The sequence below is a fragment of the Sarcophilus harrisii genome, chromosome 1 (genome assembly GCF_902635505.1).
Source record: "Sarcophilus harrisii chromosome 1, mSarHar1.11, whole genome shotgun sequence".
NCBI lineage: Eukaryota > Metazoa > Chordata > Mammalia > Dasyuromorphia > Dasyuridae > Sarcophilus > Sarcophilus harrisii.
In genome coordinates, this window is record NC_045426.1 from 690,359,682 (window position 1) to 690,498,937 (window position 139,256).

Genomic DNA, 139,256 nt, shown 5'->3' on the forward strand with positions numbered 1-139,256 from the left:
CTGATTAGAAAAAGGAGGGAGGAAAATGAAATTAGTAGTCTTAAAAATGAAAAGGGAGAACTTTCCACCAATGAAGAGGAAATTAGAGAAATAATGAGTTATTTTGCTCAACTTTATGCCAATAAATTTGATAACCTAAGTGAAATGGATGACTACCTCCAAAAATATAGACTTCCCAGACTAACAGAGGAAGTAAATTGCTTGAATAGTCCCATTTCAGAAAAAGAAATAGAACAGGCAATTAAACAACTCCCTAAGAAAAAATCCCCAGGACCAGATGGATTTACATGTGAATTTTACCAAACATTTAAAGAACAATTGGCCCCAATGCTATATAAATTATTTGATAAAATAGGGAATGAAGGAGTCCTACCAAATTCCTTCTATGACACAGACATGGTACTGATACCTAAACCAGGTAGGCTGAAAACAGAGAAAGAAAATTATAGACCAATCTCCCTAATGAATATTGATGCTAAAATCTTAAATAAGATATTAGCAAAAAGACTACAGAAAATCATCTCCAAGATAATACACTATGATCAAGTAGGATTTATACCAGGAATGCAGGGCTGGTTCAATATTAGGAAAACTATCAATATAATTGGCCATGTTAATAACCAAATTAACAAAAACCATATGATCATCTCAATAGATGCAGAAAAAGCATTTGATAAAATCCAACATCCATTCCTATTAAAAACACTTGAGAGTATAGGAATAAATGGACTTTTCCTTAAAATAATCAGCAGCATCTATTTAAAACCATCAGTAAGCATCATATGTAATGGAGACAAACTGCAACCATTCCCAATAAGATCTGGAGTGAAACAAGGTTGCCCACTATCACCGTTACTATTTAATATTGTATTAGAAACGCTAGCTTTGGCAATAAGAGCTGAGAAAGAGATTAAAGGAATAAGAATAGGCAATGAGGAAACCAAATTATCACTCTTTGCCGATGACATGATGGTATACTTAGAGAACCCCAGAGATTCTACTAAAAAGTTATTAGAAATAATCCACAACTTTAGCAAAGTTGCTGGTTATAAAATAAACCCACATAAGTCATCAGCATTCTTATATATCACTAACAAAATCCAACAGTCAGAGTTACAAAGAGAAATTCCATTTAAAGTAACTACTGATAATATAAAATATTTAGGAATCTATCTGCCAAGGGAAAATCAGAAACTTTATGAGCAAAATTACAGACCACTTTTCACACAAATTAAGTCTGATCTAACCAATTGGAAAAATATTAAATGCTCTTGGATAGGGCGAGCAAATATAATAAAGATGACAATATTACCTAAACTAATCTATTTATTTAGCGCTATACCAATCAGACTCCCAAAAAACTATTTTAATGACCTAGAAAAAATAACAACAAAATTCATATGGAAAAACAAAAGGTCAAGAATTTCAAGGGAATTAATGAAAAAAAAATCAAATGAAGGTGGCTTAGCTGTACCAGATCTAAAATTATATTATAGAGCAGCAGTTACCAAAACTATTTGGTATTGGCTAAGGAATAGATTAGTTGATCAGTGGAATAGATTAGGTTCAAGGGATAAAACAGTCAACAAATATAGCAACCTAGTCTTTGACAAACCCAAAGACCCCAGCTTTTGGGATAAGAACTTACTGTTTGATAAAAATTGCTGGGAAAATTGGAAACTAATATGGCAGAAACTAGGCATTGATCCATACTTAACACCGTACACCAAGATAAGGTCAAAATGGGTTCATGACCTAGGCATAAAGAATGAAATTATTAATAAATTAGAGGAACACAGGATAGTTTACCTCTCAGACCTGTGGAAGGGGAAGGTCTTTATGACCAAAGCAGAACTAGAGATCATTACTGATCACAAAATAGAAAATTTCGATTATACCAAACTGAAAAGTTTTTGTACAAACAAAACTAATGCAGACAAGATTAGAAGGGAAGCAATAAACTGGGAAAATATTTTTACAGTCAAAGGTTCTGATAAAGGCCTCATTTCCAAAATATATAGAGAATTAACTCTAATTTATAAAAAATCAAGCCATTCTCCAATTGAAAAATGGTCAAAGGATATGAACAGACAATTCTCAGATGAAGAAATTGAAACTATTTCTAGTCATATGAAAAGATGCTCCAAGTCATTATTAATCAGAGAAATGCAAATTAAGACAACTCTAAGATACCACTACACACCTGTCAGATTGGCTAAGATGACAGGAAAAAATAATGATGATTGTTGGAGGGGATGCGGGAAAACTGGGACATTGATGCATTGTTGGTGGAGTTGTGAACGAATCCAACCATTTTGGAGAGTAGTTTGGAACTATGCTCAAAAAGTTATCAAACTGTGCATACCCTTTGATCCAGCAGTGTTACTACTGGGATTATATCCCAAAGAGATTATAAAGAAGGGAAAGGGACCTGTATGTGCACGAATGTTTGTGGCAGCCCTTTTGTAGTGGCTAAAACTGGAAACTGAATGGATGCCCATCAGTTGGAGAATGGCTGAATAAATTGTGGTATATGAATATTATGGAATATTACTGTTCTGTAAGAAATGACCAACAGGATGATTTCAGAAAGGCCTGGAGAGACTTACACGAACTGATGCTGAGTGAAATGAGCAGGACCAGGAGATCATTATATACTTCAACAACAATACTAGATGATGACCAGTTCTGATGGACCAGGCCATCCTCAGCAATGAGATCAACCAAATCATTTCCAATGGAGCAGTAATGAACTGAACCAGCTATGCCCAGAAAAAGAACTCTGGGAGATGACTAAAAACCATTACATTGAATTCCCAATCCCTATATTTATGCACACCTGCATTTTTGATTTCCTTCACAAGCTAATTGTACAATATTTCAGAGTCTGATTCTTTTTGTACAGCAAAATAACGTTTTGGTCATGTATACTTATTGTGTATCTAATTTATATTTTAATATATTTAACATCTACTGGTCATCCTACCATCTAGGGGAGGGGGTGGGGGGGGGTAAGAGGTGAAAAATTGGAACAAGAGGTTTGGCAATTGTTAATGCTGTAAAGTTACCCATGCATATATCCTGTAAATAAAAGGCTATTAAATTTAAAAAAAAAAAGAGAGAGAGAGAGAAGGGACCACTCCTTGAAATGAACAGAGATGTAGAACAAAACAGAATTGCATTAAAATAAAGACCAAAAGAACTCTCTGCAAAAAAATAAATAAATAAATAAATAAAAATATAGAACAACTTTAATAAAAGTTGCAAGACTAATTGCTCATGGATAAATCATGCAAAAAAATTAAATAGTAATACTACCAGAAGTAATTTACATTTTTAATTATATACCAATTGAACTATTAAAAGGATACTTCACAGAATTTGATAAAAATAATCACAAAATTCATATGGAGAAATAAAAGATTTAGAACATCAAGGGAAATAATGAAATAGAGATGAAGGGTTATAGCCCTTACAGATTTCAAACTATGTTATAAAGTAAAAATCATCAAAGCTATATAGTATTGGTTAAAAAAAAGAGAGAGAAATAGGACAATTGAATGGATTAGAGAAAGATGAATAATAAACAATGGAACTGAATGTTGCTGTATATATTAGAAAGCATATTATTTGTGAAAGAACTACCTGTTTGACAAAAACCACTTGAGCAATTGGAAAATAGTCTGGCAGAAATAAGGTTTAGAGCAGCATTTTATGCCACATTGAATAATAAGTCCAAAGGAGATATTTGACTTTAACATTGAAGACAATACCATAAGAAGCCTAGAGGAGAAATAAATCATATATATATACCTTTTGCAGCTATAGGTAGGAAATGAATCATTTATTTATTTTTGGTTACATTTTGAGCTCTGAGCTCATTCCTCCCTCATCTCTCCCAAACCCACACTAGAGAAAGTTAACATTTGTCATATATGTTTCTTCTGGAGGTAGATAGCATTTTCTTTTATAGCTCCTTTGTAGTTGATTTGCATAGTCATATTATTCAAAATAGCTTAGTCATTCACACCTACTCTTCAAACACCATCATTGTTACTATATACAGTGTTCTCTTGGTTCTTCACATTTTACTATTCATTATCTCATGCAAGTCTTTTTATATTAATCTAAAAGCAGTCTGCTCACCATTTCTCATAACACTGTAGTAGTTTATCATAGTCACATACTACAACTTATTCAGCCATTCCCCCCCCGAACACCTTGAGAAACAGATCAAATAGTGTTATGGGGCATGATTTTAGATTATTTTCCAAAATGTCTATAAAAATTTCCCAAAATTTTCTTCTTTCTTTCTAATCTTGGCTACATTGGTTTTATGTGTACAAAAACTTTTTGAAATTTAATGTAGTCAAAATTTTATATTTTTCATTTCACAATTTTTTCTAGCTCTTGATTAATCAAAAAGTTCTTCTTTCCCTAAATCTAACAGGTAATATGTTCCCATGTTCTTCTAATTTATTTATGATATCTTCCTTTATATCTTGGTCACATATCCACTGTGATCTTATCTTGGTAAATGGTATGACATTTGACCACACCTGGTTTCTTCCATGCTGCTGTCTACTTTTCCCAATTTTTTAAATCAAATGGTGAATGCTTATCTCTAAAACTTAAATCTTAACATTTATTAAACACAAGGTTATTATAATAATTTTCTAATGTGTATTGTATATCCACTCCATTCCACTGATCTACATTTCTATTTCTTAGTTAGTACCAAATAGTTTTGATAATTATCACTTTAAAATTGTTTGAGATCTGATATTGTTAGACCTCCTTCCTTTGCATTTTTTCATTAATTCCTCTGATATTTTTGATCTTTTGCTTCCAAATGAATTTTGTTATTTTTCTAGCTCCATAAAATAGTTTGTTTTAATTGAGAGGACACTGATTTAGGTAGAATTGTCATTCGTATTACATTGATTCAACCCACCCATGAACAATTAATATTTTTCCAATTATTTAAATCTGGCTTTATTTGTATAAAATACTTTTATATATATATAATTATAAAATTATGTTCATATAGTTCCTGGATTTGTCTCAGCAGGTATATTCCAGGTATTTTATATTGTCTATCACTATTTTAAATAAGAAATCTCTTATTGGCTCATTGTTGGCGATATATAAGAAAACTTAATGATTTATGTAGATTTATTTTATATTCCACCTTTTTCCTAACATTAATTGCTTCAATTAACTTTTTAGTTGAATCTGTAGAATTTTACAAGTATACCATCATAGCATCTTCAAAAAAGGGATAGTGTTATCAGTTAATTGCTCATTCTAATTCCTTCCATTTCTTTGTCTTTTCTTATTGCTAGTGTTAGCATTTTTGGTACAATATTGAATAATACTGGTGATAATGGATATCCTTGTTTCGCTCCTGATCTTACCAATAATGCTTCTAGATCATCTCCATTACAAATTATACTTGCAAATGGTGTTAGACAGATACTACTTATCATTTTTAAGGAAAACTTCATTTATTCCTATGCTCTCTAATGCTTTTAATAGCAAATTAATGTTGTATTTTATCAAAATATTTTTCTGCATCTACTGAGATAATCACATAATTTTTGTTTCTTTTACTGATGTGATCAGTTATGCTGATAGTTTTCCTAATATTGAATTAGCCCTGTATTCTTTGTATAAATCCTTTTTGGTCATAGTGATATTTTTGTGATATATTGCTATTATGTCTTTTGCATCAATATTAGATTGGTCCCTGGTGGTGTTTTTTTTTTTTTTTGTTTGTTTGTTTGTTTGTTTTCACTCCTTCTGGTTTAGGTACCAGCACCATACTTATGTCATAAAAATTTCATAAGACTCCTTCGTTGCTTATTTTCCCAAATAGTTCATATGTTATTGGAATTGATTGCTCTGTAAATGTTTGAAAGAATTCATTTGGTCCTGGGAATTTTTTCATAAGTAGTTCATTGATGACTTGTTTAATTTCTTTTTCTAAGATGAATTTGTTTATGCATTCCATTTTCTTTTCTGTTAATCTGGCCAATTCATATTTTTATAAAAATTCATCCATTATGCTTAGATTGCCAGATTAATTGGCATATAATTGGCCACATAGTGCCTAATAATTGCTTTAGTTTACTCTTCATTAGTGGTGAAATCACTCTTTTCATTTTTGATACTGGTTATTGAATTTTCTTCTTTTTAAAAAAATATCAAATATTAACCTATGGTTTATCTTGTTCACTTTTTCATAAAACCAGCTCCTAGTGATATTTATTAGTTCAATGGTATTCTTACTTTCAGTTTTATTAATCTCTCCTTTGATTTTCAGTATTTTGATTCTGGTGCTTATTTGGGGATTTCAATATGTTGTTTTTCTATTTTTTGTTACATGCCCAGGAGATTAATTTTTTTTAAACACATGAAATTCTTCTATACATATTTCTACAATTATCATGCTACACAAAAAATCAGATCAAAAAAAGATAAAAATAAGAAAACAAAACACAAGGAGACAACAAAAACAAAAAAGTGAAAATACTATATTGTACTCCACACTCAATTCCTCAGTGCAGATGGTTGTCTCCATCAAAAGACCATTGGAACTGGTCTTAATCACCTCACTGTAGAAAAGAGCCCACATCCATCAGAACTGATCATCATATATCCTTGTTGCTGTGTAAAATGTTCCAGGAGATGAATTCTTTTATTTATTTTTAAATTTTTATTTATTTTATTCTGAACTTAAGAAATAAAACAAGGTTTTCCATAATATAATACAATAAAAAGGTAATTACATATGAAACTGAAAATCTCTTATATACAACTTACAATTTCTTTTAAATATACAATAAAATTATTGCATAAAGTTCTTTCCCCTATTTTTCTCCCATTTAGTTTTGTGATTAATATGAGTATTTATAAAAGTCAAAATGACATTCACTCAAAGTGGTTCTTTCACAAAGCACATATGTAGAAGTAGGCTATGCTTCCAAAAAAAAGAACTATTAAATAAAAGCCAGTTTACAATTCTGTGTCACCACAAAGAGATCTTGGATATATTTTACAACATATGAATTCTTTTCCTTTTCACCCCCTTCAGTCATTTTGGCATACAGATGTAGTAGTAGTATTGCTGGGTCAAAGGATGTAAGCAGTGTACAATCATCATTATTATATAGATCACAAACAAAACCCTGCAAAAAGAGATAATAAGAAATACCACATTTAAATAAACTCTAGACAGTATAAAACATCTGGGAGTTCACCTACGAAAACAAACCCAAGAACTGTTTAAACAAAATTAGTTAAAAAAAAAAACTTTATCCAAATAAAATCAGATTTAATTATTGGATAAATATTAGTTTTTCATGTGTGGGCAGGGCAGGAAATGAATTCTTAACCACATAAAGAATAGAGATACTTATAAAATAACTTTGAAATAATTTTGATTATTTGAAACTGAAAAATATCTGCAAAAATAACATTAATGCATCTAGGCTAAGAAAAGAATGAGAAAATATTTGTATCAAAATTCTCAGATAAGGGTTTGGCACACATGATTTATAGACAACTAAAGTGTTTGTAAGCACATCCACACCCCCACATATTCATGCCATATATGAGGCAAGTTTCTCAAGTGAGAGAACAGGGGAAGGGGAAACCATGAGAGACTTGAGAATGGGTGAAAAGAATTGGAGAGTAAGCTAGTGAAACATACAGTTCATAAATATCAGTCAGCATTAGGACCCAGGTGTTCCCCACTTCAGAAGTAGAATGCCATTCACTGTGTCTTGCTACCTACATCAGTTCTATATATGTGAGATATAAATTTTGGCTCAGAAGCAGAGTCTAATATCTCTGATAATAACAATTTGCATTTCACTAATTTGCTGTATCTCATTAACTAAAGATGATCAGCAGTCAGAAACTCTTGGCTTCTTCTCCATTTTATTCCAAATAAATGAAAATGAACATGACTTTCAGTCACTGATTATTTCCTTTGTCCCTTTTCCAAGTGGAAGACCAGGGGGAAAAGGGAATTGGCTCTGTACCCATTTTTACATCCCGAGAGAATGATTCCCAATGCACTGGTGCAAAGTGATCTCAAAATTCCTAACTTAGGAGCCAGAGTTCTGAAGAGAGTATGTATGGATAAGCAAAGACCAGAATGTGAGCTTGAGAAATCTCCTGTTATTTTAGGGTCTGGAAGCGAACTAGGGAGGCAGTATAGTATCAAGATGTTGCCTTGAAGTTCAAAAAGATCTTGACTGAGATGCCAGCTTTAATGGTTTATGTGGCTCTCTCAATGGTCCCAAACAACTCTAAAACTCCAATTTCCCCACATCAGTGAAAACACAAGTTCAATCTAAAGGAGAAACAAATCAAACCAAACTTAGGCCAGTCTGGCAATTCAGGATTGAGAAGGGGAGGGGGAAAACTAACTTAAGAAAGATAAGAATGAGTGTGGAACTCGTACTTGTTCAGATGTTTTTCAGTTGTTTCCAATTCTACGTGATCCCTTTGGGGGATTTCTTGGCAAATATACTAGAATGGTTTGCCATTTTCTTCTCATTTTATAGAGGAGGAAACTGAGGCAAACAGAATTAAGTGACTTGCCCAGGATCACCCAAAGATTTGAACTCAGGGAGATGAGTCTTCCTGATTTCACACTCAGCTCTGTCCACTGTTCTCTATCCACCCTTCCCTTCCATCCTTGTGGTTATTTGGATCCAGTACTGAAATGCAATTTCCTTCCTATCTGATTATCTTCTACTCTTCCTGTTTCATTGGGCTTCCTTAAAACCAAATGTGCTCAAACAAACAGAAGTAGCTCTCACCCAAAGTTGATAGACAAGCACCCCTGATGTAAGCTGCCCACATAAGGTATATATTCATATGGGATGACTGAGTATATTGTCAGCTGGTTCAAGAACATGATAGATTATCTCTGGAAATTTGCCCATTCCTCTATAAGGGAAACTGATTCCCTCCTGGAAGAATTTAAGACAAGGGTTATGAGGCCATGGCCACTCTGTTCTCCTCTGAGAGTACTGAACTAGGATTATCTGAAATAATCCCTTTAAATATTATTTTTCTGGGGCAAGATATTTAGGTACAAAAGCTGCTAACTTCCCTGGATCTTATCCATTAAAAGGATGGGGGTGCCAAGTTTATATCTACCAGCTTAGCATCTTTTCATCAAATGTTAGTGAAAAGATAATCATAATTATGAAATGACTAATACATCTCTATGATAAATGGCAAACAGAAATCAGAAAAGTAACACAGATTTAAATATACCAGAAAACATATACATTGAATAATAACTCACACTGGCAAAAGATTTTCAAACTCAACCAACGGAGAGGCCCCATCCTCACCTAAAAGGAAATTTCCCAAAGGTTAGCTCACAACTGGGAACATGTGGAGGAGCCAGTCCCACCTACATGCCTGTCACTTCCAAAGTCTTCTCTTTCTCCAAGGGTTTCTCCTCAAACAAAGTTTGGAACTACATGTGTCTCTCATGAAGAAAGAAGCCTCCTGACATCCATGTTGCACCCTCACTGGCATTCTCTCCACCAATCCAAAAACACATTTCAGAGGCAGAAAATAACACTGGTCTGTTCTAAACAGGGGATTAATTGCAGGGTCCTAAGCATTGCACATAAAGTAGGATTCATTCTGCTATGGATTGCTCATGAGGTTCAAGACTTGGCTGGCTTCCAGAGTCTGCTCCACCTGAAACCAGAAGATAGGGACATTTGTATTAGAGATGCTGCTGATCTTGATAGGGAAGGTTGGGGAAGGGGGAAAGGGACTCACCAGACAATTGTCCCTCTGGGCTCTGGCAACGAACTGGGCAAGTCGGGTGGAGAGATGCCCAGGCTGAGAGTATGGAGACCTGAACTCTAGCCCCACTTCTCTCACTTTCTGGCAACAAGATTTTATTTCCTGACATTAGCCTTCCCTGGACTCAATTACCCAAACTATCAATTGGGGTTAGTATAAGCTTGCCAGGGCTCAGCATTGTGACACTGAAAATTCAAAACAAAAGGCTAGGTGATGTTCTGGTGAAGTTGAGGTCACTAAGAGGTCCTGGGAAGTGAGTACCCCAAGGTCCTCAGGGAGAATTGGTTTCCAGTGGCAGGAGGACACTGTTTGGTTCTGAGGGCCAACTCCCCCATTTTTCTCTCTCCTGTCTATCTCTCTCTGTTTTTCTATCTCTATCTCTGTCTATCTTTGTCTCTGTCTCTTGCTCTATGTCACATTTAAGGACTCTATAAGTGTTCATCTTTGAGGTGGACCAGACAGAAACCATATTGGGGTCTAGCTTAGGGTTACAAATGTGGATAAAACACTTTTGAATTCTTCCAAATCCCAAAGATCATGGGAGGCGCCAATCTTATGATGCCTTGGGATGATTAAGGCCCAGCTGGAACATTTAGCTTAGGTCAGGGCCGCAGAATAGACTTTTACCTTCCAACTTCACATGACAATGAATCTGGAACCAGGGAGTAGGAGGGGGGCTGTGGAGGGATGAAGGCTGCCTGAATCCATGGGGACCCTTCCTGGGTGTGTCATACATACATACAACATACACACAGAAATGGCGAGAGGAGGTTTTCTCACTCACCGGCACGTTCCATGGCTGAACCCAGCTGCCATCCCAGTTTTGCAAGCAGGAAGCAGTTGACCATCGTTCAGCTTCTTGTGCCAGCTTGTCCCAGGACCATTTCTTTCCACCCCCTACATCACTCGTTGGGTCAGCTGGGTCCAGGATCACTGGCCTGAAGTGAACAATAGAGAGTTGAGGCTAAGGAAGAAATTCCTCTCAGGTTGCCAAACCCAAGAAGAGATTTGCTCCAGGAAGACATTTGCCCCTCTCTAGATGTGCTTGACACACAGTAGGAGCTTAATAAATGTTTAGTGATTGATGGATGGGCATAAAGGTGTGTTGGGTAGACATTTAGAATAGAAGAATCCCCAATGAATATGGTTCCCTGGCTTTTCCAGTACATCTGTCCCTCCCATCTCCATTCAGTGTGCATATTTGTGTTCAAAAGCTGTGACTATCACAGGGGCAATGACTGAACCTATAATTGCACTGGTACAGGGAAAGCCCAGGTAAGAAAATTCCCTCTACCAATGCAGGTCAGCAACATCTCATGTTCTCTGTGTCCTGGACATCTCTGGGAGCCTGGTGATGTATAGACTCCTCCTTAGAAGAACAGTTTTAAATACACAAAATAAAATACACCTGACATCTGATCACAAATGAAACTTATTCTGCTGAATTATTATTCACAAAAATACAAGGTGTCCCAAAAAGCTAAGTGCAGTTTAAGAATAGCTTGAAACTAATTCAAAACCTGTGTTAAAACACACAAAACCCATTCACATATGTGTAGACCTACTTGTATACAGAACTATATACACATATATTACTCACATATGTGTACCTACTTGTATATACAAGCGTGCAAGCACAAACACACAACCATACACACAGAGTTGCTCTCTCACACACAAGCCCCCATGGATCCCATGTAAAGAACCTCTGTTTTAGAACTTCCCACAGTCAATGGCCCGCAGCCAGGTGTGTCAAAGGCAGGCCTGGAGGGCTGACTCTCTATCCACTAATCCACCTACATCTCCTAGACTATTATAATTATATTAACAGTTGACTGTTCCCTAACTCATTGTAGTTTATTATATAGTATTACATCTGATTCAACCCAGGGAAAGCAGGGAGTATCACCCCCATTTTACAGAGTAGGAAGCTGAGGCCCAGGGAGTTCCTGTAACTAAAAAAGAGAGCCTGAGGTTTTGTCACAAAGGTATAGAAAACTAGATAGCAGTGTGGACAGTTCTGTAATCCTAGAAATAGCTGAGCTTAGCCCTGAATAAGATGGGAAAGGGAGCTTGATTCTCAGAAAGGCCTGGGTTTGAGTTGTGCTTTGAATATTTAAGTATAAGAAAATTCCGTTAGTTCTCTGTGCCTCAGTTTTCCCATGTGTAAAATGAAGTGGTTGGATTTGATAGTCTCTAAAGCACTTTCCAGAATACTGCAGGTCATACTAGGGTCTCCCCTCCACTGCCTCTTTCATATAGCTTGTCCTAGACACAAACATGACAACTGAAATCCCTCAGTCCCGGTGTCCTGACTTTGAGTCTGGCACTTTCTTCACAAGAACACAAAGTCTCTGAGAAATCATCGAAATTGGGACACAAGATTTCAAGAAGAAAATCAAATAGCCTTCCTTAGACGTTCCTTAACTTCCTTAGAGTTAAATTTTCCTTGTGAACACTGATACCTCTGAAATCGGCAAAGGCTACAGACCAAGGTGTGATTTGTGATTTTTGATTCAGGAAACTAGAGCCATTAGCTGGGCAGCTTTGCTGACCCCCAGGCTAAGGGGCCCCTATCTCTGGTACCTGTGTTTCTGGAGCTGACAACAGAGGTAACGGGCGATGGTCTCATTTTGAGTGTCATAGTTGATGGTCCAGTAGATCATGAGCTCTTGGTACTTCTGGATCAGGTACAGGACTGTCTGGAAGCCACGAGCTATAGAGAAATTAATTTCCTGGCTCCCGTGTTCCCAGGCATAGATAGTCAGAAGCTCCAGAGCATACTGAGGAGGGAGGGAATCCATTTTCTCCTTGCACTGAGAAGGAAGAAAAAGTAATTGAGAATGATGGAAATAGCAAGTGATGCAATATAAGCTGGATGAGACCACAGTGATTATCTCCTTCAAGAATCATGCTGATTAAGTGGGCACTCAGCTGTGACTTGGGAAGGGCCAGGAATGGAGAGCCCCTAGCTCTGGGGACAATTTCACTTCGGCACAAACCTTATTGGTAGGAAGTTTTTCCCTATGGTGAATCGAGTTCACTTGGTGTTCTTTGCACAAGATTCCCTATAATGTGCTCCCTTCTCATCTTTATCTTCTGGCTTCCTTCAAGTTCCAGCTAAAATCCCATCTTCCACAAGAAGCCTTTCCTGCTCCTTTAATACAGTTGTTTTTTCTCTACTGACTGTCTCCAATTTATCTTATCTATATCTTGCTTAGCCATGGTTTGCATATTGTCTCCCCCATTAGATTCTATGCTTTTTTGAGGGCAGGGGCTACTTTTTGCCTTTCTTTGTATCCCCAGAACTTAGCACAACGCCTGGCACATAGTAAATGCTTAATAAAAACTTGTCAACTTGACTTGACTTCCCTACAACCTCTGCCCATTGCTCCGTATTCTACCTTGTGAAGCCCAGAATAAGTCTAATCTGTATTGTATAAGACAATCCTTTAATATTTGGAAGACAGCTGTCATCACCATGAGTTTTTCCTTTCTATGACCTAAGTAGTCTCAGTTATTTCACCTGTATGGTCTGGAGGGCCCTCCCAAGGATACTTCCATCTTATAAGTAGCAATAATAACAAACTATATTGCAGGGTGTCAGAAAATTCTGTAAGTTTGCATATAATTTTTCATCTAAACCTTCCAAGAATAGAGTAAGGGAGGAACTATAAGTATCATTATCCCAATCCAGGAACACAGAAATTGAAACTTAAGAGAGTTTGTGACTTGCTTAGGATTACAGAGCCAGAATGTGGCAAAAGTAGGATTTGAACCCATGTATTTCTGGCCTAAGCCAAGCAATTCACTATATTCCATAGTCTCACTACCTTCCTAAAATGGGGCACCAAGAAGTATAAAATATAATCTTTAAAATGTGTTCTGATCAACATGCCCACCTCTAGCTTCTTTCTGTTTGAAGGGAAACCTAGATGGAAACTTGCCCCAACCAAGGTATTAGAGACCATCCATTCTAATCTATATCATTTAAGGGGGATCAGAGAAGACTGCCTATAGAAGGTGGGATTTTAGCTGGTATTCAAAGGAGAGCAAAATCAAAGAAGTCAAGAAAGGTGGGAAGGGTCCTAATGATAAAGGGATGAACAATATATTTTATATTTGTTCCTAGATGTCATGTGGAATTGTTGAAGTCCATAAGGGATGATAATGTAGTCAGAAGTACACTTTGAAAAGAGCCTTTTGAACCTGGAAATATTTACACAAACTGATGCCAAATGAAACAAACAGAACCAGGAACACATAGTACACAATAACAGCAAGATCAAGTATGATAGACTTGATTCTTCTCAGCAGTTCAGTGATCCAAGGCAATCCTAATAAACTTTGGATAGAAAATGCCTTCTGCATCCAGAGAGACAACTATGAATGTTAATCAACACATGCTGTATTTTTTTTTTTCCTTTTTCTTTTGATTTTTCCTTTAGGTCTGATTTTTCTTTCCCAACATGATTCATAGGGAAATGTATTTTTAAAAAAATGTACATGTATAACCAGAAAAAAAAAACACAATAAAAAAGAGCCTTTTGATAGCTGAGACAAAGATGGATTAGAAGTAGGGAGGTCGATGAGGAGACCATTGGGATTGCCCAGAGAGTAGAAAGGCTCGGGGATCAGCATAGGGGGAAAGCAATGATGAAGCTGTGGGGGTCCCTGAGATCCCACCTGGGTAACCAAGATGATTCCTACCATTTTGTACCAGTGTTTCACCAATCGGACCAGATTTTTGAGTTTGTTGCAACGATGGTTGAAGAAGCTATTTTGTAGTTCTGTGAAGCAGATGAAGAATTCTTCCCCTGCCTGGGATTCCTTTATGAGATCAATGTAGATGTGCGGGTCAGGTTTCTTTAAATCTCTGTTCATTTGACCTGTTGAGGAAAACCAAATCATTTCAGCCAGTGTTTTTTTTTTGTTTTTTTTTTTTTTGTTTTTTTTTTTCAGTACCTTTTCTGTACTGTGTTCAGGTGAGGAAAGGGGCAGAAGTCAGGTCCCATCCTAGACATGTTCCTTCACTTAAAAAGCACTGTCTTTTAATGATCAAGGTCCCTATTTTAGAGATAAGGAAACTGAGTCTCTGAGATATGGGTTGATTTGTTCCAGAGGTCATGCAGTGTCTAGGGTAGGATTCAAACCATAATCCCAGATAATCAGTCCTTGCTCTGTCTCTGGTACACTTTCTTTCACATACATTTTTCAACAATGACCATTGCAAAACCTTCTGTTCCAAATTATCCCCTCCATCCTCCTACTCCATCCTCTAGATAGCAGGTAATATAATACATGTTAAATGTATTAAAACATGTTAAATCCAATATATGTATACATAGTTATACAGTTATCTTGCTGCACAAGAAAAATCGGATCAAGAAAAACTGAGAAAGAAAACTAAATGCAAGCAAACAATGACAGAAAGAGAGAAAATGCTATGTTGTGGTCCACACTCAGTTCTTGTGGCTCTTTTGAAAGAAACAACATGCAAATAACATGCAAAGGAACATACAGTGTGTGTGTGTGTGTGTGTGTGTGTAGTATAAATAGGAAGTAATCTCTAAGGAAAGAGACTTGGGGGAAGGAGACTTCTTGCAGAAGGTGAGATGTGATTTGATGTTATTAAAAAAAACAAAACTCCTCGATGTATTATTACATCCCAGAAGAGTGAGAGAGAAACATAGAGGCCAAATTATGATTCTTGTGACACCTTATCTACCCTTGGAGTTTTCCAAACAATTATTTTAGAAGAGGGTATTGGATTTCAGATGGAGCAAACTTTTTTTTGGACACACCTTTAAGAGTGGAACAGTGAGAATTCACTACTCAAAATATATGCTTGTCCTTTTGAGTTCTACAAAATGGGAGGTTATTTTGAAGCCCCATTAATCATAGCATTAGGTCATAGGGATTTGGAGCTGGGAAGGAGCTTAGAGATCATTTAGTCCAGCCCTTTGGTTTGATAGGTAAGAAAACTAAGGCATTAAAGGGTAAAAAGACTCACTCAATGTCAAAAAAATAACAAATGACAGAGTTATGATTAAGGGAAGAGCAACCAAGTTCTTGATATTAAGTCTCTAAGACTTTGAGAGTCCCCATTATACTGTTCCAGGGAGTGCTTCTGCTCTGTAGTGGAAGCCACCCTCAATGTGACCCATTCATGGTGAACTCTCCCTAGAGGCAGCAGAATCCAGATCTCTGACCTGTGTTCCTTCCCTCCTGAAATTTCCTAGGAAGCTCTGGATCCAGGATGACCATCCAGTACTGCCATATTGTTCCAGAGTCATCTCCAATATCCTGAGTTACTATCTCCTTCCTCCAGTCTGGACTCTGATTTGCAGGCTCTAACCTTCTGGATCTCATAGGACTCAATGTCTCTATAATGTTGGATTTTGATCAGTCTAATTGAGCCTTGCTCAATGTTTTTTCCAACCTCACTCTGCTGGTAATGAGCATGTTCCCAGCCACTTCCCCATCCCGATTCTGAATGCCCAATTGTCATAGTAGGAAGTCCAATCTTTATTTCCCACTTCTCCATCTTGTCCCTTGTCCCACATTCCTCAAATATTCCCACTCCCCCCCCCCCCCAAAGTCTATATCCACCTTCCCCGTGGTTTCATTGTGCTTTTTGCTCCACTGGTAATAAATTTTCTTCTTAAACCTTCCTACTTAATGTAACTCTGAGACCATCGGCTTTCTCTGGAAGACGCACATCCCTGGCCACCCAATCAGCTTTGGTTTCATTCATGTCTCCCAACCACCCACTCACTGGCTCTTTCCTCATCATTGTTATTTCTAGATTTTCCCATTACCGTCATCACTCAGTACCACCATCATCTCTTCCCTAGAGGTTCATTCAATCCAAAATGTATCACCGAGTCACAATTCTGATAGTCATTATCTGCTGACTCCCCAAACACCCTCAATCCTTCCTCAGAGAATTCAATACTTCATTCACTGTGTCGCCTTCATCGTTCTGCTGTCCATTCCAACTCCTGCCCTCACACCAGAGGACTTGAACATAAAAATTGATAGTCTTTCAAAAACTCTGCCCCATTTCTACTCATTTTCTACTCATTTTACAATTTTTCTATTCATTCTGATGCGGGAAAGATTCCAATCTTTGATTCCCAACCCCCCTAGCTAATGTAAATTACCCTTTGACTCACAAATCCTGGTCCCTTTGAATTCCAATAGAAGGTCCGGACCTGTCCCAGCCCCACCCGGATCTGAGCCAACTCTGGGGCTACACCCCAAAGCCCCTGGAGCTAAGTCTCCGACGGGGAACCCCTCTTTGCAGAGATTCCAAACATGGTCACCATGTGAGGACCCTCTGTCCACTGGACCCTCTGTCCAGTGCCCTCCTTATCTCTACCTTCACCTATCTCCTACTTCTAAACTTAGTAATAAACCTCTTTTATTAATCTAGCTCTCTGGGCCAATAAATGCTTTTATTGGGAATCCGTGCCACTACTAGACCTCATATACCGCCGTATCCTTGCGCCGAATCTAAGGGGGTTGCAGGGGAACTCTGTTTGACTCCCTGTACCCCAAACCTGCCACTAGACCTTAACTAAACCCTAATTTCATTTAGGTACCCCAAATGTAGACCTCAACATGTGGTCTACACATCACCATTTGGTTCCAGACCTCAACAATTCTACTCATTTTCTGTGTCCTTGTCCTTCTCTCTCTGGCAGCTAGGTGACACAATGGATAGAACACCAAGCCTGAGTCAGGAAGATCTGAATTCAAATCAGTTTCATGCCGAGTTGGCTTTCTCCCCCATTACATATGATCTCAGGCCTTATATACACTATCCTCCTCCAATTGCCAACTAATTCTTCAGCATATTTTCCTAGGACATTCTTCTTCTCCCCAATGCTTACAATCCTGGTCTCAGCCTCCATGTGCTCCCAAACCCAATGAATGTCACGGGATACTGATATATGCTTACACCTCACCCAACCCCACTCTCGGGTACCAGCATCCTCCTGAACCACCATCCCCTCCACATCACTTGCCCAGGCCCAACAATTGCTCATTACCTCTGAGTCATCATCATTTCATTCTGATAATTCTTGTTCTCTTCAAGGAAGCATAGAAACTCACAAAGGACTTAGAAACTCTCTAGACCAATCTACTTATTTTTTTTAAAATAGCTTTTTGTTTTCAAAATATATGCAAAGATAGTTTTCTCCAATCACCCTTGCAAAACCTTGTGTTCTCAATTTTAACCCAATTTATTTCTGTCAAAAAATTCCCTCCCCAATATTTCCACACCATCTCGACTAGTTCTGTTCATCTTCCTCATTCTCTTTTTTTGCCTCCCATGGAAACTCTGTTCCTGTGTATGGATAGCTGAGTTTTTATCTTATCTTGGCTAGAAATAGACCTCAATAGAATCTCCATAGCATCTTAGCAAAGTCCATCCCACTATCAAATGTTATCTCTATGTATTGTCTTCCTTTATTAGAATGTAAACTACCTGCCCAGAAATCAGGAAGACCCGAGTACAAATCTGGCCTCAGACACTTAACACTTTCTAACTGTGTGACCCTGGGCAAGACACTTAACCCCAATTGCATCAGAAAAAAAAAAAAAAAAAAAAAAAAAAAAAGAATGTAAACTACTTGAAGTCAGGAACTGTTTCTTATATTTGTCTTTGTATGAATTTGTGACACACAACTGATGATTTATTTATCTATCTACTTATCATTAGTAATCACAAAACCTTTGCTTAAAGACTTCTAATGATTGTAAATAAAAAACTTTAATAAAAAAAATTTAAAAAAACCCAAAGACTTCTAATGATTGTAAATAAAAAGCTTTAATAAAAAACCCCAAAGACTTCTAATGAGGCAGCCCATTCAACATTTAAATAGCTCTGATTGTTAGGAAGATTTTTCTGACATCCTACTTCCTCCCTCTGGGGCCAATAAATACCATTCCAATCATGTTAACCCATTAAACTCTATCAAATACTTGAAGGTTCTTACTATACCTCCTGATCCATCTCACCTCAAGGCTCCAGACTCATCATATGACCTATGTATACCGTGTTCTTGTCTTCTCACTATCCTGGCCACTCATAGTTTTAGGTATCTTCTGTCTGTCTCCTATACTACACTGGCCCCAATCTGAAAAAGAAACAAAAACTCTAATATGAAATTCCAGAAAAGCGAAACTACAATTTGAAACAGAAGCTCCACAGTTTTTGGGTGTGTGTTCCAACAGGGGAAACGCTGATCTCATCAGCTCCCATGGATTCAATTAAACATGTCTATACTGGTGAGTCTCAAAGCTATTAATTCATCCCTAACTCCTCTGCTGATCTATATAGACTCCCATCTTCAATTGACTTTCACTCTCCTCCCTTTTAATGTTGTGACACAGTTTCTCCAATTGTCCTATTCAGTTATTCTGCCTTAGGTTATAACTTTTCACTCTTAATGTTTGAGATAAAGGTTTTATAGATATTCCTTCTTAATGTTTGACATGATAAAGGTTTATCCATTTTAGATGTCATTAGAATATCAGTAACCTCCCCCACCATTAGGTTATCCCCATCTAGGTGCCTCCCCCACTGTGTCATTGTTCTTGTTATCCTATAAAAAAGCTTGCTGTTCCGATACTCTGGGCTTTGAGATGATAGTCTCGTCTAGCCCTGGGATCCAGTGGTCCCACTATTTCTCTCCATTTAATAAACTATTGAAGTGGTCTCTAATCTCTTGTCTTGCTCAGTTTCTTCGGCATTACACTCTCACCCCTTAACCCATAGCAACATGTCCTAAAAGCCATATGATTTTACCTTTGCAACATTTCTCCTGTATGTTCTTTCTTTTCCTCTGACAAACACTCAATCAGCCTAGTATAGTCCCTCAAGACCTCATACTTGGACTATTGCAATAGCCTGCTGGTTGACTTCCCTTCCACAAGTTTCTCTTCACTTTATGCCATTTTCCAACCTATCAAACTGATCTTTAATCTAAATCTATACAGTAGACTTCAGGGAAAGTCTATCTCCCGTAGGATCAAACATAAAATCCTCTGTTTGACAGTCTTTTAATAGTCCCCCCATCCATGTACTGTATGATATTTACTGCTTCTCCAACAAGACAGTCCACCTCCTAACTTCAAGTATTTTTTTTCTGACTGGATCCCACGCCAGAAATATTCTCCCTCCTCATCTCTGCTTCTAGGCCTCCCTGTTTTCCTTCAAATACCAATTAAAAACTCTACTTGTACAGAAACTTTTCCCATTATTCTTTAATTCTAATGCCTTCCTTCTATTGATTACCTCCAATTTTTCCCGTATATAGCATGTCTGTAATATATACTTGTTTGTTTGTGTATGCTGTCTCCTTGATTAGTCTGTAAGCCTCTTGGGAGAAACTGATTTTTACCTTTCTTTGTACTGCCAGAGTCTGATACAATATCTGGCACCTAGTAAGTACTTAATAAAAATATATAGACTGACCATTGGTAGAAATCAACTGAAATTGAGGTAAAGAGAAAGGGGACTGGGCAGGATCAATAGAAATCTAGGATCTCCTAGAAAGATCTCCTCATGTTACACTGGGGAGACCCAGAAGCTAGTTTGGGGGCTTCTCACCTAGAACATCAAAGGCTGGAAATATATGGAAGTCCATCCACTGACTTATATTGTTCGACTTCATGGAGAAGCTGAGAACTTGAGGAAACTTGGTCGGCTTATTGACCTTGAATTTTACTGCAAACATCCACTCTTGCTCAAGCTCATATTCTTCCAACTGTTTCTTGATTTCCTCAATGAACTCTCGTCGGCGGTCTATCTGGTCCTGGTAGCTTCGGAGATCGCTGAGAAATACTACGAGATCTACCTTGGAGCAATCTCTCAGGGCTGTGCCTTTGCCGGATGAACCTCCCTGCATGGAGCAGAAACTGAGCTGTGAGCCTATTCCTGAAGGAAGAGTTTCTTGAGTACAGGAAAGGAGGAGGGAACCAATTGCCCCCCTCCCTGCACATCCCTCTGCTCTGCTCAGCCCCCTGTTCCCAACCTGACTTTTAAGGAGCTCAGCCCCCAAGGAGGCTCCCCCTGCTTGGAGTTTCTCTTTCTCCTGAACCTTCTCTCTCAGCCCAGATTTTCAGATCCACGGAGAAAAAAATCAGTCCCAGGCTCACCCTCACAATCTTGGTGACCCGAACGGACTTCCAGGTGCCTCTGAAACATCTGTCCTTTAGGAAATTGGAGATGGTGTGGATGGCCCTGTGCACCTCTGTCTGGAAAGTGGTGTCGGGCAAGAGGTGCGTCTCGATGTAGCTGTCCAGGTCCCTGGCCGGGGTGTCCCAGAGATTCATGATGTCCCCGAGAACCTGCATTGAAAAGCGGGAGAATCAGAGCTCAGCGCTCAACTGGCTGAGAGCTGTGCGGCTCTGTCCCTTTACCTCTCCCTTAGCTCCGCCCCAGGACCCTCCTCCCTAAGGGAGCTCCGCCTCCGAGATTACTTTCATTTTCCTGAAGAGTGGTAAACCCTGGGCTGTAACCTCGCCTTTTTGAAAATAATAACCCTTCTTACTTCCGGGTGAAACGTTCTTTTGTGACATAGAAAAAAAAATAAGGAAAAATAATCAGATCAAAAACAAACAAACAAAAAACTTTTTGACACCCAGGAGAAATTCTGCCCTATTCTTCCTCTCTGTCAGAAGAGGGTCGCTCATAAGCAGTTCCTGAGAACCATTCAGGGGTTTTCTGTCGTTTGCGTCTCACTGAAAATACTATTTTCTGGTTTTCCTAAAAAAAAAAAAAAAAAAAAATAGCTCATCTCCACCTGGTGCTGGTCAGCTCTTGCCTTTTTGGGGACCAGTTCCTGCTGTCCTTATTTGTGGGAGAGTATTTGGCTGCACTGTGACTCTGGGAGGCAGCCTGAACAGGAAATCAGTATTTAGGAAGCAGGCATTGTGTAAGCACTAATTATGAAATATCTTATTTGAGCCTCATAATAATCCTTCGCAAGTGCTACTATTCCTGTCATCATTTTACAAGTGAGGAGGCTCAGAAAAACAGATTAAAGTTAAGAGGTTAAATGATTTACCTAGGGACACTGTTGGGAAGTGTCTGAAATTAGACTGGAACTCAGATCTTTTGCATAAAGGCAGCCACATAGGTCAGGGGTTTTCAGCAAGATCTGAGTTCCAATCCTTCCTTCCTTCCTTTCTTCTTTCTTTCTGAAATAATATCACTACCACCACCATTAAGCCAATGAGACTTTCTCATAACAAGAAAAAATGCAACGACTTTGCAAGACCATAGTAATTTAAAGAGGTTAATTCCAGTTAATATAGAGGAATGTAAAAAGGGAAGGAAGGAAGGAAGGAAGGAAGGAAGGAAGGAAGGAAAAGAAGAGAGAAAAAGAAAGGAAGAGAGAGAGAGGAAGAAAGGAAGAGAGAGAGAGGAAGAAAGAAAGAAGAGAGAGAAAGAAAGAAGAAAGAGAGAGAGAGGGAGAAAGAAAGAAAGAAAGAAAGAAAGAAAGAAAGAAAGAAAGAAAGAAAGAAAGAAAGAAAGAAAGAAAGAAAGAAGCATCTTCCTGTGTATGAATGTAAACAGCTTGGCTCTTGCATCCTTTATGTTTTCTTTTCTGTTTATCTGTTAATGTGTCTCTTGGGTCATTATTGGAACTCATATTTTTTGTTTACTTCTGATCTTATGAAAACTTGAAATTTTTCTATCGCAGTGAATGACCATTTTCCTCCCTTGATGTATTATGCTTGATTTTACTGCCTGAGTGATCCTTTATCATAGTCTTTCATTTGCCTCCCAAAATATCTTGTCCCATCTTATCCTTCTGAAATTTTAATGTTGCAGTGGTCAAGTTCTGTGTAATTCTGATTGTGATTTCCCAATACTCCCGGTTGAGTTTGGACAGGAGGAAAGCATTTTAGGCAGGGGGAAAAAGCATTAATGAGGCTATTTACTGGAGATGAGTATGAGTAAGGTGTGATCATGAGGAATTGGAAAAAAAAATCAGTTGGGTGGCAACAAAGAGCATTACAGCTTAGAGGAGAGTTCTTTGGATCTAGGAACAGGAAGAACTGGGTTCCAACCTCTCTGCTGCTTCTTCCAGTGGAGGAGGGCAGTGACAGCCTCTCTGAGCCTCCATACCACCTATTCATTCATTCACTCCCTGGGCCAGCTCAGGAAATCAAAATCCTCTTTACTTACCATTGTTATTTCTTTTCTTTTTTTTTAAAGACCAACTTTTTATTTCTTCTAAGAAAAAGGGATTAATAATGCACATCGTAGCTACCTCACAGCCTGGGAGTCACCAGACCACATAAGGTCTCTAAATTGCTTTGGAAATATTTGTGTCTTATATAAACTATCAGTCATGTCATTTACTCATCTGGTCAATGAGCATTATAGGTGATAATTCTGGGCCAGGCACTGGGTTAAATCCTTGGGGGCATAAAGAAAGACAAATATATCATCTTAGCCCTCAAGGATTTTGTCTGCCAAAGGAAGAGACAACATGCAAATAATTAGGTAGTATACCTATGTTATACCTCCATATACATATACACACACATATATGATCTCTGGCTGGAAGTGAGATTTGAACTGACTTGAAAATAATACCTCCTTAATATATTATTACATTGGACGACAAGAATGAGATTTAAAGAATGAGGGGCCAAATTGTGATGCTTATGACAATTTATCTGTTCCTAAAGTTTTCCAAACTATTTTAGGGGAGGAATTAGAGCAAACTTTCTTTTGGGCCCACCTTGGGATTGCTATCAATAAGAATTCCCCACTCAAAATATAGCTCTATCTGCATGTCCTTTTAGGTCCTGAAAAATGGGAGGTTATTCTGAATCTCCATTAATCATAGTAGTAGGTCATGGGGATTTGGAGCTTAGAGATCATTTAGTCCAACCTCTCTGGTTTCTTAGGTGAAAACTAAGGCACTACAGTGGGGAAAGACTTCCTCAGTGTCCAAAAAATAGCAAGTGACAGAACTATAATTGAGGGGTGAGCAACCAGGACCTTGCTATTAAGGCTCTAAGACTCTAATGGGGGGGGGGGAGAGTCCCCATTCCATTATACTCTTCCAGGAGGTGCTTCTGCCCTGTGGTGGAACCTATGGCCCTACTCATGATGAGCTCTCCCCGAAGCAGCAGAATCCTGTGGTCCTTCCCTCCTGACATTTCCTAGGAAGCTCTGGATTCAGTTGCCCAACCAGTATCTCCATGTTGTTCTAAAGCCATCTGCAGTACTCCTGAGCAGACTCACCCCAAGTTACCAGCTTCTTCCTCCAGTTTGGACACTTTGCAGGTATGGAAGCTCTGGCGTCCTGCTCATAGAACTCAGTGTTTCTACTTGCTACAATGTTGGATTTTGACTAGCCTAATTAACTGCCTTGCTCAATAGCCTTCTCTCCAGCGACTGACACTCACTCTGCTGGAACTTATTTCTCAATGGTGAGCAAGTCCTACCCTTTCCCCATCCTGATTCTGAATTCTCAGCTGTTATTGTAGGAAGCCTATTCTTCATTTCCCATTCATCCATCTTTCCCCTAACTCATTTCTCAAACATCCCCTACCCTCCAAATCTACATCCATCTTCCCCTGTGTTTTATTGTGCTCTTTGCTCTGCAGGTAACAAATCTGCCTTCTTCTTAAAGCTTTCCACTTTCTCTAACTTTCTGTGAGATCATTGGCTCCCTCTGGAAGACATGGCATCCTTGGCCACTCAATCAGCTTTGGTTTCACTCATAGCACCCACTCATACTCTCTGGGCCAGCTCAGGAAATCAGAATCCTTTCTACTCAATATTGTTATTTCTTTTTTTTTTTAAAAGATCAACTTTTTATTTTTTCTATTATTTTAAACTTAAATTCAAAATAGGAAAAGAAAAAAATGCCACATGCACACCACAAGAGAACTGAAAACATAAAGCAATAAATTTCCATTTCAAGGTAACATATAATAAATGCTATTCCTTGTGTTCAAAGCTGTCTATCTTTTCTTTGAATCCTTGTTTTCTTTTGTTCTCTATTGCATTTTTACTTTATTTTCCCCTTTCTTCTCTCTTCCACCCCCCCCAAGTTTATAATTAAGTATAGATATACACAGGCAAAAATACACACACATATATATACCCATACATATGCATATATATTTATATACATAAGTATAATCAGACACATCTATCCACATATACTTTCATATAATCTTTCTACTTGTCCTCTATTTCTCTGAAACTGAATATCATCTTTCTTCATAAGTTCAAATCTTTTCATATTTTTCTGAATCTTCCAGCTCATCATTTTCCTCAACCATGGCATTATTCCAGTCTTATACTGTTTAGTTATTTTAAATAATCCAAAACAATATTGATTTATAAGGCTGACATATAGTATAGTTTTCTTATTTTTCTCTTTTGATTAATTTATTCTAGCTTGAACTTTGTCTGAGACCATGATTGATACTCCTGCTTTTTTTAAAACCTAATAAATTCTACTCCTGATCTTTGCTTGTGTGTACCTGCTATTTCCTATTCCTCCTAATTCCTCTACTTTGCTTCTACTTACTATTTTACTCTCTTATTATTTAACCCATTTAACGCCACCCAAGGATCCTCTCCCTCTTTTCCTTTTGCCTTTTTGTTTCTAATTGAATTTAGAAACATTTTATACTCTTTTAAATATGCTATTCTATACTGTACACAACAACAAGAAGATTATATGATGATCAACCGTGATGGAGTTGATTCTTTGCAGCGATGAGGTGATTCAGGGCAGTTCTAATAGACTTGTGATGGAGAGAGCCGTTTGCTTCCAGAGAGAGGACCACGGGGACTGAATGTGGATCACAACATAGTATTTTCACCTCTTCTTGTTGTTTGCTTGCTTGTTTTTTCCTCTCATTCTTTTTTTTTTTTTTTTCCCTTTTGGATCTGTTTTTTCTTGTGTAGCGTGATAAATATGGAAATCTGTTTAGAAGAATTGCATGTTTAATCTATAGGATCATGTGCTGTTTATGGGGAGAGGAAGGTGAAGAGAGAGGTTGAAAAATATGGAGCACAAGGTTTGGCAAGGGTGAATATTGAAAACTATCTTTGCATGCATTTTGAAAAATAAAAAGCTTTTATAAAAAACTCTGTTCTGTCTTTATTCAATATCCATTAATCTACATGCCTTAATCCCACCTCTATTAATCTTCTTTACCTTTCTATAGCCTGCTCTTATCCTATTCCCTCACCCTCTTATTTCTTTATAAATTTAGAAAACTTTTATCCCCTTCCAAATGTATATGTTGTTCTCTTTCATCTAGATCTAATATGAATGAATAGAGTTCTCTCTAAAAATCCTTTACTTTTCCTTTTATCCCCTCCATATTCCCTTACCTTTTTTTCTTTCTGAATTTAGATGACTCTATACCATCTAGATATATATATCCATTGTTCCTTCTTTAAGCCATTTCCCAGTGACATTCCAGAACTCCCAGTCCTTCTCTATCTAATTCCTTCTGTTCTATTTTTTTATTCTTTATATTTTGTTTCAGTATTTCTTGGTCTCATAACTTTGTTAGTTTACCCCTTGATTAATTCTAATTTTCAAGGAGTTATTTTCTCCCTTAAGATTCTGGATCTCTCAACTCTGAGGTACCACTATACAACTCCCAGATTGTCTAAGATGACAAGAAAAGATAATGATGAATATTGGAGGAGATGTGGAAAAACTGGGACACTAATACATTGGTGGAGTTGTGAACTGATTCAACCATTCTGGAGAATAATTTGGAACTAAGCCCAAAGGGTTATCAAACTGTGCATACTCTTTGATCCAGCAGTATCTCTACTGGGCCGGTATTCCAAACAAATCATAAAAGAGGGAAAGGGATCCACATGTGCAAAGACGTTTGTGGTGGCCCTTTTTGTAGTGGCAAAAAACTGGAAACTGAGTGGATGCTCATCAGTTGGGGAATGGCTGAATAAATTATGATATATGAATGTAATGGAATATTTTTGTTCTATAAGAAACAATCAGCAGGATAATTTCAGAAAGGCCTGGAGAGACTTAGAGGAACTGATGTTAAGTGAAGTGAATAGAACCAAGAGAATATTGCACAAAGCAACAAGATTATGTGATGATCAACTTTAAGGATGTGGCACTTCTCAACAATGAGATGATTCAGACCAGTTCCAATGGTCTTGTGATAAAGAAAGCCATGTGCACCTAGAGCAAGCACTATAGGAATTGAGTGTGGATCACAACATAGCATCTTCACTTTTTATTGTTATTTGCTTGCATTTTGTTTTCTTTCTCATTTTTTTTTTTTTTTACTTTTTGATCTGATTTTCCTTGTACAGCATGATAATTGTGGAAATATGTATAGAAGAATTGCACATGTTTAACATATATTGGATCACTTTCCATCTGGGGGAGAAGATAGGGGGAAGAGAGGGAGAAAAAAATATAACACAAGGTTTTACAAGGGTGAATATTGAGGATTATCTATGCATATGGTTTGAAAATTAAAAGCTTTAATAAAAACTTTTTAAAAAGAAAAAGATGTAAATTTTCAAAAAGATTTTGGATTGCCTTTTTTAGTTAGTTGACTTTTTATCATCTTGTTTTTCTTGAATTTTTCTTATTTAAAAAAATTCTTCAATCTCTCATTTCATTTTTTAATTTTTTTTTTTTACTTCTATGAATTATTTTGGGGCAAATGACCATTTGACATTACTCTTTGGGGTAGGATAAGTTTTTCTGCTTCAGTATCCTTCTCTGAAAATGAACTCCCATCTCCCTATTCCCATAGTAATTACCTATGGTTGAGTTCTTTCTCCTTTGCTTGCATATTTTAAAAAAATTATAGCAACTTGTTTTCGTATTGACGTCTAGTCCTGTGGTATGGGAGATGATGCCTATAGCTTCAGGTTTTCCTTTAATTCTCCCCTCTGGCCTAGAACAAAACAAAGAACAATACCTCCTGTAAGTGCCCACAGCCAGCAGTGTGCCTGCTCCACTGCTTCTGCATACAGAGTGTGTGCTGGTTTCTCCTCATCATCATCCTGCTCCATTTTCTCCTCCCTCTTCTTCTTCATAGTAGCTTTAGTCTATTTGATTTCAGGTATGTCACAAGAATTGTATATCAGAATGTCATAGCCAGGATCAGAATTGGCCAGGTGGAAAATTTTCTTATTTCCTAAGATGGAGATGGATCAAGAGAGTATTTCCTTCCCCTTCGCAATGTCATTCTCTCAACTTTCCCAGGACAGACCTTCTCCTGTGGCAGTCCTTAGACTGCAGAAGTATATGGCATTTCCCTTGAACAGCAGTTTTATGCAGGGGTCACACACTTATACCTGGATTCAAGACTTAGAATAGTAGCAAACTGAAGTCCCAAGAGGCTCTTCCTAAAACAGCAAAATTTCATTAACTAGAGTTCAGGGCTCAATGATGCTTTTTTCAAATTCTCATCTAGAATTTTCAACTTTTCACAAATTTCACTTATTTACAACTATCATCCCTCTCACTGTTCTGCAGATAAAACCCAAAGGAGAACATCAGGTCATTTCTAGAATACAAAGGTGAAATTCCCCCAACAGAGTCCATGTAGGTGAATGAATCCCATCTGATTAAAATTCTCTGGTGAATGAGAGCTATGGCTTTAGAACTGGGGAATAGTTCTTCCTTGATCAAGGACTAACTTGAGCATAATAAAACTCTTTTTTCTGTAAATGCTCTAAGAGCCTCACAAGTTAGCAGATTGGCCACCATGAGTATGATTTGAAGGTGAGCTGATTAAAAGCTGCACAAATTGAATCAATGGCTGTCACTTTTGTTTAATTAAATCTATTATCCTTTGTGTATCGCAATGACCCCTGTCCTTATGAATTAAAAATCATACTGGTAATAGAAGTTCTGGGAAGGACTGGTTTACCTTCCTCTGTCACTCAGATCCAAAAGACCTGTTTGCCTTGTATTGCTGTTTCTACTTCTTTACCAAAAGTGTATACACAGTGAACAACAGTAGGTTCAAAATAATGGTATTAAAAAGTACATTGACAAGAATTTCCAGATGATCCCCAAACCCATCCACTTTACTATTTACTATAATTTACTATTTATTTTGGGTGGGAGAAGCCCTATTTTCTCAAATGGCAGAGTAGCAAAATTTCACAAATTTCCTCTATTTACAACTATCATCCTCTTTCTGCAGATAAAGCCAAAGGGAGCCCCTGTCAACTGGGCATCCCCAAAAATTTCATAAATATAATCTCCTAAGATGATTTTACCATATTTCTTTCTCCCAACAATGTCATTTACTCTCATCATTTTCTAATTTTTTTAATATAAAAATATAATAAATATATTTTAAAATATAAATTTTAAATAGTTACATAATTGAAATATTTATAAAAGTATTCATATCAAAAAGAGGAAGAATTTTGTTTTAACATTTTCTCTTAGCCTTCTTGTATTTAAAACATAATAACAATTTAAATACCTTTCAAACTTTTCAATTCATAGAAAGTCATTTATCTTGATATCCTTGGCATTTTCATGCTAATCATAGTAGTTTATGTAGTTCTACCATGTGCCAGGCTTTTTCCATGTCTAAAAAGTTGCTTAAATTTGTTTTTAATAATACTTTAAGATGCTTAGTTTGTAATTTCTTATGTTAACCTTCCTGACCATTAGAAAAAGCGCCAGGAAATGGGATAGCATTTTGTTCAATTATATTGTGTCGGAAAGCTATAGTGCTCATCCTTTACACAAGCCAAATATTATGTTAAGCACCTCACAACTATGTGCTTTTCCCAACAATCCTGGGAGAGAGTTATAAATATTTATTATTCCCCTTGTTTGTACAAGGACTGATTAGATTTTCTAATTTACTAAATTACAACATTTTCAAACATCAATTTTGACAATTTCATTTGCACAAGATTTCATCATTTTTAGCTGGCTTGTATTCAAAAAACTTCATGGAAACACTCTCAACTTTCCATTATTGCTTTTTATTTCTTTGAATTATTTCCAAACCCAAATCAATTTCTTTAGAGTTTCTAAATTACTAATCACTTACCATAACTCTTTAGACCAGAACAAAGAGATAATTCTTTCTCTGTTGACAATTAATTACCAGGTATTTTATGAGACATATTTTTAGCTTTATATTGATTGGGGAAAAAAGACATGTGGCAACTGTCAAAGCAGCATTGCTTTAAAAAACAATTCCTATTTTTTTTCTATTCCTTTGGGACTAAGAACCTCTCTGAATTTTTTTTAAATTAAAAAAATTTGTTCTTTTGTTTGTACTTTTTTTTAACTTTACTTTATTCTTCCTCTCACTCTTTCATTCCTTCCCCACTTTCCCCAAGCAGACCATGTTAAGCACAGACATATATTTAATAGATATTTCAACTATACACACACACATGTACATATACATATACTGCTCCCCCATATATATGTACATTCACATTCATTCATAGACACACACATATACATATATCTATATAAATACATATATATATTTACATAGTCTCAAACACACATATACATATGTATTTTCCCATTTGTAACCATGTGAAACAATATTAATATGGATGACACATAATGTAGATTTCTCTCTTGATTGAACCTTTAAGTTTGACTTTTTCTAAAATCAATGATTACTAGCTGTATTTTTTCTAATAAATTTGACTCTTGATCCTGTTGTAATGCTTGTATATATCTCTTCTTTCCTATCCCTGCTAATTCTTCTACTTTAATTCTGTTCCTTAACTTGCCTTGCTATTACTTTACCTCCCTACCCACTGATCCCTTTCTTGTGTTCCTCCCCCACCCTTTGTATCCCCCTCTCTTCTCTTCCTTCTTATTTCTTTATAGATTTTGGAGAGTGCTATACCTTATATATATATATATATATATATATATATATATAGTGTTGCCTATTGAACCCATTCCTAACATGAGTAGGTTTTCAGAACTACAAGCCCTCCTCTCCTCCATGAATGTCTCTGCAACTATTCTTCCTTTGCACTTCATTTGTATAAATCTTTCTTTTAAGCTGCCCGATTGGATGTCAGTCTTAAACATATGGTATATATTTCCATGTGAAAAACATAAACAATTTGTCCATGTTGAGCTTGGGTTTAGTTGAAAGAAAGTCCTGAAAATCTGCAAGTTCGTTGAATGCCAATTTTTTTCATATTATGGATAATTTTGCTGGATATGATATTTTTAGCCACAGTCTAGTTCTTTTGATTACTCACATATATGATTTCAGGACTTGGATAAGTCCTGTGCAATTCTTATGTCAAGGTTCTTTTTGGGGGGTCACAGCTTTCAGGTGGTCCAATTATTCTTACATTTTCTTTTCTTGATCTGTTCTCCAGATCTTATAAGATGTTTTTCTTATAAAATGTTATACATCATATATTGTATTTAACTTATACTTTAACATATTTAACATGTATTGGTCAACCTGCCATCTAGGGGAAGGGGTGGGGGGAAGGAGAGAAAAAGTTAGAACAAAAGGATTTGCAACTGTCAATGCTGAAAAATTACCTATGTATATATCTTGTGAATAAAAAGCTATAATAATAATAAAAAGTATAAAAAAATAAAATGTTATACATTCTGTTCTATTTTTTCATTCTTTACATTCTGTTTTGTTATTTCTTTATCTCTTATAGCTTCACTGGCTTCCTTTTGCCCAATTCTTTTTTTCAAGGAGTTATTTGCATCTTCAAGATTCTATATGTCCTTTTCTAGTTGGTTAACTTTTTCCCTCATAATCTTCTTGTGTTTTTTGGCATGGTTTTTTTTTTTCAATTTTTAGTTTTAGTTTTCCCTCAATGTCTCTAATTTTATTTTTAAATTCTTTTTTTAGTTCTTCTATAATATACTCTTTTAGGTAGAAGCTTTTTTTTTTTTTACTTCAGTGCCCTTCTCAGAAGATAGTAAATTTATATGGTTGGTTCTTTGCTTGTTCATTTTCTTAAAATAAGAAGTATTTCTTATAAGCTCCACTGATCGTGGGATAAGGGATGGTACCTCTAGCTTCATTGCAGCTCACCCCTCTGCTCTGGAACCCCAGATCAGAAGCTCCATACTGCTACAAGTCCTTGCAGCTGGCAATGCCTCTGCCTCACTGACTCAGTACTTCTGGGTCCTGGTTCTTTCTCACCCAAGGTGGCATCTCAGCAGCACAGCTGGACCTGTCATTCCTAATCAGTCAAGGTTCCCTCTGCCTTCCCAGACTCAGACACCCACCTTCTCACTCAATCCAGGAGGTGAAAGTTTCTGTGGTTCCTGTTGAAGCTCCAGCCAAACCCAACTATTTCTGGGCGTCTTCACCTTGAAGCTAAGAGTTTCTTTGGAGGTAGCTCAAAGGTGTTTGACTTTTTACCAGTTAATACCTTGTCTGGGGTCTTTCTTCAAATCTTGGACTGTGCCAGGAGGACCCCAGTTCTGCTCCAACTCTTCTTGATTTTTCACCTATTTTTACATAAAAGACTGCACCTATTTTTAAATAAGCGAATTGATGCATTTTATGTTTCCATGCTAGTTGTTTTTTAAAGAAACAATACAAGCTCCCCCACCCAAAGAAACTCTCTCGTAATAAGGCAAAATTCAAGTCTCCTGCCCCTTAGTGCTCCTTATAGGACCATGGCACAGTTTGAAGAGATTACTTCAAGGTACAGACTTGTAGATGATCTCCTTTACATATAGGTAACTGCAGGGCTCAATGGATACTCGGCAAGACCATGAGTTCCCTTGGCTAAGGGTGCCCTAAGAGTGCCCTTGGCTAAGTCATTTAACCTGTTTGCCTAAATTTCCTCACTTGTAAAATAATGATAAGAATAACACTGACCTCAAAGATTGATTATGAGGCTCAAATGAGATATTTCTTAGTACTTACACACTGCTTGGTGCATGGTATATACTACCTAGATGTTAATTTCCTACCCAGGATGCCTCTCAGAGTTACAGTTCAGGCAAATGGAGCCTCCCCCGAGCATAGACTCCTGGAACTGGTCTCCAAGAGGGCAGGCGCTGACCAGTACCAGACGAAGCTGAGCTGATTTTAGGGGAACCAGAAGACAACATCTTCATTAAGATCTGGATGACAGAAAAGTCAATGATGGTTCTTGGGAACTGCTTATGAGCCATCTCTCCCCCGCTTCTAGCAGAGAGGAAGAATAGGGCAGAATTTCTCCTCATTGTCAGAGAGGTTTGGGGTTTTTTGGTAGGGTTGTTTCTTCTTATTGTTTTATGACAAAAGAGGGTTCCATCTGGAGGTAAGGGGGTCAGTTATTTCCAGAAACACTAGAATCCAGACCAGGGTCTTTCCCCGACTCAAAGCCTAGCTCACTAAGAGCTCAGCTACTCACTTCCTCAATCTCTTTGCTACGCCGGAAGACACTCCTTGGTCAGGTAACTCCACCTGGGTCAGTTTCATGTTCCGGAATAGGGCTGGGCTCTGGGCTGCCTCCTAATCTTTACCTGCCATCCCTCTCCCCCCCCCCCCTTTTTAATCTTAATAGTATTTTATTCTTTTCAATTACATATAAATATAGTTTTCACCCTTTATTTTTGGAACCTTTTGAGTTCCAAATTTTTCTCTTCCCCTCCTTTCTCTTCCCTTTCCCCAAGCAGCAAGCATTCCAGTACCTGACTGTTTTACACGTAAAACATATTTCCTCATTAGTCTTGTTGTGAAAAAAAAAAATCAGAATAAAAGGGGAAAACCTTTAAAAAGAAAAAAAAACAAATAAAAAAGTGAAAGTAGTATGCTTCAATCTGCATCCAGATACCATAGTTCTTTCTCTGGATGTAGATGGCATTTTCCATCCCAAATCTTTCGGATTTTCCTTGCATCACTGTATAGCCGGAAAGGGCTAAGTCTGTCACAGTTGATCATCGCACAATGTTGTTACTGTGTAGGTCGCTCTCCTGGTTCTGCTCCCTTTACTCAGCATTAGTTCATGTAACTCTTTCCTGCTCATCCTTTCTTATAGGAAAACGGTATTCCCTCATGTTCATATAACACAGCTCGGTTTTGCCATTCCCCAATTGATGGGTATCCCTTAATTTCCAATTCTTTGCTATCACAAACATATATATATATATATATATATATATGTTATATATATATATATGTTTTATATATATATATATATATTTTTTTTTTTTCTGTACATGTGGGTCCTTTCCCTCTTTTTACGATATCTTTGGCAAACAGAAGCACTAGTGCCATCTCCAGATCAAAGGATATGCAGTTTGGCAGTCCTTTGGGTGTAGCTCCAAATTGCTCTTCAGAACGTATCATTGTTTTTTAAACCAACGAAGGGCCAAGTCATTGCGTTTTGTCTTGTTAAAAAAGAATCCCATGGGGGAGGGGGGTGATATTATTTCTTTAATAAAAAAAAAAAGACTAGTTTGTAAACATAAAGTGCTTCAATTAAACTTATTTTAAAACAGCTGCGGTTTTAGTGTAGCTGCAGAAAAACCTTCTCGGTCCAGCCCTGCTCAGGAAAATGAAACTGAACAGAGGGGCGGAGCTCCTTTAGGGAGGAGGGTCCCGGAGCGCCTCTAAGGGAGAGGCAGAGGGGCAAAGCAGCCACACAGCTCCCAGCCAGCCCGACTCTGGGCTCTGATTCTCTCTCTCTCTCCATGCAGGCTCTCGGGGGCACCATGAATCTCTGGGACACCCGGGCCAAGCACCTGGATAACTACATCGAGAATCATCTCCTGCCTGATACCACTTTCAAGAAAGAGATCGGAAATGCTATCCACATCATCGCCTCCTTCCTAAAGGAGAGATGTTTCCAGGAGAAAAAGAAGTTAGTTCGGGTGTCTAAGGTTGTGAAGGTGAGTTCTTCTCCCGGCTGATCGGAGAATCTGGGCAGGGGAAGAAGGCTCCGGAAAGAGAGAAGCCCAGAGCAAGGGGGAGGACCCTTCCTTGGGGGCTTAGAACAGGCTTAGAAAGTGGCGCCGAGCAGAGCAGAGCAGAGCAGAAGGATGAACGGGGAGGAGGCAGCTGGTTTTCTGTGTCCCCTCCTCCCCTCTTTGTGGCCAAATTGCTGTTCCTTCAGGGGTAATTGTAGTTTCTGCTCCTTTCAGGGAGGGTCATCAGGGAAAGGCACAGCCTTGAAAGGGTGCTCCGATGCAGACCTGGTCGTATTTCTCAGCGATCTCAAAAGCTACCAGGACCAGATAGACCGGCGAGGGGAGTTCATTGACGAAATCAGGAAACAGTTGGAAGAATGCAAGCGTGAGAAAGAGTGGATGTTTGACATAAAATTTGAGGTCAACAAATGGAGCAATCCTCGAGTTCTCGGCTTCACCATGAGGTCGACCAAGATCAGCCAGTGGGTGGAATTTGATGTGCTTCCAGCCTTTGATGTTCTCGGTGAGAAGCCCCCAACCCCAGCTCAGATAGGAAACCCTCCTACTAGAGGGACAGAGCCTGCCCAATCCCCTTCTCCCAGCCCCAACTTCAGTTGGAAATCCAACAGTAAGACTTTCCCTCTCCGCCCAGCACCCAGTCTCTGTTTTTGCCTCCAGCAGGGAACAGATGACTAGATTCAGAGTCAAAAAGGAGAGCTTCAAATCCCACTTCTGCCGCTTGTTGTAACTTCGCATCCTGCCTTTCTCTGGCTTGGTAGAGCAGGATTAAATTAAGGTTTCTCGATAGGCAGCTGGGTAGTACAGTGGTTTAAGCCGCCTGAAGTAAGGGAGATCTGAGTTCAGATCCAGACTCAGACACTTGCTGTATCTGTGTGACCTTGAGCAAGTTACTTATACTACGTTTGCTTCACTTTACTCATTTGTAAAATGAAGGTCATCATATCATCTACCTTTATAGGGTTGTTACAAAGTTCTCTTAGTTATAAAGTTCTCATGAGATCACATTTTTAAAGTACTTGGCACAGACGCGTTTCTTTTCTGTTGTGGGTGTTCTAGATCTGTTTGTCAGTCTAATCAGGCAGTCAATCAATAACATTTATTAAGCAGCAGCTTAATATGAGCTACTCTGTGCCAGACCCTGTGCTTACCATTGGGGATACAAAGAAAGGTAAAAGACAGCACCAGCTGGCAAAAAAGCTCATAGTTTAGTGGGGAAGACAGCCTTCCAGAAATTATGTACATCGAAGTTGTAAACAGGGTAAATTGGAAATAAATAGCAGGAGCTTAAGGACCCCTTCCCAGAATAATAATTTTATGTAATAATATAATTTTATAATGATCATTTTAACTATGTAAAATAAAATAAACCAGATTATTAAAAATCAAATTTGGTTTAAATGGCTATTTTAAAAGATTTTTAAAAAAAAAGTTTTATAGGCCCCCTGTTTAAGAAATCCCAGACTAGATGATCTCTGAAGTCTTTTCCAGTCCTAGAATCTTATGATCTGTGGCTGTCACTAATTATGATCCAGAATAAACCTTTCTTTTCGCAGACACAGAAAGTTATAAACAGACACCTAAGAGACTGGCAGATAGCAAACAGCAAGTGTGCCCAGACCTGCAGCTAGATACACCAAAACAACAGTCAGAACTGCCCATTTATCTCCATTTCCAATATTCCTCTTCTGCTCCAGTCGAGTTGGTTACCTCATTGGTCCATGAACAAATCATAACCATTCCCATCTACAAACCCAAGTTCGGATCATGCTCCCTTTTGGAAACACCTTCTTTCTACTCCATTTATCTACATTCTACTCATCCTTCAAGGCCCAGGTCTCATCCTATCCCTCTATGCAGCCTTCATTGATGCCTTCAGACCTCAGTGATCTTTCTTCCTTGAGTTTCTCCAGGACACACTCTTTGGGCCCAGTATTGTCAGCCATATGTTCTTTTTTCTACTTGCAAAGTCTTGACAGACAATGTTGGCCTTTTGCCCCTATCTCTAGCCCCTAGCCCCTAGCACCCTATCCCCACTCCCTTAAGCATGGTGTTCAGAATAAAGCTGCTGCTAATTAAACAACTGACTGAACTGAGTTTGTTCCCCTTCACAGGCCAGGTGACTGAAAACCTCAGACCTGACCCCCAAGTCTACATCAAACTTATAAATGGACCCTGGAATGGGGGGGAATTCTCCACCTGCTTCACAGAACTCCAGAAGCGTTTCCTCAAACAGCGCTGCACCAAGCTCAAAAGTTTGATCCGATTGGTGAAACACTGGTACAAAATGGTAAGAATCTTCTGTGGTCACCCAGGAGGAAAACGCGTGAAGGCAGTGAGTGATTATTCCACTCATTGGTTGTGTGACCGAAGTCCCCTAGCCCCTTCCTTGGTTGTATAATGAAGGAGCTGGGCTAGATGGTTTCCTCATGCCTTGAGGAGGAAGCAATATGATCATGATGGACTGTTTCATTCCATTAATCAAAAGAATTTAGAAGGTAACTATTATATGCCCCTGGAAATATCAGTACAAGAAAAGAAAACAATTCCTACTCTCACGTAACTTACATTCTCTTAGGGGATTGTGCCAGAGACTCCCAGAGTTATTGCTCAAGGCTTAGGGTGCATTTCTAATTATTTTTTCTTCCTTCTCAGTGCAAAGAGAAAATGGAGGGCTCTCTCCCCCCTCAGTATGCAGTGGAACTCCTGACTGTCTATGCCTGGGAGCAGGGGAGCAAGTTAGATCAATTCTCTACAGCTGAAGGCTTTCTGACAGTCCTAACCCTTATCAAGAAGTACCAAGAGCTCATGATCTACTGGACTGTCAACTATGATATTCATAATGAGACCATTGCAAATCACCTTTATCACCAGCTCCGGAAACACAGGTATGGGAGTCAGCTTTCAAACTTATGCCTCCAGTCTCCTGAATCTCCATCAACAAAATCATAAATCAAGTCCTGGTTTTTAGCCCTTACTGATTTCTGAGGTAGCTATGTTCATATGGGCTTCTGTCCTCTATTTGACTGAACAAAGCCAAGAGCTAATAGTCTACTGAATTGTCAATTATGACTTTCAAAGTGTGACCATTGGAAAGTTCTTGTGTTTCCTGCTGAATAAATCCAGGTATCAGAAAAGCCTGAAATCAACAAATCTGGCAAGCTGATGGCTCTGGTCTCCTGATCCTTTCTGCCTTGACTCAGACCATCCCCTTACAAACAGAAAGCTAAGTTTATTGCTGAGTTTCTGACTCATGACCTGCCGCCCATAAAATGATCTCATGTGTAAGTGGAATGTCAGATTGACATCATGATATGGTATCAGACATTCTAGGAGGGCTCACTTGCTATCCAAAATGTTTTCCTTTTACTGCTCTCTTAAGTCCTACCATTCAAGCTTTATTCCTTTGGTGAAAGAATCCTCTCCCCGGTCCTTAAAGAGCCCTTGTTGGTTTTAATCCAATTATACACATATTTACTGGATCCCTATGGAAACTTGAAAAATGATCAGGATTCAATATATATATATATGATACTTTTCAATGGTTATTGTGTGATCTGTGTCTCCCCAGAACTTCCTCTGTCATAAGATCATGTCCTTAACTACTGCCAACATGAAAATTGAGTCTTCCAGGGAAATTGGTCCCCAGGGGTCTGTTTCCCTAATCCCCTTACTCATTAATTGAATGACTCTGGGCAAGATTTTTCTTCAGTCTTTGGTCCTCCTCTGTGGGACCCTTCATAGGGCCTGTTAAAAGAATAATGGTGATCCAGAAGACTTTTGAACTACAAAACATTATGGAAATGGCCATTATTGATAGCACTGTATTCTAAGTTTCTTGAAGGATTTGGAGAAGGGCATTCCTGGAGCAAATGTGTTCTTGGTTTTATTGACCTGGGAGGAATCTCTGAATTAGTCTCAACTCTCTGTTCTATCCTTCAGGCCAGTGATCCTGGACCCAGCTGATCCAACTGGTGATGTAGGGGGTGGAAAGAAATGGTCCTGGGACAAGCTGGCACAAGAAGCTGAACTATGGTCAACTGCTTCCTGCTTTCAAAACTTGGATGGGAGCTTTGTGCAGCCATGGAACGTGCCAGTGAGTAAAAACCTTCTCTGGAGTGTGTACGTGTGTGTGTGTGTGCGTGTGTGTGTGTGTTTGTGTGTGCGTGGTGGGTATACATGTGACACTCCCATGGACTCAGGCATCCTTTGCCTCTGCACAACATCCTCCCCCAGCCTAATGGTCATCTGAAGTGGAAATCTGGAAGTCTACTCCTAAGGGCCTGATTGGTCAAGCTCTGACTATCTTAAGGCACCATGAGAAAAGCACTTCCCATGGTCTGAGATTTAAAAGAGTTCAGGGACATACTCCTTGATTCCACATCTGCCACCTCAAACTGAACCCCATAATAGTTATCCCCTCTCCCCCCACTTTCTGGCCTACCCCAAGGAAGACCACTTTCTTTTTGCACATTTTTTTGAGAGGCAATAAAGTGACTTGTGCAGGGTCACACAGCTAGTAGTAAGTGTTAAGTATCTGAGATCACATTTGAACTCAGGTCCTCCTGACTCCAGGGCTGCTACTGTATCTACTGAACCTCAGAAGACCACTTTCAATGGAACCTTTAAATCAAGCAGTAGAGTCGAGATGAGAGATACAGACAGACACAGATAGAAGCAGCAGAGAGAAAGAGAGAGACATACAGAGAGAAACAGAAGAGAAGAGAAGAGAAGAGAAGAGAAGAGAAGAGAAGAGAAGAGAAGAGAAGAGAAGAGAAGAGAAGAGAAGAGAAGAGAAGAGAAGAGAAGAGAAGAAAAAAGACAGAGACACAGAGAGACAGAGACTGGAGGGGGGAGAAGAAAAGGAAGAAGAGAGGGAAAGAGAGGAAGGGAAAGGAAGAGGGAGAAAGTATCTTGGCTTCCAGAATGGAACAGTTTACTTCCACTCTGTACCAACCCCCATAGTGCACCATGGTACACTGAGCCCTATTGAGCTTATACTATTCCATTTCATAGATATGGTTATTGAGACTCAGGGAAGAGAAATGTCTTGAATAAGGTAAAAAAAATCCAGTTAATAGCAGAAGCAGTAATGAATTCCCAGCCCCTTTCCCCAGAATTTCTTCTCTAAAAACTGTAAAAGACAGAAAGAGGGAAAATTATGAGTTAGCCCAGGATCTACTCAAAATTATCCATCTAGATGATGAATGTACAGTAATAAAAGCTACATATCTATCAATGGAATGGGGAGCAATTAAAACCTCTTCTCTGTTGCTCCTTATTTGTCTCCTATAAAACATCCATCCTAACTTATTTGTCTTTTTGTAAAAGCTCTTATTTGAATGAGGGGTGGAGATTCATGTTGTGAAGCTTCTGTAACATCCAATTAATGGGAGATCAGGGAAGGAACTTGTGCTTCAGGATAGGAAATAAAAAGCTGCCTTTGGAGAGTTTCAAAGGTGTGTCTACTAACTTGGTACCCATTCTTACAAGAGCATAAAATAAATATTTCCTGTATTAAAAAACCCTCTTATTTGTCTCCTTCCCTAAAATATGATCTTCTTTATCTTCCTTCTTATAATTTACAACCTTGTAGGCTGTTAGCTTGCTAAGTAAGCTTTCCCTTTAGAGACTAGCCCCTCAGCTATGGCTTAAACTCTTTTATGACTTTAAGAGAATTCTTTCAAACTGTTAACCATGACTCTCACACATTTCATCAGGACTTGGATGCAATTTTCCTAGCACAATTGAGATATTTTCAGTGACTCTTTGTGACCCTTTTTAGGATTTTCTTGTCATGTCTTTCACCAACTCTACAGATGAGGAAATCAAATCACTTTCCCAGGGTCATTCAGCTAGCAAGCATCTAAGATCAAATTTGAATTCAGGATCCTTGACTCCAGGCTGGACAGACAGATTCTCCAAGATAAATAAATGTATTTTCTTTTCAGGTGGAGCAGACCCTGAAGGAAAGCAAGGGCATCTTGCTACGCTGTCAATGATAAGAGGCTTTCTCCATTTGTGATCCAGAGTGCAACTATTACTTCCAAGAAACCTCCTGCCCTGAAGGAACCCATTATCTGAGTCTGTACCCCCTATTCCCTGGCTGTTGGTGACCTCAAAGAGAGAACAGGAAGCATTGTAGGAGAGTGCTATTAAAGTGCCTCCCAACTCTCAAATTGAAGGTGATTAGAGGCTGGTGTGGTTCTATCAATACAATCATTTTTATCAGAAGCTATTGGAGGGATGATTTATATAAGTGAACAAGGACAGGACAAGCAGAACTGGGGATCTTCTGAATCTGGACGTGTGATGCTATGATCCTGTAATCCCTAGACTATGGTGCAGCTAGAAATTCAAGCCGCCTCTGATTTTCCCTATCTATATCTCATTCGTGTGTAGTTACTAGCATGTTGTCTCCCCTGGGGAAAAAAAAAAAGATCATTTCTCTATTGCATTAATAACTAATTATTGAATCAAGACTAAGATTTTTCTCCTTTTCGACTTCTTTATTCAGCAATTAGCCAGTGTGGAAAATCTATCTCAAAGACTTACCAAGAAAGAGAAATTCTAAATTTGGTTTAACAGGTCGATTTCTGCTTATTGTGTTTACTTCAACAGGTCTGAGAAAATGTGGGTTCTTCCTTTTGTCAAACAGGTGATATGGAAATCGATAGGGCTAAGTCATATATGCTAGAAGTTATTGTAATATAGCCTATTTCCTATTTTAATTATCACTTTCTTGTTATTGTTAACCAGTCAGAATTGATTGCCACCCTTAGAGTTACCTGTTTTTCTATGGCCATATAAACTGTGAACTCTTTGCCATAAGAGGTCTTTGGCATTTGAAAGCATCACTTGCCTCTTTTATTAAAAACATGCTAATCTTATTAATAAAATAAAATAATTATGTTTCTTCTAAACATCACAGTTTATATGGGTGGATGCCTCTCAGTTGGAGAATGACTGAACAAGTTATGGTATATGAATGTTATGGAATATTATCGTTCTGTAAGAAATGATCAGCAGGATGATTTCAGAGAGGCCTAGAGAGACTGACGTGAACTGAGGCTAAGTGAAGTGAGTAGAACTAAGGGAACATTGTACATAGCAACAAGATTATATGATGATCAATTCTGATGGTTGTGGCTCTTTCCAACAATGAGATGATTCAGGCCAGTTCCAATGGTCTTATGATGGAGAAAAGCATCTGTAGCCAGAGAGAGGACTGTGGGAACTGAGTGAGCCACAACATAACATTTTTACTCTTTTTGTTGTTGTTTGGTTGCATTTTGTTTTCTTTCTCATTTTTCCCCTTTTTGGTTTGATTTTCTTGTGCAGAATGATTATTGTATAAATATGTATACATATATTGGATTTAACATATATTTTAACATGTTTAATATGTATTGGATTATTTTCCATCTGGTGGGTGGGGGAAAGGAGGGAAAATTTGGAACTTGTGAAGACTGCCCATTCATGGATTCCCATATAATCCCTCCAGAACTGTCTAAACTCCATCATTTAGTGGTCAACCTTGTATGATTTTGCAAGAGTCAATGTGGAAAAAAATTATTTTTGTGTATGTTTTGAAAATAAAAAGCTTAAAAAATAAATATCACAGTTTAACAGATGGTGAGCTTCTTCAGATCAGAAACTATTTTTTTCTTTGTTTATATTTCCACATTTAGCACAATAGCTGGTACATAGTAGGGACTTAATAATTGCTTGTTGAACAATTGATATCTGATCTAATACTGCCTATTAGACAGCTAGAAACACTATGGTATTTTTATATCAAGGTGATACAGCACCTGGAGGTTAAATAGCATGAAAAGAGATGCCCAGTGAATTCATCTCACTCTTTGGACACTGCTGCAGCAGTCCCATTTACATGGTATCTCATTACATGGCAAGGGGAAGTCAGGCACTTCCTGGCACAATCAGCATGTATCCTTGATCTGTATGTGATGAGGTCTTGGGTTACTAGGTGAGGTTGTCAGAGAGAGCCTGAAGCACTGATAAAATGACTCTCTGAGACAATTGGGAAGGGCATTGTTGGGGATCAGTTTAACCTTATAGAACCACTCTCTGGGGAGACTGTGGGTAACCTCATCTTGCTATGAACAGTCAAAAATCCAAGAAACCCCTAAGATTAAATTTCCCTTATAAATCTGTCCATGGCCCGTGCCATCATTATTGAACCCCCTTTGAGTTATAGCCTGCCTCATCGTGTTTTTCCCCTTTCCACTCCTCCATGTCAGGTGATGTCTCTCCTCTCATCTCCCACCATACCTCATGATGTCTTTCTCTTTCTTATACTTTTTTAGGGTGCTAAATCCCTCTATGGATTTAGCCTGCCGGTTATGGGTATACTCCCATGGAGCATGGAATATTCCCTTTCTTCTGGTTAATTGTGAGTTCCATTAGGGAACTTGTGTTTTCCATTGTTAATTTTTAAAACTCCTTTCCTTACTAACTCTCTCCCAACTCTAGAACATATTTTCCATTACTGGTGTCTATCGTACTTCTCCATTTTGTCTACAACTTCTTCTCATAAATAAATCTACCTTTTGCCAAAGAGAATGGCCATTGTGAATTCTTCACATGAATGAACCCCAACATTTGGTGGACTAAGAATTGCTATCCTGAACATTATTTGTTGCTGAAATTGCTCTCCCCTGAACACATCATATGTGCCAATGACTTACTAAGTAAAGATGATTTTTTTCTTCATTACTAGTGTCCTGCCATTTTGAGAACTAGTGTCCTGCTGCAGGAAGCCTCTCACAACAATAATAAATGCTTAGTGTAGTTTGCCACATTGTCCTCCCAAGGTATCAGTTTCCTTGTTGATAAAATGTGGTGCTTACTTCAATAAATAACTGCAAAGACCTGTGAAGATTGCCCATTCATAGGTTCCCATATAATTCCTCCGGAGCTGTCATCATATTCTAGACTCCATCATGCAATGATGTGTCCTCTTGAACTCAGGTAGACTGGTCCTCGGACAACAGATAGCCATGTTACATGCTTGGAGGCTTTCCAGGTTAAAGGAACTCATCAGATCTGGGGTTTTATGGAGATGATTTTCAAAAGTCTAGGGTTACCTCCACACAGCAATGGAGAAGCAATGAGAAGAAAATTGTAGCAGAAGAAGAGGCCAAATAATTATTTAAAAGGAAAATACATGCCTGGTACATGCCCCCTTCTTCTTTGTGTCTTTGAGAATACTTGGGTTGCTCCAAAGCTCTATTTTCCCTCCTCTTCCTCCAGGCTGCTTTTTCTGCCCTTCCTAGTTGTTCATGCTCCACCCAACCCCCTCTTCAAATGATCATGTTTTTATGTCTAAGATTCTTATTCTTTTATCGCATCCTGGACTCCTTTGGTCAGTTGGGTGAAGCCTGTGGTCTCTTTCTCAGAAGTATAATTTAAAATACACAAAATGAAATATATAGGATTTCAAAGGAAACCAATTATATTGAAAAACATGTAATTGGAATCTGAGACATATCCAGAGTGTCTGAGATGATGTCTCTCTATGAGTAAAACTTATTTCTAGGAGAATCATGATGACACATAAAGAAAATATCTTGGAGCAATTGGATATGTTGTAGATATTCTGTGTATCAGTACACATATGATAAGGCAGTTAGGAGGCACCATAGTGCATGGAGCACTGGTTTTGGAATCGGGAAGATTCATCTTTCTGAGTTCAAATGCAGCCTCAGATTCTTGCTAGCTATGTGATCTTGGGCAAATCGCTTTGTCCTGCTTGCCTCAGTTTCCTCACATGTAAAGTGAGCTGGAGAAGCAAATGGCAAACCAGTCCTGTATCTTTGCCAAGAAAATCCCATGATGGGATCATGAAGAGTCAGAAATATAAAATGACCCAACGATAATAATCATGTGATAAAAAGGATTTTCTTTAACTATGGTCATTTAAAAGTGTCTGCCAACTTTAATCTTAGTATTCTTGGGGGAGCCTGAGGACCAATAAAAAGACTGGAGTCTATCACATCATGAATTAGAATAGCCTAGAAGACTTCTCATCAGCCCATCACTCCAAAGTTTGGTTTTGCGTTACAAGTACTGATTCCTTGAGGTACAAAGGATCCCAGCCCAGTGGAGGTGGAGACAAGGATGTCACCTCTGGATACAAAGTTGATGGAACCAATAGTATGTAGGACCTGAGTCAAATTGAACCTACTCTACTGACATGATAGACAGGAGAATATGGCCCAGAGATGCTGGGGAAAATGTTCGTATGTTTATTCTGGCTATCTTTTCATAAATATCCTTTTATAAAATAGCTAATATTTTATAAATATTAATATCTAATAAATAATAATAAACATTAATAATAATAATAAATATCTAATCAATATTAAATGAGGCACCAATCACAAGCTGTTAACAATGGAGGAATAGAACCAATGATGGCTCAAGCCGAGAGCAGTCAAGAAAAAACACCCCAAACTCTTAAGGGTGCCCTGGAAGACTGAGAGTGGATATAGCTTCTTTGGCCCTGGGACAATAAGGCCAGAGTGTACATACATTACATACAGTTATCAAAATACTGTTTTAAATTTTCATAGACCCCAGGGTTAGAAACCTCTGGTCTATGTGTTGCTATGTGCATTCTCTTCAACTTGTATTTACTTCTCAGTGTACATGTTGTAAAACACCTTTTCTGACCCCACTCCCCCTGGCGCCCCCCCCCCAGAAACTCATTGAAGGTTGAGACAGCTTTTAAATCATCTTATTCTCTTCTTCACTTAGCAAAATGTCTGTCTCATAATAGATGCTTAATAAATGCTGTTCAGATCATCAGATAAGTTTGATTAACTGTCAGATGTGTAAGGAAAAATACAACTGATTAACATTGATTAAGGGAGGATTGGTTTTACAACTACTAGCACCTGGAGACGTTATCCTTTGACATTTAGGACTACAAGGTTTAGAATAGGGGTGTTAAATCTTTGTGTATCATGGACCCCTTTAACAGTTTGGTAAGACTCCAACTTAAAATAATAAATCACAAAGGAAATCAAATATATTGAAACAGATAAAAACAATTTCATCCCATTCCCATCATTTGTTGTTCAACTCTTCATGACCCTCGTAGGTCATTTCCTTGACAAAGGATACTAGAGGAGTTTTACCATTTTCTTCTTCAGCTCATTTTACAGATGAGGAAACTGGGGCAAACAGGGTTGACTTGCCCAGGGTCACACATCTAGAAAGTGTCTTAAACCATATTTGAACTCAGGTGTTCCTGATTCTGGGCCTATCTCACTATTCACTGAGCCACGTAGCTGTCCCCTCATTTAAATAGGGTTGTTCTGATTAGTTTTGTGTAGACTACTTTTTGATTTTCTTCTAATAATCTCCTTAGGATAGAAAAAAATTAATCATGGGAATCTAGGTCAAAGGGTATGAAGGTTTTTTTTTTTTAACTTTTATTGTATAATATCCATATCCATACATACACATATACATACATATATTCATATGTATACATAGATAAGTCTGCTGTGAGTTCAAATCTGACCTCAGTTTTCCCATCTGCAAAATGAGCTGGAGAAGGAAATGGCAAACTATTCCATTTTCTTTGCCAAGAAAACCCCAAATGGGATCACAAGAGTCAGGCAAACAATAACAACAAAAATCTAAAATGAGGGGGTTGGATTGTGTGGTCCCTTTTAGTTGTAAATCTATGATCCTATGAATCACAAGTAGTGAATAGGGGAACTTGTTTTCCCACAGACAGGAAACGTCTTATACATACATATGTATACACACACACACACACACACACACAAACACACACATATTTGTGTTTATAATTTCTCCAATTACATGTCAAAACAAGTTTTAATATTTGTTTTCTTTTCAAATTTTGAGTTCCAAATTCTTTGTCCTTTCCTCCCCTTCCCACTTCCTGAGACAGTAAGTAATCAGATATAGGTTATAGATGTACAATCCATATTATGAAGAGAAATGAGTGTACCTTGATCCAGAGAAGATCAGGAAAAAATGAATCTTTCTCCTAGGGGGAGGGGGAATTATTTTGATTATTTTGACTGCTTCCCCCCACTTTTTTCTTTTTTATCTTTTATTTTTCCACTGGATGGCTCACTAAGTAGGGAGAAAGGGAGATGAACATGGTATAAAAACAAAACACATAAAAAATTAAAGAGAAGGTGATACAGTGCTTAGAGTGATGGACCTGAAGTAATGAAGAAATGAGTTCAAATCTTTACTCACACAGTTACTTGCTGTGTGATGAGCCAATTAGCCTCTGCCTAACTTAGTTTCTCCATTTGTAAAATGGGAATAATAATAGCTTCTACTTCTGAGTTGTTTTGAGAATCAAATGAGACAATATTCTTAAAATGCTTTGCAAACCATAAAGCACTATATAATTGTTAGCTATTATCATTATTATTATTAATAATTTAGTATATATTAGTTTAACATAATTAGTATGTTAGTTATAAATAATAGACTATTATAATTAATTAATATATTAATAATTATTAATAATTTGTAGAGGGCTGAAACTCTTGAGTCAATGCACTGAGGTCAAGACAATCGAACACTTGAGGCTAACTACCGATTGGACAATACTCTAGGGGCATATGCTTGGAAAAAGGCCCTTCCCACTATCCTGTGCTGGCTCGATGATTGGTGTATACAGAGGATTGTAAAATGGACTAGGGGGTGGAGTAAGACTAGCCAGGGTCACTTTTGTGGTGGATGAGAAAGGAGGTTGCAGAAGACACCCTTCACTTCTTCCCCTAAAGACCAAAAATAAAGAGCAAGGACTTTTGCTTATCCTGACCCTGGCTGAGGTGCTAGCACGGTCATCACAATAATTAACAAATTATTCATTAATAATCATTGATTCAAATGATTAACAATTAATTTAATAATTTGTTGATAATTACATAATAATTTATAATTTGTTAATAAATTATAACAATGGCTGAGGAAGAGTTTAACATAATTAATATATTAATTATATATAATAGATTAGATGAGGTGTCATAGAGACACAACAGTCAAGAATTGGAACATCTGGCCCAGATCTTGCAAATCTCTCCTTTAAGGTTCTTTTTTTTTTCTTGCCAGCCAATTGGGGTTAAGTGACTTGCCTAGGGTCACACAGCTAGAAAAACATTAAGTGTCTGAGGCCACATTTGAAATCAGGTCCCCTTGATTCCAGGGCCAGTACTCTATCCACTGCACCATCCAGCTGTCCCTTTTCTTTAAGCTTTGCAAAGCCCTGTGCAGGTATTCTCTCATTTGATACTTTTTGCAATCCTAAGAGTCAGGTACTATTATTATCCTTCTTTTACAGATGAGGAAACTGAGGCAGATTCAGGTCAAGTGATTCGCTTAAGATCACACAGATTCTAAGAATCAGAGGCAAGATTTGTACCTCCGGTCTATCTTGGCCCATGGTCTTTCCACCGTGTCCTATTTATCGGAGTGAAATATACAGAACCAAGATAATAAAGTAGCTGCTAAATATAATAACTTGTGTGAAAACAGCCCTAAAAGGCGGCCAATTTCTGACTGATTATAATGATCAGTCCTGGTTTCAAAGCCCGGGGGCTCAAGATCACCCCCCTCCTCAGCTGGAAGAGGAGGATTTCGGGTGTCCTGTCAAGACTCAGAGCCTTTGTCAGCGGGTTGGGTTTTTCCTGAGGGCTCAGCGGCGGCACGAGCTGTGCTCTCCCTCATTTAGGGGCCCGGGCCGGGCAGGAGTTGGGCCAGAGCTGGAAGGGGAGGAGAGTTTCACCCAGAGGGAAAGGAGAGCAGGAGTACTGGAGAGCTCCGGAAGGATTCAGGCAGAAGGATAACTGGAAAGTAAGAGATGAGTAGAATTTAAGAAGAAGGTACGATTTCCTTCAAGCCGCAGATGTGCCGGGAAAAGGAGAGCCCAGTGACGTAGGTGGCGGTCCCCCCTCTCCCTAAGGCCCTTTCCTAGGAAACGCAGCGCTCTCGGTTTTGTTTCCTCTCCCTTCCCTTCATCCCCGCCTCTCCCTCCCGGCTCCAGCCTTCCTGCTCTTTCCGCCCGCATCAGCCAGGTCTGCCTCTCAGAGGAAACGAAACTAGCCTTCAGGGCCGGGAGCCGTCCCTCCCCTGCCAGCCAATGGGAGTCGAGAACGCCTTGGGCAGTCGCCCACCTGTGGGGGAGCGAGCCGAAAGGGAGTCTGGCCGCGATCTGCGAGAGGGGCCACTCTGAAGCCAGCCCGCGGCCCAGGAAGCTCAGGCCTCTCTCAGAACGCTGCGCGCGGAAAGCCGAGCCATGGGCCTGGCCGGGACGCCCGCCAGGGACCTGGACAAGTTTGTCCAGGAGGATCTCCTGCCGCACAGAGACTTCCTGGATCAGCTGAGCCAGGCGGTGAACACCATTTGCAAGGTGCTGCGGGAGAAGTGCTTCCAGAACTCCGCTTCCAGGGTCCGGGTGACCAAAGTCCTGAAGGTGAGTGGGGGGAGGCTCTTTGCGGAGCCCAAGGCAGGCCGGGGATCGGGGGCAAGAGCGCATGATCCGGGAGATCCTCGGAGGCTGGGGAGTCTCCGGCATAACGGATCAGCAGACAAGCAGTACTTAAAGTGCCTACTATGCACCAGTGGTAGATACTGAGGATAATTATTGAAGGAAACATCAAAATAGAGAAATATTTTAAAAGCAATGAGGGATATGCGAGGGGAGCAACACTGGAGAGAGAGCAGGAAAGGCCTCCAGGAGGAGGTGGTGTGGGATTTGACTAGAGCCTGGCACATAGAAGGTGCTTAATAAAAGTTTATTGAATGAAATTGGAAAAAAAAGAAGCCCACAATCCAGCTGTTTTCAGTGGCAGCTTTCAGCTGGACTGAAGGGAGGGAGCAGCAGGAAGGGGACAGTCGCAAGCCATTGTGGACACATCAGAAAGGGGATTTAAAGTCAGTTACCTTAATTCTGGAAGGGGAATATGGACCGGGTCTGGGAAGGACTTTACCTTCACGGAGATCCGGGCTGGAAACCTGCTGGCAGAACCATCCCCAGAGCTTGAGCCTCCGGTTCTCTGCCCAGGAGGACGCTGGAGATTCCAGCAGGTAACTTTGTGACAGACTAGAGGCAATGGGGACTCCTGAAGCTTCTGCAGCAGGGGGATGATAGGTCACTTTGTCAGCTGTGGGGGGAATAAACTGGAGAGGGCAGAGTTTTGAGGCTGAGAGACCAGTTTGAGGGACTTTAGAATAGTCCAGGCAAGAGGTGATGAGGGTCTGAACTAGAGGGGTAAAACACTGAACTAAGGGATAAAGAAGGGGCAATGTCACAGAGATGGAATTGGCAAATTTTGGCAGCTGATTCGATATGGTGGAGGGAGGGAATGAGAGACACAGTCCTTTCCATGGAACAGCAGAAAGAGCTCTGGACCCGGGACCCAGGAGCCCTGGATTCTGGACTCGGATCTGAAGCACAGAATATTTGAGCAAGAAGGGTGCTTAGAGATCATTTAGGCCAACTCTTCCTTTGATGGGCTGGTAAACTGACATGGAAGGAAGCCCCCCAAGTGCATAATAACAAGGCCAGGGATTAGAACCTAGGGTCACTGACCAAATCACTTCCCCAATCTGGGACTCAGTTTCCCCAGCTGTAAAACAGGGATGATATTGCCTGCCTACCTCAAAAGGGTTGAAGTTAGAACCATTTTGAAAACAACCTGTTATTACACAGATGCCAGAACCAGACAGCATGGCATCCATGGTACCATGACAACATGGCAGTAAGTTCTGAAACTTACTACTTCTATAAAAAGAGTCACTGCTTCTCTCTGACTTTTGGTTTCTTCATCTATATGAGAAGAGAAGTTGGGTTAGATCATAAGATTATAAATTTAGAACAGAAAGAGACTTTAGAGTCATCTAATTCATTTCCCTCACTTTAAAGAATGGGAAATTCAGTCCCGAACAGAGAGGTGGATTGTCCAAAGTCATAGAGATAGCAGAGCCAAAGGAGATTTGAATCCACTTCTATTATCTCCAAATCTAAGACTTTACCCATTAAACTACATTGATTCTCAAGAATCCCCTCCAACTCTGCAGAGATCCCAAAATCCCAATATATTGGTCTTGTTTCCCCCTCAGGGTGGCTCCTATGGCCGGGGCACGGTCCTGAGAGGCGGCTCTGATGCAGACCTTGTCGTGTTCCTCAGCTGCTTCAAGGCCTTTGCCGACCAAGGGGCCTGGCAGCCAGAGAGCTTCACGGAGATCCGGGCACAGCTGGAAGCCTGCTGGCAGAACCATCCCCAGAGCTTGAGTCTTCAGTTCCCTGCCCAGAAGGATGCTCGAGCTTTGAGATTCCGACTCATGTCGGCGACACAACACAACTGGATGGACGTGTCCCTGAGGACTGCCTTTGATGCCCTGGGTGAGTCTAATCTTACAAAGGTGACAGAATTGGGACTATAGACTAAGGAGCACTCAGAGTCCTTAGAGAGTTAATCTGGCCACCTTCTCCTTCTTCTTCCATGACCTAGACCTTCATTAGCTGGCATCATGTACAATAAATAGCTAGAATTAGAATTTGTAAAGTGCTTTACACATGGAACTCCTTTGGTCCTCACAAAGATCCTTGGAGATGGGATCTATTATTATCTCCATTTTACAAAGAAGACACCCGAAGCACAGAAGTAAAATGATTTGTTCAAAGTCACACAGCTCATAAGTCACTGAGGCAGTAGTAGAACTCGGGTCTTCCCCACTCCATGATCTACTCTCTATCTATGGCATCACTTAGCTACCTAATGAAACTGCTCGAGTAAGTCCCCCGTCTCTCACTCTACTGTGTGAAACAAAGGAAGGAACCTCAGGTACGTTTCCAGGAGGAAAAGACATCTCATCCCAGAGACGAGACTTGCTCTGGACTGGTCCCCTCACTTGCTCTCCAAGATTGGGTCCCCAGGTGATTGTTACCCCTGTGGACAGCTACTCCTACTCCTGAATTCTCCTTTCACTAAATATGGGATGGTAAGAAGAGTTGGTACAAGATACTCCCCAACCTCCAACCCCAGGGTATACTCTCCCATGAATACACACAATGTCTTTGGGAAGAGAGGAAAAGGGTCATAAAGCATACACTTAGCACACTGGGCAAAGGCAATTCAATATGTCTTGGTCGGGAGCATTCAGAATGCCTTCAGGTGGACTTCCAGGAGCTGCTCCTTTCCTAAGTCTATAACTAAACTCTCTTTTCTGCTCCAAGGCTCATACTCCTTAAAGCTACTTCCCCACTCTATCTAATCATATTTTTCCAGGTTCAATATCTGTATGTGTTTCTGTATTTTCTCCAAACTGAGTCTATTTATTGTCCTTCATTCTCAAAAAGGACAACAGGAGGGGGCTGTCTTGATGTGTGAGTGAATTAAATTTAACTGAGGCAGGGCTGTACAAAATCATCTGCCTGACTCTTATAGCTTTGGGGCAGATGTTTCTTCTGTAATGTCACAGGTTGCTTTAAGCATCCAATGGCCAAGCCCCTAGGATCCTTGAGCTGATTTAAAGGACTTACTCTGATTGCATTTGGGGATTTCTGTGATTTTACCAACCAAGGTGGGAAAGTTTTGCCATATAAGTACCCTTTGTGTCCTGGGACAGATCCCCAATGTTGGACCTCAGTAAGCTCATCTATAAAATGAGAGCCTAGAAGTTCCTCAGCTTTAAAGTTTCAGATTTCTAGAGAGTCTTCTTTGAAGGCTTCAGACAGGCCATTCTTCCCATGTGGACTCAACCCATTGTGACTAGAATCCATGACCTCTCAGGTGTATTCCCAGCACCGGGCAGGACACAAGATAAAGCAATCTCAGTGTCATTTCCTTACAGGACAGCTCAGATCGGACTCCAAGCCCAGTCCCCAGGTCTATGCAGACCTTATTAACTGTGGGTCCCCAGCTGGTACGTACACTGCCTGTTTCACCGATCTGAGGAGGCACTTTGTCAACACTCGCCCCTGCAAGCTGAAGAATTTGATCCTCTTGGTCAAGCACTGGTACCTTCTGGTGGGTGAGAACCACCCACCTCTCGTCCCCTGTTGTCCCTTCCTGTATGGTCCCCAACACCTTTGGAAGCTCTGTCTGCACTGGGTATCTTCTAGAGGCAGATTCTCTCTAATGAGGTTGCCAGCTCCCTTGGGGGAGGAGTTGATGATTTTTCCTTTCTGTGGTCCCAGGCTCTGTCAGCCTACCTATCTCCCAAATCTTCCCTCTATCTCCATCCATTACTATTTCTGTAATCCAGTCTCTTCAATGATCCTGTCCTTCACCTAATCCTAATGCTGACCTTACTGGTCTCTAATCCTGATTTTATTACAATATATCCCATCTACTTGTAGGGGATGGGGGGGGGGGCAGGCCTTAATATGTTTGAAGAGAGAATTGACATTGGAATATGGGACTATGAACTAAGATCCAACTGGTTTCCCAATTAGGAGCAGTAAAATTTGTTGGATTTCAGAAAATAAGGAGAAGGGAAGATAAGCTGGTCCATTAGCAGCAAAACCCTGTAACACTATGTTAAAGATTCCATAACCCCTCTTGATTTTGATTATTCAGGTGACTGAGACTCATCAAAAGAAGCTTCAATCAACAAAGGCTTCTCTGCCCCCAGTCTATGCTCTGGAACTCCTAACCATCTATGCCTGGGAAAAGGGGTGTGGGAAAGCAAAGTTCAACATTGCTGAAGGCTTCAGAACGGTGCTGGGGCTAATTCAGAAATACCAGGAGCTCTGTATTTACTGGGAAGTCAACTACAGCTTTGAGGATGAAATTGTTGGGCCCTTCCTAAGAAACCAGCTCAAGAAACCCAGGTACCCATCATGCTCAGTCTCCTATAGAAAACAATTGTGTGAGAGTCAATGTTTTCTGGAGCCCCTTCCTCCTTAAATCTATGATTCTCCTCTGGAGTGGGGTGTTCAGTGGGGAAGGCTGGCTTCTTTTTTTTAATTAAAGCTTTTTATTTTCAAAATGTATGCATGGATAATTTTCAATATTCACCCTTGCAAAATCTCGTGTTCCAAATTTTTCCCTCCCCTAGACAGCGAGTAATCCAGTATATGTTAAACATGTGCAATTCCTCTATACAAATTTCCACAATTATCTGAAAAATCAGATCAAAAAGGAAGAAATGAGAAAGAACACAAAAAGCAAGCAAACAACAACAAAAAGAGTGAGAATGCTATGTTGTAATCCATACTCAGTCCCCACAGTCTCTCTCTGGGTGCAGATGGCTCTCTCCATCACAAGACCATTGGAACTTTGAAGGCTTCTTCTTTTTTCTGCTGATCTGACCTCCTCTATCCCTTGGGAATTACAGACCTGTGATCTTGGACCCTGCTGATCCAACCTGGGATGTAGGACGTAGAAATGGTCAGAACTGGGACCTGCTGGCCCAGGAAGCTAAGTCTTGCTTGTCTTATCCCTGTTTCGTACAAGGAGATGGCTCCCCTGTACAACCCTGGTGCGCTCTGGTGAGTTCAAAAGTGTGAGAGAGTCACTGTGAGCTACTGAGATCACTTCTGTACACAATACTTCCTCATTTTTATTCATTCAATTAGAATGTGTTAAATACCTAATACATTAGCTGCTGAGGAGCCAAAGATAAAAAAAATAAATAAAACAAACAAACAAACAAAAAAAAACCAGCCAGCCTCCAAGGAGCTAAAATTAAACTGTCTTGTGAAAAAAAGTATACATAGAAAAGACAAAATAGAGATAAGGCAATTTTGAGGAGGAGGATGCTGGCATCTGTGGAGATTAGGGAAGTGGCCATTGATTCACCAGAGAAGCAAAGGAAGTGGGGCATCCAAGAAGAGGGAAAGAGAGAGTGTTTCAATTGGCTTGAGAGACACCCTAAACAAAGGTTGAGAGGGAAAATGGAACATCTGTACAATAAAGAACATGGAAATGAGCTTGCCTAATGCCTGAGGACCAGAACAAAGGATCTCCCCCAAAGAGATGAGTCTGAGTCCTTTTCACTCATTTTTATTGATTTATACAGTATTTAAACAGGTATCTTTTAGTCTAAGCTGATTTTCTGGATGAGAAAATTACTCCCAGAAAGGGAAGGGATTTGTTCAGAATGACCCATTGATTTTGCAAAGCCAGGAGTCACACCCAGGGCTCTTGCTTTGTATGTGGGGGTCTGGGGGGGGCACAGTGGATGTCAAGGTCTGGTTCTATACAAAGTGTTCTTTTGAAAACTGAGTTTCAGTCAATGTGAATGAGAGAGGGAGTATTCAAGAAATCATGTAGCCAAGAAGATGGAGGTAGAAGAGAACAGTGAGAGCTCTATCTTAGCCAGAGAGGAGAATAGAAGGAGAGACCACCAGCATAAATTGAGTTAGATTGTAAAAGGCCTTGAATGCCATAAAAGAGAGCTTGGACCTTATTTCTAGACAATTGGGAGTCCTTGGCAAGTACACAAATGGGAGGATGTTGTGGACTCAGCTCTTTGGCTCTGGAAGCCAGTGCAAGGCAAACTGAGAATAGCTTGGGGAAGGTGTGCAGAGACAAAAAAAAATAAATCTGAGAAAGACTTTTTTGTGGACTTTTAGGGACTTCTGGCTCTAAGAACAGAAAGTAAAGTAGGAGATCGTGTGGAGAAGGAAAATGGGGTGCCAAGGAGTAATGGCAGCTGTGCAAATACCATCCCTAAAAGTCCAGGATCCTCAAACGGAGAGACATCCAAGCAGAAGCCTGACCCTGGGAGGACTACCAAAAATGCTGATCCCAACAGGACAGACCTAACTCTTTACCACATCCCAGCCAAAGACCTGGATAAGTTTATACAGAGTTTTCTCCAACCTGATTCAGGTTTCCAGGAGCAGATGGGAAAAATCACAGACATGATCTTCAAGTGCCTCCGGGAAAAATGCTTCCGAGCATCTTCTCCCACCATTCGGGTGCTGAGGGCCAGTAAGGTGAAAAGGCCATGAGAAAGGGAGGGAAGGACACACAGGGGAAAGTAAGAAATCTTTGTTCTGTCTACTTTGAGAGGAACCCTTTACAAGACAACCAGAGGGACAGTGAGAAAGACATACACAGAGACAGAGACAGAGCCACACCCAGAGACATACAGAGACAGAGAGGGAGAGAAACAGAGACAGATTCACACAAAGAGAAACAAAGACAGAGACAGAAACACAGAAACAAACACACACAGACACAGACAGATACACAGAGACAGAGAGGTATAAGACATAGAGGCACACAGAGACAGACATACAGAGACAGAGGGAGAGAAAGACACAGAGACAGAGGGAGAGAGAAACAGAGACAGATTTACACAAAGGGAAACAAAGACAGAAATAGAGACTCACAGACACAGACAGATACACAGGGACAGAGGAGAGAAAGACAGAGACACACAGAGAGAGATATAGAGACAGACATACAGAGACAGAGAGGGAGAGAAAGACATAGAGACAGAGACATACAGAGAGACAAACAGAAACAGAGAGGAAGAGAAACAGAGACAGATTCACACAAAGAGAAACAAAGACAGAGACACAGAGAGAGACACACACACAGACACAGACAGACATACAGAGACAGGGAGAGAAAGACATAGAAACAGAGACAGAGACATACAAAGAGAAACAAAGACAGAGACAGAATTGGAGGAAGAGGCAGAAAGAGACAGAGACAGAGAACATTATATAATGGGGCAGCTAGAGGTACCAGAGTACATGGTGTACTAGACCTAAAGCTAAGAAAACTCATCCTCTTGAGTTCAAATCCAGCCTCAGACACTTACTAGCTGTGTGACCCTAAGCAAATCACTTCATCCTGTTTGCCTAAGTTTCCTCATCTGTAAAATGAGCTGGAGATTTAAACCATTCCAGCATCTTGATCAAGAAAACCCCAAAAGGGGTGATGAAGGATCAGACATGATTAAAAAGTTGCCATTAACAAGATTTGCTCTTATATGATATTCTAGCCTCGTGCAGCCTACCAGACAGCAATTTTTGGACACTTTGAGTATTGATCACCAGTATTCTTAGTTTTCTTCTTACTCTAACGATCTCTTTCTTGGACAAGACCTCTGATTTTATTAGTATAGGAAGCCTCTTTGGGAGGAAACTTCCTCTTGTAATTCCTTATCTTAGAAAACCACCTAGAATGGGGCTTCTTAAACTTTTTCTACTCACAATCCCCTTGTGCCCAAGAAATTTTTATGTGAGGACAGCTAGATGGTGTGGTGAAAGTTGGGAAGACATGAATTCAAATCCTGCCTCAGACACTTAACACTTTCTAGTTGTGTAACTCTGGGCGATTCATTTAACCCCAAATACCGGGGAAAAAAAAGACAAAGACAAATTTTTGCATGGCCCTGGGTATAAATCACAGTTTCAAGACCCCCACATTCAGTTGTGGGACCCCATAGCGAGCTGCAATTCATAGTTTAAGAAGCTGGGACCTAGAACACTGAGGGATTGAGGGGCTCAGGATGGAAGAGCCAGAAGGTGTCCAGAGCTTAAACCCTGCTTTTTCTTACTCTGAGGCCAGCCTTGCAGCTGTTTCCCTGCTCCAGAGATCACTTCAACTGTCATATTTTGAGGATGACCCTGACTCTAGACTGGACCAGACTAGGACCCAAATGGAAGGAGGCTACAGCTGTGGGCTGCCCTGGAGGATCGAGGGAGGGGAATGGACTAGGTGAACTTGTTCCCAAAGAAAATAGTAGCTGCCTACTCAGTACCAGCTCTCTAGGGGAAATCATGAGTTTGGAGCACAAGAAGCCAAGAGATGGCTGTTTAGTGGATCCTTCTCCCTTCTCTAATTGATTTGGGGGCCTTCTAGGTAGGAGTCTACATGAGGGCTCCAAGCTTGGGGAAATTACAGGGCTGCTCTTGTCTCCCCCTCAGGGTGGCTCCTATGGCCGGGGCACGGTCCTGAGAAGTGGCTCTGATGCGGACCTTGTCGTGTTCCTCAGCTGCTTCAAGGCCTTTGCTGACCAAGAGGCCTGGCAGCCAGAGAGCTTCACGGAGATCCAGGCCCAGCTGGAAGCCTGCTGGCAGAACCATCCCCAGAGCTTCAGCCTCCAGTTCTCTGCCCAGGAGGATGCTCGAGCTTTGAGATTCCAACTCGTGTCGGCGACACTCCACAACTGGATGGACGTGTCCTTGAGGCCTGCCTTTGATGCCCTGGGTGAGTGCATGGGGAGTGGAGGTAGCAACCTGCAAGGGAACCAAACAGGAAACTGCTGTGTCTGAACTCTGGAGCTCTCTATAAATGTCCCCCCTTTTCCTCCACTGGAGTTATCAGGGGGGCTGCTATATTTTATTAGGTAAACTTGATAAATCAATTCAGGCTCTGTGCTCTCTTATGTATAATAGTCATAATAATTGCAATTAGTTATGTAATACTTTTCAAATTACATTACATATATATTCTCATTTGATCATAGAATATAAGGGCTAAGAATGGCTTTAGAATGCTAAATAGCTGAGCTGGGAAGGGTCTGAGAACAGAGAATATCAGAGCTGGAAGAAGTCTTAGAACTGAGAATGTCAGAATTGGGAGGGGCCTTAGAACACGTAATATTTTCAATTAGGGCATCTTTTGTTTCAATTAGGGCATCCACTGGTCATTGTAAGGATGTTATCTCAGGCAAACTGAGACCTGGAAAGGACCTTAATTTTAAAAGGGCAAGGTCACCCACTGGATCTTGGTAATTGCCAGATACCCTGAATTTTATCTGGCCATTTCACCCTGATGACTCTGGAGGAGAGAAGGAGGCTAAGGAAATCATGCCTCGCTAACTTCCTTAAATCTAGTTCATGCACAACTCAAGACATCATTGTTTCTCATTGGTCCTCTTTGAGAAGGAAGGATAAAGGCAATGCCTTTGGAGATGTCTTATATTTAATTAATTATTGAATTAGGACCAAACTTTCCCCCCTTTCCTCTTCATCCACAAATGAACTAATACAGGAAAACTTTCTTAAAGATTTACCCAAGCCAAGATCTAATCAGAAAGTAAAAGAAATTCTAAATTTAGGATAATGGGTGTATTCCTGCTTGTTTCATTTGCTCGTATAGATCTTGAGAAAGTGTGGGTTCTCCCTAACATCAAGACAAGTGACACGGAAATTGATGTCTCTGACCAAGATTTGAATGACCTAATTTATGTACCACAACTAGCCCATCTCCCATTTGAATAACCAATCAGAAATGATCAAGCATCCCTCAAGAACATCTCCTATTCGAAGATGTCACATATAAGCTGTGACACCTTATCTATAAGATGTGACACCATCACCATCAGCGGTCTTTGGTCTAAGAGAGACAACCAAATGACTGTCCTTTTATTAATAACTTGCTGACCTTATTAATAAAATTATTAAATTACCCAGAAACTATGCCTCTGGAACTTTTTAATCACCACAGGGAGCATCTAGTCAAAGAGAGGAAATTGCTTAATTATCACTGAATTGTACATTTCTATTATTCATTTAACTATTCAAAGCTCTTTTTTTGTGCACTCCGGCAACATGTTTATATCATTTGATCCTCACAATCTCTATCAGAACAGGGAACTGATATATTAGTGAGCATGAGAAACAAAGACTTCATATTTCTTGATGGCTGGCCAAGGATAGAGATGGGAAATAGTAGTTTTCCAACAGAGTTGCCCTCCGTGTTTATCTGTCCAATGAATCTTCATACCAAATGCCTTTCCTCCATCAAATTTATCAGTTATCTTATAATACCCAACTCCTCTGTGCTCTCCCAACACTGTGTCCCATAACTTCTCTGTGGCTCTCTTCTCCAAGGCAAGCTGGAAGGCAGAAGTTGGGGAGAGCTGAGTAATCCTTAATAGAAACTTGAGATAATTCCCAGAATCACAAAAGTTGAGTGAGAGACAGTAGGGATGTCAGTGGACATGTACTCTCACCCATACATCCTGAGAATCATCACAACAGCACACCTAACAAATAGTCATCGACCCTTGGCTCCAAACTCTCCAAAGATGATGTAGCCTTAGTCCCTCAGAGCCCCTGTTCTACAATGGCTCAGCTCTCATTGTTGAAAGGCTTGACCTTTTTGCAGTTCCTCCTAGCTGAGGAATCAGCAGAGCTGCTGGCTCTGCCATTTGGGGCCAACTGGAATGAATCCCTCGTCCATAGGATAATCCTTCAAATACTTGGAGAAGCTGTCATTTTCCTGGTCTTCCACTCCCAGATATCTTCTCTCCAGGCTAATCATGACCAGTTTCATTAATAGATTTTCATATATGGATTCAAGGCCCTTCATCATTCTGATTCCTCAATTCTGGTGACTCAACTCAGTGTCTGGAACATAGTAGGTGCTTACTAAATGATAATTGACTGACTGAAGTCCTACTTAACATCCCTCTCCAACTATGGTCCTCAGAATGTAACTCGGTAGTGTTACCCCTCCCAGTTCTGACATTCTCAGTTCTATGACTTCTTCCATCTCTGACATTCTCGGTTCTAAGGTCCCTCCCAGCTTTGACATTCCCTGTTCTCAGACCCTTCCCAGCTCAGCTATTTAGCATTTTAAAGGTAGAGTGCAGTGGGATGCCAATTCCCTATTCCTGGAAGCTAAGTCCCTTTGAATGCAGCCCCAAATCAATTTGTTTTGAGGGTGGACACATCACACTCCTAATTCCTGTCCATTAAAACTTCCGACCCTTTTTTAGAATTGCCAGATGACCAACCAGGTTTCTCCCCTTCTTGTATTTGTGAAGCTGACTTCTTGCGCCACTATATCAGATTATGCTTATTGAATTTTATCCTTTAAAGATTTTATTTTAATTTATTTTTATTCTGAATTTATCAAACACCAAATGAAGAATTTAAGTAGTGCAGTGAATAGGTCATAGCACTAGGAATCAAGAAGACATGAGTTTAAATCCCATCTTGGATCCTGGGTTAAGTCACTTAAAACACTTAAAATGTGCCTCAATTTCCTCATCTATAAAATGGGGCTTATAATAATAGTATCTATTTCCCAGGATTGTCATGAGAATTAAATGAGTTAACATGTGTAAAGAGCTTTCTAAACTTTTAAGTGTTATATCAATGCTGGCTACTATTATAATTAATAATAAATAAAATGGGCTCTCCCTTAATAGAACAGAAAAGGATTATGCAGAAAACCCTAGCTCTCTATTATGTGAAATTTGCTTGTCTTTGTTTAAGAACATGATTCTGACTTTTATATTATTAGATTCAGCCCAGTTCTCGTAGCCTTTCTAGATCCTTAGAGATCTTGGACCTGCCATCTTGTGTGTTAGCTGTTAAAGACATCCCTGATAGAACACATCTACACATTTGATGAGCTGACCAACTCTTCCTTTATTCAACTGACTGATAAAAATTCCAGAACTCTTCCCAGTCTCCAGTAGAATTAAACCTGGACTTATGAGGCTATGCTATGCTGCCTCCCTTTGATCATAGAACAGAGCCTCAGAGTCTCTTTGTCCATCTGTGGATTGATCTTTCCTTGGACTATTGACAAGATGGTACCATGAAAGAAACATTGGATTTAGGGACAAATCACTTCTGATCTGTGAAAGGAAGGAATCCTAAGAGATAATCTCTAAGATCTCTTCTAGCTCTAGCAGCCTTTTTTCTCACACCTTCCCTATTGGCCCTCTGATTAGGAGCAAGGTGGAGGTGGATAGGACAGTCCATTGGCCCAGAGTTGGGAAACTGACTTCCCTATGTCTTTGGAGTCTCCACCCTAAGAGAGAAAGCCAGGCTAATTTGTGGCAAAGAGGCAATATGTGTGTTATTTCTTCACAGGGCCTCTCAATCCTGGCTCCAAACCTAGACCTCAGGTCTATGTAGACCTCATAAACAATGGCTCTCCAGCAGGCACCTACTCCACGTGTTTTACTGAACTCCAGAGGGATTTTGTCAACAGTCGCCCCTGTAAGCTAAAGAGTCTCATCCTTCTAGTGAAACACTGGTACCAGCAGGTGAGACCTGTGACACATTAGCACTGTGACAAACAATCCCTGTAATTTGAACTATTAGAATCAAATCTCTAAACTGTTTTCTTTTCTTTTCTTTTTTTTTTTTTAAGGGAAAGGCTTTCATTTATCCCCATTACAGATAGTGCTTGTCAGTTTTAGATACAGACTATTTATTATTTTAAGGAAATTATATTTATTCCTCTGCTTTCTAGCATTTTAATAAAAATGGGCATTACATTTTGTCAAAAAATGCATCTATCAAAATAATTGTGATTTTTGTTGTTTTATTATTAATGTAGTCAATCATGTTTACAATTTTCCGATATTGAACTTAATATTGAATTGAACCTAAATGAACCTAATTCCCTATCCTGGGGAAAAAACCCAGTCTGGTCATAGTGTATGATCTTCATGATATATTGCTGTAATGTCCTTGCTAGTATTTTATTTAAATGTTTTGCATTGATATTCATTAGGGAAATTTGTCTATGTTTTACTCCTCTGTTTTGACTTTCTCTGTTTTAAGTATCAAGATTATATTTGTGTCCAGAAGAAATTTGGTAGTACTTCTTTACCTATGTTTCAAACAGTTTATGTGATATAGAAATTCTTTATTCTTTAAGTATTTGGTAGGATTTGCTCATAAATCCATTAGGTCCTTAGTTGTTATTATTTTCTTTAAAAAAGTTCATTTATGGTTTATTCTTTTTCTTTTCTAAGATTGGATTATTTAAGCATTTTATTTCCTATTATGTTAATCTGGACAATTGATATTTTTGTAAATATTAATCTATTTTTTTGATTGTCAGTTTTATTGGCATAGTTAGGCAAAATCATTCCTATTAATTGTTTTTATTTCATCTTTACTGGTTGTGAAATCACTTTTTTCATTTTTAATGCTGATAATTTGGTTTTCTTCTTTCTTATTTTAATCAAATTAGCCAATGATTTATCTTTTTTGTTGTTGAATTTTGTCTCCTCCCCTACACCCCAAAAAACAAAACCAGCTCCTTCCTTTATTAGTTCAATCGTGTTTTTTTTTTTTTGCTTTCAATTTTGTTCATCTCTCCTTTGATTTTTAGTATTTTTAATTTCTAATATGATAAGTACTGATAGATATAATCCATATAAATGGCAGCTTTTGGAGAGTCCTCAATAATTTTTAAGTGTTCACAGGGGTGGGTCCTGAGACTATGCCCACTGATAAAAATATCAACTTTGACCCTCATAACAACCCTTTGAGAGTATATATCAGGTTTCATTCCTGTTTTATTTATCAATTTTACTTCTTCAACTATAACATAAGTTCCTAAGAGCAGGAATTCTGTCTTCTTTTCTGTTACCTGTAGTACCCAACATGGGATGAGCTATAAAGACATGTGAATTAATTGACTAATTTGGGTTCAATAGGTTGCATCTGAGGACAAGGCAGGACAAGATGATGAGTGTTTACCTCCAGTCTATGCCCTGGAACTTTTGACTATTTACGCCTGGGAGCGAGCAGGCAAGAAAAACAAATTCCACATGGCTGAAGGCTTCCTGACGGTCCTGGGCCTAATCCGGGACTACCAGCAGCTCTGCATCTACTGGACAATCAACTATGACTTTGAAGATAAGACTATCAGGAAGTGCCTGCAAAAACAGCTGCAGAAGCCCAGGTACCAAGTCTTCTATCTCCTACTTCCCAGGACTCCTCACTTTACTCCCCCAGAGTTGAAGGCCATGTCTGCCAAGAACCCAGAATCTTTTCCGCTATATGGCAAAGGCAAGTCAGCATCAGAATTAGGCAGTATTGGGAAGAAAGCAAGATTGTTTGAAGGCAATGGAGCTAATCACTCTTCTCCATTGCCTTTAAACAACCTTGCTTTCTTCCCTTTATATAGTGTTTTAAGGCTTGTGAAATGCTTTCCATATATTTTCTCATTTGATCCTCATAGCAACCCTATCAAATAGGTGCCATTATTCCCTTTTTACAGATAAAGGTTAAGGGATTTGTCCTGGATCACATGACTTTTCTAAGGTAGAATTTTTAAATTTTAACTTAAAACATTTAAAAAATAATAATAACTTTTTGTTTTTAAAATAGATGCAAAGATAATTTTCAACATTCACTTTTGCAAAACCTTGTGTTCCAAATTTTTCTCCCACTCTTTCCCCTAGACAGCAAGTAAGCCAATATATGTTAAACATGTGCAATTCTTCTATATGTATTTCCACAATTATCATGCTGCACAAGAAAAATCAGATCAAAAAGGAAAAAATGAGAAAGAAAAACAAACAAAGAAACAAAGAAACAACAACAACAAAGGTGAAAATACTATGTTGTGATCCACATTCAGTCTCCATAGTTCTCTCTCTGCATTTGGATGGCTTTTTCCACCATGAGACTATTAGAATGGCCTTGAATCACCTCATTGTTGAAAACAGCCAAGTCCATCACAGTTGATCATCACATGATCTTCTTGTTACTGTGTACAATGTTCTCTTGGTTCTATTCACTTCACTTAGCATCAGTTTATTTAAGTCTCTCTAGACCTGTCTGAAATCATCCTGCTGGTCATTTCTTATGGAAAAATTATATTCCACTAAAGCAGAATTTCAATTCAGGTCTCCCTGACATCAAATTCATCAATTTTTGCACTGTAACAATGAGTTGTACTTCTCAAAGTCTTTCTCAAGGGATGTTCTGACTGGGGTCAATTATATTCCTAGTTCAGACCTTAATCCCTTCTGTTATGGGGAGTGCCTGATCTTTACTTTGGGGATGCTGTTCCATCAGTGAGTTTTAGTGGCTCATCTTGATTATTTGAGCACCTTGGGGGATGAATTCTGGAAGCAATTTTCTTTCAGGAATGAGCAGATGATGTCCAACTTAGCTATTTCTTCTGCAGTCCATTTTGTCCCAACCACCCCCACCTCATATTCCTTCTTCTTGTCCTTCCCTCCAGCCTGCCCTCTGCCTGCCTACTTAGTGCTATGGAGGGGAAGGCTTCCCCTTCATTTACTCTCTCTACTTCAAACCACAGGCCCCTGATCTTGGACCCAGCTGACCCAACCTGGAATGTGGGCCAGGGAAATTGGGAGAGGCTAGCCCAGGAAGCTGAAACCTGTGGGTGTCTGCCCTGCTTTGTAAATGGGGATGGTTCTCCAGTACAGCCATGGGATGTGATGGTAAGAGGAAGGACCTCTTCGAGGAATGGGAAGACTATGCTTCCTGCCCCAAACATTACTATCCTGATGACATCAGTTCTAATGGAGTGGTTCTGGGGGGGGGGGGATTGGCTAGACCATATATTCTTATTGCCATTTTGCAAGAGAGAAAACTAAACCTCAGAAGGACCCAATATCCCTAAGTTCCCGAATCCCCAGCTCAACACTGAAGAGAGACAGAGTCTTGGATGGTTTGGTTCGGTGCTGGTAGAAGGTAAATTGGGCTGCCTGGCTTTATTTGAGCTTTAGTTTTTTTTCATTTGTAGAAACCCTCCATCCACCCTCCCACTCAACCCTAGACCAAAGTACAGGTCAGCACGATATAGTGCTAAGAGCCCTAGCTCTGAAGTCAGAAGACCTCAGTTCAAATCCTCATGTTTGCTCTTGGGTGATTCCATTCACTTTTTTGAGTTTCAGTTTTGTCATCTGTCAAAATAAAGAGCTCAGTTGGCTTCCACAGTCCTTTCCAGCTCCGAGTCTCCAGTTCTTTGATCCCTGGTGTCTTTTCCTGCAGCCAGCCCTGCTTCAACAGACTCCATCTTGGCAGCTGGACAGTTTCATCAGCAAATTCCTCCAGCCCAACCGAGAATTCCTGGACCAGGTGAGCAGAGCTGTGGACATCATCTGTTCCTTCCTGAAAGAAAACTGCTTCCGGAATTCATCCACCAAGGTGCTCAAAATAGTCAAGGTGAGCCACTCACAGATGGAACAGGATCCCCAAAGTAAGGATCGGGCACTCCCCATAACAGAAGGGGTTAGGGTCCAAACTAGGAATACAGATGGTCCCAGTCAGTTCATCTGGGAGTTATAAGGGGAAAGAAGAGAAGAGAAGAAGCTTTTAAGTATCTGCTGTGTTCCAGGCACTGAACTAGGTAAGAACTTCACAAATATTCTCATATTAATTCTGGGAGGTAGATGCTAAGGCTATTCTCATTTTACAGATGAAGAAACTGAGGCGCACAGAGATGAAGTGACAAATAAAGAAACTAGATAACTTCTTTGAATGAGCAGGGATGAACCAAAGATAAGAGTAGATTGACCAGCTTTTCTAATTTACTGGGAGACTTCCTAGGAATCTCAGAGTTATTCTCCTTCACCCTTGCCCTACTCCATCCTATCCTCTGACCCCCCAGCTCCTGGATCAAGTTGTTTTCCTTTAGTGGATACCAGGGCACAGTGGGAAGTCAAGTTACCAAGTGGCCATGCCTAGACAGTGAACCACCTTCAAGGTCTCAGAAAAGATATAAAGTTCAGCTTTGATCCAGAGATGGGATAACTCCCAAGATCACTGGGGTCAGAACCAAGTACTGGGAGGAGAACCTTAGGGAATAGTGAAAAAGTCCTGGAGTGAAGATGGTTTGGGTTAAAATCCTTCTTCTGAAATTAACTAGCTATGTGATCTAGGATGAGTCATTTAAAATCTTAATCTTTCTTAATCTGTCAAATAAAGAGTATGAGACATAGTTTCTGGATGATTTATTAAATTTTTTTAATAAAGCCAGCAAATTATTAATGAAAAGATGGTCATTTAGCCATCTTTCCTGGACGAAAAACCCTCATAATGGCAGTTTATATAGATGTTCCCTGGCATTTTGGCACCCTTGGACTGAGAGATTAACTCTATAGCAAGATCACCCCCCAGCTTTGAGCAATCTATTCAAAGATTTATGGCCCACTCAAACATGAGCAGAACTCAAGAGCTATCCTTCCAGGTTGGGTCTTAGTCCAATCTCATTATCAGTAATGTCCTTTGAGAGATTAAACTTTAAAAATCAGGATTTTAGAAAAAAGGAAGAACTCCAAGTCATTGGTTATTAATAATCATTTCTCTTAGGAGGTTGGTGTAAAAGGTCTCTTCCAGAACATCTGAATAGCATAAGGAATGGCATAGGGGTTGGGTCAGGGGAAAACAGAATAGTCCCCAGAAGATGGGGTTCACACCAGTGCCTCCTGCTAGAGTTCCTTAGACCTTACCCCAACCTTTTCTCCACACAGACTCCATACAACCCATCCTTCTAGGAAGCCTTCCTTGACTCTGGGTTCAGATCCAACATTTTCCACTTTTGTGGCCTTAGGTATTACTTGCTGGGCCTAGGTTTCTCTCCCAGTAAAACGAGATAGGCAGGCTAGAATGAGTTCTGGAGTTTCTTTCATCTCTAGATCTGTGAACCTGTGATTTACTGACAGCCTTTGTCTGTATTTTTCTGTGGCACTCATACAGGGGTGAGCTGGAACCAGCTCATACCAGTTCTGAGAACTGATTGTTCATTTTTCTATGTGATCATTTACTCTTTGGAAATCAGCAAACACTGCAACTCAGAGCTCAATTTATTGTTTTATTGAGTGTCTAGATTTAAGAAAGTAATGGACAAAATGTTGATAATGCAGGTGAAATTTTTTTATTTAATAGTATTTTATTTTTCAATTACATTAAAAAAATCATTCAATTGTTTATGTAAGATTTTTGAGTTCCAAATTTCTTCTCCCTCTCTCCCTTACCTGCCTCTCCCCAAGAAGTAAAAAATCGGATATAGGTAAATACATACAATCATTTTAAACATATTTCCATATCGGTCATGTTGTGAAAGAAAAATGACAACAAAAGGGAAAAAATTATGAGAAAGAAAAAACAAACACAAAGGGTGAAAATAGTATGCTTTGATCCAAATTCAGTCCTCATAGTTCTTCCTCTGGATGTGGATGCCATTTTCCACCCCAAGTCTGTTGGAACTGTCTTGGATCACTGTTTTGCTGAAGGGAGCTAAGCCCATCACAGTTGATCAATGTACAATCTTGCTGTTGCCATGTACAATATTGTCCTGGTTTAATGCAGGTCAAATTTTTAAAAAGTGTTGAGGGTTAATTTTTTTGTGGGAAAGAGGGAAGCCAGTTAAATATTTTCTAGCACTCTCTTGTCACATCCTTGTCTGCTTGACATAATTATAGGAGAACCTGTCTTAAGGTATCACAATTGAAAGAAAGATGTTAATATTGTGATTACAGTTTTTATTATGCAATTATTTCTTTCTAGGACAAGGTAAATGTTGAATAAATAGAACACAAAGTAAATTCAAAATCTAGACAGACCAGGGTCAGTCAAAGAAAGTTCAACCACATGGGGGTCAGAACAACAGGATCACCTGATATGAAACTAATAAAGGGTCTGGGATCTTGCTGTTATAAAGTCCTTTAAACATCTCACTTTATCTCATTAGATTTTTGCATCAACCTTAGCTGGGAGGCAGAGTAGGGTTTCTTATCTCCATTTTACAGAAGTGGAAACTGAGACAGAGAGCATTTTAGTGACTTGCCCAAGGTCATATAACTAATAAGTTGAATGACCCATTCCAGAAGCCAGATCTACCCTATATCTAGTGCTCCTTCCTTTAAGGTAGGGTGGGAGTAGAATCAGCAGATTTTAAAAATCTTAATCTAGAATCTATGCCTTTATGAAGAAGAGGGACACAGAGCTTTGACAAAGAGCCAGAAGTAAGGCAGGATGATCAGGGCTATGTCCCAGGACAGAAAATTTGAAGAGCTGCTTTGGTCCTTATTCTCCATTACCAAAAAAAAAAAGTATAGGTACATCCTGGTATGGGGAGGAACCCTGTGAAAGATGGGGGGAAGAGGAAATGAAGGCTTCTACTGATTAAGCTTGCTTGTGTGACTCACAAAGTATCTCACAGGAGTTTCTTGGCTGAAGCAACATTGGTAAACTACTGGGTATTCTCTCACCCAGAAAGAATACTACAACTTAAGGACCAGAAGCAAGCTGGAAAATGAGCCCTCCTCCCACTTCTTGAACTGCTCATAGTGAAAAAATGTGGGGTCCTTCAGATTGTTAGGGGAGAAATATTTCTTTTTATGTGGTAGATTCTGGCTGCCAAAATAAATCTATCACAAATGAAGAAATTATAGAGGTAAGAAATCTAGATTTTCTTATACTTAAGCACAAACTCAGAAGCAGAAAAGTAACACTGGATCCAAATCTGGATTTTTATAGAGAATATTACATCAAAGAGACAAAGAATAATTTATTTTTATATATTGCAATCTCATATATTCTTTTAGGCTTCAAAAGTTTAATAGATAATAAGTGAAAGTTTAAATGAAAGCAAAAAAAAGATTCATAATCCCATGTTTCCTTTAATGTCATAAAGAACATATTTCAACAGAATCATAACATCAGCTATCCCATAGGGCAACAAACCTAAACAGTTTCCATAGATAAATTAAGTCAGGTTACAATCATACATGTAGGTGGCTCAGTGCATGGATCACCAGGCCTGAAGTCAGAAAGATGTAAGTTCTAATATGGACTCAGACACTTATTAGTTGAGTGACTCTGCAAAAGTCTCAGTTTTCTCATCTATAAAATGAAATGGAGAAGGAAATAGAAAAGCAGTCTAGCATCTTTGCCAAGAAAACCACAAATGGGGTAATGAAGAGTTGGACATGACCGAACAACACTTAGAGGGTTTATTAGAGAGCTACATGACTACAGGAGAATCCTTCATATCCAGAGATGACATGTCCTACATGTCAGAAGAATCCTTCTATTAATGACTAACTCATTTTGGGAAGCTCAAAGTCTCCTGATTTTTATTTAAGGAACATCTACTTCCTATTTAAGGAAACATCTTTATTTAAGGAACAAGTCTCCCATTAATTCTGTCATTTCATTAGTCATGTTTTTAGCCACATGACAGAGGCTTTCAGCTAACCAAAAGTTGCAGTAGAAATAGCTCTGAGCCTTGAATAATGAGATCCAATAAAAGAAATATAAAAATTTTCATAACAGTTTATGGAATTGTCATAACAAGTAGGGGTAAGACCTAGGAAAGAAACTAACACTATAGTTCCCTTTAAAAGCTAAAGTGTCCTGTATACACCTGTGCCTCCCCATCTCCTGGACCTCTTCTTTCTGTTGAAGTTTTGCTCTCATTGTCTTTTCCAACTTTCTTGCCAAGGAGAACCCTGGGAATCGTGAGTAGGCATTGGACCATGACTCAACTAGAGACCCCTCCTCCAAGCTCAAGTGCTTGTTTTGAGATCAGAGGTAGCTCTTCTGAAAAAGCTGGTGTCCTTAAGGAAAGCCAAATTTCTCCAGCCTGTCTGGGAAAAGGAGTAGACTGGTAGTTAAGACATCCAAGTTCTAGGTCTCTTTCCAACACAAATAGTAGGCTTCTGTTTCAAGAATAATTGTAATAACTAGGATTTATATAGCACTTTAATCTTTCCAAAGCACTTTACAAATATTATCTCATTTGATTCTTATAGCAACTCTAAGAGGTAGGTAGTATTAGTATGTCCATTTTATCACTGGGCAAATTGAGATGGACAGCAGTGAAGTAAGGGACACAGCCCTGATCGTTCTGCCTTAGTTCTGGCTCTGTGTCAAAACTAGATTTCCCTTTTCCTCATATAGGTATAGCCTCTAGATTAAAGGCAAAAGAATCCCTTGCCCATGGTTATACAGCTAGTAAACCTAAAGGGGACAGCTTGAACCTGTAGATAGAGCACTGGCCCTGGAGTTAGGAGGACCTGAGTTCAAGTCCAGTCTCAGACAGTTATCATTTCCTAGTTGTATAACCCTGAGCAAGTCATTTAACCCCAATTGCCTCCCCAAAATAAATAAATAAGATTTAGTAAGCATTTGAGGGGGGAATTGAATTCAGTTTTGACTCTAGGTACAACACTTTAAACACTTCCTCACAGAGGATCTTCTGTAAAACAAGAGGTTGGACAAATATACCAGTCTATTAAACCATTAGAATTGAGTTCCACTTAAATATTCTACCTCAGCTTGGTCCCAATTTCAGTAAAAGTAGAATGACTCTGGACAAGACATTTCCCTTTCTAGAGCTTCTCTAAAATAAACAAAACAAAACAAAACTATAACCAACTTTTATATTGATTCTGCAACAAGAACTTTTTCTCCATCAATTTCTTTTTTTTTTTTTTAAATAATAGCTTTTTATTTCCAAAATATATGCAAAGACATTCACTTGCAAAATCTTGTGTTCCTAAGTTTCCTTTTTCTCTTCCTTTTAGACCTCCCTTTAGACAGTAAATATGGGTTAAACATGTGCAATTCTTCTATGCATATTTCCACAATTATCATGCTGCACAAGAAAAATCAGTTCAAAAAGGGAAAAATGAAAAAAAAAAAAAAACCCACAAGCACACAATAATACAAAAGTGAAAATACTATGTTGTGATCCACACTCAGTCCCCATGATCCTCTCTCTGGATACAGATGGCTGTCTCCATGCCAAGTCTATTGGAATTGGCCTGAATCACCTCATTGTTGAAAAGAGTCACGTCCATAAGAGTTGATTATCACACAATCTTGTCGTTGCTGTGTACAATGTTTTTCTCTTGGTTCTACTAACTTTACTTAGGATCAATTAATGTAAGTCTTTCCAGATCTTTCCAAAATCATCCTGCTGACTGTTTCATATAGAATAATAATATTCCATAACATTCATATACCATAACTTATTCAGCCATTATTCAGATGATGGATATCCATCCACTCAGTTTCCAGTTCCTTGCCACTACAAAAAGGGTTGCTACAAACATTCCTTTTTTTTGCAAATGAAGGTCTTCTCCCCTTTTTTATGATCTCTTTGGGATTCAGACCCAATAGAGACACTGCTGGGTCAAGGGATAGGAACAGTCTGATAATCCTTTGGGCATAGCTCCATATTGCTCTCCAGAATGGTTGGATCAATTCACAACTTCATTAACAATGTATCAATGTCCCAGTTTTTTCACATCCCCTCCAAGATTTATCATTATCTTTTCCTATCATTTTGCCAGTCTGAGAGGTGTATAGTTGTACCTCAGAAAAGTCCTAATTTACAGCATTTTTTCATATGACTAGAAAGGGCTTTAATTTCTTCATCTGAAAATTGTATCTTCATATCCTTTGAGAATGGCTTATTTTCTTACAAATTGGAGTCAATTCTATATATGTTTTAGAAATGAGACCTTTAGTTTCAGTGGTCTTATGATGAAGAGAGTCATCTGCACCCAGAGAGAAGATTGTGGGAACTGAGTGTGAATCACAATATAGTATTTCCACTCTTTTTGTTGTTGTTTCCTTGCATTTTGTTTTCTTTTTTATTGTTCTTGTGCAGCATGATATTTGTGGAAATGCGTATAAAAGAATTGCACATGTTTAATATATATTGGATTACTTGCTGCCTAGGGGAAGGGGGAGAGGGAAGAGAGAGGGGAAATTTTGGAATACAAGGTTTCACAAGGGTGAATGTTGAAAATTATCTATGCATATATTTCAAAAATAAAAAAAATAATTAAAAAAATTTAAAAATAAAAATAAATAATGCTTAACTACTAACAACAACAAAAAAAAGAAGTAATGAGGCCATTATCAGAATCCTTGGATGTAAACTTCCTCCCTCATCCCCAGTTTTCTGCTTCCCTTCTCATCTTGGCTGCATTGATTTTGTTTGTACAAAATTTTTTAAAATTTGTTTTTTAGTTCTTCTTTGGCAATAAATTCTTTCCTTCTCCACAGATCTGAGAAGTAGACTATCCCTTGTTCTCCTAATTTGCTTACAGTATCACCCTGTATCTCTAAATCATGAACCCATTTTTTTTCTATGAAAAGTTTTCATTTCTCTCTCTTTTTTTAATTTAATAGCCTTTTATTTACAGGATATATGCATGGGTAACTTTACAGCATTAACAATTGCCAAACCTCTTGTTCCAATTTTTTACCTCTTACCCTCCCACCCCCTCCCCTAGATGGCAGGATGACCAGTAGATGTTAAATATATTAAAATATAAATTAGATACACAATAAGTATATGACCAAAACGTTATTTTGCTGTACAAAAAGAATCAGACTCTGAAATATTGTACAATTAGCTTGTGAAGGAAATCAAAAATGCAGGTGTGCATAAATATAGGGATTGGGAATTCAATGTAATGGTTTTTAGTCATCTCCCAGAGTTCTTTTTCTGGGCATAGCTAGTTCAGTTCATTACTGCTCCATTAGAAATGATTTGGTTGATCTCGTTGCTGAGGATGGCCAGGTCCATCAGAACTGGTCATCATATAGTATTGTTGTTGAAGTATATAATGATCTCCTGGTCCTGCTCATTTCACTCAGCATCAGTTCGTGTAAGTCTCTCCAGGCCTTTCTGAAATTATCCTGTTGGTCATTTCTTACAGAACAGTAATATTCCATAGTATTCATATACCACAATTTATTCAGCCATTCTCCAACTGATGGACATCCATTCAGTTTCCAGTTTTTAGCCACTACAAAAAGGGCTGCCACAAACATTCGTGCACATACAGGTCCCTTTCCCTTCTTTATAATCTCTTTGGGATATAATCCCAGTAGTAACACTGCTGGATCAAAGGGTATGCACAGTTTGATAACTTTTTGAGCATAGTCATGAACCCATTTTGACCTTATCTTGGTATAGAATTCCATCAATTTCTTAAGTCCAGAATACAAACAAACTGAACCAAGTCCTAATTTCTAGTGTTTGTCAATTTCTGAATTTTAAATGCTTACTGAAAATTTAACAATGGCCTTTCACAAGTTGTGCAAGCTGGCTCCTGCACACAACTGATATTGGGAAACTAATAAATGATCTCTCTCCCCGTGTTTTGATCTAAGATCTCTGCCCCTGGAGGCCATTATTCCAGGTTCTCTGTCCCCCACTGTGGGGCTGTGTAAACTCCCTACCAACTGTAGTTGTCTTTTGCCCACATGGCTCCAGTGGTGCAATGATCCCTGATCTAAGCTTGAGATCTGACATTTTCTCTTTTTCCCATGCTTCTTCCCCCATTCAGGGAGGCTCCTCTGCCAAGGGCACTGCCCTGTGAGGTCGATCTGATGCAGATCTCATAGTGTTCCTCAGCTGTTTTTGTGGATTCTCAGACCAAGGGACCAGCCGGGCAGAAATCATCACAGAAATCCGAACCCAGCTGGAAGCGTGCAGACAGGAAAAGCAGTTTGATGTGAAGTTTGAGATCTCCAAGTGGGAGAATCCCCGGGTACTCAGCTTCACCCTGACATCCAAGACTCTGGACTACAGCGTAGACTTCGATGTGCTTCCTGCCTTTAATGCTTTGGGTGAGCTGCTTTTAAAATAGAGGAGGGGCGTATCCCTCAGTCCTAATTTTCCCCATGAACTGGGCTCACTGCTAAGTGTTCTCACTTCTCGCATGGCCCCTAGCCCTTCTTTACCCATCAATGAATCCTGCCCAGGATTCTAAGAACTGAGCTGTTGCTTGTCTATTTTCAAATGTATTTTGAGGTAGTAATTCAATCCTAGTATTGCTGTGATTTAGGACTAATGTAACTTCTTCAAATTAAGCAATTGAACCTTGCAGCCAGGATTTTTTTTTCCTTCCCCTTTTCCTGAGGTTTCTCATGTGGACTTTTTCCCTTTCCTTCCCTTCTCCCCTCTCCCTCTCTGGTCATCTCAATGGAGCAAAAAAGCTGAAATATCTGGCTTCAAATCCTTCCTGAACCACTGAATGATCCTGGACAGATCTTTTAACTTTTCTAAACCTCAGTTTTCTAATCTATAAAATGTAACTTGTAATACCACCAAGGTTGTCATCAGGACCTCATAAGATACACGCACACACACATACACACACACACGCACACATGTATACACACAAATATACACACATTATATATATATATATATATATATATATATATATATATATGCATACATGTATGGAGACAGAGTGACAGACAGATCAATAGACCATATCTTCTCCACTCACACTGGTAGATTAGATCCCCAGAGGGCAGCTGACTATTACTTTCTCAGGAGTCCAGGAAAAATCCTGAGACTAGATGTCTTATACCATTATTCATAAGCTCCTACTGGTAATGTTTCCATCTACCAATCAGCCAATGATGTCAACTTTTAACAAAGATATTTACTGAGAAAGTATAGAAAAAATAGTCTGTATGAAACATTTCCCCCAAACTGGGGGCATATTTCCCACTGGATATGAAAGGTCCCTTGAAGAAAGTGGGCTCAGTCTAAAAAGTATATAGGTATTGAGGTACATATGCCTTATAAGGAAGCAAAGTGATACATCACATGAGCTGACTTTGAGAGAGCTTTTCTTCTATTGAGGAGGGCTCATTAAGGTCCCTTTGGGCACAATTTTTTCTATTGAGCCCTGAGAATCAGTACATTTCTCCCTGATTGAGGGAGTCACATACACTGAAATAGTTTCTTTCCTCAGATAGTTATTCTCCCTGTGTCCACCTGTGTCCTTCTGTATTTTCATCATTTCACTAAAATTGTTCTCTCCAATATTGCCAATGATCTCTAAGTTGCCAAATCTAATGGACTTCACTCAGTCTGCCTTCTTTTTGACCTTTTTGCAGCTTTTTCCACCATTGATCACTTTCTTCTATATTCTCAGGATATTCCTTTCTTCTGGTTCTCCTCCTCTTGCTTCTACTTAGTTTCCTTTGCTAAATCCTCTTTCAGATCATGCCCTCTTTCTATATGTGTCCCACAGGGACTCTCTTCTTTTGTATTATTTCGCCTATTGATCTCTTCACTCCCAGGGATTTAATTATCATCTCTGAGTGGATGGTTTTCAAATCTACCTATCTTTCTCAAACCTTTCTACTCACTCTAATTTTGTATCTCCCACTGCTTTTCAGATATCTCAAATTGGATATCCAGAAGTCCTCTTAAACTCAACTTGTCCCAAACCATACTCATTATCTAGACCCCTAAACCCTTTCTCACTCCAGTTTCCCCGATACCATGAAGGACAACATCACCCTTCAAGCCCCTCAGGCTCAAAATCTAGATGTTATTCTTGAATCATCACTATCTTTTACCCCTCGCGATCAATCTATTGATTTTAATTTTGCAACATTTCTGCAATATCCTCTTCTTTTCTCTGACCCTTTCATTAGTCTGGTCATTATTTCATGTCCAGACTATTGCAGTAGCCTGCTGATAGGCCTTCCTTCCTCAAATCTCTCACCACTCCAGACCATCCTCCATTCAACCACAAAGTGATTTTCCTAAAGTCAAGGTCTGATTATGTCACCACCATCACCCCTCAAACCTTCACTCAATAAACTCCAGTGGCTCCCTATTGCTTTCAGGAACAAATATGACCTAGTCCCTCCTATCTTTTCACTCTTCTTATACTTTACTCGCCAACATATATCCTTTGATCCAGGACACCAGCCTCCTTGCTGTTCCTTGAACATGACACTTCATCTCTCTGCTCCAGGCATTTTTACCTGGTAAGTTCTCCCTCTTCACTTCTGCTTCCTGTAAGTTTCTACTAAAATCTCATCTTTTACAGGAAGTTTCCCCACACTCCCTTAATTCCACTGCTTTGTTTCCATTTTCTGTTTATCCTGTCTATAGCTTGCTTTGTATATATTTGTTTGCTTATTATCTCCCTCATTAGACTGATCTCCTTGAGTGTTGGGACTATCCTTTACCTGTTTTTGTAGCCCCAGTGGTTAGTACAGTACTTGGTACACAGTAAGTGTTTAATAAATGCTTTTGCCTTACTGACCAATATCTATATCCAGGTTTGTCCTCAGTATGTCCCCTTCCAGCTCTGACATTCCATGTTCTAAGTACTCTACCAGGTCTGATATTCTATATTACAATGTTCTTTCTACATGTGACATTCCCCATTCTAAAGTTTAGTGGAAGGGAAAGCAGGAACAGGAATCAAATGGCTTCTTCTCAGAAGCAGGAAGCAGCTGTGGTCCAACTTCCAGATTACACCCAACCAGTTCTGGATGTTATATATCTGTTCTTCCTCAGTCACAACCACGCACAGAATCATAAGAACTCTAATTCACCAAGTAACTTACCCAGTTACTGGTCCAGTCTCTCCAATAGTATTGTCAATTCTGAAAGGGGAGGGGAGGGTGAAGAGGTAGAAAGTAATTTCTAGTTACACTGAGATCACCCCTCCTCTCTTTGATGCCCTCTGCTATGAGTGCAGAGTTCTGCCTTCTCAAGGCTCTATGATGCTCTAAACTGTCCTTGATGTACTGATGAATGACCTTAGAACCCAGATAGGGAAGATAATCTAAAACAACACATACTCAACTCACTAAATGGTGAGGCCTAAAGTTTTCAAGATGAGATACATCTTCAATTTTGTTTTTGTATCATCCAAGAGTTTCCATAAAAACCCAAACCTAGGGGCAGCTAGATGGCTCAGTGGATAGAGCATTATCCCTGAAGTCAGAAGGACCTGAGTTCAAATCTGCCCTCAGACACTTAACACTTTGCTGGCTGTGGGACCCTGGGCAAGTCACTTAATCCCCATTGCCTCAGGAAAACAAAACCAAACCCACACCTACATCTTATGCAGAGGTGAACTTAATGCACTGGTAAATGTGGTATGTTTCCTTTCTCCCTTATTTTAGGCCAACTAAGCTCAGGCACAAAGCCCAAGCCCCAGGTGTACATTGATCTCATTGACAGCTACAATAATGGAGGTGAATTCTCCTCCTGCTTCACGGAACTGCAGCGGGATTTTGTTATCTCTCGTCCTACCAAGCTGAAGAGTCTGATCCGCCTGGTAAAGCACTGGTACAAACAGGTAAAGCCCCTGCATTCTTCAGGGCTGAGTCTCCAAAGGGTCTCCCTTGAGTGTGTTCCAAGTTCTCTGCCAACTGGGACTCCCTATAGTACATGTTTACTTCCAGTTATGAAGTTCCATGTTCTAAAAATCTTTCCATATCCAAAATTCCATGTTCTGAAACCCCTCTCAGCTCTGAAATTCCCTATTCTAAGAATCTTCCTGACTATGACCTTTTCTGTTCTGAGACCCCTTCCAGCTCTGACATTCCATGTTCTAAGTACTCTACCAGGTCTGATATTCTATATTACAATGTTCTTTCTACATGTGACATTCCCCATTCTAAAGTTTAGTGGAAGGGAAAGCAGGAACAGGAATCAAATGGCTTCTTCTCAGAAGCAGGAAGCAGCTGTGGTCCAACTTCCAGATTACACCCAACCAGTTCTGGATGTTATATATCTGTTCTTCCTCAATCACAACCACGCACAGAATCATAAGAACTCTAATTCACCAAAACCTTGGCCCATCATCATGTCCTACTCCTCTATTTTGTAGAATTGGAAACCAGGGTTCCACAAAGATGCATGTTTTGCCCAAGGCCGTATAAATAACAGATAATAGAATCAGCATTTAGATCCAGGCTTTCTGACTCCAAATCCCATGCTCTTTGCAACCAGCTGCTCTACCAACACTATAAACCAAGCCCAATTCCTCTTGCGGGATGGAGGGGAAAGTTGAGAAGGCAGTGACTTTTTTGCCCATTGCCTTTTCTGTTTTCTTCCACTAGTGTGTGAGAGTTCCCAAAGGGAGAGGAGCACTCCCTCCACAGTATGCACTAGAACTCTTGACCATTTATGCCTGGGAACAAGGGGATGGAACAGCACAGTTCAATATGGCTGAAGGTTTCAGGACAGTCCTGGAACTGGTCCAGAATTACAAGAATCTTTGTATCCACTGGAAGGTCAACTATGACCATGAGAATGAGATCATCAAGAATTTCCTAACTCAGCAACTCCGGAAACCCAGGTTCTGATCCTTTTTTTTCCCTCCCCTTCTTGTATGGTGTTCACTCCCATTATTCATCCCTCAAATCAACACTAGAAGCAACTTGTGTTAAGTGCTGGATCTTTAAGGGAAGGAAAAAGAGAACAAGAATTTATTAATCCCTACTCTGTACCAGGCAGGGTGCTAATTGCTTTACAAATACCATCTGTTTTTTATTCTCATGACAAATATAAGTATCCCCTTCCTCCAATTCTCTTCTATGTGTTTCTGACTAGACAAAATTTTGAGTTCTTTAGCACCCAAGGACAAGGGGTAAGGATACAGCTTTCTATTTGTGAGGTAGTAGAGGAAGGGACCAGAGAGCTGTGTTAGAAATCTCAGGATCACATACTTGGGGTTTAATGGGACCTTCAAGGCCCTCTGGTCTAACTCCTTGATTTTCTAAATGAGGAAACTAAGTGGGGTAAGGAATTAGTCTGACATAGGAAATGGGTGTGGACAATTCATACATGTAGAGTTAGCTAAAACTAAGAAAGAATCTCTTGAATGGAACCCATAGGCCAATCATCCTGGATCCTGCCGACCCAACTGGGAATCTGGGCCATGGCACCCGCTGGGACCTATTGGCAAAAGAAGCTGCTAACTATGCAAATTCTGTATGCTGTGCTAACACATCTGGGGACTTTGTCCAGCCCTGGGCATTGAAGGTGAGAAAAATCTGTAGTGGCTAAGAATTAAGGGAGGGGTTTGGAATCTTCTCAGGTCATGTGATGGCAGCTCTGGCAAGGAAGTAAAAACCCAGAAAATGTCCAGAGTTGAACAAATCATAAAAGAGGAAGAGAAAAGGATATACCTTTTGAATCTAGATAATCCTTCCTTATCCACAAATGATAATGTAAACCAGGACCAAGTATCAGAACTGAGTCCTGTTGGTTTCCATTCACAGTCGCCTGTGGTCACTTGATGGTACCTTCTGTGTTTTAGTTTTTCCAACAGTCCAATAGGAAATCTATTTGCTTTTCAGTATTTCCCACAGAGGTTTAGGGTGCAATGATACTTGTGTAAACTGATGTCAGTACCAAAGAGATGACCTTTATGTCCCCCTAGGTCTCTTCATGAATCTGGAATATCCTGCCTCTGAACCCTAAACTCATCATCATATGAACTGCCTGGCTATCATCTCTTTTGCAGAGCTGGGATGCAAGATTATCTACCGGATGTGTGTGCATTGGCTTCCTTGAGGGATTCCCTCCTATATATAAAACCCCAGCTCTACTCACCTCTCCATTTCCCCCATGGATTGTTTTATCTATGTATTATTCTCTCTGAGCTCTAGTGTCAATCCTTTCCCCATTCTCTCACCCTTCAAAGGTGGTCCTTACTAATGCTCAACTATTTTCTTCTCTACGTTGTCTTCTTCAAAGAGTTCTTCCCATAGTATCAGTTATCATCTTTGCAGATGACACCAAACTACCCAGCTCCAGCCCTGCTCTCTATCCTGAACTTTACTTGGGTGACCCATTGATACCTCAAATTCAGCATGCTCAAAGCTGAATCACAAGATGACAGACTTGCAGGCACAAAGATCTGGGTTCGAATCCTTCCTCTATCATTTTCATTAGCTACATAATTATGGGCAAGTCATTTCATTTCTCAGAGAGTACATTTCCTTATCCATAAAGTGGAGACACAATTATATTCATAGCATCTATCTTGAGCAGCTAAGTGGTACTGTGGATAGAGTACATTTAGGGTCTGGATTCAGGAAGATCTACATTAAAATCTAGCCTCAGACTCTAGTTATGTGACCCTGGGCAAGTCACTTAACCCTGTTTGCCTTAGTTTCCTCTTCTATAAAATGAGGTGGAAAAGGAAAGGGCAAACCCTTTCATTGCCCTTTCCTTCTCCAGCTCAATTTGCCCAAGTATCTTTGCCAAAAACACCCCAAACATGCTCATGGAGAGTTGAACAGAGTGAAGGATCTGAACAATCAAAAGCATCGATCTCATAGGGTTGTTGTGAAGTTTAAATGAGATCAAGTCTGTAAAGGGCTTTGCCCACCTTGAAAAGTTATATTAATGTCACAGAATGTTCGGGACAAGAGGAGCCTTAGAAAACAGAATATCACAAGAGAGGAAAGGACCCACATGTGTAAAAATATTTGTGGCAGTCCTTGTTGTAGTGGCAAGGAACTGGAAATTGAATGGATGGGGAATGGCTGAATAAGTTCTGGTATATGAATGTAATGAAATATTGTTCTATAAGAAATGATGAGCAGGCTGATTTCAGAAAAGCCTGGACTTCGATGAACTGATGCTGAGTGAAGAGAGCGGAAGCAAGAGAACATTGTACCCAGCAACAACAAGATTATGTGATGATCAATTATGATAGACTTATACAGTGAGCCAAGACAATTCCAACAGATTTGGGATAGAAAATGTCATCCACATCCAGAGAGAAATGTGGATCGAAGGACACTATTTTCACCTTTTTTTGTTTGATTTTTTACACGTTTTTCTCTATTGTTCTGATTTTTCTTTTACAACATGATTAAAATGGAAATATGTTTAAAATGATTGTACATGTATAACCTATATCAGATTGTTTGTTGTCTTTGGGATAGGAAATGGAAGGGAGGGAGGGAGAAAAAGAATTTGAAATGTAAAATCTTACCAAAAAAAAACCAAACCATTGAAAACTACCTTTACAAGTAATTGTCATTGGGCAGCTAGATGATGCAGTGGATAGAGCAGTGGTCAGGAAATCATAAATTCAAATCCTGCCTCACACACTTAATATTTATTAGCTATGTGACCCTGGGCAAGTCTCTTAACCCTAATTGCCTCTCAAAAACAAAACAACAAAAACTAAACAAAATATATGTAATTGGAAAAATAAAATACTATTGAAAATTTAAAAATAAAGTGAAAAATAAAAAGAATGTAGAATGTCAAAAGGAGAAGGGAATTTGCAAAATAAATAAATTTTGTTGATATGCTTTGCTTTTACATTGATTAGAATTTTCTCCTTTTATCCTTTCCTTTGTCCTCCCAAAGGGCCCTTACCTATAACAAAATTAAAGGGAGGGAAAGAAAAAAAGAAAAAGGGGAAAAGAGAGGGAGGAAGGAAGGGAAAAAGAAAGAGAAAGGGAGGAGGGAGAGAGAGAAGTATGTTAAGTTCTTTGGAATTAATCTTTTATTATATATTAAATTTTCTATTGAGTTTGTGTTTGAAAGAAAAGTTCTGAAAATCTGCAAGTTCATTGAATGTCCATTTTTCATTTAATATTATGAATAATTTTGCCGGAGATATTTTCACTATAGGCTGAGGTTTTTGATTGCCAGTATATATGATTCCAGGACCTGGGGTCTTTTATTGTGGCTGCTGATCAATCTTGTACAATTCTAATTGTAGCTCTAGCATATTTGAATTGTTTTTTTTTCTTGTTTCTTGCAAAATTTTCTCTTTGATCTAGGGGTTTTGATATTTGACAATAATATTTCTATGTGTTTTCACAAAGGATCTCTTTGCAATGATAATTGGTGGAAGTTTTTTCTATTTCTACTTTCCCTTCATGTTCTATCACTCCAGTACAATTTTCTTGGATTATTTCTTGCATTATTGTGTCAAGGTTCTTTTTTTTTTGGTCACAGCTTTCAGGTAGTCAATTATTCTTAAATTTTCTCTTCTTGATATGTTCTCCAGATCTGTTGCTTTTCTTAAAAAATGTTTTACAGTCTGTTCTATTTTGTTTTGTTATTTCTTAGTCTCTCATAGCTTCACTGATTTCCCTTTGCCCAATTCTAGTTTTCAAAGAATTATTTTCATCTTTAAGACTCCGTATCTCCTTTTCTAGTTAGTTAACTTTTTTTCATAGCCTTTTTGTTTTTCTTGGATGGGTGTTATTTTTTTCTTTAGTTTCTCTTCAATGTTTCTCATTTGATTTTAGAATTCTTTTTTGAGTTCTATAAATTCTCTCTGGGCAGGGGGCCATTTCACATTACTCTTTGGTATAGAAGAAGCTTTTTTAACTAAAGTGTCCTCCTCTGAAGACGAACCCCAATCTTCCATATTCCCACAGTAATTTTCTATGGTTGGTTCTTCTTTGCCCATTCATTTAAAAAAAGATAAGTATTAGTGTAAACTCCTCTAATTGTGGAGTGGGAGAAGGGTGCCTGTAGCTTAACTTCAGTTCCCTCCTCTGCCCTGGAATCCCAAACTACAAGCTCCACCTTCCTGCAAGTGACCAGAGCCTGCAGCATCCCTATCCCACTGATTGGGTACTCAGAGGGTGTGCTGGAACTTGAGGGGACCACACTTGAAATTTCTGCAGAGCTAGCCTAGAGGTGTTTGCACTTCACACTGCTTAATCCCTAGCCTGGAAGGTTTTCTTTGGATCTTCCCCTGTGGTCCCAGGAGGACCACAGTTCTGCTCCAAGTCTAGTTTTAATCAGTCTATGCTTGCCCTGAGATGCAAATTTATTCTGTTTGTTGCTGAAATCTCAGTGCTTGAAATTTACTAACCTATTCCACCACCTTCCCAGAATCCTCCCCTAAAGCATACTATTTCACCTTTTTTTCTTTTATTGTTTTCCTTTCTCATGATTTTTCCCTTTTGTTCTTATTTCTCTTTCCCAACATGCTTCATATGGAACTGTGTTAAAAATGAATGTACATATATACCTATATCAAATTGCTTGCTAATGTGGTGGGGGAAATAAGGAGAGGACGGAGATGAAAATTTTGGAACTCAAAATCTTACAAAAATGAATATTAAATTGGAAAATTATAAATTTAATAATTGGAAAATAATATTATTTTTAAAAAAAGATTTGTCCTATTTGGCCCCAGAGGAAAGAAACAGAAGTGATGAGTAGACGTCCCAATGTCAAGAAAAAACTTTCTAATGATTAATACAATCCTAAAGTGGAATGATTCCCTGGCCTTGGAAGTCTTCAAACAGACATTGCAGAATGAATAGAAGTTCCTCTCTAAGTCTCAAATTCTGGGATTCTGTGACGAATCCCTCTATGTTAAACTTGCATAAAAACAGCAGATACCTTTTCAAACATTTTTCTTCCTATATTAAGCTTTATTTAATGATCAGAAAGCAGCAACATGATACCATAATGTTTATTTAGCTTGAAGTCAGGAAGATTCATCCAGACTTCAAATCTGGCATCGGTCACTTTCTCTCTGTGTGACCCTGAGCAAGTCAGTTAACCCTGTTTACCTTAGTTTTCTCATCTGTATGCATTGGTGAAGGGAATGGCAAACCAATGCAGTATTTCTTCCAAGAAAATCCCAAATAAGGTCACAAAGAGTTGGGCATGACTGCAAGGACTGAATAACACCTGAGGGGCCAGTTGCCAAGATTTTAGTTTCTTTGGATGTTAAGCTTCAAGTCAACTGTTCTTTTTCATCTACACCAAGAAGCTTCTTAATTTTTCTTTGCTTTCTGTCATCAGAGTGGAATCATCTGCATATTTGAGATTGCTAATGTTTCTCCTAGTTACCTTAATTTCAGTTTTTGGCTTGTCCAGCCTGGCATTTTGCATGATGTAATCTGTATAAAAGTTAAATAAATAACGACGACTTTATGGGCTATCTTCTTATCCTAAGGATCTTCTAGCAAAAACTGGACAATGCATTACCAGAGTGTTGCAGAGGGAACCATGTCTGTAGCTACAGTTTAGAAAAAAAATAGAGGATCTCTGAGGTTCCTTTCCTTTCTGAGTTTCTGTGATTTTTGTAAACATCCCATTCTTGGGCTTCCTGGGCTGAGAACTCTTTATACTATACTGGGACATCTCTCAGGGAAACTCCACAACTGATTAGGGAGCAAGGATACACACCTTCAGAGGAAATAGAATAAAAATTCAGATCTTTCCTGTATAAAATTAAAAAGTTAGATTTTAAATTTATCACTTAAAATCCCTCCTAGCTCTGACATTCTAATTTCTAAGGTCTCTCTCAGCTCCAATATTTCCTGTTCTATGGCCCCTTCCAGCCCTGACATCCCCTATTCTGTGACTCCTCCCAGCCCTGACACACTATGCTACCGATTCTGTCTTTAATAGCATCATTTTTGTTTTGTTTTTGTTTTGTTTTGTTTTGTTTTACTGAGGCAATTGGGGTTAAGTGACTTGCTCAGGATCACACAGCTAGGAAGAACAGCATTATTTTTAAAGGAAGTTAAAAAGCATCCAGATAGAAACTGAAATCTGAGCTGAGACTAGAGAAAGCTTTCAGAAGAAACCAATCTAATTGGAGGCAGAGAAGCCAGGGGTGGGGTTTCTGGTGAAGAAACAGCTGCTATTCAGAATCGAAACTTAAAAACTAGTTTCTCTTTTTAAGCTGAATAAATACCTGCCAGAGGAATCATCTACAAGCTAGCTTAATTGTAAAGTTAATACACTGAATGAAGAAGAAGGAATAATGTCAAGATATTTTTGGAGTTGGTTCTCTAACCTTTACTCGGAGCCTGCTGAGAATCTAGATAAATTCATTCAGAATAACTTGCAACCCCCCAAAAAGGAACTGGAGAAAATTGATGAGAGAATTAACACTATCTGTGAGTTCTTGGAGAAACAGCAGTCACCGAGTCAAGTGAAGGGTATAGTTCTGGTAAGTCCTGGAAGGGAGAGGGGAAAAGAAGGGGGAAAGGGGAAAAAAAGGAAGAAGAGAAGAAAAAGTGGGAGGGGAGGGAGAGGGAAAGAAGGAGATAGGGGAGAAAATATGAGAGAAAACGTACAAATAAATATATACAAAATAAAAATAAGTTAATTTGGGATGGGGATTTGGAGTAGTGGAGGTCCTCAAAGATCCTCACCTCTGGGGAGCAGAAAAGAGCTATCCACTCTGATGACAAATAATGAAGAAGAAAGGAATATGCTGCAAAAGGTGGGATTTAATCTAGGTTTTGAAGACAGGGATTATCAGAGGTGGAGGTAAGGAAGGAAGGTGTACCAGGCATAAGCACAGCCTGTGCAAAGGCACAAAGTTGGGGGACTAAATGTCATCTTTAAGGTACAGCAAGAAAGTCAGTTTGACTAGACTATAAAGTGCTTGGAGGAGAATGATGTATAACCCTCTGAAAATGTAGATTAAAACCAAGTTATAAAGAGCTTTAAATGCTAGAATTTGTACTTGATCCTTGAGCTAATAGGGAACCACTGAAGTTTATTGAACAAGAAATGATATGACAATAAGACCTATGCTTAAGAAATGTTTCTTTGGAAGTTGGGGAGAATGGTTTGGAAGGGATTGAAGCCTGAGTTATGAAGATATTTAGAAGACTCCAGTAACAATCCAGAGGAGAGGCAAGGAGGGAGGGTCACATGGGAGCCACAAAGTTGAAAAAAAAATTAAATCTATATTAAATTACAAAAAGCTTTCGGTTGGCTTCTAATTTTTCCCCACCTCAATCCATCCTCCATTCATCTTTGAAGCCCTTTTCAGGACTGCTTTCCACCTCTGGTGTCCTCTTGCTAACTCTCACCTGGGGCTCCAAGAAATTGGAGCTTGTACGTGGCCATATCCCAGTAAAACATTTCAGCAGATCAGCTAAACCGGGATCTCGTTGGTGAGTTAGGGGGTGTCTATCCTAAGGAGTGAAGATTTCCCAAGGTGGAATGGGTGAATGAAAGCACTTTCTTTCAAAAGCCAAGAAGGTGGCTGAAGCAGGTATTGGGGAGCACATAGATCTTGGTTACTGATGAAAGATATCAAGTTCATCCACTGCATCTTAAATCGTCACCAGTTATCTTGACTCTGTCTTACTTTTAGATAGTGATGACTCTGTAAGGACTTCATGCAACTCTGTCTCCCTCATTTAAATCCAATTTAAGCATGAATTAAAAGATGTCCCTATAACATTTGATCATTTCCACCTTTCTCAAAATCCTGAGGCGACAAGAAAGTGATGTAGTGACAGATGCAGATACATAGGGAGCTGTAGTCACCACTTTGCACACAGGCATCCCAGGCTATAGGGTGGTTTTCTCAATGGAGGCAGCAGTGGGATTCGACAGCCCCTTGGGTATCTGAGCAGCCTTTAAGACTCCTCTCCTGGTATCAGTAAGGAGCTAGGAAAGATGCCCTAAAAATTGTGTGCTTACAAATTCCCTGGCTTGATAATTTCAAATATCCCATCCTGCAGTAGAAACACATGCTACACACACACACACACACACACACACACATACACATACTTTTCTACAAAGACAATTCCACTCACCATCAGCACATGAAAGGTGTGCATACTTTGGGCAACATAAAATCCAATAATCTGAAGCTCTTGTGAGAGAACTAAGCAAGTATCACATCCAGATAGCAGTCCTGAATAAAACAAGCCCACTTTACTGAAATCAGAGCAGGATACGCCCTTTCCTGGAGTGAAGGGGAACACCGTGAAGGTGATACTGGTTTTGCAATCAAAACTAATCTAGTCAACAAACTTGTATGTCTAAGGAGTGAATGAAATGTGTGTCAATGACTCATGACAATGTGATTGCAGGAAAATGTGTTTCTGCCATGACAAATCTTGATGAGGTCAAAGAAAAAAATTATGAAAACCTTGAGATCCTAATCATCAATGTTCCAAAAGAGAACAAGCTAATAATTCTGAGCGACTTTAATGCTAGAGTAGCTCAGACTACCAGACATGACAGGGAGTCCTTGGAAGGAAACAGCAACAGCAAGGATCACTTTCTACTGAAAACTTGTACATCTCATGATCTTTTAATCACCAACACTGTCTTCTGTTTACCTAAATGCAAAGGGTGGGTGCTTATTACCATTCTTAGAGTTCTAGAATACACCTTAGGGAATTGGTTTCTGGCATTTTAATTCTTTTTCCCCCTTTGGCAAAAGATAGATTTATTTAGTGGAAGACATTACAGACAAAATGAAGGGAAACAATAGACACCAGGAATAGTAAGTATGAAATAGAGTTGGGACAGCATAAAGTTAGACTAACCAGAGTTAGCCAGAATAAAGAAAAAGGCATTATTAAAGGGAAGGCACTTAGTCTTGAATAGAATTTAGCTTAATATTTTAATTCATGAGCCTCCACCAGAGTGCCTTTTTCCCCCTGAGGCAATTGGGGTTAAATCACTTCCCTAGGATCACACAGCTAGGAAGTATTAAATATCTAAAATCACATTGGAACTCGGGTCCTCTTGACTTCAGAGCCAGCACTCTATCCACTGTGCCATCTAGCGGCCCCTTAGAGTTCTTCTTACTGATAGTCAGCCAGTAGCTGCAAATAAAACAATTGGTAGAATTGTCATTTTTATTTTAGCTCAGTCTACCCATGAGCAATTGATATTTTTCAAATTGTTTAGATCTGACTTTGTGTGAAAAGTATTTTGTAATTGTGTTCATGTAGTTTCTAGCTTTGTCTTGGCAGATATACTCTCAAATATTTTATATTGTCTGCAATTATTTTATATGGGATTTCTTTGTCTATTTCTTGCTGTTGGGCTTTATTGGCAACAGAAACACTGATGATATATGTATGTTTATTTTATATCCTGCAACTTTGCTAAGTTGTTAATGGCTTCAAGTACTTTTTAGTTGATTCTCTAAGTACACCATGATATTATCTGCAAAGAGTGATACTGTTGTTTTCTCATTGCTTATTCTGATTCCTTCAGTTTCTTTTTCTTCTATTTTTGCTAATGCTAACATTTCTAGTATTATATTGAATAATAATGATGATAATAGGCATCCTTGTTTTATCCCTGATCTTATAAATTATTATTCCTATTATATAATACTTGCTGATGATAATTTTTATATACATGCTGATTATCATTTCAAGGAAAACCCCATTTATCCCTATGCTCTCTAGTATTATTCATGGGAATGGGTGCACTATTTAGTCAAAAACTTTTTCTGCATCTTTTCAGATAATCATGATTTCTGTTAGTTTTGGTTATTGATATGGCCAATTATGCTGAGTTTTCCATACTGAACCAGCCCTATATTCCTTGTATAAATTCCACCTGGTCATAGTGTGTTATCCTAGTAATAATTGCTACAATCTGCTAATATTTTACTTAAAATTTTTACATCATATTCATTAGGGAAATTAGTCTATAATTTTCTTTCTCTGTTTTGGCTCTTCCTGGTTTGGGCATTAGCACTATAATTGTGTCGAAAAAGGAATTTGTCAGGATTTCACCTATTTTTTCTAAATAGTTTATATAATATTGGCACTGATTATTCTTAAGTATTTGATAGAATTACAAATCTATATGCTAATGAAGATTTTTCCTTAGGGAGTTCAGTGATGGCTTGTTCAATTTTTTTTTTTCTAAAATGGGATTATTTAAGTATTTTATTTTCTCTTTAGTACCCGGGAAATTTATATTTTTGTAAATATCTATCCATTGCACTTAGATGTTGGATTTATTGCCATACAATTGGGCAAAATATCACCTAATTATTGCTTTAATTCTCTCTTCATTGGTAGTAAATTCATCCTTTTCAGTTTTGATAATGATAATTTGGGTTTCTTTGTTTTTTTCTAATCAAATTAATCAAACATTTATCTTTTCCCTCTACAAAACTAATCCTTAGCTTTACTAGTTCAATAGTTTTCTTACTTTCAATTTTATTAATCTCTCCTTTGATTAAAAAAATTAAATTGATACTTTATTGGGAATTTTTAATTTCTTCTTTTTCTAGCTTTTGTTTTTTGCATGCCCAATTAATTGATCTTCTCTTTCTTTATTGTTTTCATATAAGCATTTAAAGATACAAAGTTTTTCCTAAGAACTGCTTTGGCTGCATCCCATAAATTTTGGTATATTGTCTCATTATTGTTACTCTCTTGGATGGAATTATTGAATGTTTCTACAATTTGTTGTTTGACTTATTCATTCTTTAGTATTAGATTATTTCATTTCCAACTAATGTTTGATCTATTTTTCCATGGCCATTTGTTACACATAATTTCTATTACATAATAATCAGAAAATGATGCATTTAATGTTTCTGCCTTTCTGTATTTGATTGTGAGATTTTTATGCCCTCATGTAGGATCAATTTTTGTATAGGTCCCATGTACAGCTGAAGAAATGGGTATATTCCTTTCTATCCTCATTCAATTTTCTCCAGAGATATATCATATCTAACTTGTCTAAAATTCTATTTACCTCCTTAATTTCTCTCTTATTTATTTTGTGATTAGATTTATCTAGTTCTGAAAGTGGGAAGTTGAGGTGCCCCAGTAATATAGTTTTGCTGTTTATTTCTTCCTGTAACTCATTTAACTTCTTCTCTAGGAATCTGAGTACTGTACCACTTGGTGCATATATGTTTAATATTGATATTACTTCATTGTTAGCAAGATGTAGTTTCCTTCCTTATCTTTTTTATACAATTATTTTTATTGGTATATTTTAATTTATTATTATTAATTTTTTTGCTAAGGCAATTGGGGTCAAATGACTTGCTGGAGGTCACACAGCTAGGAAGTTTTAAGTGTCTGAGGCCAGATTTGAACTCAGGTCCTCCTGACTTCAGGGTGGGAGCTCTATCCACCATGCTACCTAGCTGCCCCTCTTCCTTATCATTTAAATTAGATATATTTCTGCTTTTGGTTCATCTGAGATCAGGATTGTTACCCTTACTTTTTTTTTTATTTCAGTTGAAGTATAATATATTCAGCTCCAACTTTTATCTTTATTCTGTGTGAACCTCTCTGCTTCAAATGTGTTTCTTGTAAGCAAGCTATTATGAAATGCTGGCCTTTAATACCCTCTACTATTTACTTTCATTTTGTGGGAGAGTTCAACCCATTCACATTTTCAGTTATGATTACAAACTGTGTATTTTCTTTCATCTAATTTTTCCTTCTCTTCTCTCCTTTTACCCTGTTACTCCTCAGCAGTTTTTGCTTCTGACCCCCCCCTTAATCCACCCTTTCTTCTATTGGGCCCCCCCTTTTTTTCCCCTTTGGTGTTTTTATACCTTCCTCCCTTCTATGTATACTGCAACCCAGTGACACTGACCTCTTTGTTCCTCTTATGAGACAATCTACCTTCCAGCTCCAAGCATTTCCTCCCTCTCTGGACATCTCTTTAACCTTTTGGACTTATTATACATAAAAGAGTCTTGAATCCTGCTTCCTCTGAATACATAGCTTCTACAGATCTAACTGATCTAATTGTCTCCTAGCCTTTCCCACATAAGCCCCATCACTTCTTCTGGATGACTGAAATCATCTTCTATGTGATGTTTCCTTCATCAATCTCTCTCTTTTTCTTTGTGCCATATTCTTCACAAGACTGACAAAAGAGTATAAGATCTATGTTGATTCACTCCACTCCTCTCCTCCAAAACCTTCATTGGCTCCTTCTTTTCCTCCAGGAAAAAGCTCCAGATTCTTCAGTTTTGCATTTAGTGAACTTTAGGCTCGGGTTCCAGATTTAATTCCAGATTCATTCTCTACTGGTTCCCTTCACATGTATGATCCAGACATACTCTTGCCTAGATTCTGTATGACAGCTTCCACTTCTATGCACACAGACCTGAGATCAACAGTACCTTTTAGAGCACCCATCTTCCTTGGGGTGGCTAGATGGCTTGATGGGTATAAGGCTGGGCATGGAGTCAAGAAGACCTGTATTTGACTCTGGCATTAGACACTTACTAGCTGTGTGAACTGTGCAAGTCACTTTTCCTTGTTGTCTCAGTTCCCTCATCTGTAAAATGAGCTGGAGAAGAAAATGGCAAACCACTCCAGTGTCTGTCAAGAAACCCCAAATGAATTAATGGAAGAGTTGGACATGGATGAAAAACAACTAAATAACAATGTCCTTCAGGGCTCCACCTAGCTGCCACCTCTTATCACAGCCTTCTCCAATTAAATTGGATTTTAGCTGTTATCTCTCTCTTCAAGTTACCTTAATTCAATTTGCTTCTACACAGCCTCCTAAGTGGTATGGTATTATGATGGAGAGTCCTTGGATCTGGAGTCAAGAAGACCCGAGTTTAAATCTAGCCTTAGACACTTACCAACTATGGGGCTATATAACTTAGCCTTAGTTTCAGATAAAACAAGGAAATAACAGCAGAGTTCTTATAAAGATTAAATGAGATATTTATAAAGGGCTCAGATACACTATAGATATTTAATACATGCTTATTTTCTTTCCCAACCCCAATATGTTGAATAGAGTGTAAGCTCTTTGAGATCGTTTAGTGTTTGTCTTTGAATCCCTCAGAGTCTAAAAATCTAAGAACCTTTAGTGACATGAACTGTTATTATTTGTTTTCTAGGACAATCAAAGGGAGTTGGGACTCTAGGGCAAGACTACAAACTCTGGTGTGGAACAACCCAAAGACAGCTGGGATAGCTGGTCATTCTTGCCTGGAGGTTCCTCTCATAGGCTGTGTCATGAGTGATGGACAGGGAGGGAGGGATATTTCTGGAGTCAAAAGTCTTCTCTTCCATTGTAGGGTGGATCCTATGGCAGAAACACTGTTCTCAAAGGCCACTCCGACGGCACCATTGTCATCTTCTTCAGTGAACCTTTTGCAGAGGCCGATATGAAGCAGACATTTATAAGGGACTTTAATCTCATAAAAATAATGGGGAAGTTCAAGACAGTAAATGAAAAACTCCAGCTGGAGTTGACAGAGTCTGAGCTAACCATTACCTTTGACATCATTCCTATCTTCAGTACTTTGGGTAAATCCTCCCCGGAGAGGTACCAAGTCAGTAGGTGATATAGGGCATTGACAATAAGAGGGGGACTGAAAGAGTAAAGATGGATCTTTGGTGGAGGATGCCCAAGAAAATCAAGGATCATTCTCCCCATTTTACAGATCAGGAAACTAAAGTTGAGAGGAGTAAAATCACACATTGAGCTATTTGTCAAAACAGTATTAGAACCTTTTTTGTTTCTTATAAGAAAATTTTACACTTATATTTATTATATAAAATGTAATTTTAAGATACGACTACTCAATTTTTAAACCATTTCAATGCAAAGTAACTAAAAGTACCCTAGTGAGTCAATCAGTAAACATTTATTAAGTGCCTACTATGTACCTGGCTAGAGAGGCAAAAGATGATCCCTGCTCACAATTAAGTAGGAGAGACAATAAGCAAACAATGATTTTCAAAAAAAAAAAAAAAACAACTATATTTAGAATAAATAAAAATAATTAACAAAGACCCTAGAATTAAAAGGAGTTGGGAAAGGCTTCTTGTAGAACAGGGCTTCTTAAACTTTTCTTACTTGGGCCCCTTTTTGTCTGAGAAATTTTTACATGACCCCAAGTATATAAGTATATAAAATATAGATTATATAAATAAGCTTTCCAATTAAACATTTACTGACAATAAATCATAATTTCATGACCCCCACATTCAGTTTTGTTACCCACAGTTTAAGAAGTTTTCTAGACGATAGGATTTTAGTTGAAAAGATTCGTTTACTTTCATTTCCTAAATCAAACTGACTTCTGCCTGAATCTCTAGGACCATAGATTTAGAACTAGAAGTGACCTTTGATATCATCTATATTTTACAAATGAGAAAGTTGAGTTGAGAATTACACAATCACACACATAGTCAAGGACAGAAACAAAGTTTAAACCTGTAACTTCCAAGTTCTTACTATTCTACACTTCTGTCTTTCTCTGCTTTAACTTATGATCTGCCTGGTCTGCAGACTGCTCAAAAGATAGACATAATGCCTCATTTCCCTTCTTTCTGCCTGCTTCTATCTTTCTCCCTGAGTAATGACTATTTCCCATATAGCCTGAGGCTTCTCTACTTTCTGACATCTCTGGAATAGTCTCTAAGGAAAAAAAAAACATAGAGTAAGCTACTGCTCTTAGATGACCATTTAAATTTATTTATAATTTGGAACACAAGGTTTTGCAAGGGAAAATAGTGAAAACTATCTTTGTATATATTTTGAAAATAAAAATTTATTACTTAAAAAAAATTAAATATACTATAAAATTTTAAAAATACATTTATTTATAGTTAGTGGAGCTCACCTTTCCAAAACAGAAAAAACAGAGCTTAAAGTTGGTCGTTTATATTAACAAAATTTATTCTTGGCTCAGAGTTCTAGATATGTGCTTATCAATCCTTGGGGCAGCCCTTGAGATATCATTCATTCTCTGGTTCTTTAGGATGAAACTCAAATTTCACTCTGGGAAAGTTGGGAATAGTTTGTGTCTTGGTCTTCCCAGGACATGGATTTAAAAAAAAGTGGAGGAAGGGGCCCCAGATCCTATACAGTCATTCAAGGTAAAATGCAAGAGTCAAAATTATAAGGAATTCACGCAGAAATGAAGATTTTAGAAAATTTTAGAATTTTACAAATTTTACAACATTTTGCAATTTTAGAAAATACTTCCTAACAATGAGAATTTCCTAATAATATCCAAAAGTAGAATGGTTAGGGAGAGAATGAGTTCCCCATTATTCTTCACCGGAAAGCTGGATTTTATAAAGGGACTTCTGCCCAGTATAAGCTATCTTCTGAGATCCCTTCCAACATCGAGAGCCTATGATTTTGTGTAAGTGTAAATATTTAGTTCTTCAAGTGTTAGTTGTTTTTATATAGATAAACTCTATCCTAACTGCTCTGATGCTCAGCTGATATACTTTTTTAGATCTTAGATTTCCTATCCATCCCTCAAGGTAACTTCTAAATTTTCTTGTGATAATTATCATCACTTGATGCTTTGAGTTTACAAGACTAGATAGACCCTTGTTTAGGATCTATCAAAAGACCCTTTAAAGAGCCTTGTTTCTTCTTGACTTCTGTGTTTACATTTTGGGTAGATATCACAAGGTGAAGAGCAGTGTCAAGCTAGAACTCTGTGACCTTTAATATCGTACTTCCACAGATCTGGTTAAAAACACAGTGTAGCACATAATTCTATTTCATCCTGTTATTAAAAAAATCAAACTGCTAAAATCACAAAGTTCACCAATACACTAATTTAATTATTAACTATATATATACATATACATATATATATATATATATATATATACTAATTATATTATAGCAATTAAACTGGTTGGTTGTTGTCTTTCATTCTCAAAGAAGACCAAAATGATATGATTATGTTAGAATCAAGTTTCAAGGTGTCCAACTGGCTGGTCAGACCAATATGAGCTTGGAATGGCTACACATTGAGGACAAATAGGCCATTTGGGGTGGATTTTCTAAATTCGTATTCGAGATACATTTTGTATTTCTTTTGGGCAACTTCAGTTCTGCTCTGCTCATAGAACACAGCATCTGCTCTGACCATGCATGCCATGTTGGCAGTCCCTTGTCAGCATCTCCTATATGATGAAATCAATTCCAAAGTTCTTCAGAGAGACCTTGAGAGTGTCCTTGTAACACTTCTTCTGACCACCATATGTGAGTTTTCCATAAAATAATTTTTAGGCAGACATACATTTGGCATTTAAAATAATGTGGCCATCCCATCAGAGGGAGAAATCAAGAGAGGGAATTAAGATGGCTAAAACAGAATTAGCAGGATTAAGGGCAGCTAGATGGCACAAAGGATAGAGCACTAACCCTGGAGTCAGGAAGACTCATCTTTCTGAGTTCAAAATGGCCTCAGATACTTTCTAGCTGTATGATCCTGGGCAAGTAATTCCATTCTCTTTGCCTCAATTTACTCATCTATAAAATGAGCTGGAGAAGGAGATGGCAAATCACTCCAGTATCTTGACCAAGAAAATCTCAACTGGGTTCATGAAGAATCAAACATGATTGAGATAACTGAACTGAATTTTGGGACTCATCCTCCTGAATTAAATCCAGTCTCAAATGCTTACTAGCTGTGTAATCCTGGGCAGGTGATTTTACCCTGTTGGCCTCAGTTTTTTTCATCTATAAAATGAGCTGGAGAAGGAGTTTGCAAACCACTTAAGTATCTCTGCCAAGAAATCCCTAAATAGGGTCATGAAGAATTTGATAGAACTGACACTACCAAGCAAAGTATTTCTCACACTTTAAGGTTTGCAAAGAACCTTAAAAATATCTGATTTTACCCACACATTAACCTAGGGAGGGAAGTGCTATTATTATTCTCATTTTATAGCTTAGGGCCATGCAATGAGTAAGTGTGTAAGGCTGAATTTGAATTCTGGTCTTTCTGATTTAAGATTCAGAGCTGTATCTACCATACTACCTACCTGGCTTCCACCTGCTTTTTCAGAGTTATTTCACATTATTCTCCTTTATAAACTTGACATTCTGGCCAGTTTAGACTAATAGTTACTCCCCAAATTCAGCATGCTTTCTCCCATCTCCTTGCTTTTGTACTGATTCTTAAAGGCCTTTAAATGCTAGATTGAGGAATCTATATTTTATCTGGGGAGAACAGGGAGCCACTGAAGTTTGCTCTGCTGGAGGTTTGTCTTGGTGGAACGGCCTGAGATTTCATGTATTCTCTCCTATCTAGTTGAACCAAGTGGATGGCAGACCTCAAGGGATAATAAACCAAGCATCAACACTTACCAGAAATGGATCCATTCAAAGAAATTTGCTTTTGAATCACCATTCTGTTTCACAGAACTGCAAAGGAAATTTTTCAGCAATCTCCCCCCAAAACTGAAGGACCTAATTCTCTTGGTGAAGCACTGGTATCAGCAGGTACGATCCATGCTGGACTCTGCAGGTTTTTAAAGCTCAAGTGGATCTGCTTTTAATTCCTTGTAATCAGAGCTGAGAACAGTTTCCTTAAAATGTGATGGTGAAATAACAAACATCCACAAGCCTTACAAAAATGTCTAATTTGGCTCAAATAATAACAAGGTTTACTTGGACCTTACTGTTTTGAATAGGGTGTTAGCCTACTGAAGCTCAATATGGGCAACAGAGTAATACAGCAATCAATAAATAGTTGAATCGAGTCTATATTAGAAGAAGCATATTGTCCAGGAATAAAGCAGGGATAGCCAGCTGTATTCTGCCATCATTAAACCATACATGAAGAGTTCGGTTATTTATTTTCTTATTTTTCTATTTATTATTTATTTTATTAATTTATTATATTTTAGAAAGGACACGAAGAAACCATTTTTTTTTTGTATTCTCAGACCTGTGTCCGATACACAGTATGTACCTAATAAGTACTTTTGTTGATTTGGCTTGAGAGTAACGAAGATAATAAGGGATCTCAAGTTCATGTTGTAAAAGAAGAAATAAATGAGAATAGTTGCTCTTTTTAAGTATTTGAAGACCTGTCATTTAGAAAGTTAGCCAGTTCTGGCCACCAGAGGGCCAAACTGAGAGCCATGGGTTAGATTGGTTGAGCTAATTAGGACTGAAGGAAAAAGAAATTTTCCTAAAAATTAGATCCATCCAGAATGGTAATAGGATTCTCTCCTCATTTAAGGTTTTCAAGCAATTCAAATCTGTTTAGTTCAATTCAATGAATAGCTAACCTTCATATAACTACAGTTTACAAAAGACTTAAAATACATCTCTTCATTTGATGATCTTTTACTGATTTGATGATCTGCTCTGGGAGGGAGGTGCTGTTATTTTCCTCATTTTACAACTGAAGTTGAGAGACACTAAGCCTATTGCCCAGGGTGACATAACTAATAAATGCCTGAGATCACACCTGATTTCAGATCTTTCTGACGCTATCCATTGCACCATCCAGCAGCAGTTTCTTAAATATTTACTAGCTGTCGAACAGTTAGGCATGGAGGATATAAAGGCAGAAATTATAACTATGTTAAGTCTCAGAAGTTTCCAGTCTATGAGGGAGACAGCAAACTCATAGACACACAAATTCTAAGTCATTTTGGGGAGGAAAAAGAATTGACATCTGGGGGCATTGGAAGAGTTCGATGTCTCTTTATCAGGTATCAGGACTAATGCAGATGTGGACAGTTCTATGATGACACCATTTTACTCATGTGAGAGCTTATGAAGTCTCACTGACCAGAGCTCAAAGAATTCAACTCAGGGAAAAGTTGAGAGCCCCTGCTCAGAACCCATGCCCTTGTCTGTAACTGAAGGAAATGGAGTCCCTGAAAGTCTGTCCCACCCAACGGAAATGGCTGGCTACCAAACCAGGTGTAGATGTCTGACCTCTCCGCTGTTCTGAGAGTGTTACCTTCAGGAGGGGAATATACTCTCCTAGTGATAGCCCCGGGTGATTGCAGGTAGTCTGACATAAGGACTTGGAGGTGGGGAAGGGCCCTCTAGTTTCTCACTGATTGTCTTCATATCCCCCTTCCGCAGTGTCAAAAGCAGCTGAAGCAAGACTCCTTTCCCCTACAATATGCTCTGGAACTGCTGACAGTCTATGCTTGGGAACAGGGAAGTGGAGAAGACGATTTCAACATAGATGAAGGCATCCTAACAGTCCTGGAACTGATCACAAAGTACAAGGAGCTCTGTATCTACTGGACGGTCAATTATGACTTTGAGGATGAGACCATTAGGAATTACTTGCAGTCCCAACTCCGAAAAGACAGGTACTAATCTCTTCACCATCCTGCTTCCCTTGATTTGTGAAAAAGGATAAAAAAAATTTCTGAGGGCAGCTCACTGGTGCAGTGGGTAGAGCACCAGCCCTGAAGTCAGGAGGATCTGAGTTCAAATCTGCCCTCAGTCATTTAACACTTTCTAGTTGTGTGACCCTGGACAAGTCACTTGATTCCAATTGCCTCAGAAAGAAAAAAAAAATTCTGAGCAGATACCTAATCCACTGAAGACTTTCCATGACCCCATCTAGAATTAGGAGACTCTGGTTATTGTAGGAACAAATCAAAATCAGACCCTCAGAATTTCAGAACCAGAAAAAGTCTCACAATATAATAATGCTAATAGTCCTATGGCAACTTAAGACCTCCAAAGGGCTTTGCCTACATTACCTTAGTAAATACTCATGAAGCAGACCCTGATTTGAGAGTAATAGACCACAGGTATCAGAAAAGGCTGTTTTGGGTAATAACTAGGATGCTCGTGTAAGGATCAGGAGAGAATTAGATTCCAACCTCTAGCAACCTATTTCTTCCTCTACAAAATGAAGACAATAGCATCTACCGCACAGGATTGTTGTAAAGCTCCAGAGAAATAATGTTTGGAAAACACGTTGCAAATGATAAAATGCTATATAAAAATAAAAAGTGCATTATGCCATTTATTATTATGCTATTTTAGAGATGAGGAAATTGAGGCTCGGAAACCTAAGTGAATTGTTCAAGATCACAGTGCTAATCAGTATCAAAGGCAGGATTAGAATCCATTTCTCTCTAATTCCAATTAGAGCACACTCATTTCTATTATACTATGATGCCTCTTAGAGATCAGTTAGAGTAGCCCCTCATTTTAGAGAGAAGGCAATTGAATTGGAAAGAACTTACCTAAGGTCACATAGCATGACATCTCTAGGACTAGAATCTAGATGTCTCAGTTCCTGATAATTTGGGGGGGGGGAGAAGTAGTGGAAGGAAAGAAAAAAGACAACATTGTATTTTACACAGGATAGTAGACCTAGGATTGGGAAGAATCTCAGAAGCTACCTAGTCCAACTTGCTAATTTTCTAGATGAACAAGCTGAGGCACAAGGTCGCACAGATAGTGTTAGAGATGGAATCTGAACCTAGATTTTCACATAGATTAGCCAGTCAGAGCCACACTAGAACTTATATCTCCTGAAACCCAGACAAGAGCCTTCCTCTGTTCTCCTCCAATCCTAGCACACTTCAAGGATCACCACATCTCCTGAGAAAGTTCATCTCTGATTCTTTTGCATGATTTCTAGGCCAATCATCCTAGATCCAGCAGACCCAAAGAGAAATGTCGGTGGAAATGATCCTAACCTCTGGCAACAGCTGGCCAAAGAAGCGAAAACCTGGTCAACTTCCTCAGCTTTTAAGAAAGAGAATTCTTCATCTTGGAAGCCCTGGGATGTACTGGTGTGTGTGTGTGTGTGTGTGTGTGTGTGTGTGTGTGTGTGTGAGAGAGAGAGAGAGAGAGAGAGAGAGACAGACAGACAGACAGACAGACAGAAACAGAGACAGAGAGTGACACACAGAAACAGAGAGAGAAAAAGAGATGGAGGGGGAGAGAAACAGACAGAGAGACAGAGAGAGACAGAGGCAGAGAGAGATGGAGGAAGGAGAGCAAGAGACAAATAGAATCAGAAATAGAGACATACAGAGAGAGACAGAAAGACAGAGAAATAAGACATACAGAGAAAGACAGAGACAAAAAAACACACACAGAGACAGAGGGAGACACAGATAGAGGCAGAGAGAAGAGAGAGTGGGGAAAGGGAGAGAATCAGAGAGACAAAGACAGAGTGAGAGACAGATAGAGGGACAGAGAGAGAGGGAGGGAGAGAGAGAGAGAGAGAGAGAGAGAGAGAGAGAGCATTCTAAATAGGTCTTAACATTTGTTCACACCAATAACCTAATCCCCTTTTTGACATATTTGGCAGATTACTGACTTCTGTCACAGGACCTAGCCATGAGCTTCTTGCTCTCTCTCTCTCAGTCATATCTCTTGGTCTCTTTCTCCTAATTCAGACTTCCTCTGGTATTCCTAACCCTTACCCTCCCAACTACTTCAAAAAACTTTACCTTAATGTCTTTGATTGATCTAATCATGCTTTTGTCCCAGAAATCGAATTCAATTTTCTTTGCAAATGGATTGCTCTTTCTAGTTTATGATCTATCATTCATGCTAATCCACATCCCTACCACTCTGTTGCAAACCTTGACTTGGATGGTTGATGCTACCAAGGGAAAAAATCACTTTGTCTCTATTTTCTTTAAATTTTCTATTTATTTTCTATAGTGTGTGTTTTAAAGACTGGGTTTGGGGCTTTGAAGGCAAAAGCTATTTTGGTCATTCTATTTTTTGTAAGTATGGAGTTGGAGTTGGAGAAATGAGTCCTTTTATCTCATAAACCCAATGCTTAGCACATTGTCCAGCACATAGTAGGAATTAATCTATCAAGAGGCATTTATCAAATACCTATCATGTGCTAGGAACTGTCCTAGGTGCTAGAAATATAAGTTCTTCGAAGGACTTTAATATTTATATTTTGGAAATAGGAGATAATTTAATTCAGATTTCATGAAATTAAGGCAAACCTTAATTCCTCTAGCAAACCTTCCCTAACTAGCCAGTCTAACTCTTAATCCTATAAACACTTTTAAAAGCCTCCTACAATTCTTATTTTTCCTTCCTAAGATGACTTGATACTTGAAAGTGAGGAGGGATATGTCACAATATTGCATAGGATTTTGGGTTTCCCTTATTGGTGTCTATATGCATTCATTCATCATGTTTCCTCCATCAGAATGTAAATTCCCCAAGAATAGAAACTATTCCTCCAAATTTTTTAGGTCAGAGAGGTTATCAGATAACAGTGGATTATTTAATCTATCTGTCTCTTCCCCAGCCAGCATCTCTTTATGTAACTCAAGGCCATATGCTTGATAAATTCATCTATGATTTTCTCCAACCTGAACAAGAATCCCTGGAACAGATTAAAAATGTTGTGAACACCATCTTCAAGTTCCTGACAGAAAAATGCTTCAAAGATTCAACCATGACTGTTAAGAAAGTTGTGAAGGTGAGCCTTGTTCTCCTAGTCCCACTCTTTAGGAAATGGTTCATTCTTTATTTTTCTGCCTTTCCTTTCATATGTTCAGAGAGACTCACCTCCCACACACAACCCCAAATTACTGTCTTTTCTTTCCACTGTTATATGTACCTCCACTCATGCCCCTCAACATTCTGGTTCTGGAGATAGAATTAGAATATATATTTTTCTCCTCATTACCACTCTCATCCTTTGTTTCCATTACTTAGCAACCTCTCTTCCTCTGAAGGTCCTCCTATTAAAAGTTTCTACCCAATCCAGATCTTCGTTGATATTGTATCTTGTTATCCTGATACTGTATCCTTTTCCAAGGAAGTTAGCACCCAACTTCTCCTTAGCTTCTTATCTACTACTCATCTATTCTGTTAATGTAAGCTTCTTGAAAATAGGGATTCATTTTTTTTTTGCATTTATAACCCCAGAGGCCAGCACAATGACTGGCACATAGTTGTTTTAATTTACATTTTAAAAACTAATCAAGTATATATTAGGCAGCTATCATGTACTTGGGACGATGCTAGGCTCTGGAAAGTAGAGGTACAAATGAAATCATCTCTACTAAAAGGGAATCTATATTCTAATTAAAGAAACAAGCACACATATATATATGTACAGGGTAAATATAGTTAATAAATGTACATATATTTATGCATTCAAAGTTAACCAAATGGCAAGTAGTTTGAGAAGGAAGGCACTACCAATTAGAAGTCTTCATGCAAAAAAAAAAAATTAGAGCTCTATAAATGGTGTCTGGGGAGCTAATCCAGAAGTGCATGGGATGATTAGGAGGCTAATGGAAACTTAGATTGCATGGAGAGATGCACAGTGTTCATTATCAGGACAATGACAATCCCCGTGGGATTTTTTCCTAGTTAGGTCACAATTTGGACCATTAGGCCATATCTGACCATTTATCAGATGTACTATAGAACAGAATTCTTGTTCAGGTATGGTTGGACAGAAAGACCTTTACAGGTCAGTCTTAGGATACTGATTTAAAAGGAATCTACCATTAGAAGGAACCAACCTGCTTATTTTACAGTTCAGGAAACTGAAGCCCAGAAATATTAAGGGACTTGCCTGAGGTCACATAGGAAATAGGAAATAGAATGCCTTTCAATTCTGGATCACGAAGAAAGATGATCTATTACTTTTCTTTCCCATTAGGCTGGATCTATTGCCAAAGGCACAGCCCTGAAAAGCATCTCGGACCCTGAATGGAACCTGAATCCAAGAGGCTCTGATGTAGACTTGGTTGTCTTTTTCAACTGCTTCCAAAACTATAATGATCAAATTGCGAGTAGGGCCACGATCATCAAAGAAATTCAAAAGCAGCTAGAATACTGTCCTCTGAAAGATTTTGAAATAGAGTTTGCGGATACAAAATGGAAGAACCCACGAGTGCTGAGCTTCACCCTGAAATCTAAACTTCTTAACCGGTGCCAAGAATTTGATTTGCTGCCAGCCTTTGATGCCTTGGGTAAGACCTTCCTTCCCTGGCCTTAGCTTGTAGGAAAGAAAGATAGGATTACTGGGAGGAGTGGAAGAGACAGAGACATAGAGCGATAGAGATAGAGAGACAAGAGAGATACAGAGATACAGAGAGAGATGGAGAAAGATGGGGAGAGACTGAAACCGAGACTGAGACCGAGAGAGAGAGAGAGAGAGAGAGAGAGATCACAATGCTTTTAACAGTATGTTTTCCTTTAAGGCCAAAGTGAAGATAGTACTTATGGGGTGATTTTACTAATGATAACTTCATACTTAGTATTATAAAAAACTCTAGAAATTCATATATATATATATATATATATATATACATACATATAATAGTAAATAATGTTTGCTAATTCCAAGACTTCTTTTTAATTGTCTTACCCTTAATAAAATTTTCCTCTAAAATCTGTGTCCTTTCAAGAAACTCTGGAGTTCTTTCAGAGTTTCTTCAGGAAGCTCTGATATACTATGTTCTAGAATGCTTGAGTTTTCCAGATTTACCAGGTTAGGGCAAGAGCCAAGAAAATTAGAAAATGTCCCCAAAGTATTCCTTATCCCTTAAGGTTATGTTCCATAAACATTAGACATCCAACCTACAGATCATCAGGAAGATCTAGACTAGCTTCTTAAACTGTGGATCTTGATCTTTTTATGGGGCCTTAAAACTGAATGTGGTAGCTGCAAAATTATGATTCATTATCAGTAAATATTTGATTTGTATACCTATTTTACATACCTATATGCCCAAGGTCACATAAAAATTACTTGAGCAAAATGGGGAAATTTAAAATGTGAAAATTTAAAAAGTCCTGATCTAGACTATCAATATTTTGTCCCCCAAAAGGCTCTATGAGCTCTTCCAGGGCAGGAACCCCTTCTTAGAGTTGGGCACTAGGAGTATCAAACAAAACATTGGCCACCCAGAGAGCTCAATAAATAACTGATGATTTCCCTTTCCATTCCCTCCCTTCCCCACTTCTTTCCTTCCCTTCTCTTCCTCTTTCCTCTCTTTCTCTTCCCTTTCTCTCCTATTTTCTTTCCCTTCCTTTTCTCTCCTACTTCCCTTCCATATCTTTCTTGATAACTGTATTAACTTCCATGGACTTAATTATTATTTCTCAGGTTGCTCCCATTCTAAAGAAGTAGATAACTATATAAAAACATGATATATAATTGGAGATAATCAAAAGAGGGAGCAAATAAGACTTTAAAGAAGTCAAGAAAATTAAGAGGTAGAGATGAGAGCAAGAATTCCAGGCAAGAATTAAGAGACAAAGTATCTTATTCAAGGAATAGCTTGAAAGCCATCGTCACTGTATCACACAGTACATTTGGGGATGATGGGTTGTTATTAATAACAGCACCTATATTTGCATAGTCTTCCATTAAAGGCTACTCCATTAAAGGCTTCAATATGGGTTAGAGATGACCCTCTATTGGAGCACTGGGCTGTTATTTGAAGAAAGCTATAGTTCTCAAATAGATAACATCAGCTCTGACAATTTTAAGCAAGATGGAAAATCCTTAATTGTGGGCTATATTTTGTACAAATTAGCTCATTTAGGCCTAGAGAAACTTGATCCCAGATGAGCTACAACGTGTTGAAATTTTCAACCACAGCAATTCTCAAAGATCACCTACCAAATTGTATAGGGGTTGCACCCTCCATCATTGGAGGAGATATGCACACTAATGAAATGACTACTTCTTAAAGTATATTTACGTGGAATTCATACTTTTCAAATTATTTTTATATGTATTCTCTCATAACTTAGAAAAAATCATTATTTATATATATAAAATCTTGGTGATTTTACTTACTAAACAAAATACATATTCTTGTCTTCCAGAGCATCTTAAAGCTAAGATTAAGTCTATGAGGTTTTGGCTACCGTGTCTAATACTGATTCAAAATCTGTAGTACTAGAATGTTATGCAAAAATTCTTTGAAAACTATACAATAAGTTTTATTATCATTTTCCCCATGATAGGTCCACAGGTTTCAAAGTTTAAACCAGACCCTGAGACTTATATCAAACTCATCGAATCATCCAAATGCAACAGTGGGAGTGAATTCTCTACCTGTTTCACAGAGTTGCAAAGAGACTTCATCAGAACTCGTACTACCAAGCTTAAGAGTCTTATACGCCTGATGAAGCACTGGTACAAACAGGTACATTTCTTAAACTAGCTCTTATCGTTTTCATGTTATGGTACCAATGAGATTCATCATTTACTGTTGATGATGTATTTTTAGATTGTGTTTACAATTTAAAAGAGCTCTTTTTTACAGCAACCTTGTGGGACAAATAATACAAACATTATGACCTCCATTTTTTAGACTAAGGACACTGAGGATCATGGAGATGAAATGAGTTATCTACAGTTTGTGTCAGAAGTTGATTCAAACTCAGATATCTTGGATCCAAGTCTATTAATCTTTCCGCTTCAGCACAAAAGTACCTGCTTGTTAATCGGTGCCACCAGGTGCCACAGGCTCTTTCAACATGTGGCTGTAGAGAAAAAACAAAGCAGTCACTTTGGGAGTACTCAGGTGCTTTTGCCCTATATTTTTACCTCCAAGCATCTTTAAAGGATCCCAGAGGTGTAAGTCACATCTAAAATTTGGTTCTACCATTTTTCTGACACCTAATTTATTTCAATGAATTTATCAAGCTCTTACTATGTAGAAGGTCTTGTGCTATAAATAAGACAATCCTTGATCTCAAGATGACTAGGTTCTACTGGTACTGATGGTGATAAAGTCATACAATGTGAACATGATTAAGCAAACACAAAATAGCAAGAAATCATTTCAAGCGGTTAAGAGGGATCATCCCTAGGCCTCTTAAGACAATGGGCTATGGTTTTATAAGGTTCAGTATAGAAGAAAGAGCATTCTGACCTAACATGAGCAATGGCCTGGAAAAAGACAGAGAGGTGGGTAGTGTGAGGACCAAATAATCCCATTTGACTAGACTGGAGAGTTCATCAAAATAGCAATTATATATAAGGTGTATATAAGGAAAGAAGGTGAAATCCTGATTGTGTTTTCTCAAAAGGAAAAAATTTGCATTAAACATTTCCATTCTTCAATTGAACCCCAAAGGTGCCAGAAGAAAGGGAAACTCAGTCTTGTTTTGAAAATAAGTATGAGGTCCTAAAAGAAATGTTCCCAAACTTCCCAAGTCCATAGTCACAATGATATTAGGAAGTTAACTTTTCCCAAAGCAAGTCAAATAAGTATGAAATAATCCCTTTTAAAGGTGATTTGGGGAGTCAAGATGGTAGAGTGAAAAATTACCACTGCCAAATATCCCCAAACACTTACAAAGTGACCACAAAAAACACAAAACACAATTCTCAGTGGGAAAGCCAACAAAAAGTCACAGTAAGTAATGTTTCTAGTCCAGGATAGCTTGGGAAAGTAAAAAAAAAAAAAAAAAGAGGTCTACAAAAACTGGGGTAAGGGGATGACCAGGAAGATGACATGATGAAAGTGGAATGGATCATAGGCTTTGGAGCCAAGGTATATTAAGGAGACTGACCACCTGGTCATCAAAAGATTCTAAGGGACCCCTGTGCTAAAACTAATAGCAGAGGAAGGTACCATTTGGCAGCTCTGTCAACTATTATCCAGTTCCAGGTCTCAGTTCTAAAGTAGAGAGGAATAATTACAGTAATGAGAAAATAGAGGCCATACATATGTGACCAAAATATAAACCAGAAGAGCAGTGGCCAGATCTCTCTCTGGATCATACAATATTTGAAGAATCAAAACCCTACAGGTCTTCAGATCAAGTTGCAAAAGCAGCAGAAAGAAAAAAATACAAATTCTGGTTGGTAATTTTCCTCATCCCACCTCAGCAGAGCCCAACTCTAACATAAGATCAAAGTTAAGAAAAGAATGAACTAACAGTGAATCTGACCATAAAAAACTATAGTGGTGACAGAGAAACTCAAGATACAAATTCAGAAAAGAACAGTAATTTGAAAATATCTATAAGCAAAGCCTCAAAGAAAAATAAGATTGAACACAAGGCCAACAAGAATTCCTAAAAGAGCTAAAGAAAGCAAAAAAAGATTTTTTTTTAGAAATCAAATAAGAGGGATAGAGGAAAAATGAAGGAAAATGAAAGCATTGCAATAAAATTATGAAAAGGGTAAAAAAGAGAAGGTAAATACCAAAAAATAGAACTGAGGAAAATGAACAGCAATCATTACTGTGAATGTGAATGGAATGATCTCATTCACAAAATGGAAGAGGATAGAATGGATTAGAAACTAGAATCCAATGATATGTTGTTTACAGGAGAAACAGTTGTTAGAGGAGAATCTTATTATGCTTCATTTGATTTTTTTAAAGGCAGGTGTAACAATAATTTTCCCAGACAAAGCAAAAGCAAAAATCAACTTAATTAAAAGACATAATCAGAAAAATTACATTTTTCTAAAAAAAAGTATCATAAATTATTAATGACTATCAATAGTCATCATATATTCACCAAATAGCAAGGCAGCCAAATTCTTGAAGGAAAAGTTAAAGAAGTTACAGGAAGAAATGGATAGTAAATCTTTACTAGTAGGGAACTCAAATTATCTCTTGTCAGAGCTCAGATAAATTCAATCATAAAATAAATAAGAAAAAAGTTAAGGACATGAATAGAATTTTAGTAAAGTTGGATATGGTAGACTTCTGGAAAATATTGACTGGGAATAGAAAGCATCATATCTATTTCACAGTTACGTATGACATCTTCACAAAAACTGACCATGTATTAGAGAATAAAAACTTCAAAAACAAATTTAAAAAGCAGAAATATTAAATCCGTACATTTTAGATCGCAATGAAATAAAGATTCAATAAAGGACCTTTAAAGTACAAGCTAAGAATTAATAGGAAACTATGAGATCTAATCCTAAGAACAAATGGGTCTAAGAACAAATATAAGCAATTGATAATTTCATTAAAGATAATGACAATGAAACAACATATCCAAATTTGTAAGATTCAGCCAAAACAATACTTTGGGGAAATTTTGCAACTTGAAACATACATCAATAAAAAAGAGAGAGAGAGATAAAGAGCAGATCAGTCAATTGAGATGCAACTAAAAAGAGCCTAGAAAAACAAAACAAAATTAAATTCCCATTTACACAACAAAATAGAAATACTAAAAACTAAATAATAATAATAAATTCAATAATAAAATTGAAAGTTAAGAAATCTCTAATTAATAAATAAAACTAGAAACTGGTTTTATGGGGAAAAGAGAACAAGACAGATAAACTATGGCTAATTTGATTTATAAAAATAAAAAAGAAAGCCAAATTGTCAATATCAAAAATGAAAAGAGTGAAGACACAGCTAATAACAATGAAATTAAAGCAATTGTTGAAAGCTATTTTGTTCAACTTCACTCAAGTTTTTCCATATTTTTCCAAATCCACCAACTCATCATTTCCTACACCACAGCAATATTCCAACCTTGTACTGTCTAGTTACTTTAAATATTCTAGAACAATATTGATTACCAATATGGCTTACATATAGTGTAGTTTCCCTATTTTTTCCTTTGATTAAATTTATTTTAGCTGAGATAAATAACCACCCCTACTTTTTTTCCTAATAAATTTTACTCCTGATCATTGTAATTATGTTTTTGTGTATCTTTTATTTCTTATCTCTGATGCCTTCTTTGCTTTATTTGTACCCACTACTCTGCCTTTCTATTACTTAACCTATGCCCAAGAATCTTTCCCCTATCCTCTTCCTCGCTATCCCCTCCCTCTTTATCACATTCTTATTAATCTATACACATTCTTCTGTACCTTCCTATTCCCTACCACTCATTTCTTTATAAGTTTAGAAGATATAGATAGATAGAGATGTATTGTTTCCTCTTTTAACCCATTCCAGCCACATTTCTGATGTGAGTAGGATTCCAGAACTACCAGCCCTCCTCTCCTACCCAATTCCTCTTTTTTCAGTTCTTGCTCTCAAAATTCCTTTGTACAGCATAATTATTCTTTGTACTTTTTCCCACACAGTTTTGCTTTTTAGAATCACATCACACTTAGTGCTACTCCGATCTTTATTTCAAACTATGCAATTACTAATGACAATCTTAGGCAAATGACTTGAATTTCTACGTACAAAATATAAACAGTTTGTCCTTATTGAGTCCCTCGTAATTAGTCTTTGATATTTACTTTTTATTTCTCTTGAATCTTATACATTGAATTTTTTATTAAATCTGGGGGAGGTTTGCAACAAAATTCTGAAAGTCAGACCTTTTATTGATTAGCCATTTTTTCATTCAAGATTATGCTTCAATTTGCTGGGTATGATATTTTTTACCAAGATCTGCAGTCTTTTAATGTAGCCACTGCTGGATCTTTTGTGATTCTAATTGTGGTTTCATTGTATTTGAATTGATTTTTTCTTGTTCTTCATAATATTTCCTCCTTCATCTAGGGCTTTCCTGTAGGACATTCCTGTAGATTTTCTTCATAAGATCTCTATCAGGTGATGATCTGTGGAATTTTTTCTATTTCTACTCTTGTTTGTTTGTTTTTTTTTTTTCTGAGGCAATTGGGGTTAAGTGGCTTGCCCAGGATCACACAGTTAGGAAATATTAAGTGTCTGAGATCAGATTTGAACCCAGATCCTCTTGATTTCAGGGCTGGTGTGCACCACCTAACTGCTTCTCTACTCTTGTTCTAACATTTCAAGACAATTTTCTTTTTTTTTTCATGTATTACTGTATCAAGATTCTTTTTTTGATCATAGCTTTCAGGCAGATCAATATTCTTATATTTTCTCCTCTTGATCTCTTTTCAAGATCTGTTGTTTTCTTATAAGTTATCTCAAATTCTATTCTATTTTCCTATTCTTCATATGTTGTTTCATTAGTTCCAACTCTCATAACTTCACTGCCTTCCCTGTTCCCAATTTTAGTTTTTAAGGAGTCTGAACAAAATCTATTTAAAAAAAGAAAAAGAAAAAGAAAAATTAAGCATTATTCCCCAACTAATGAATAGTCAAAGGATATGAACAGACAGTTTTTTGAAGAAGAAATCAAAGCTATCAATAATCATGAGGAAAAAATGCTCTAACTAGTACTCAGACAAATACACATTAAAATAACTCTGAGGTGCCACTTCATATCCATCAGACTGACTAAGAAAAGGAAAATGACAAATGCTAGAGGGCATGTGGGAAAATAAGTACATCAGTGCTTTGTTGGTGGGGCTGTGAACTAATCAACTCATTCTGGATTTGGAACTATGCCCATAGTGCTATAAAACTGTGCATACTCTTTGCCCCTGCAATACCTCTAAAAGGTCCACACCCCAAAGAGATCAAAGGAAAATGAAAAGAGCAGATATGTACAAAACTATTTATGATAGTTCTTTTATGGAGGCAAAAAATTAGAAAACGAAATGATATCCATCAATTGGGGAAAGGTTAAACAAATAATGATATATGACTGTGATGGAATTCTGTTGGGCCATAAGAAATGATGAAGAAGATGGTTTCAGAAAAATTTGGAGATATTTATATGAGCTTATGCAAAATGAAGTGAGCAGAACTAGAAGAACAATGTATACGGTAACAGCAATATTGTAATAACCAACTGTGAACTGGTCAAATATAATGATCCATGACAATTCCAAAGAACTCAGAATGAAAAACACTATCCATAGCCATAGACTCTGAGTGTAATTTGTAATATATATTTTTATCTTTATTTTTATTTTTTTCATAATATGACTAACATGGCAATGTTTTCATGACTTTGTGTTCATATAATGAATATTGTATTTCCTGCTTTATTAATTAGGAAGAGGGGGTAGAGGGAAGGAGGTAATCTGAAACTGAAAGTAAAAATGAAAAAAAATTTAATTGAAAAGGAGTTTGGGGTATACTGGGGAAGTCCTAAGATAGGGCATAGAAGGGAAGAGTATAACATGGGGCATTAGAAGAAATGGAGACAAAAATCTAATGCAGAGCTTTGCATTTGATATCCAGCATACTATCCCCAAACTTCTCATAGCTTTCAGTTATGCTCTCCTCTTTTGTTCCAGGCCTAAGTGAAGAGATGGCCATTCTCCTTGTAAAGGATGGCCATCTCTTCACCTTGTAAAGGCCACCTCTCCTTGTAAAGGATAATCCTTTCCACCTGTGTCCTTGATTTGATCCTCTCCCTTCTCCTCTTTTTTCTTTCAACCCTCTCTCTTCTGTCTATCTGTCTTTCGGTCTGTCTCACTTCCCCTCATTTCTCTTTATCTCCTCTCTCTTCTCCTTTTTTTCTTTCTTCCTTCTCTAATGTATACAAATATTTCCATGTTCCTCTTTACCTTGCCATCCTCTCATGCTATAGTTCTCTACCCTTCCCTAGTCATTTCACGGCTCAACTCCTGGAAAAAGTCATTATTACTTGCTTATCACTCGTCAATCCATTGGAATCAGACTTCTCATACCATTATTCTACTGAAAATATTCTTAAAACTCACCAAAGATGTTTTATTGTTAAAATCGTCATCCTTTTCTTGTTCTTCATACTTTTGACATTTTCCAATTTTGTATACCTCTTGTACATTCTTCCCTGCATGGACTTCCATGATACTGTTCCCTCCTGATTTTCCTCCAATCTGCCCAATTATTCCTTCTTAATCTCCATTGATCATTTATCATCCTCTTCCTGTTCCCTAAATATGTGCCATCCTCCATACTGTGTCCTATACCTTCTCTTCTTCTTCACTCTATAAGTTCAGTTATCATCTCTCTACAAATGACTCTTACCTAAATGTCAATACTATCTCCAATCACCTTGAAATCATCTATATGTTTCACTAAAACCTCAATCTCAATACATCCCAAAATAAATTTATCATCTTCCCCATTACCACCTCAATATTTCGTTGATGACCCCATTATCTTCCTGACCATCCAGATTTCATAGTTCAGAACAAATCAACCAAACTTTTTCTTCTCCTTCATGAAATTTCTATGAAATTTCTCTAATCTATTCCCTTCTCTCTATTCACATAGCCACTGTGCTCATTCTGTTTTCATCACCTCTTGGCAATACAATTATAATAGCCTCCTAATGGGTTTTCTGACTCCTTTCCCCATTATAATTCATTCATCTTCACCTGTCAAAATAATCTCACTGATGTATATGTCCACATTATTCCTCTGATCAAAAACCTATCATAGCTCCACATTTCTGACACATTATAATATATAAATTTCTCTTGCTACTGAAGATTCTCTTCAATCCGATTCTAATCTAGTTTAGCAATCTAAGTTTATATTACTCTTCTTGCATTCCTCCTGTAAAACTGGCATTTGACAAATTAAGCAACCCTGAGGTACCACTACACAATTCTTATGTTGACTAAGATGACAGGAAAAAATAATGATAAATGTTGGAGGGGAGGTGGGAAAACTGGGGCACTAGTACATTATTGGTGGAGTTGTGAATTGATTCAACCATTCTGGAGAACAATTTGGAACTATACTCAAAGGACTATCAAACTGGACATACCCTTTGATTCAGCAGTGTCTCTACTGGGTCCATATCGCAAAGAAATCATAAAAAAGGGGAAAGGATATACATGTGCAAAAATGTTTGTAGCAACCCTTTTTGTAGTGGCAAGGAACTGGAAACTGAGTGGATGCCCATCAGCTGGAGAATGGCTGAATAAGTTATGATATATGTATGTTATAAAATATTATTATTCTATATGAAACAATCAGCAGTATGATTTTGGAAAGGCCTGGAGAAACTTACATTAAATAATACTAAGTAAAGTGAATAGAGCCAAGAGGAAAACATTGTCCATAGCAACAATAAGATTATGTGATGATCAACTATGATACACTTGGCTCTTTTCAACAGTGAGATGATTCAGGCCAGTTCCTTGTGATGAAGAGAGCTATCTGTACCCAGAGAGAGGATTGTGGGGACTGAGTGTAGATCACAACATAGTATTTTCACTTTTTGTTGTTTTCTTACATTTTGTTTTCTTTCTCGTTTTTTTTCCTTTTTGATTTGATTTTTCTTGTGTAGCATGATAATTATAGAAATATGTGTAGAAGAATTGCACATGTTTAACATATATTGTATTATTTGCTATCTAGGGAAGGGAAGGAGGGGAAGGGAGGGGAAAATTTGGAAGATGTTGCTTGGGTGGATGTTGAAAATTATCTATGTATATATTTTGATAATAAAAAGCTTTAACAAAAAAATTAAACTGGTCTTTGAGCTGAGTCTTAAAGGAAGCCAGAAGGCTGAGATAAGAAGGGAGAGCATTCTAGCACTCTCTGTATAAATACAGCTATAAATAGATTGATAGGAATACATATTTAGTTTATGTGCAGAAGAAGGTTTGGGAGAAATATGGACGTTAGCCTATCTTACTGTTAGTTTCCCCCTAGAGATTAGCATTGCATCCAGCTGGTTCTCAAATGTTTTTGTTAGAACATCCAGATCCCCATCAACTGGGAAAAAGCTGAACAAGGTGTGGTATATGAATGCAATGGAATATTATGATGAGTGAATGAAATCAGAAAAACCTAGGAAGACTTAAATAAACTGATGCTGAATGAAGTGAGCAGTCACAAGAAAACATTGTACACAGTAACACTGTGTGATCATCAGCTATGATTGACTTACCTCTTCTCAGCAATACAATGGTGCAAACAATCCCAAGAGATTTATGATGGAAAATTTTATCCATATCCAGAGAAAGAACTGATGGAGTCTGAATGGAAATCAAAGCATACTGTTTTTACTTTTTTGTTTTCTTTTCATTGTTTTTCCCTTTTGTCTTATTTATTCTCTCACAATATGATTAATGTGGAAGTATGTTTTACATGATTATATTTGTATAACCTAAATCAGATTGCTTGCTGTTTTGGGAATGGTGAGGGAAATGAGGGAAGGCCAAAAATTGGAATTCAAAATCTTTTAAAAACTGAATGTTGAAAATTGTCTCTACATATAAATGGGAAAAAAATGAAATACTGTTAATTTTTTTTAAAGAAAGAACATCCAGCATAGCACCACTTTTTCCCTAGAGAGCTCCTCTGGATCCTGCTTAATTAACATGAGAGACCAAATATCAATTTCTTTGCTTATCTTATCCCAGGTTGTACAGAGGAACACATCTGTACTTCCTGTTAGCAGCTGAATATCTGGAAATACACACTTCTCAAGCAGAAGAGAAGACAACCATCCCTCAAAGCTGGATCTTGTATTTTAGTATATGGGTTGGCCTTCTGTACCCTAATTCTGCCAGACATAGCTTGAGCTGTTAAATCACAATGACAGGATTGAGTGAGTTTTGTTATTTCTTTTCTATTGTTTCTATTTTCTTTCTTGGCCCACAGTGTCACAGGAAATTGAAAAAGAAAGGGTCTCTCCCTCCAAAGTATGCTGTGGAACTTCTGACAGTCTATGCCTGGGAGCAAGGTAGTGGGGTGCATGATTTTGACACAGCTGAAGGCTTCCTGACAGTTCTGAAATTAATCATGCGATACAAAGAGCTCTGTATCTATTGGACAATCAACTATGATTTTCAGAATGAAATCATCAGGGATTTCCTATTGTCTCAACTCACTAATTCCAGGTACCCATTACAAAGAAACCCATTTTTCTTCCCTGATCCCTAAACCTAATGTCAGTAACTCAGACTCCCAAGCCCTTTGAGGTGATGACGGCCATGTGAGGTTGGAAAAAAAAATAGGAGTAATCCAGATAAGGGGAAGCCAATACAACCTCAGAAAGGCAGGGTCCAGGAATATTCAGTATGGATGATACAGAATAAAATCAGCATAGTGTAAACAAGGGAATTAGACAGATAAGGGGGAACCTGGTATTCTCTACCCATCTCTCTGGGCCAGAAATAACACCAAGTTTAGATTCAGAGGAGACCTAAGGGATCTCAGGCCACAAGGAGGAAAACTGAAGACCTATCTTCTAAGAACCAGCATTTTGTAGGTGCTACAAAATTATTCAGATTAACCTCTTTATTCCACAGTTCTACCTTTCTTTCCATCCGAGTAAAAGGAAATAGAGTAGAATAAGATGGGAATTAAGAGATGAAAAAGGAATGGAGAAGACCAAAAATGCCACTGATTTCCCACTCCCACATTCTGAGCATTAATATATTGAGTTTATTTAGATTTCTCCAAATTTTATCAACATTTATTACTTTTCATTAATTTTTATTGCATTAATATTATTTTTAGAAATATGTACTTCTTCTTACCTTCAAACCCTTTCAACTTCTCTATTTCTGTTTAAGGTGTTGCTGTCCTTCCTGTCCACCAGGGTCATAATCTCAGCCTTATCATGGATTCCTCTCACATACCTCCAATCTGTTGCCAAATTTTGCATTTTCTCTCTCTCTACGACATCTCTCATGTCTAATTCCTCTTCTCTCCTCACATAGCTACTACTTCATTGGCTTTCACCTGGTTTATTTCAAGAGCCTCCAAATTGGTTTCCCTGACAGGGAGTCCATCTCTATGCTGCTACTGGAGTGATTTTCTTAACTCCAGATTGGATGGTGTTACAATCCAACTCATGAAACTTTTCTAAAGCCATAGTCTCACCATGTCATTTCTCCACTCCATAAATTATTATTAACTTTAGGATTAAATACAAACTTCTTTGTGTGACATTTAAAGTCCTTTGCGATCTAACTTGAGCCTATATTTCTAGCTTTACTATATATTTTTCCCTTTCATGACCTAAGCAGATAAAATGAAACTTTTTCCATGTGATCATAGCCTTTCAGTTACATAGTAGGTACTTAACAAATGATTGCTGATTGATTAATTTATTGGCTGTTTAGGCCTGTGATCCTGGATCCAGCCGACCCCACTGGAGATGTTGGTGGAGGAGATCGCTGGTGCTGGCACCTCTTAGCCAGTGAAGCTGAAATTTGGTTATCTTCTCTCTGCTTCAAGAGAGGGAACTTTAATCCTGTAAGACCCTGGCAAGTGCCGGTGAGAACTTTTGCCTAGCTGAGAAAGTGCGCCAGTAATATCATGTATTACTATCAGGTTTGTGATACTCCTTATACACCCAACCACACAATTCAGACAGGCAAAGACTGAAGGTATAACTGTTATTTCCATTTTTAATAGATAGAAAAAAAGCAGCCAAGAAGTAGAATAACCTGCTCATGGCCACACAAGTATGTGTCAAAGGCAGAATTAGAATCCATATATCTCCTGCCCCCATATCTAGAGCTTTTTATTATAGTACATTTGTCTTTGACCAGGGGTCTCTGCATATTTGTCATTCAAAGCTCTTTATAAACATTTTTGGCCCATTTCCCAGATTCCTCCACCTTCCTTCATATTGAGTACTCTTCCATCCAATGACACTGACCTCCTGGCTGTTCTGTAAACAAGACACTCCATCTCTCACCTCCAGTATTGCATCTGGCTGCCCCCCAAGTCTGGAACACTTTCCCTCTTTATTTCTACCTACTGACCTCCTTGTCTTTCTTTCTTTCTTTTTTGCTGAGCCAATTGGGGTTAAATGACTTGCCCAGGATCGATCACACAACTAGGAAGTGTTAAGTGTCTGAGATAAGATTTGAACTCAGGTCTTCCTGACATCAGGGCTGGTGCTCTATCCACTGTGCCACCTAGCTGGCCCCTTGGCTTTCTTTAAGATCCAATTAAACCTCCTATAGGAAGGCTTTCCTGGCCTCCCTTAATTCCAATGGCTTCCCTTTGTTAGTGATTTCTTTTCTATCGTGGATATAATTAACTTTATATATATTTGTATGCATATCATCTTTCCCATTAGATTCTAAGTTCCTTGTCTCTTGTTTCTATTTAGCTCAGTGCCTAGCACATTGCAAGTGCATAATAAATGTTTATTGAATTAAATTGAATTGATTTTCAGGAACGCATTTTATCTCTTCGAAGTTATTCTTGGGCTAGCTAGATGTTGCAATGAATAGGGCACTGGTCCTGGATTCAGGAGAACCTGAGTTCAAATTTAACTTCAGACACTTAATACTTACTAGCTATATGTTCCTGGGCAAGTCACTTAACCCAATTGCCTTACAAAAATAAAACAAAACAACAACAAAAAAAAACCCTGATGTTATTCTTTTTTTAGAGTTTAACTTCCATCCCTTTCAAGGAAGATCTGTTTATTTAACCAGCTGCTCAGATGAGACACTATAACTATCCATAAGCCAAAAAGACCTTCTCTGATCTAGTGTAATTATCTCCATTTTCCATTGGTCTTGGGAAATCTCTACCCCTTCTAAATAGTGGTGTTTACCTGACACAAAATTTACCACATTCTAAAATGGAAAATGCCTTAGATCTATATTTGAGGACATCTATTGAAACATGGTTGGTTTAAATGTCAGCAAATCTTGGGGACTTAGTTTCCTCTTTTATAAAATAATGGGGCCAAATTGGTTTGTCCTTTTCATCGCTCTCTATGATTCTAATTCTAAGACAAGTATCTGCTTTTTTCTAGACGGTCCAGACTCTAGGAAGCAGTGGGCTTAGATTTTTTCCCATTATAAAGCCAATATTCAACAGTACATGAAGAACATGAAGTACATATTAACGCTGAAGCCACTTTGAAGAAGATCAGATGTCATCTAGAGCTTGTCCCTCACCACTTAATTTTCAAAAAAATCTAAGGATACTTTATCTAATATCTCATGATACCTTATCAAATCAAATGTACTCATTTTCGATCCTCGTAGTATGAGACAGTAATCAACAACTACTACTCAAAATTCGCCTTCCATGGCTTTGGTGATTTTCCTTATTCTCCATTTATTTCTCTCATTATTCATATCACCTTTATAGACCTTTTTCTTCCTCCTTTCTTCCTTCCTTCCACTTTATTGGTGAGGATCTTCCTCAAGACACTGTCCTTCATCATCTGGTATTTACTCTTGACACTGAAAGCCTTTCCTAAGTATATCATCTATCCATGGTAGCCTCTACACTCTTTGCTTTTGCTCCTGCTGTTTTATTTGCTAGTAGGGGATAGGATGGGATGGGATAAGATGGAATGGATGGGATAGAATAGGATAAGATGAGGTAGGACGGTGTGGGATAGCATGAGATAAGATGAGATGACCATTTTAAGTAACTAAAAGGATATAATCACATGGAAGGAGGATGGAAGTTTATTTGTTTGGGCCATGAAGGAAGGACTAGGCCAAATGGGTGGAAATTGCAAGAGGCAAATGGACATTATGGTGTAAACAGAACCCATACAATCAAAATTACAAGGAAAATAGAAAACCAGGGAAAATTTTTGCAACAAATATCTCTTATAAAGACCTCAAATTTCTCAAATATGTAAAGAATTGAGTTAAATTTGTAAAAATACAAGTCGGTCCCCAATTGATAAATGGTCAAAGGATATCAACAGTCAGTTGTCAGACAAAGAATTCCAAGCTATCTATAGTCATATGAAAATGCTCTAAATCACAGTTGATTAGAGAAATGCAAATTAAAACAACTCTAAAGTACCATCTCACATCTATAAGATTCACTAATATGATTTTTAAAAAGCATGTTGGATATTGGAGAAAATGTACTTAAATTGGGACATGAATGTATTGTTGGTGAAGTTGTGAATTGATCCAAACATTCTGAACAGTTATTTGGAACTATGCCTAAAAGGCTACAAAAATGTACATACCCTTTGATACAGTCATAGCACTGCTAAATCTATATCTCAGAGACATTCCCTTCCTCCCCTGCCCAAAAAAGGGAAAAGGACTTATTAATACAAAAAGATTTATAACTGTTCTTTTTTTTGTGGTGACAGAATTGGAAATCAAAGGGATGTCCATCCATTGGGGAATGGCTAAACAAACTGTGATATGTGATTACAATAGAATATTATTGTGCTATAAAAAATGACAAGCAGAATGAGTTCAGAAAAATCCAAAAAGATTTACATGAACTAATAGGTAGTGAAATGAACAGAACCAGGAAAATGTTGTACACAGGAACAGCAATATTGTTCAATAAAAGGTCTAAATGACTTATATTCTCAACAATATAATGATCCAAGACAACCCTAAAGTACAAATGATAAAGCATACTATCTGCCTCCAGAGAAATGTTATATTAATTATAGACTAAAAGCACTCTATTTCTTACTTTCTTCCCTTTTGAGTCTTCTTGTATAAAATGACTAATAGGGAAATATTTTACAAAATTGAACATGTATAACCTTTATATGATTATTCACTCTCTCGGGCTGGAGGATGTACGAAGGGAGGAAGAGATGGAATTTGGAGCTTGGAACTTTCAATAAAATTGTTTTTAAAAAAGAAAAAAAATAGAAAATCTTAATTAGCTTGCTTGTTCATTATTTTAATGCAAATTTTGCTGATCAGTTTCATAACTAATATTAAGTAAACTACAAATCTCCTTTTTTTTATGAGTCCCTCAATATCTTTGACTCTTGGGTTTCTTCATCTGTAAAATGGGGATAATAGCACCTATCTCAAGGGGCTTTTGCAAAGATCAAAGGAAATGATATATGTAAAGCAATTTGTATGCTTTAAAACACTATACTGGTACTATGATGATGATGATGATGATGACGCAGCAGCAGCAGCAGCAGCAGCAGCAGCAGAAAGTTTTGGTCCAGGGCTTAGAGTACTGAACTTGGAATCCGGAATACCTGCATTCAAATCTGACTTCAAATGCATACTAGTTATGTGAACCTAGGCAAGTCAGTTAATCTCACTTTGTGTGCCTCAGTTTCCTCCTCTGTAAAATGGGGTTAATAGTAGCACCTGTCTTCCAGGGTTACTGTGATGGTCAAAGGAGGTAATATTTATAAAGTACTTTGCAATCTTAATATGCTCTGTGAATGTAGTTACTATTAGCAACAACTGCATTATGTGATGGGGCCATTAGGTGGTGCCATAGTGGATAGAGCACTGGACTGAGAATCAGGAAAACTAATCTTCATGAGTTCAAATCCAGCCCCAGATACTTACTAGATGTGTGACTCTGGGAAAGTCATTTCATTTTGTTTACCTCAGTTTCCTCATCTGTAAAGTGAGCTGGAGAAGAAAATAGCAAAGGGCATTAGTATCTTTGCCAAGAAAACCCCAAATGGTCATGAAGAGCCAGACGATATTGAAGAAAAATTATATGACAGGGTTTTACCAAGGTTCTGCATGGCAAAACTCTTCCACATGTTTCCTGTGCTCTCAGGACCTCAATGTGATAACAACCCATTCTCAACCAGAAAGGACCAAGTCCAGGGAAGACTAACAAGAGTTCAACTACCTACTGCATTTCGCAAAATACTTTCATCATGAAGTAGTATGCTCATTATCATATCCACTTATGGATGAGAAAACCATTGTCAAAGAGGCTGAGTGACCTGTAATCACTGCCTCTATTGAGGCAGTATTGAGTCTCCCAGCTCTAAATCTCATATTCTTTCTGTAATGCTTCTCACAGGCAACAGCCAATTTTCACAAGGAAAATATCAGACTCATACCCTTTGACCGAATGATTTCACTGATGCCCTCAGGTTATTAATAAAGCTTGGAATAAAAACCCATCTGGACAAAAAATATACATGACAGCTTTATCTGTAATAATAAAAAACTGGAAGCAACCCATGTACATACAAAGATTTGGAAATGAATCAATATGTTATTCTTTGTCATTGTAGAGAGGTAGCATGGGGTAATGGTTGGGAAGACCTAGATAAATGTCCTGCCTCTTCTATATACTCTTGGAGCCACAAGAAACTTAGGTTCAAATCTTAATTCCATCCCCTATTGGCTAAATGCAAATGGGCAAATTTCTTAATTCCTCTAAATCCCAGTTTTAGATAGTCAAGGTAACAAGCATTGAAAACTTTAAAATATTGTAGTTGTAGGGGTGTGTTCCATTTAGAGTTCAGCAAAATTGAAGTTTATAAGGAACAAGGAGAAAGACAATTGATTATAGTGAAGAGAAAAGACCTTTCATATAGGATGGAATCATTCTATACTTTGTAAAGGATTTGAAGCTTTTAGTATGAAAGAGAAATAAGAAAAAGCCAATAGAAACAATGAACTACACCCCACTCCAGATTGCCTGGTACTTTCCCCAGGCATCTGCTTAACATAAACCAAGAAAAGAACTTTATTTAGCGTAGAGTAACCTGAACCTCAAAAGTATTTAGCGATTGTTGGGCAAATAACCACTGCCTGGGTTATGGTCCAGTGAGATTAATATTTGGGAAATGTTCTGGATTCTAGGTTAGGGTAAAGTCTGACTCCGAGTGAACAATCTCTGAACCAGGAAGATTGTCAGTCGTCTTGGAGTCTTTGTAGAGATGCATTGGAGACACATCTTCTAATATGAGGCAAAGGGTTGCTGCTATACTTTCTGAAAGCTTACAGTAGCACCAAGGTAATCCTGGGTCCAGATGTTGTGAGACTATAGTTGCTCACTAAAGAGTAAGCCCAAGCAGATACATCACATACTATGTCCTTAAATGAACTTCAGAAAAACCCTCCCAGAACACAAAGGACACAAAGGATGTCACACTTGTGAAGTGCTTTGGCCATATGAGTGCTCTGCTACTATGTACTTTAAGATTGTGCCCACTCAAATGGAATAGGGGAAGGGGAAGGGTGATAAAAGAGGAAGTGGTCAGTAATGAAACACTTTTGAGGCTGGACAGAGTAAAAGGAGAGAGAGAGAGAGAGAATAGAATAGAATAAATGGGGGAAATAGAGTTAGCGATAATAACAGTAAAAAGAATTTTGAAGAAAGTTTCTCTGATAAGACCTCATTTCTCAAACACAGAGGAAACTGAGTCAAATTTATAAAAAATAATAAGCCATGTCCCAATTCATAAATGATCAAAAGATATGATCTATGCCCAAAGAGGTATACATTCATGCATATACAATACCACTACTAGGCATGTATCCCAAAAGAGATTTTCAAAAAGGAAAATGACCTATATGTACAAATTTATTTATAGCAGCTCTCTTCTCAGGGCAAAAACAATCCAAAATCGAGGGGATGCCCATCTATTGGGGAATGGCTGAATAAATTGTAGTATGTGATTATGATAGAATGTTACTGTTCTATGGGAAATGATGAGCAGGATGCACTCAGAAAAAAAAAACTGGAAAGTCCTCCGTCAAGCAAAGTGAAATATACTGTGTACAAAATAACAAGAATGTTCTGGGATGATATTCTGTAAATGATCTTGCTATTCTCAACAGTTCAATCATCCACAGGAACACTGAAGGACTTATGATGAAAAAGCCTATCCATACTCAGAAAAGGAACTGGTTGTGTCTGAATACAGATTCTTTCTCTCTCTCTCTCTCTCTCTCTCTCTCTCTCTCTCTCTCTCTCTCTCCCTCCCTCCCTCCGCCTTTCTCTGTCTATCTCTGTCTCTCTCCCTCCTCTCTTTTACTTTATTTTTCTCAAGGATTTTGTTAGGGTGGGAGAGCTATGTTTTCTTTCACAACTTGACTTTTATGGAAATGTTTCACATAATTTCACATGTCCTTTCTTAATGGGGGCTGGGAGTGGGGATAAGGGAAAGAATCTGGAAAATCAAAAGTTTTAAATACAATTGAAGAAAAATTGTTTCAAATATAAGTGAAGCTTATTTATTAATTAAATTAGATTAAAAGCTAAATTACTGATATAAAAAAAGATTATGGTACTCCTTCCTCCCCCTTCTCTGAGGGTGTTTGTGGAAGGATTTAGGGAGGCATAGTTGTAACTACTGTTTTTTCTATGCCATTTGAGTAAATGCCTTTGCTAAGAATTGGGTCTAATGACTGATTATTAATGGGAATCATACTAATGAAGGCTCATGAACAACAGTATTTAAAATATAGCCACATCTACACCCAGAGAGAGGACTGTGGGAACTGAGTGTGGATCACAACATAGCATTTTCACTCTTTTTGGTATTGTTTGCTTGCATTTTATTTTCTTTCTCATTTTTTATTTGATTTTTCTTGTGCAGCAAGATAATTGTATAAATATATATGTATATATTGAATTTAACATATATATTTTACCATGTTTAACATATATTGTATTATTTGCCATCTAGGGGAAGGGGTGAAGGGAAGGGGGCATTGGAACACAAGGTTTTGCAAGAATTAATGTTGAAAAATTATCTATGCATATCTTTTGAAAATAAAAAGTTTTAATAAAAAAAGAAAGAAAATATAGCCACCCACAATGTTACCCCTAGAACTCAAGGTAGCAGTCCTTCTGGAAACCCAACATGCAAGTGTAAAGTTGAATGAATGAGGGGGTGGAGTTGGTACAATGGTAGTGAGGTACAAGTGTAAGAAACACATGTGACCAAGGCAGTTCATACCTCCAGCACTGCAGGTCCCTTTGATGGTCTCTTTTTTCTTTTCTTTTTTTTTTATTATAGCTTTTTATTGACAAAACATATGCAGAGATAATTTTTCAACACTGACCCTTGCAAACACTTTTGTTCCAACTTTTCCCTTCCTTCCTTCTACCCCCTCCCCTAGATGGCAGGCAGTCTCATACATGTTAAACATGTTGAAGTATATCTTAAATATAACATACATAAAGATATTTATACAGTTCTCTTGTTGCACAAGAAAAATTGGATTTAGAAAGGTGAAAATAACCTAGGAAGAAAAACAAAAATGCAAGCAAACAACAACCGAAAGAATGGAAATACTATGTTGTGGTCCACACTAATTTCCCAGTGTTCTTTCGCTGGGTTCTGTTCATCACTGATCAATTGGAAGTGAATTGGATCCTCTCATTGATGGCCTCTTTTTTCAAATGAACGCCTCAAGTTATTCCCTACTGGATGTAGCATCTCTGCTGGTCAAGTAACTAAGCTGTCCCTCTGGGTCTGCTCCTCTCTGTAGCTCAACTTTGAATTGGTAAGGAAGGTTCTTTCTTAAATCTATAGTCAACACTTTTCTTTTTGCCGTTGCCCAAGGTCTCACTCCTTACTTCCTGCCTCAAATCTTGACTATCCTTCTGTGCCTATGTCTCTCTAGAAAGTGTGTGTGTGTGTGTGTGTGTGTGTGTGTGTGTAATTATGTGTGTGTTTTCTAGAAGCTGAATGTCAGTTCTCCTATTGCCACTAAACCCTATGAGTGATGGCAAGGGGAGAGAGGGAAAAAAATCCATCATTCCCTTTCTGGTAGAGATGCAGTTGCCAGCCTTCCCAAGACTATTTCCTTCCTAGAAAATTGGCAAGCCAGCTTTTAAAGGACAATCACAGGGGTGATTAACATTCAACCAATCAATAGCATTTGACCCTTCAAGAATCTTTTTCACCCTTCATAAAATAATGAAGTGTGTGTATATATATATATATATGCCTTATATTCTGTGATTATATTCTGGAGTGGGAGTTTACTCAGGTAAAAACTATTCTTCACTTCCCTACCCCATCCAATCCCCTAACAAATAAACAGCAAATTTTCATTTAATGAAGACAAAACTGGTCACTAGTCTTATCAAATCCACAATAAGGAGTAGCCTCTAAATTATGTGCTCTATCTAATAGCAGAGAGCCCTTAAGAAAACACCATTCTTTTTGTAGATCTCAAAAAACTAAAAATGGATTCTTATGGTGAGGAATATGACTAGAATTGGATCCTAACTCTGCTACTTATTATGTGACCTTAAGGAAGTTTCTTATCCTCTCTAATCTTCAGGGTCCTTATTTATAAAATGAGAAGTGTGGGACTAGATCAGCATCCCCTAAAGTGAAATGCACACACTTCAGGGAATGAACAAGATAAAATGGGGGGGTAAAGCAAAAAATCTAAACTTTTGTATATAATTATTTTTCATCAAAAAATTTAAAAAGCTTTAGTATTTTTAATTATATTGAAGGACAATTGTTTCATATGCCAGACAGGGCTCTGTCACACACAATACATAAGATATCTCAAAGGAAACATTAGCATTCCATGAGGCAAAGGGTTGATGGTGAGTGATGCTCCTTCATTCACTTTTGATGTATGTCAACATATTATGGCTTTATGTGTGTCTGGTATCTGTATCATTAACAAAATAAAATCATAAAATTAATAAATCATTAATATAATAAGTAATATAAGATTAATAAGATAAAAATGAAAGCAAATTTAGATATTATATTTTATGTAGTTTTAACTAAACTAACCTCCACAAAATCTACAAGTGACTTAAAAAGAAATCTACAAGAAAATCTCAGACTGAAGATACTAGTACTAATTTGAGCACAGCAAACTAGAAAATAGCAAGACTAATATATGTATTCCTTATATAAGCATTTAATCAGCCACATTATAAGGTAAAACTAATATTTTGATCAAATACAATATGAAATCAACCAGAAAAAATGCAAGATGATCAAAATGATTGGAAATACAAATTTATATGCATGATTATTTAACAATGAACTGCTCACCTTTAATTTATATTGTGGCTTGAGATATTGACTAATAATGGTAATAGAAAATCATTTGAAAACTAAGAATCCAGAACATGAAAACAAACCTCTATGTTTTTTCAACCAAAGTCCTTTACTTTGCCAAATTTCTATAGACTTAAAAGATGTGAGAGATGATTCATTTTTGACCCGTACTCAACTCAAATCAGTATTAACATTTTAGTACGATTCCATAAGGGGTAATGATTGTTAGCAATTATGTTACTATATTCATCTAGTAATACATTTAGTTAATCAGCTAATATTAGGTGTAAGAAAAAAAACAGTTTATCAACCCATATTTTATATAAATCACATAGGAATAACTAGATAGAATAGGTTCTTATGGAAGAGCCCCTATAACAGGCCTAAAACTTTAATGAAATGTTCACTGTTTGTTAATTAGTTAAGAAGCTCACTTGTACAATCACAATAATGCTGACAAAGATATCTCCATCCTTTTACTCAGATTCCATAGCCAAACCCAGCATAGATGAGATGTCATGCTTCTTTGGGAAATCCCCCAACTTATTTTTGTACCTCCAGACCACTCCCTCTTATCCAACATGAGCAGGTAATCTTCTTATCATCACTTAATAGTGGAGATGCCCCATGCTTCACCCAACCTGTCATACACACACACACACACACACACACACACACACACACACACCATATCTCATTTTTTGCCTCTCAAGAGCAAGATCTATCAACCAACAAAATCTGCATTTTCCCATGCCTCTTTTGCATATTTGGGTATCGAACTCTATAAAAACAAGGTCCTGGGGACCAAGAGCCTCTCAGATGATGAGGAAGATCTGAAGTCTATGTCATTGGAGGGGAACATGGGCCTTTTTATAAAGTGCCATTGACTTAGAGCTCTGCCTCAGTGTTTTTTTCCTTGCAGATTGGGCAATAATAATTCCCACTATACTTAAAAGCCTCTTAGATTTCCCACTGAATGACAAAAAGACAAAAAACTACAAATCATCAGAAAATGCTTCTTTTTCTTAATATAATAAAAATGGCTGCTGAAATAATACACAGAACACAATAGGGAAACACAAATGTATTCCTTTGTCAGCAAATACTATTGGAAGAACAGAATTCCTTTTCCTTCTCCTTCTTCTCCCCAGTTCTTATCTTAACACATAATAGATATTTAATAAATGTTTGTTCATTACTAACCAAATATTCCAGGGCAGTGTGATGGCACAGTGCATAGAGTACCAGGCCTAGAGTCAGGAAGATATCTTCCTGAGTTCAAATACAGTTTCAGACACTTACTAGTTGTGTGATTTTGGGCAAGTCACTTTATCTGTTTGCCTCAGTTTCCTCATCTGTAAAATGAGCTGGAGTAGGAAATGGCAAATCACTCCAGTATCTTTGCCAAGAAAACCCCAATTGGGGTCATGAAGCATCAGACACAACTGAAAAAATAAGACTGAACACATGAGATGGAGTTGAGGAGAGAATGCATTCCAGGTATCTGGGAGGGCCAGTACAAAGCCACAGAAAGGGGAAACTGAGTGTTGTTTGTTAGGGACAAAAAGAAATCCATTTGTCTATATCACAGAATGCAAGAGCAAGAGTACTACTTCAATGAAGTCTCCAACATAGATTGGGGACAGATTATGAGGGAATTTAAAAGCTAAAGGGAGGAGTTTGTATTTAATTCTAGAGGCAACAGAAAATCATTGAAATTTATTGAGAAGAGGTCAGATCTTCATTAGGGAAAAATCACTTTGTCAGCTGTGTGAAGGATAGATTAGAATAGGGAAAGACTTGAGGAAGGGAGACCAATCAGGAAACAGTTAAGTCATTTAGACAAGAGAGGAGGAGGGTAAGGTAACTATGTGAAGAGAGAGTAGGGCCAGATTTAAGAAATGCAATTGAAGTGAAATAAAAGCCAGATTTGGGAACTGACTGGACATTGGGGATGAGGAGAGTAAGGAGTCCTATCACATCAAGGTTAAGACTTTAGAAAATGGACTAATGATGGTGCCTTTAACTGGAATTACACAGCTCATAAATGGCAAGGGTAAAAATTCATTAGTTCATTCAATCATAGATCTAGTTCAAATTTGTCTATTTTAAGGACCTAATTTTACAGAAATAGAAACTGAGATCTATGGAAGTGAAGTGACTCAATGTCACATAGTAGTCTTTGGATCTTGTTGTTCTGGTTGGCAACTGCCTTTTTTCATGAAAGCCCAGACTACCATGTTTCACTTCAATCTCTGGACTTCTCTACTACAGCTTCCCCAGTGATCTTTCTGCCACATAAGTACCCTTTGCCCTCCTTAAAATCTGGAACTATAAACCATGATCAGATAAATGTAAGTCCTTTGCACAGTGCATAGTACACAATAGGTATTTTATAAATGTTTAAGTAGATAGTTAAGTAGGTGGACATGGGCTCAGGAAGACCCAACCTCCTGAGTTCAAATTCAGCCTCACCACTTCCTAGTTGTGTGACTGTTAAGTCACTTAACCCTGTTTGTCTCAGTTCCTCATTTGTAAAATGAGCTGGAGAAAGAAATGGCAACCCACTTTGGTAATGGTAAACTTTCTTTGCCAAAAAATCCCAAATGGGATCACAAAGAGTTAGATGAATAACAAGAAATGCTTAATCTCTTCCCCTCTTTCTTTTCCCCTTCCCTTCTCTTCTTTTCTCCTTCCCAGTCAAGGTTCCTGTACTGGATGTGTCAACCAATCCCTTTATGACCCCGCTCCCAATCCTGTTAACTTCCTACATCCCAAAGTTCCCCTCCCTGTATGAATTATCTACTTCCCTTGGAATTTAAACTCCCTAAAGGTAAGGACTATATTTACCTTTGTATTTCTATCCCCAATACTTGGTATAGTTTTTGACACTATTAATTAATTGCTTTGTCATTCATTTACTCAAATCAGAGGTGAAAACCCCGCTATCTCAATATTCTAATTCCAATTGTTTTCCCACTACACCATGATCTAAATACTCATGGTTTGCATTTTCATTCTGCCTTAAGTAAAAATAACTAAATAGAAGCTGGGTTACAATAGAAAGTTCATTGACTTTCTACTTCCATTTCTGTGGGAGAAGATTGTGGGAAAACGAGGAGAAAAGAGAAGGACCTGTGCCAGTTAAGAAGGGAAATTAAAAATCCTACCTATTATTTGGAGTTTAGACTAGTGAATTTCAGCAGGAAAATTTTAGAGAAATTTCCTAGAAATTGAAGAAAATTTGAAGAAAAATCAAGAGGAACAGAATCTAAAATAGCTAAGATAAGCATAAAACATTCACTATAGATTCAGAAGTAGAATCTGAAGAGAAACACTTTAGGAGGAAAAGGAGAAGGTAGCTAACAAGACCAAACAAAGCAATGTATGGAATGGAAAGATGAAATGAAGAACTTAGTGGGATGTGAATGCTTTTTCTTTATTTTATTTTCATTGCTTCTGTATCTCCCTATGACCTATGCGTAGGCCTCTATTTACTTAAACCTAGGCCAGTTACAGACATATTTACTTAACCTAAACTGGTGGCATTTATCAGTGTTTGACTTTATTTAGCCTATTAGTTTAAACACTGTCAGCTTAGTTATCTGCTGATTTGTGGTTTCCTAAAAAGCAAGTAATTTCAGGGAAACTGAAATATTCTATTGCCATCTTTTTTTTTTTTTTTTTTTTTTTTGGCAGTGATATCCAATTAGGAGGCCCCATGCTTCTTACTGTTTTCTCATTGGTGGTGTAATCTTGTAACAAAAACCTACAAAAATGGTATGTATATATCTACTAACCCCTTGGGCCATCCTGCTGTGGGTCCCTTTGTCTCTCGTGGCCAGACTGCCCCAGCACTGCTATAATAAACAACCTTTTCTGCTTTCTACTTGGAGTGAATTCTGAGTAGTCATTGTGGGTAGGGGTCTTTTGTGTCTCACCCAGTAAGAAAAGGTGATTGGAACAATCAGAGGGTAAATTCTGCTAGAATGGATTGGTGGGTAGGGCAAATGAAAGAAGTAGGAGATTGAAACAAGTAGGAGGAAAGGTAGAATATGGCTGTGGAGTTGTCCAGATTAATGAAAGGAAGTTGACTGGTTGTCAAGTTATCAAGAGTTGATAATTGACTGGAGAAGTGTTAACCAAGTATAAAGAATTGAGGTGTATAGGAAAGTAATTCCCCTCTTCCAAAAAGAGGCTGGGAAAATCTCAACTGGAATGAAAACTAGGGGAAATTGTGCTATCTTGCATACAAATTCCCATGTTTCTATTTCTGTCACAGTCTAGTGATGCTTCTCTATGTTCCAAGGATAGTCCAATTTCCATGCTGAAGGAGAGGGTGAAGGGACTGAAGAATACCTCTCCACTCTCTGAGCTGTGCAAGATAACACAATGTTCCCCCAAGGAAGGAGACAACAGTGACTTCTAACACAACGTTCTCCAAAGAGGGAAACAATAGATACTTCTGACACGATATTCCCGATAGAATGAAACAATATGCACTTTGATGACAAAAAGCTGAGGGAGAGAGATCTGAGGAGGATAATAGGACAATTGACTTTCCTCAGGATGTTGGCAAGTTGAACAATGTTAGAGAGGAGAAAGGGAAGAAAAAGAACATCTAAATCTTTTCCTGAAAAGTTGGGAGTTAGGTGCTCTGCTTCTCCTCCATGGTGGCTTCAGAAGCAGACGGGTGAAAGGCCATCTATAAGGGTCAGTAGAATAATGAAAGTGGAGCAGGAGGAGGAGGAGGTAGCATTCATATGATGCTGCAAAGGTTTATGAAGCACTTAGCTTGTAAATGAAAAAAAAACTCTGACCTCCCATTCAAAGACTTAATTCCAGTCAGTCAAAAAATCATGTCAAGAAGCATTTATCAAAGACTTACTATATGAGTCAGGCACTGAGCTAAGCACTAGGGATACAAATACAAGCAGAAAAATAGTTCCTGCCCTCAAGGAGCTTATATTCCAAGGAAGGAAAACAACATATAAAAGGAAATTGAAGGGGGTTGAAAGTGGGGGAGGGGGAAGAAGATGTCATTTTGCAGGATAATAGAGAAAGCCCAGAAAAATCAAGAGAGAAATGAAGACATAGATGGTTATCCTGGGAAGGGGGAAGAGTTGGGGAAGAAGACCTTCTTGAATGGAAAGAATGGAAGGTTTTAGAAGGAATCAGCCAAAAAGAAGGAGAGGCCATTGGGTTAGATAGTGTGAGTACTTCTAATGTGAAGATTTGTAATGTGAGAAGTCCCAGTGGTATATTGGGTTTTCTGGGTATAGAGACTGCTATAGCATGGTAGAGAAAAATCCAAATGGTCAAGAGTGCAGCTGAGAAAGGAAGGAATAGCTTTTCACATTCATTTCCTGTCTTCTCACTTTGAGAACTACAAATCCCAGGATTCTGTGGCCAATCCCTTACCAGAGGTTTGTTTTGTATGTGTGGGTGTGGCAACTGGGGTGGAATGATTTGCCCAGGATCACACAGGTAGTGTTAAGTATCTGAGGTTGGATTTGAACTCCTCTTATTCACTGAGCCATTTAGCTGCTCCTCAAGAGGTTGTTACAAACACAATTACCAATCATGATTTCATAGAACTCATGATTAAGCATGCTACCCATCCTGAAAGAGAAGTGATGAATTCAAAGTGCACATTAAGACATATGGGTTTTATGTATTGGTCTACCTGCCATCTAGGGGAGGGGGTGGGGGGAAGGAGGGGAAAAGTTGGAACAGAAGGTTTTGCAAGGGTCAGTGTTGAAAAATTACCCATGCATATGTCTTGTAAATAAAAAGGTATAATAATATAAAAAAGAAGAAAAGACATTTGCGTTTTTCTTTTTTTAAACAAAGGCAATAGGATTTGTTTTGTTTAATTATACTTTATAACAAGGGTTTTGCTTTTCTTTCTTGAACTGGAGGTCATGGGAGAGTGGGGGGGAGAGATTAAAATAAAATTTAATTTAAAAAAGAATGTATTTATGGGTATCTTGTAGATAAACAAATCAATCAAAAACCATAAAATTAAATTTTTTGTGTCAGTTGCTAAACACTGAGGACACAAAAACAAAAAAAAAATGAAGTTGATCTTCAGAAGTCATTACTCATCAGTGGTTTCATAAGGGTGGGGTCAGCAAGTAAGCAGGAGTCCAGAGATAAAGCAAAAAGGTCTCTAGTTGGCTAGCCAGATAGACACTCTTATATACCATCTCTACCAATCATAGGGGAAATGCTTTTTTATATATACTCCACTTTTAGGCAACATTATACAGACTAAGCAAGAATCATTTAAACTAATCTCAATAAAGGTCAACTTTAACATGTCAGCTGGATGTCAGAATGGGGTAGACACAGTTTATCTTGGGGACATTTTTCCAGAACATCAAAAGAACAGGATGTATATCTTTTTCAGCTTATGGAATATAAAACAATAAGTCATATCCACAGTTGTGATCTATAATCAAATTTTACTATATCCCTGACCATAAGGATCTTTCATTCAAATAAGGGAGAGAGTATTACATAAATAAATCATATACAATATACATACAGAATATGAAAGGAAAACTTAGAGAGGAAAAACACTAGCAGAGAAGATGTGGGAGTGGAAGGGAAGGAGTAGGAAAGGTCTTCAGAAGATGACATTTCAACAGAATTATGATGGAAACCAAGGAAGGATACTAAGATGTGGAGAGGAGAAGGGAGAGAATTCTAGGACTGGACAGGCAGATTTTTTTTTCCTGAGGCAATTGGGGTTAAGTAATTTTCCCAGGGTCACACAGCTAGGAAGTGTTAAGTGTCTGAGGCCAGATTTGAACTCGGGGCCTCCTGACTTCAGGGATGGCGCCATTTGGGTTATTCTTGGAAAATGTAATTCATGACAGAGTCTAGGACTGGCTATAGAGATTGGGGAAACACATCTATAAAGATGATCATTGAATCAATGGGAGCTGATAAGATCACAAGTCAGAGGTCATAGGGAAACATGGAGAAAGATCCAGCAAAGTAGTCAAATTGGGAGGAGAATAAGGAAAGAATAAAATCCAGAAAGTAGAGAGTAACCAGGAGGAAAAGATGGGGTCAATAGTATCAAGTGCTACAGAGAAGTCAAGATGGATGAGGATTAGGAAAAGGCTGTTCAATTTGGCAGTGAGAGATAACTGGGAATTTTGATAAGAGCTGTTTCATTTGAATAATGTCAGAAACTGAGTTGAAAAAGATTTGGAAAACAGAAAGAAGAATGGAAGCTCCATATATAAATGGTTTTTTCATAGGGTTAAGCTGAGAAAGGAAGGCAAGATTTAAGATGATAGTTATAATGAGGACAATAACATTTGAAGATAATGAGATATAATGAAAAATATTGAATCAAATGGGAACATTTAGGATAGGGGAAATTTGTTTGATGGAAGAGATTGGAATGGTATGTCTTTTTCTTCCTGTTGAAAACAGTTTGGAATTATTTTGGATTTCTTGGAATTAATTAGGAATTCTTGAATAGAATTTATTTATAAATTTCTGTGGTCTTCATCTCTCTCCCAGGCTGCATTGCTGACTCACCTGCATACGTCTTTGACTACCATGCCATAGAAATGTCTTCATTCTAGAAATTCACTCTTCTCCCTCCTTCCTCTTGAGGCTAACAACATCTTCATTCTTCTGGATTTTTTCTATCCTCCAATTATCCCTTTCAGCTTCATTTTACCTGTAGTCTTCCCTCTTTAGAGTGTAAACCCTTTCTGCTTAACGATTGTATTCCCAGGACTTAAGACAGTAAATGATTGTTGGTTGACGGATCTTGCATTATTTTTTTTTTCCTTTGGGAGTTCATTTAGTACTCATTCAATTTATTTTTCTGATATTAGGGTTATTTAAGTATCCAGAGTCATTAAGTTTATACTTTTGGTAAGTATTCATTTCTCCTCTAAGTTACAAGTTTCGTTAGCATACAGTTGAACAAATTAATTTCTAACGATTTCCTCTTTTCTTCAATTGTTGAATGTTTCTTTTTTATGTCAACAAAATGGTTTTCTCTTTTTAAAAATCAGTGACTAATTTTATTATTTCATCTTTTCCCTCCAAATTTCACTTCTAGTTTTATTTATCAATTGAGTGGTTTTTTGCATTCAAATTTGAAAAACTCATATGAGTAAAGTAAGAAGGACCAGGACCATACTTTTTTTAATATTAAGATTGTAAACGTAAACAACTTGGATCAATATATAATGTGAAGACAAAAGGTCACCCCATCACACAAAATTTCCTGCCTTTATGGGAAAGAGAGAAACAGGGGTTTTGCTAACTTACCTGAACATATTCTTCAATGATTAACAAAACCCCAGCCCATTACATACTCCTCATCCCTATGATTTTGAATTCTTCTATTGTCTTCATTCTCCTTTAATTTCTAATCTCAGTTTTGAGGCAAGGCACAAAACCTCTTTGAAGTTCCATTTCCTCATCTATAAAATAGGTCACAGAATGAGCAGAACCAGGAGATAATTGTACACAGCAAAAACAAGGTTGTACGACGATCAATTCTGATGGACGAGGCTCTCTTCAACAATGAGACAATTCAGACCAGTTCCAATAATCTTGTGATGATGAGAGCCATCTACACCAGAGAGAGACCTGTGGGAACCAAGTGTGGATCACAACATAGCATTTTCACTCTTTTTGTTGTTGTTTGCTTGCATTTTATTTTCTCATTTTTTCCTATTTGATTTGATTTTTCTTGTGTAGCAAGATAATTGTATAAAATATGTATGCATATGTTGGGTTCAACATATATTTCTACCATGTTTAACATATATTGGATTACTTGACAACTAGGGAAAGGGTGGGGAATGAGGGGGAATAATTGGAACCCAAGGTCTTGCAAGGATTAATGTTGAAAAATTATCCAGACATATGTTTTGAAAATAAAAAAGTGTTAATAAAATATTAAATGGGTCACAGATTTAGAGCCAGAAGGACCTGGAGTGATCATTACATCTTTCACTAGTTCAGATTTGCCTTTTTTTCAACTGGCTCAAATTTGTGAAATGTTTGATGATGTTTGAAGCTACCCTCCCCAAGAGGCAGTCACTCCTTTAACACTCAAACATCTCAAAATACTTTGGTTTTTTTTCCAACTTTTTACTGTACTTATCATTTGACCAATCAACAAATATTTATTAATAACTAAGAGAGCCAGTCTTAGAGTCCAGAAGACCTGGGTACCTTTCTGACTCTGCCACACACTGGTTTTATGACCTTGGGTGGCTCATTTAATCTTTTGAAAAGGTGCTGATTGGTATTACTGGAGAGAATTCCTCTTCAGAAGTTCCCTTTAATGTTGAAATCTTAGGTCTGAGTCTTCACACCAAAAAAATTCTTAGGTACTATTGATAATAGAATAATTTCAGCCAGAGTCTTCCTCTAATGCCACCTTGAGGCCTGGAAGTGACCCTAGGGACCTAGAAGGCTGTGGAAACAGATCACAAGTTCTAACAGTTCTTGGCAGACTAGAGTTCAAGTACAGCCTTGATGATAGCACATCTCTGATCCAAAGATTAGACTTAACTAGGTCCATACAGGCATATCACCATAAGGATGCAGTGGTTCACTTGTGTCTGACTCTTATGACCCCATCCCAGGTTTTTTTTTTTTTTTTTTTTTTTTTTTTTTGGTAAAGCTACTGGAATGGTCTGACATTTCCTTCTCTACTTCATTTTACAAACAAGGAAACTGAGGCAAACATGGTTACATGACTTGCCCAGAGTCACATAGTAAGTATCCAGTCTAGTATCTGAGACTGGATTTGACCTCAAGAAGATGAGTCCTAAATAAATCAATATAATAAACCTTAGTGTAGGACTAAGATGAGATTCCAAGCATAGCACTCTGTCCACTGCACTACCTAGCTACCCCACCATAAGGTTAACCTCAGTTAATGTAGTGTTTTGTGGTTGGGGGGAAGAATGAAAGTGGAGATAGAGTGGAGTTGACCATGACAACTTCATGACACTGTCTACTAAAGAACAGGGAATTTTATGATCTTATTGGGTAGCCCAGTATTTACACCCAAGGAATCATGGATCCTTGAGATACTGAGGCAAATTATCAGGTTATAGCTCTAGAGTCAGAAAGGAATTTGGATTCTCCTAGGTTCACCTCCCTCATTTTATAGTTCAAACCATTGCATGACTTTAGGCATCAGTTTGACTATCTAATGCCAAAGACTCCAGAATGAATCAGAGAACAGATTTTACACACATTCCACCCACAGGTGATGAGAATATTTGTCTTTCACGGTTTAACTAGTTGATTTATATATTACATGAATCAAAGAAAAAAATATGGCTGCTCATTATATAAAGAATAAAGGATTCTTATTAAAGAGAATGTTTCTCATTAACTTTAAGATTTAGATAAGGGATGTATCCTTTAGTATAGCTTATTTTACTCAATCAAAAATACCTGACAGACTAAATGAGGGAGGGAGATATTCCGGACACCGAAACCTTCCGTTTCTAGCAATTGAGTCTTTCTTGTACTATAGCAAGGCTATCCTCCATATATAACATGAGGACGTTTTTGAATGGGTCGGAGGCAGAATAGACATTTCTAACCTGTACTATCCTTCAAACCACCTTTCTCTAAGAGATTTTATTCCCTGTCAGAAGGAGAAAACAGGAGGTTGGAGTCAGAATGTTAACTATTTGGATCTCCTCAGAGAGAGGGGGTACTAGGCAAGAATTATATCTCTCTGTCTCCTTTAATATTTTTAATCTGGGGGTATGGTTTGCAGCATCAAATTAAATCTCTGATGGCTGTTCATTATTCAGAAAAGGAAGATATAAGCTTCATATAAGAGGCTTGGCTCCTTTCCACCAAGTATCACTTCCATGATGAATGCATATCATGTGGTGGTGGTGGTTATGTCATTTTTCAGTCATTCTCCCTCTTTGTGACTCCATTTAGGGTTTTCTTGGCAAAGATAGTGAAGTAGTTTACCATTTTCTTCTCCAGCTCATTTGACAGAAGAAACTGAGGTAAATGGGGGTAAGTGACTTTGCTCAGAGTTACACAGCTACCAAGTGTCTGAGGCCACATTTGAACTCAGGAAGATGAGTCTTCTTGGCTCCAAGCATGGGATTCTATCCAACACACCATCTTGCTGCCCAAAACACATATGCCAAGTAGCAAAGAAACCCATTTATTCAAGACAATGGCAAAACACAAATCAGAGAAAGTATACCCAGGAGGATATCAGACAATGCAGAGTGAAGGAGCTTTCCTATTGAAGCAAAATAACTCATTTCAACCAAGAGAGAGAGTCCTAGATCTCACCCTAGAGAGAATCCCCCCAAAATCTCTAGCATAGCAAGCTGGGATAGTGAGATGATGAAGACTGCTAGTTCTTCTCAGGAGGATCTCTTCCCAGAATCTTATTTTCCCTTCTGCAGACTGAAGGGGTTAGTATCATTCATCTTCTCTCTCAAAGATAGAAATCATAAGTACTTGAATCCACTGCTAGGTCAAAAGAGATCCAAGATCTTGAAGAGTCAAAAGACATTTGAAATAAGCAAATAAATGAATCTTCTCTTTCTCTCCAATTCCATCATACCCCTCACATAACCACCACTAACCTATGTCAAAGAGAGACTCTCATAACAATAGACTCTGGGTTTTAAATTATAATAACCAATTAAAGGAAAATAACCAACTAAAGAAAGACTGAAGAAAACCAGCTATTATCAGTAGTTCTAAAGTTTGTACATGGGTCATATACAACAAAATGGAGAATACAAAATAAAATGGAGTCAGTTATATTCTCTTAGAAATTCACTTTAAACAAAAATTAAGCCCCAAAATCTCTCACACCAGGGGTAGATTCCTCTTCTTTAGATGTCTTCAATAAGAAGATAAATAATCATTTGTCAGGTACCTCATAACAGAGATTTGACATGAATTGGACTGGATGGCCTTTGAGGTCCCTTCCAGTCCTCAGATTCCAGTGCTTCTAAGATTCTGTGGCTTAGATCATAGAATCAAAGATTAAGAGTTGGAATGGATCTTTTAGTCCAGAGTTATCACACTCACATCCCTAACCAGATTAAACACTAATTGGAATGTGCTTAACGAAATAAATAAAAACGTAATACAATAATGTGAATATGAGGCTCACCAGGATCTCACTGATCTAGACCTATCCCTTCTTTCAACAAAGGAAAAAACTACAGCTCAGAGACATTCAGTGTCTTGTCCATGTCAGAGATGGCACTAAGAGCTAGAAATAGGTAAAAAATAATCCCTGTCCTCCAGGAACTTATTGGAATGGAGGAATAAGTGGTCAGTAGTTAGATTAAAATTGTAGTCTTATAATTCTAAGTTCAAAGATCTTTTCCATGAACTCTCCCAATGTTTTTAATTTTTTTTCTAATTTAAATTTTTGTTTTCTATTCCAAATTCTCTTCATTTCTTCACCCCTCCCCAACAACTGAGGAGGCAAGAAATAGACCCATTATACACGATGTCATTAAAAAAACATATTTTTACATTAGCCATATTCTTAAAAAAAAAAAAAAAGAAAGAAAAGAAAGAAAAAAGTAAGAAAAAATATGTCTCAAAATGCACTCTGAGTCTGGCAGTTCTATATCTGGAGGTGGATAACATTTTTCATCGTGAGTCCTTTGAAACTGTTATGGATCATTTTCCTGATCAGAGTTGCTAAGTCTTTCACAGTTACTTATCTTTACAATATTGCTATTACTGTCTCCCTTGCTCTCCTAGTTCAGATAAGTTTATAAAAGTTTTTGCAGGTTTTTCTGAAACCATCCCCTTCATCACTTCTTAGAGCAAATAATAATGGAATGTCATAGTCCTATATCATAACTCGTTCAGTCATTCCCCAATAGAACAACATCTCCTCAATTTCCAATGCTTTGCTACTGCAAAAAGAGTTGCTATAAATATTTTTGGACATCTGAGTTCTTTTCCTTTGATCTCTTTGGGATACTGATCTTGTAGTGGTTATCAGCTGGTCAAAGGGTAAGTACAGTTTTAAAGCTCTCTGAGCATAACTCCAAATTTTTCACCAGAATGGTTGAACCAGTTCACAGCTCCACCAATAGCTCCACTATCCCCTCGAACATTTGTCATTTTCATTTTCTGTTAATCTGATGGGTATTCGATAATGTCTCAATGTTATTTTAGTTTGTATTTCTTTGATTATTAGTGACTCAGAACATTTTTCTTTCTTTGAAAACAGGACTATTCATATTCTTTAACCACTTATCATTGGAGAATGGCTATTCTTTTAATAAACTTGGTTCGGTCTATATATATGAAAAATGAGACTTGTCAGAAGAATTACAATAAAAAAGTTTCCCTCTTCCTGCTTTTCTTCTAATTTTGGATGCATTGGATTTATTTGTGTAAAAACTTTAATTTTATGTAATTAAATTACCTGTTTTACCTCCTGTGGCCCTCTCTGTCTCTTATTTGTTCGTGATTTTTTCTTCTATTCACAGGTTTGACAAATAATTTTTTTTCTGTGCTTCCCTAAGTTGCTTATAATATCATCCTTTGTGTTAATTCATGTACCCCATTTTAAGCTTATCTTAGTATATGATGCCAGCTGTTGGTCCATGCCTACTTTCTATCAAACTACTTTCCAGTTTTTTCAGCAGGTTTTTTTTTTTGGTCACATAGTGAGTTCTTGTCCCAACAGCATGGATCTTTGGAGTAATCAAAATTAGGTTATTGTGGGGGCAGCTAGTTGGGGCAGTGGATAAAGCAGCAGTCCTACAGTCAGGAGGACCTGAGTTCAAATCTGGTCTGAGACACTTAGCATTTCCTAGCTATGTGACCCTGGGCAAGTCATTTAACCCCAATTGCCTCAGCAAAAAATAAATAATAAATAAAATTGTTTTTTTTTAAAAAATTAGGTTATTGTGCTCATTTGCTTCTATATATCGTATAATTTATTTTATTAGTCAACCATTCTTTTTCTGAAATGTTACCAAGCTATTTTGATTATTATTGCTTTGTTCTATAG

The 139,256-nt window shown here is 38.1% G+C and overlaps 3 protein-coding genes across 5 annotated transcripts; 2 read left to right on the forward strand and 1 right to left on the reverse strand.

Annotated features, from left to right (window-relative positions):
* Nucleotides 1–6,695: 6,695 nt before the first annotated feature.
* On the reverse strand, nucleotides 6,696–21,736 carry LOC100928264 (2'-5'-oligoadenylate synthase 1). Of its 2 annotated transcripts, XM_023497105.2 has the most exons (7): nucleotides 21,666–21,736; nucleotides 21,019–21,210; nucleotides 20,471–20,762; nucleotides 14,557–14,735; nucleotides 12,433–12,662; nucleotides 10,631–10,784; nucleotides 6,696–9,735 (listed from the first exon to the last, which is right to left on the reverse strand). In XM_023497105.2, exons 2-7 carry the CDS (start codon nucleotides 21,193–21,195, stop codon nucleotides 9,682–9,684), a joined length of 1,086 nt encoding a protein of 361 aa, XP_023352873.1. In that variant the 5' UTR covers nucleotides 21,196–21,210; nucleotides 21,666–21,736; the 3' UTR covers nucleotides 6,696–9,681. The 2 variants fall into 2 exon arrangements, with proteins under 2 accessions (XP_023352873.1, XP_003761182.2); XM_003761134.4 differs by lacking the exon at nucleotides 21,666–21,736 and having other exon boundaries at nucleotides 21,019–21,292.
* Nucleotides 21,737–34,467: 12,731 nt separating this feature from the next.
* OAS3 (2'-5'-oligoadenylate synthetase 3) lies at nucleotides 34,468–80,426 on the forward strand. The gene is given in 22 exon segments (XM_031948572.1): nucleotides 34,468–34,730; nucleotides 34,983–35,271; nucleotides 36,881–37,056; nucleotides 37,422–37,654; nucleotides 38,709–38,862; nucleotides 40,718–40,765; nucleotides 49,024–49,263; nucleotides 50,913–51,195; nucleotides 52,647–52,822; nucleotides 53,375–53,628; nucleotides 54,135–54,288; nucleotides 55,375–55,740; nucleotides 57,688–57,970; nucleotides 61,597–61,772; nucleotides 63,180–63,427; nucleotides 64,796–64,940; nucleotides 65,494–65,667; nucleotides 73,818–74,100; nucleotides 77,425–77,600; nucleotides 78,367–78,605; nucleotides 79,144–79,291; nucleotides 79,692–80,426. Coding segments are annotated over 22 exon segments (4,455 nt in total). The 5' UTR covers nucleotides 34,468–34,532; the 3' UTR covers nucleotides 79,704–80,426.
* Nucleotides 80,427–84,792: 4,366 nt separating this feature from the next.
* On the forward strand, nucleotides 84,793–118,560 carry LOC105749342 (2'-5'-oligoadenylate synthase 2). Of its 2 annotated transcripts, XM_031948631.1 has the most exons (11): nucleotides 84,793–85,211; nucleotides 92,058–92,289; nucleotides 96,054–96,244; nucleotides 97,850–98,085; nucleotides 99,378–99,531; nucleotides 101,025–101,198; nucleotides 102,396–102,708; nucleotides 104,717–104,898; nucleotides 114,130–114,368; nucleotides 115,599–115,752; nucleotides 117,257–118,560. In XM_031948631.1, exons 1-11 carry the CDS (start codon nucleotides 85,023–85,025, stop codon nucleotides 117,326–117,328), a joined length of 2,136 nt encoding a protein of 711 aa, XP_031804491.1. In that variant the 5' UTR covers nucleotides 84,793–85,022; the 3' UTR covers nucleotides 117,329–118,560. The 2 variants fall into 2 exon arrangements, with proteins under 2 accessions (XP_031804491.1, XP_031804490.1); XM_031948630.1 differs by lacking the exons at nucleotides 92,058–92,289; nucleotides 96,054–96,244 and having other exon boundaries at nucleotides 84,797–85,211.
* Nucleotides 118,561–139,256: the final 20,696 nt, after the last annotated feature.

What these genes read in the sequence shown, in the direction of transcription:
- LOC105749342 (XM_031948631.1), top strand. Translation starts at nt 85,023, where the DNA reads ATGTCAAGATATTTTTGGAGTTGGTTCTCTAACCTTTACTCGGAGCCT. An exon ending in AAGTGAAGGGTATAGTTCTG is followed by an intron (nt 85,212 to 92,057) that starts GTAAGTCCTGGA and finishes CTTCCATTGTAG; the next exon opens with GGTGGATCCTATGGCAGAAA. An exon ending in TAAGACCCTGGCAAGTGCCG is followed by an intron (nt 115,753 to 117,256) that starts GTGAGAACTTTT and finishes GCTTTTTTCTAG; the next exon opens with ACGGTCCAGACTCTAGGAAG.
- LOC100928264 (XM_003761134.4), bottom strand. Translation starts at nt 21,216, where the DNA reads ATGCAGGTTCTCGGGGACATCATGAATCTCTGGGACACCCCGGCCAGG. An exon ending in TGTCAGCTCCAGAAACACAG is followed by an intron (nt 10,785 to 12,432) that starts GTACCAGAGATA and finishes TGTTCACTTCAG; the next exon opens with GCCAGTGATCCTGGACCCAG. An exon ending in TTCAGCCATGGAACGTGCCG is followed by an intron (nt 9,736 to 10,630) that starts GTGAGTGAGAAA and finishes TTCTGGTTTCAG; the next exon opens with GTGGAGCAGACTCTGGAAGC.